The 144,179-nt window shown below is 34.2% G+C and overlaps 8 protein-coding genes across 13 annotated transcripts; 3 read left to right on the forward strand and 5 right to left on the reverse strand.

Moving 5' to 3' along the window:
- The first annotated feature begins 14,297 nt into the window (after positions 1-14,297).
- Positions 14,298-17,104, forward strand: LOC120076252 (lysM domain receptor-like kinase 4). Its single transcript, XM_039030019.2, has one exon. It carries the CDS (start codon positions 14,439-14,441, stop codon positions 16,344-16,346), a length of 1,908 nt encoding a protein of 635 aa, XP_038885947.1. The 5' UTR covers positions 14,298-14,438; the 3' UTR covers positions 16,347-17,104.
- On the reverse strand, positions 16,332-21,558 carry LOC120076253 (protein DA1-like). Of its 4 annotated transcripts, none has more exons than XM_090313395.1 (13): positions 20,963-21,558; positions 20,663-20,834; positions 19,888-20,016; positions 19,602-19,692; positions 19,094-19,229; positions 18,749-18,869; positions 18,583-18,666; positions 18,159-18,278; positions 17,670-17,882; positions 17,486-17,548; positions 17,231-17,349; positions 16,923-16,981; positions 16,332-16,823 (listed from the first exon to the last, which is right to left on the reverse strand). In XM_090313395.1, the coding sequence occupies exons 3-13, from the start codon at positions 19,999-20,001 to the stop codon at positions 16,501-16,503; spliced, it is 1,443 nt and encodes a 480-aa protein (XP_090169521.1). In that variant the 5' UTR covers positions 20,002-20,016; positions 20,663-20,834; positions 20,963-21,558; the 3' UTR covers positions 16,332-16,500. The 4 variants fall into 4 exon arrangements, with proteins under 4 accessions (XP_090169521.1, XP_038885948.1, XP_038885949.1 ...); XM_039030020.2 differs by having other exon boundaries at positions 19,888-20,043; XM_039030021.2 differs by having other exon boundaries at positions 19,888-20,043; positions 20,971-21,255.
- A 1,288-nt stretch (positions 21,559-22,846) lies between these two features.
- Positions 22,847-44,639, reverse strand: LOC120075698 (mediator of RNA polymerase II transcription subunit). 3 transcript variants are annotated; one of them, XM_090313398.1, is made up of 7 exons: positions 44,519-44,637; positions 39,123-39,317; positions 25,535-25,758; positions 25,089-25,188; positions 24,566-24,623; positions 24,118-24,474; positions 22,847-23,329 (listed from the first exon to the last, which is right to left on the reverse strand). In XM_090313398.1, exons 3-7 carry the CDS (start codon positions 25,568-25,570, stop codon positions 23,227-23,229), a joined length of 654 nt encoding a protein of 217 aa, XP_090169524.1. In that variant the 5' UTR covers positions 25,571-25,758; positions 39,123-39,317; positions 44,519-44,637; the 3' UTR covers positions 22,847-23,226. The 3 variants fall into 3 exon arrangements, with proteins under 3 accessions (XP_090169524.1, XP_038885244.1, XP_090169523.1); XM_039029316.2 differs by lacking the exon at positions 39,123-39,317 and having other exon boundaries at positions 44,519-44,639; XM_090313397.1 differs by lacking the exons at positions 39,123-39,317; positions 44,519-44,637 and having other exon boundaries at positions 25,535-26,175.
- A 2,782-nt stretch (positions 44,640-47,421) lies between these two features.
- On the reverse strand, positions 47,422-48,969 carry LOC120075956 (uncharacterized). The gene is made up of 5 exons (XM_039029713.2): positions 48,510-48,969; positions 48,360-48,437; positions 48,166-48,265; positions 47,944-48,080; positions 47,422-47,837 (listed from the first exon to the last, which is right to left on the reverse strand). Exons 1-5 carry the CDS (start codon positions 48,915-48,917, stop codon positions 47,607-47,609), a joined length of 954 nt encoding a protein of 317 aa, XP_038885641.1. The 5' UTR covers positions 48,918-48,969; the 3' UTR covers positions 47,422-47,606.
- An 11,042-nt stretch (positions 48,970-60,011) lies between these two features.
- Positions 60,012-62,196, forward strand: AOS (allene oxide synthase). The gene has a single exon (XM_039029349.2). The coding sequence runs from the start codon at positions 60,298-60,300 to the stop codon at positions 61,918-61,920; it is 1,623 nt and encodes a 540-aa protein (XP_038885277.2). The 5' UTR covers positions 60,012-60,297; the 3' UTR covers positions 61,921-62,196.
- An 8,132-nt stretch (positions 62,197-70,328) lies between these two features.
- On the reverse strand, positions 70,329-89,325 carry LOC120074943 (wall-associated receptor kinase-like 14). The gene is made up of 2 exons (XM_039028052.2): positions 88,370-89,325; positions 70,329-71,758 (listed from the first exon to the last, which is right to left on the reverse strand). Exons 1-2 carry the CDS (start codon positions 89,115-89,117, stop codon positions 70,470-70,472), a joined length of 2,037 nt encoding a protein of 678 aa, XP_038883980.2. The 5' UTR covers positions 89,118-89,325; the 3' UTR covers positions 70,329-70,469.
- Positions 89,326-92,777: 3,452 nt separating this feature from the next.
- LOC120076038 (uncharacterized) lies at positions 92,778-93,612 on the reverse strand. The gene is made up of 2 exons (XM_090313124.1): positions 93,348-93,612; positions 92,778-92,941 (listed from the first exon to the last, which is right to left on the reverse strand). The coding sequence occupies exons 1-2, from the start codon at positions 93,610-93,612 to the stop codon at positions 92,778-92,780; spliced, it is 429 nt and encodes a 142-aa protein (XP_090169250.1).
- Positions 93,613-128,895: 35,283 nt separating this feature from the next.
- On the forward strand, positions 128,896-129,327 carry LOC150036435 (uncharacterized). Its single transcript, XM_090313125.1, has one exon. The coding sequence runs from the start codon at positions 128,896-128,898 to the stop codon at positions 129,325-129,327; it is 432 nt and encodes a 143-aa protein (XP_090169251.1).
- Positions 129,328-144,179: the final 14,852 nt, after the last annotated feature.

A 144,179-nucleotide genomic window follows, 5' to 3' on the forward strand; every position in this document is an offset into this window, starting at 1 on the left:
TACTCTTATGCTTATCCATTTACAAGCTAGTAGGGGACCTCGCGGACCTACAAATCATGGACTCCAACGATTCAGAATGAATCGGCTAAACTCATTAGTCCAATTTAACCCCCATTCGTTAACTAATGGGACACTCCACTATAGGCCATAGTTGAACTCCCCTCACTATAGATATATTATGTCCACTTAATAACCATAATCAGTAAGTCGATCCTTCACAGGTTGTTCGTAATCACAGCTAGGTCAAAAATACCATTTTACTCCTGTGAATACATCTTGTTCCTTAAGTTTCTACCGATCCTCTAATGAACAATTCTGATTCATAATCTCTATAAATCAAATCCTTTCTCTATCATGAGAAGGTGGGGTCCCGATTGTTCGAGACCTAGAGTCAGTACTTAAGAGAACAACTTATCTGCTAACCCTAAATAGGGTAGGAGTGAATTCCATCTTGCAAGGCTATGCCCCCAGCTATTCATCTGGTCTTATCCCCAAAATGGTAAGCTTATTGAGCAGTGTTATTGGATTACTCTCAATGTTTGCAGATAAAGGATAATCCCGAACAAACAAGAGTTCATAGCTAGCTGAGAATTAAGACCGAGTTAACTTAGGTTATACAATAAATGAAATAGTCAGTTTTAACAGTAAATGGTCGTTATAAAGAAATGTGACTATTTTCGTGGTCCAGTTTATATGCAACCTCATTGCATAGGATGCCCCCACTATCATGTCTCAACATGAACAATTTGTGGATCACATCGTTTGTAGCACCTTACAACTTTTTGTAACAACTACAGAGTGAACCGCATCCAATAGTGTTACCAGGATGAGATACCCAATTTCATCCATATACTTATTAGACCATTTAGGCTATATACTATCAACTTGATCCTGTTTATGTCATTAAATAAAGTTACATCATTTAGACTATAGCCAATGATGCATTTATTGGATTTTCATAATAAGATGCAAAATCAACAAGTCATTGTTATTGATAAAATAGAATGTTTAATACGAACTGCGAGTTCTAGTACATTCCCAACATCTCTCACTTGGACTAAAACTCCAGTGAGAACAAATATATACAATATAATGCTGAGATACATAATGGGAAAAATACAATAAACTAGGGTATCTATAATACCATAGACATTCTCCCACTTGCCCTAGATTACACTACTCGGAGTCCTAATCGAACTAGGTGGCTCTCGAAAACTTTAGCCGAGAGGGCCTTGGGGAATGGATTAGCAAGGTTGTCTTCAGAGGCTATCTTTGTGACGAGCACGTCTCCTCTGTGTACGATCTCTCAGATGAGATGGTACTTTCTTTCAATGTGTTTTCCACGCTTGTGACTCCTGGGTTCCTTTGAGTTAGCAACTGCACCATGTTGTCACAATACAGTGTGATAGGCAAGTGCATATTTGGAACGACTTCTAAATCAACTAAGAATTTGCGTAGCCATACTGCTTGCTTAGTAGCTTCACATGCAGCCACGTATTCCGCTTCCATGCTAAAGTCAGCGATACAACTTTGCTTGATGCTTCTTCAAACTATAGCTCCTCCGTTAAGAGTGAAAACTGATCCTGAGGTAGATTTCCTCGAATCTACATCGGTCTGGAAATCAGAATCAGTGTATCCTGTAAGGATCAAATCCTTAGGTCCATACACGAGCATATAGTCCCTCATTCTCCTTAGATACTTGAGGATATTTTTTACAGTGGTCCAATGACCGTACCCAGGATTGGATTGGAACCTTTTGACGATTCCAATTGCAAAACATATGTCGGGGCGTGTACACAATATAACGTACATCAAACTCCTAACTACAGAAGCATATGGAATTTTGTTCATCTCCTTAACCTCTTGAGGTGTCTTAGGACATTGTTCCTTTGACAAATGAATTCCAATGGGAGCATAAGACTATGAAAAAGTTGGATAATTAACTTAGCATCAAACCGTTTTTGTCTCCTTCTACCAATTTGAAGGAAATTGGAAGCGAGATTTCCATGAGCAGCGAAAGAACGATAATTCTAAATTACAATCATGAATAAACAATGCATTTACAGTCGACTTCAATACAAACGGTTATGCAAATCATACAGAAATTATAGCATGAAAATCTCAAATGATCAATGAGAAAAAAAAAACTCTACGCACATAGGCAGAAATGTCTCCACACTCCGTTGCGTGAATGCTCAAACAACAGCAACCTCGAACGCCCGATCTACATGACCGCAACACCACACGAACACTTCGCGCTCATCCTCAACGATCTTCTCGGTCACGAACTCTTCCGCAACACGAACGGCCTCCAGAAACCTCGACCGTGTCGAGTTGAGTCTGACACCACCAACAAGGCGACCTTGGTATTCTCGGTGTGAGAATCTAGAGGGTGGGCTCTGTTCGGACTTGGTATGAGGCAGACGAATAGAGGAAACAACAATCGCGTACACAACTGGGCAAGTGGGAGATGGCGGAGACCTATCGTATAGATCGATGCCCAATCGTTTAGATAAAGCTATGCAATCACCTAGAAAAAGCTATGCGATCGCCTAGCAAAAGCTATTCGATCGTTTAATCTATCATTTAGCTTGGTTTGTCGCCTACAGACACTACACGATCGTTTACTTTAGGCCAGCAATCGTCTAGCAAAACTATGCTATCGTTTAGTAAATACTGCACGATCGTGTAGCTCTACTCTACACGATCGTTTAGCTCGTCCAGCCTTCGTTTAGTAAATCCGAATTTACTTGACGACTTCGTGAGTTTCTTTTGCGCGAAGAGAAAACTCAAAACCTTTTCAAATCTTTTGTAAAACCTTCTTTTCAAAATAGTAAAACCATTTTCCTTTTAATCTCACGGTTACCATGATTCAATAACCACCCACTACTTTGGTTATTTAAAAGAAAAAGAATTAATTATCCAATAATTAATATTATTATAACCAACTTATCATACAATATTTATAACATATATTTTTAATATTTCATCTCATGAAACATATAAACCATAGTTCTTTTTCTATTCCATGGTACTTAATGTAAATCTCATTTGCATCAATCCTCCACTGGATGTATCTCATACATCAAACCGATTATATCATATATAATCAAAATACCTCTTGTCAATTTGAACATTTTAAATGAACACCAAGAACTGATCCTCAACTGAATTCATTAAGCAACCAAGGAAACCTCATGAACCTGTAGCTTGAAGTTCCAACGGTACGTGTATAACTGACTAAACTCTTTAATCACATGATCCACTATCCGTTAACTGCCAAGCACTCCACTAAATACCGACAACTGAACTCTCCTAACCACATATATATTATGTGTCCATCTTAACCAATCAGCAGTGCGACGACCCTTCACATATCGCTCGTAAGTACAGCTGGGCCAATAACCGTTATGCCCCTGTAGTTACATCTGTCTCCTTAAGTACCACTGATCTCTCTAATGAACATAAGTCATAGTCCTACTATGGCTGAGTCTTCTCTTCCAAAGAGAAGTTGTGGCCACTATGTTCAAGCCCTGGAATCAACCCTTAAGCGAGCAATCTTTCTACTTATCCCTACTTCGGGAAATAAATGAATTCCATATTGTGGATTGAGTTCCCAGCTCCCAGATCAGACAAGTCCCCAAAAAGGTAGACATGTTGAGTTAGCAATCTAGCCACTCTCACCCATACAAATCAAAGGACCGCCCCCAAAGGCAGGAGTTCCCAAAACACTCAGGATTGGGGTCGTGTCACCTATGGTCGTTTAGGTGAGATGTAAGTCTTTGTATCAACGACGTTATATACAGAGTTTAATCATCTCGTGGTTCAGGTCTTATACAAACTCTTTGTATAGGATACCCCCGCTCCACGTCTCCGCATGAATAGTCAGGATCTACCATCTGTAGTAGTTTACAACACTTGCAAATCTCTACAAAGTGGGTCGAATCTGTAGTGTCACCAGGATCAGGTATCCCACCTTAATCCTTATACTACAGACCTATTTAGGTTATCACTTAAGGCATGATCCACTTGTATATCACATATACATGCTTAAGTTCACATAAGATAACCAAAGAGTTTTGTTTATTGGATATGAGTAAATGCCAGAATTAAATAACACTTATTTTATTCATTGAATAATGTGTATCTTTACAAAACAACTAGACTCCGGGAGAATTAGGACACTAATTCCAACACAACTAGTATTTGCAAGTGAGGAGAATCATACACCTAACAAATCAAAAAACATAAAAGATTAAAAAGAAATTAAATAAAGGGGGATTTTCAAAAATAGAAAAATAAGGAAAACTATTTGATGTATGTATTGCAGTTAGATTTTACATTCCATAAGCACTTAGTCTTACATTTGATGTATAAGCATTTCCCATAGCTGCGAGGCTTAAATACAGAGGAACAATATAGTTACCTAATTGTACTATCCCATGAGTATTGAAGGGAAAAAAAACTTCAACCATGCTTGCAACTAAGTAAATTATGAATATGATATATTTTTTTTTTTTGCTTATGTTTTACCTGCGTACTATTTTTCATCCCTCAATCATCATGGCTAAAGCAGTAAGTATACACAACCAATTGCCAAACATGAACAAAGCAACAATAAGAGAAATCCACATACACTAAACACATACCACTGGAATCCGTAACCTCAAACAAATTTGAGGAATGTGTAAAACAAATACCTAAAGCAACAAAAAGGAGATAATGAAACCAATTACCTACCCACCTAAACCAATTATCCATGTGTAATGAGTAAAACTAAACCAATTAATTTTGAAACCACTGGAATCCCTGCTAGCTTTTCTCAGAAACATCACCAATGGAGTCTTTTTCGATGACTGATGACATCAACGATTTGGCTAGCTTTTCTCTCAATTTCTTCTTCAGATTTTTTTTTGACCTGAAATAAACTTGAAATGTGTGAAGAGAACAACTTTCAGATCTGAACTAAACCTGAAATAAAGCTCGAGGACGCTGGAAGGAGTCGATCTCTCAGATCTTGACGAAGCTGGTACAAAGCTCATGCTGGAAGGAGTCGACGACAAAGATAGAGAGGACGAGCCATCAGAGGTATAGGTCTGAAAAGCTGCCGCCACCTTATAAAAATACCCAAAAGCCGAGGCTAGTGCCCAAGAAAGAGATCCAGTATTCATCGCCTTCACGAATAGATAGAATGTCAACAACGCCGCAAAAATGGCAACCCCTTCATTATCATACGATCCTGTAACAAATCTAGAAATGTAACCTGGACAAATAGCTATCAAAGCGGTTGCAACAAGCCCAGCACCTGAGTCCCATATTTCTTTCCCGAAAAAGTAAGCAACCTATGTGGTATTTGATGCAAAAAATGGAGCCGTCAAAACACAGACCTCACGAATATGCACTGCAAACTTCAGAAACCGCAGTCCCCAGTAAATAATAGCGGCCGTGACCATAAGTCCAGGATAGAGCGTCCCTCCAATGATTCGACCAAGAGGGTACCAACTCTCAGAATCAAACCAATTCCAGAATTCATAAAAGCCCTTCTGCGTCGAAAAGAGCGTAGTTTGGTAATTGAAGTAGTGATCAAACTCATGGATTATCGACTCATACCGCAGAACACTGAAGAGCCTAGTAATGAAGGCCAAAACATAGACGAGGAAAAGAATTGAGACATGGATCAGAAGCTCCTGTTGCTTGGTCTTGAGCTTAAATGATTTGAAGGACAAACTGTTTAACAGATCGTATTTGGCATTGGAAGTCATTGTTGCAGAATTGGTCGGATTATTCGATCCAGATTTAACAGAACTATTGATAGGCTCGATCTTCCCAACCATGATTGAAGAGATCAATGAAAATGTTAATGATTTAAAGTAGCGATAAGGAAACTGAAATTCGAGTCAACGCTATGAAATTCCCATTGAAGGGTTTTGCGAGTGGATAAATGGAGCAAAACCCTAAAACAACAAAATAGATGGAGAAGATGAAGAACGCCTGCATTCGTGGGTTTTGCGTGGGTTGTGGGTGAGTGAAAGTGTGAGAATGAGAGGAAAAAGAAAATGAGGGGAGAGTGAAGAGGGAAGGAAAAAAAATGGGGGGAAATAGAAAGTATGAAGAAAAATTAAGCGGATCTTTAATGTCGGTTTAAAATCGACATTAAAGGTACACCTACAATGTCAGTTTAAAATCGACATTAAAGATCCACTTTTTATAAAAAAAATAAAACTAACATTGTACATCCGGTTTCATTTTTTTCAATCGACATTAAAACCCAAAATTCTTGTAGTGGTTGTAGTTTTTGTATATTATTTCATTAATGTAGGTGCTCAAAGCGACGAGTTCAAGGTGGACTACGTTATTCTTATGGAGGCAGGAGTATAGTGAGCGAGATTTGGCTAGGTTTATGTCATACGGGATTGATAGGCGTAAATTTTTTTAATTGTTCTTAGAGGGGATGGGGTTGTTGATTGTACAATAGGAAATGTGTTCATATGAGGGTTGATAGTTGTTATACTTTTGAAATTATTCATATGGGGTTTTCCATATTCTTTTAACTTAGAAATACTTTATAAGGTTGTAATATTCACAATGTTAAAGAAGTGAAGTTTTTATAAAGAGATATTGGTGGAAATTTGGTTGATATATAAGATTGAAAATGCATGTATTATTTATTTAATTGGTGAATGTATGTCATAGATATATCAAATGTGGTTGTTGGATCAAAATACAGGAGCAATTATAGATAAAAACGTCAACATTACAATTTTTTTAAAAAAAATCACAAGCAAAATTCTTGACATTTTTTCCTTGTCAAGATTATAGATATTCTTAACATTTTTTCCTTATCAAGAACGCTCATATTTTTGACATTTCAAACATATCAAGTGTCAGTATTTCTTGTCGTTTTTTAAATGTCAAGTGTCACTTTTCTTGACGTTCTTAAAATATCAAGAAAATCGACATTCTTGACATTTGCTTCCTTGATCTTTTTTAAAACGTCAAGAAAAGTGATTCTTGACATTTAAAAAATGTCAAGAAACACTGTTTTGTAGTAGTGTTGATAGACTTCTATCTGCGTCTATCCGTGATAGACATTGGTAGCAATGTTTATAACAACTATAATTAAATTTTGCTATTTGTGTAAATAATTTTCTTTATTTTTCTATTTTTGAAAATCCCTCTAATTATGCTCTAGTGCCATTTTTTTTAAGTCATGTTAATTTTATACTTGAAGAAACTGGGAAGTTCCATAATGGAAGCGAGGATCGGCCAAATTTTTATTTTCATAGAACAAAAATTTTACAGAACATGCAATTATGCATTAATGAAGAATTTACAGCATGCATCTTAAAAAGAGAGAGAGAGAGAAAGGGTTGGGAGAAATACATACCCTTGAAGATACCAATTTCTTCATGACACTAGACATTTCGTAGTCTGGTCTTATATAAACCCCTTTGTATAGTATACACACGCTCACATATCTCCACATGAATGATCGGGATTAGATCATTTGTAGCACTTTACAACAATTGTAACATCTATAGAACGGGTCGTATTCGTAGTGTCACTAGGATAAGGTACTCAACCTAATCCATCTACTACAGACTGTTTAGGTTATCACTTAAACATGATCCACATGTGTATCTCTACATACATGTTTAAGCTACATAAGATAATCTTAAATATTAGTTTATTGGTTCGTGGGTTAATGCTACGTCAAATAAAACATCTCATATTTTATTAAATAAATAAAATGTTTGTATATTACAATTACAAACTATAGGATTCATGAGATTTAGGGTATCAACCCTAATAATACTAGCTCCATATTTGTGTGTTTACTTGTTAATTTTGTAGCATTCATTGAAGTTTTTCCCTTATTTTCCTTTTTTTTTTTCTTTAAGTACATTCATTGAATATTTTCTAACGAAATATTAAAAAGTTTCAACTTCAACATATTAGTAAACTTCGAAATAGTGCCGCTAATAGTTTAATTTATAATCTGATGGTTAAAATTAATGTGGCGGGCTCTAGTTTCGCCCCTAGATCTTGTAATAGGGTTGCCCACAAATTGATGGCAACTCAATTAATTCATTTTTGCTCAAGAAAAATGGCAACTCAAAATTTGGAAATAGAAAAAAATTCAATTTTTATAGGCTCTTGTTGTGTATGATAGACACTTTTTTTTTTTCTTTAGATTGAAAGATGGGATATTCGAGCCATGAATGTCTAGATCGCTAATAAATCATATGTCAATTGAATGTATGATAATATTATTATTTAGCATTATTTTTAGTTTATATTATTATTTAATTTTGATATATTTATGGAGGATGGGTTTGCCTCAAGTTGGGTGGTGAAAGAGAGTGGTTGGTAACAGGGTAAATCATATCTTTTTTCCCGGATTACGCATTCCTAACAACCACATCCAAATAAAACTTTTCTTCTAAGCTATTTTATGGGCTTTCAACCCCAGAGTTCCTGACTTTTAAGATCCATGGGCTTTTGCCCAATATATTGGGCCGGGCTTCCCCGAGCCCTTTTACTAAAGTCCTAGAGAGAGACAGACAGTCAGGAGGACGAAACAAACCTAAATTTAATATATAGTAATCTTCATCAAAGCCTAGTTATTAAGAATTAAATTATTCAAGTATCTAATGGTTTTTCCCTCTTTAATACTTTCCTTATTTTACTTTTCCTCTTATGTTCATCATAACCATTGTTGTGGGTACCCTAAAATCAAGGATAAAAGAGTCAAATTTGGCTTGGTTCACTTTCACCGAGTCTCTAAGATTGGTCCAATAACTCAAACTCCAACATGGTTAGGCCTTAAGGGATGAAACCCTAGCATGTCTAGAAAGAATGTTGGGTCCGTGGCCTCGACCAAGTAACTTTTTCTCTATTTTATAATTCTCTTACTGACTTAGGCATTGAAGTCATTTTTCTTTGTTTTGTAGGTTTTGTCTTTCCAAAAATTACAAATTTACCGTTGATGTCACATGAAGGTCAAATGTCTTTTTCCTTAGCCAAAATTTAGTATCAACAACCATGATCAATGACAAATTAGAATTCTTACAATAATTTTCATGTCTCCTGAATAAAAGAGTTAATTCTTAGCCAAATTTCAAAATTTAGGATAGTATTAAATTTTTTTTTTTTATGTTGTCAAAATTTGGCTTCATTTTTTTAAAAATATTGGTGGAAAGCAGATAACAAAGCAAAGAAACCTAGAAGTCAAATGAGTATTTTATAAGCTTATTTATAAAAACATATGTTAATTTTGAAAGAATATAGAACATATTTTTTATTACATGTTCGAAAATGTCTAGTAGTAGGGTGTAGTCTTCATTCATTGTTTGTCACCAGTGAGAAAACATTTTTAAATATGTGTATGACTTATAAAATAAAATAACATCGGAAAGTTATCTTTTTAAATACAAACTAGTAAGCCTTGTCTTTATTAATATATACCCCCATTCCTCCAATTCTTCAAAACCCATCCATATTCCTTCCATCTTCCTCTAATCTCTGTTGATTGAAATTTGAAATCCCCCATCTGAGAGCAAGAAGGTTCTCTCCCCTGTTCTTAGAGATTTCAACATTGATGATTACATAGGCATGGAGAGTTGTGTCGATTTCAAAAACCCCACCATTACGCCGACCACCACGGCCGCCGGTTGAATTTCACAGTACTCACCCCACTGCTGCTCGCCGGAACTCGAGCTGCCGTCGACAATGGTAGTCGGTCGGAGTAAGTGGAAGAGAGTGCTGGGGTCTTGAAAGGGGAAAAGGGGGATGGGGCTGGAACTGATCGTGTGCCAAGCTTAGAGAAGGATGGGAATGATGAGTTTTTATAGAGGGGTATTTTGAATATAAACTCGGGACTAAAATGACTAATTTGAAATATCGGGAACTAAATGCCCATATTCTTATGAATTCAAAGATCAAAAGAGTCATTACGTAGAATGAGTATGTATTATTATGCCACTAGAATTTTTTCTAATATGTTTCTAATGTAAACCTCCACAAAGCTACTCTTAATTAGAAACACTAAGAGGGCGTTTGAGCAGTTAGTTATTATAGTCTTAGTTTATTATAGTTGGGTTATCCTTGTTTGTGTTTGAGGTATAAATTATTTTAGTTTAAGAAGGAAATGGTAAACATTATAATAAAGAATAGAAAAATGATGTATATACAATAGTAAAGACGATAGTAAATGAGGTTTTGAAATAGTATTTACTTTAGCAAGAGGTGGTTATTATAGTTTTAGGATAATCCTCGTCTCAAACGTCCCATGAGGGGTTATTTGGTAGGCTAGAATATAAACAAAATTAATAAGAATCAAATGAGTATTGGAATGCGTGAAGAATCAAGAACAGAAGAGAAATAGAATCATGAAATATGAAAACGATAGGAAATGAGGTTGATTGAAAACGGTAGAAACGAAATGAATTTTGTATTACAAATCGGACTCAAAACGCTTAATCTAAACATGAGTTTTTTATTACATTATATTACAAACTCATTCTATTACACCCTACACAACTGATAAATAAGTTAATGCAAATAGCTATTTTCTTATATATAGGAGGGTGTTGATTTTTTGTTGATTTTTGTCCCTCATTATTTGACATTATCAAATCTTGACCAATTCAGCACTATTATAATTATTTTTAATTTATTTTTTTTAAAAAAAAAAAAAAGAAAAAGAAGAAAAGAAAACTTCTACGATGGTCGTTATTAGATTCCAAGTCATACAAAATGCCAACGAATACAGGTACATGCATGAACCATTTTTTTCATTTACATAAATTCTTTTTATGTAACTTATAAAAATTAACATTTCAAATTTGAAGTATTGTATATTCTCTTTATAATTTATATGATGAATCAGCCAGCATTCTTTTAATATAGACAAAATACAAAATTAAAGAATTAAAGTAATCAATTTTTCCCCCTTTTTCCCATGTAAACAAAATACAAAATAAAGCGAAATTATCGGAAATGGTGGCTACTTTTTTTAATGGTCAATTATATTCTTAGATAATATATTTTCATTTTTTCCTTTCATACATCCAAATTATGATTAAAAAAGATTAAATATGGTCTAATAGTTATATTCATAGTATTTTTTTTAATACTTTAAGTTATTTCCTATAAGTAAATCTTCTTTAAAATTTGAACTTATAAACGATTAAAAAATAGGCGATCTATCAATAATTTTATTAGTGTGTAATTCACTCTCTCTATGATAAGTTTTTGAGATATAGAGAGAAATATTAGAGATCCATATTAGGGTTTCTCAACCTTACCATGAGATGAAAGCATACTTAAATACAAAACCTAAAATAAACCCCCCAGTGGACTTTAACAATAAACTTAACTAAATAACATCTAATAATATAGCGTACAACTATTGCATTTAATTCTAAATACTTTGACACTTTATAATGTGTGTAAAAGAAAAAGAAAAAAAGTACAATTTGAAATTTAGTAAGTAACATTCTGGATCTACATGTTAATCTATCTCTAACTCTAAATCTTCCATTGTAATAACATTTTTCATCTTTATAATAGTTGTATTATAATTTAATCTCCATACTTTAAATAATTTGTTGTGTGTATAATCTTCCATACTTTAAATAACAGTTGTATTATATTCATACGCTTTATAGGTCTTGTCCAAGTTGTTGAATAAACCTCCTATATGGTTTAGGTTTCATGATTGGTGTGAGCGTGTAGGCCTGACTCATTTGATTTTTGCAGACGATTTGATGATTTTCTGTGCAGAGATTCTTTGGAGTTTGTGAGACAGGTCTTAGCAGATTTTGCAGGGCTGTCTAGGTTAGTTGCAAATGTTGGGAAGAGTTCCATATTTGTTGCGGGTGTAGAGTCTGGTGAGGCAGAGGAACTAGCTGTGTTTATAGGTTTCTCTCTTGGTTTGCTACCTGTTAGCTATCTGGGATTACCTTTATTGGTTGGTCAGTTAAGGGTTGTGGATTATGCACCTTTGATACAGAGGATTACAGCTCGTATTAGAAGCTGGGCAGAGCGGTCCCTCTCCTTTGCTGGGAGGTTACAGCTTGTTAGGTCTGTTTTCAGTCCTTTTAGGTGTTTTGGTTAGCTTTTTCGTGTTGTCTGCGTGTGTAACTCATAAGGTTGATCGTCTGTTATGTAGTTATTTATAGAAGGGAGTGCAGTGAGTTGGGGTGGTGCACGGGTGGCGTGGGATGAGGTGTGCTTGTCGTTGGGAGAGGGAGGGGGGGTTGAGTGTGAACCATGTGGCCTCATGGAACCAGACTGCTATTATGAAGCTGCTCTGGCTTCTCTTAATTAAATTGGAATCATTATGAGTGGTGTGGGTGGAGGCGTATGTTTCGCGTGGGCAGTCTTTGTGGGTTGTTCGAAGTGAGGTTGGGAGGTCTTGGTGCTTGAGGGTTATCTTGCGAAGTAGAGATAGATTCAAGCATCTGGTTCGTTTGATGGTCGGCGATGGACAGTCTTGTTTTGTTTGATGAGATCCTTGGCTGCCGGGAGGTGCGATTTTGGATTCATATGGGTCTACGGTGGTTTATGATGCAGGAAGTAGTTTGGAGGCGAGGTTGTCGGAGTTCATGGATGGTGAGGGAGGTTGGAGGTGGCCTACAGTGTCTTGAGAGTTACTTGAGATCTGGATCTTATTCAGGCAGTGGGGCCTAGGGTGATGGGGAAGGATTATTGGATTTAGGTGCTAGATGCTAGTGGTCGGTTTTCTATCGATAGTGCATGGAAGAGTTTGCGTCCTCGTCATCCTAGGGTGTCTTGAGCTGGTATTTTGTGGGCGGGGGTGGTATTCCGCGCCACTCATTCTGTGCGTGATTAGCTGTGAGGGACAAGTTGGGTACGCGGGATTGGTTGAGGAGTTGGGATGTGTTGTCAGAAGGAGGGGGTGTCTTTTATGTGGAAGAGGTGTGGAGTTACGGGATCATTTATTTTTTAAGTGTGGGTTTGGGAGAGAGGTGTGGTCTAGTGTGTTGCGTAAGTTGGGTTCGTCTCATTGGGTGGCGGGTTGGGATGTCGAGTTAAGTTGGTTGTGCCGAGTGGGGTCGGGTAAGGGGTGCATAGTAAGTTGTTCCATGTATTCTGGTGTGATTCCATCTACTACATCTGATAGGAGTGTAACCGGTGGCTGCATGGAGGTCAACTGAGATCAGTGTCTACCATGTTTCACCTTATGGTTCGTGCTCGAGCTACTTCTTGGCAGGTTGATCTTCTTGGTCTTATCTAGTGTGTTTACGGTTGTTTCTTCTTTTTGAACTTGCTGTTGTTCTTTGTTTTGTTATTGTCCCTAGTTTGTGGGGTTTTGGTTTCTTTTCTCTGACTTTCTCCAAGGTGGTTTGGGGGTTTTGCGTTTATGTTTTGGTTTTGTTCTGGTCTTATCTTGTTGGATTTGTTTTGGTTTTGTTACCCTGTCTTTGCTTGTGCTTTGTTGCTTTGATGTCTTGATCCCAGGCCATGGGATCCCCTTGTTGTTGTATAATAATATCACCTACTCTAAAAAAAAAATAAACAGAGATATTTAAATCTCAAATATTTAAGAATATGTTCGGTAGAGAATTTGAAAACATAAATTTGAAAACTAGGGATTCAATAAAAATATTTCGTGTTTTCATATACGTGTTTGGTAGCAGATTCAAAAACTGGTTTCTAATTTAAATAATTGTTTAAACTATGATTGAAAATATATTCGTAAATCATAAGACTTGGAGTTATCCACAAAATATTAATTGACAATAAATTATGATTAATTTATTTATGACATTTTTTATGTTAAATTTTTTTGTATAATTATTATTCTGTAATACTATATAATTTATAATATATTTACATAATGCATATTTTATTTATCAAATAATGAATTAAGTTTATAGCATGACATATTGTAATTTTAAATGTTTTTTTTTATCTTTATTGAATATAATTCTACACCTTAAAATTTAAAATTCAAAATCTAGATACAATGAAAACATAAAAATGTTGTTCTTATAATTTCTATAGTTTGAATTATAGAATCCGGAAACAGTTTTCAAAAACAAAATCCAAATTATCTGCGAACTGAAAACATAAAACAAAATATGGTGGATATATGGATTATCCACCCAATCGGCCTTGACCCACGAACCATGCTTAATTTGGGTAAAAAAAAAACAATAATATATAAATAAATAATTTTTTCCCCGTTTGGAATCTGTTAATTGTGAAGAACTAAGAAGAACATATAAATCCATCCATAAGCTTCCAAGAAACAAAAACACAAAAGTTTGAAAAATATTTATAAAAATTGATTCACGGGACATCTTTAATTAATCCCATTAATTTATGCTTCATAGTTGAAAATCTCTCTCTTTTCCCCTTAATTTAAATAGCTTCGTTTAAGTTTAAGAAAATGCAAAACACAAATAATGAAAATTCTAATTTCCTCAACATTTTATGCACTTCTTCTCCTTTCTTCACCCATCAATGCTCAACAGAGTTACACACCGCACAGCTGCAGCGGCGGCGGGGGCGCCGACGACAATGAACAGACCGGACTCTACTCCTGCAACGGCGGACCAACCTCCTGCCGGGCCTTTCTCATCTTCAAATCCAAACCCCCTTATGATTCCGTACCTTCCATTTCCAATCTCACTTCATCAGACCCAAATCAAATCGCCGTAGCCAATAACGTCACCGTCTTCTCTTCTTTCCCTCTGAACACACCCGTCATCGTTCCGCTTCACTGTTCTTGCGTCGCCCGATTTTACCAGGCCAATGCGTCCTTCGTTCTAGCGCAATCTCATACCTATTACATTGCGGCAACTGAGGTTTACCAGGGCTCTGTATCTTGCGCAGCTCTTAAATTCGCAAATGGGTTTGAAGAATGGGATCTCCGCCCTGGTATGACATTGCTTGTGCCGCTCAGATGCGCTTGCCCCACCAGCAACCAGGCCGGCATTGGGGTCAGGTTTTTAGCTACTTATTTGGTTGCTAATGGCGAAAGGGTTTCTGAAATTGGGGATAGATTCAATGTGAGTAAGAAGAGTGTTCTTGAAGCAAATGGATTTAGTGAAGAAGATGATCCAAATCTATCTCCATTTTCGACCATTTTAGTTCCATTGTCAACTGAACCATCAAGTTCACAAATTAGATTACCATCCTCTTCTACTGCTAATTGGCAGGAAAATGAATCAACAAGAAACATTTGCGTCGATATCGCGAAAGGCACTGGTTTCTTCTTGTTAGTCGTTGCTGTTGTTGGTTGTGCAGTCTTTCTCATTTACAAAACCAGAGCAAAGGGGATGGTTTCTAAGAATGACAAGAACATTATCAGGAAATGGACACCACCCGTGGACCTTCGAGTCGAAATTGCAAGCATGGACCGTGTCATGAAAGTGTTCGGGATAGACGAGATCATGAAAGCCACAAGAAGATTCAGTCCAAAGAACAGAGTAAATGGGTCCGTATTCAGGGGAACTTTTGGCAAGAAGATGAAACTGGCAGTGAAAAGAACCAGAATGAATGCCATTAAAGAAGTTAACATGCTGAAGAAACTCTACCATTTCAATCTAGTGAAGCTTGAGGGTGTTTGTGAAAACCATGGTCGTTTTTACCTTCTTTTTGAGTTCGTGGAAAATGGGTCGCTAAGAGAATGGCTCAACAGAGGCAACAGAAAAGAGAGACAGAGCTGGAGGAAGAGGATACAAATTGCTATTGACGTTGCTAATGGACTTCACTATCTTCACAGCTTCACAGAGCCTGCCTATGTTCATAACAACGTCAACACCAGCAATATTCTTCTCAACAGCAATTTAAGAGCCAAAGTTTCTAACTTTAGTCTGGCAAGAGTAACAGAAAGAGCCACAGCAGCCTGTGTCTTGACCACAAATGTTGTGGGGGCAAAGGGCTACATGGCTCCAGAATACAGGGAGGCAGGGGTTGTAACTCCAAAGATTGATGTCTATGCTTTTGGAGTGGTGGTTTTGGAGCTTGTTACTGGAAAAGAGGCCGTTTGTATGGAAGGGGGAAGACAGGTACTACTTTCTGCAACAATGATTCCCAACAATGAAGAAAATATAGAAGCTCGACTAGCCCGGTTTATCGATTCCAACATTAAAGAAACAGGGAAGATGGAGTTTGCTACACTGATGGTTAAGCTAAGTGCAGCCTGCTTGAACCAAGAACCAGAACTGCGACCGAGCATGGGGGAGGTAGTGTCAACTCTATTAAAGATTCAGGTTCATTTACAGAAGCTACAACCATTACCATTGTTGTATGGCGAGCATCATCAATATGAAGAAAGAACTGAGGCAGAGACAAATGTGGAATTATAAGCATTAAATTAAATGAATCTAATTAACTTAATCTACACAAAGGGGATCCTTCTATGAAATTTGGCCTTAGCTGTAAATATGGAAGGCCAAGAAAAGAACTGAATTAAGAAATTAAAAGAATTGCTATCGATTTAAGGGTACAAGATCTCCAGTTTCAATAAGGAAAGGTCCCAGTCATTTGAATATGATCAAGGGTACTCCGAAGACCGTATTTATGCACAGCCATCTGCCCAGCTCTGAATCCATCTCCATACACTGGAGACATGTCCGACTCTATCTGGTGTTTAAAGAACTCCCCAAGTTTTCTTTCAAATTTAGACATGGTTTTTCTTCTTGATGATGATGTGGGACCAGCGGAGTATGAGGTCGAGGCGACATCGTTGTAATCTTGGCAAGACATGAGCTCGGTACTCAACCACATGTGTGCTAGAACTTGACAGATGCCTTCTTCAACGTCTTGACTGAGAGTTCGAAAACCTTTAAAAACCATGGCATGATTGTCAGGATATCAAATAGAACAGGGACGTAGAGTGTGTTAAGGCATTTTTGGTCTACTACAAATGAAGTAAAACGCACCTTTAAGACGCAACCATGCATGCATCATCTCATGAGCCAAAATCGACCCAGTAAGCAACCTGTGTACGTCGAGAATCTCGGTTACACAAGATACACAAGTACTAATATTACCATAATGTCGTACTCTTATTTAGACATTCTCCTCAAGAATTTTAACAATTCCATTGAAATATGGATAGAAATAACGTACTCTTAAGGTGGTTGGATTAGAATGAGGATGGAGGGCATCGAGATTAACATATTTAATGCTTAAAATTTGTTCAACAAATAAGCAAAACTAAAAAACTGAAATTGAGATTATTACATACCTAGGAAGACCAAACAGAATGAGAATTGCAGTGACCTCACAATGACGTGTTAATTTGTAGGGCTCCGACATCGTGCCCGATACTCGATTTCCCCTTTCATATCTAGGCCGCCTTAAAACCTGTGAGTTTTTAGATGAGTTAAATCTCTGGTTTTTTTGTGCAAGGGAATATTATGCCTTTGGGCTTTGATCAATGAACAACCTGATTCATAGCCCAAAAAATGGAGGAATGGAAATGGAGAGAAGAAATTCTTACGGTGCTAATGGTTTGTTCCTCCGAAAGACACAGTCCTCTTGTCTCGGGGATATGATAGTGGCCCTAACAAGGACGAGCAAAATCAACACAGATTCATAGTAGTGCTTCAACACTGCTTTGCAATTAACAAATGAACAGACAGACAACATCAAACATTACAGCTGAGAAAGGGTTGTTTAGTTACATGTTTTTCTCCCTCTCTTGCTTCGTTTAGTGCTTGCCTTTCGACCAAAAGCAATGGAACGTCCTGCTCTACTTTCATATTCAAACCATCATAAAATTCCTGTATGTCGCGATAAAGAGGTTGGCATTCTTTCGTGTCCATGATTGTAGAGTCGAGACACTCGAGGCAAAGCTTTCGACCATCATGAAGGGGGATATACTTGACCTCTTGGGGCTGGTACATACAAAGCATCCAACATTTGGTCAAGAATTCATGAAAATCGAGATTTTCTTCACGAACTTACAACATGTTCGAGAGGATTTTGAAATGATTAAAATCACTTTTGACATGTTCAAAATTACTATAAATTATTATTTAAAATCAATTTTGATGGTATTAAAATGAAATATTAAATTGATTTGAATTCATAAATGACGTTTCGTGACAAAGGTAAACATAATCATTTTCAAATCACTCTCAAATATGCCTTTGGAGAGAGATGCCACTAACCTCCATTCGTTCGCAACTGCAACATCGAGGAGTGCCATCATATTCATGAGACGGACAGTATTTCTGGATCCAGAAAGGGTGTGCCCTATATTCAATAAGACCAGCAGGATTTGTTGGAATCTGTTCATGAGACACATATCCCAAATCCCAACACCAATTGACTATAAGTAGATATTTGAAGAAAAACATACTCTGTATATGTTAATTTCATTCATAGAAACAACGTCACAACTCAATGTTAAACATGATATTTTTCTTTTTCGTGCAATGACAATAGAAATCTCTCCAAATTTGACTAAAATACGCAATCGTCAACATGTAGAATGTTCGCTCTTTTCCCAGACAACCTCATGAAATCAGAAAGGCAGTATATGAAAGCACCTCAGTTAAAAGTTAGAGATTATGGACCGGAAAAAGTACTTACAAAATGCTTGCAAACATCACATTTTGGGTGATAATTCTCCTTGTAGCAAGATTTATGGTATGGAAAATTCCCAGAAGTAGAAAACTATAAGGAAGGGCCATGTCTTGTCAGCTAGAGCCAAGAAAAATACTATTGACTCTGGAATGATCTAAAAAATATTGTTCACCTCATAGTCTGAAATTGGGAGGTTGCAAGCGCGACATCGGAAACATTCTGGATGCCAAAATGCATTGAGGCAGTTCAAGTAACGTCCATAGCCAATCTCATTATAGCAGCCAGCACATATCCTAACAAGATTCAAGACTTCGTTAGAATTTTTTTTTTTCTTGTTAATTGATATCATCTTTGGCAGTTTTCTTAGCAATTAAATAGACTCAAAAGCAGAAAACGTTCAAAAAAGAACAAATAGAAACACGGATAAGAGCTTCTTGCCAGAGATGGAAATGATTACTATTGTACACAGCGGTTTCAACATGTAATTTAATGTGGTCCATTAAGTGAACAGTAGTACCTGGAACCAAATTGATATTGAGGTAGATAAGGTTGATACATGTTTCCGCTTGTATATTGTGGAGGGGACTCCAAATTGAGGCTTTCTTGTACTGCTTTGGCAAGAAGTTCATCTTCTTCCAATTGATAATCACGATCTATCAAAAGTTTCAATAACTTATGTATAAGTTCCTACTTATAACAAATAATTAAGGAACACATACAAAACATCTATATTTGAACATATGAATACTTGAGAAGTTAAATGTCATTTGACCATGATACCATAAAACACTTCACAGTGTATCATAATATTTCAGATATTCATTGTCTATTCAGAAATTGTGATGCAAATTGTCTTGGAAACAACCTAGAACATGAGTACTACTTGAAATATCAAGCTCCCACATAGTGCATCCTCTATTCTCTGGTAAATTAGATTCAGGAACATGAATAATAGTTTCTGTTAAAATGTAAGATGGCAGTTGGGAATAGCAATTGGAGAAAGATTTGACAGCCGCTTCACTCACCAATCACACTATTTGCCTTCTGACTTTCTTCTACAAGAGAAATTGCTATTGCACGATCAATGTCTTCATTCTCATTCTCCGACCATAAACCCTGTTTTCAAGTTCCCACCACAGTATGTTAAAATGGTGAAGTAATAAGATCGAAGCTTTAATCCAACTTATAAGTTTCAACATTGAAACTAATGGTTTCACATATTACTGGTTAAACGATCAATTGATGTTTTATTAATGTGGAAACTAAAAATAACAATAAAAAAGTGATGACTGCAAGTAGCGTTCGCTTCACCTCTGAAGTCGAGGGCAGATGAGAATTTGGATCCTCCTCATAGTTTGTTTGGTAATTCTTTTCAGTTATTCTATGGCCAGATCCAACTTTTAAAATTTTGCTTAGCCAACCCATGGTGTTTAGTCTTATCTGCCCATGATCAATGAAAAAATTTACCTGGGAAAAACCGGAGCCCAATAAAATGATGAAAGGGAAGTACGTAAATACAGTCAGATCATTCAATACATCCCTCTCAAAACTGTAAGTTTTAGCTTTACAACAATCCTCAAAAGATTGAATATAAGCAATGGTTTAATTATTATATACCAAGACTCTAATACATATGAAGCAAAAGGGAAAGATGAAACAAAGAACACAAGGATTAAATTCTTTCTAAACCTTAAGCATAGGGAAAGACCAATGTCTAACATACTTGAAGATCATTAGAAGCAATACACAATTGAAAAGAAACACCAATGGCCCAAACAAACAGCATCCTATCATCTAAACATTTTCATCCATAGTCGTAGAAACATCCGATAATCTTAAGCACCCAATCAGTACAACCATTTAAACCAATATGAAATTTAAACAAGAACAAGATATAGCCATTAATTCTTCTGCCCTAAAAGAATTCTCCAGAAAAGAAAAGTTTTAACATCTAAAGACAATACAACATCCCTAAACAGCATCTGTAATTAGAGAGAGATTCTTCCAGCTCAACTAAGGTTCAAATTCAATTAGTTTCAGATGAACGTAACAGGAAGAGAATAAAATAGTGGATTCAGCAACTCACCTCCAGAAATCAATCAAGAAGGTGCACAAATGGTGGAAGTAGCAGAGACCCAGATAAGGAAAAGATCCCAATTCGCTAAAAGAAAGCCAGAATTACGCCGTAATCACAGAAGCCAAACTTTCATTCGTTTTCACCCCCTCCCCTTTTCTCCTACTCTTTGTGAGCGAATAATCTATTCAGGTATGAAAAAAGAGAGCGATATAATTGTTTAATTCAAGTAATTTTGAAAAAGAAAAGCAGCCAAGAGCGTAAAAACAATTGAGAATACAAAGAGAGAAAAGTTCCAAGGCTATTTCTCACATTCATACATCAGCAAATAGAAATACGGCAAAGCAGACACGCAAAAATCGGTTGAGAAGTTGATTTCTAAGAAATTCAAAGTCAAAGAAGCGTATTGTAATCCAAACCCGATAGGGAATGACGAAGAAACATCAAACCCAGTTGGGGAAAATCAAAGATTTCAATGCTTAGAAGACATACAGAACGTGGGGGCCCCTAAAACTCAGCCCAACGACAATAAACCCCAAAAGGGTTCTAAGAGAAGAAAGCGTAAAGGAAGAAAAAGGCATAAAAAAACCATGAAATAATGTATAATTTCTTCCTAGAATGGCGCATATGCTTATTATTACAAGAGGAAAAAGGGGGAAAGATTAAAGAAGAGCGAAGGGGAAGAAGATAAAAAGCGAAAGTGGGAAAGTGGGCAGGTGAAGTGAAAAGATGGATTGATTTCTTCAACAATTGCAAGAGAAGGAAAAATATTACATAACAATTTTCAGAAAGATTTTTAGTAAAAGTGGGGGAAAATGAACCAAGAGGGAGGAAAAAAGTTGAAAGATTCTTAAAGGAAAATGGTGTAGATGATGAAAGATTCGAACCCCATTGCCTCTACAAACAATAAAGTTCCATTCCAAGTCCAAGGATATTAATTAATGATTAAGAAACTTGGAATTCATAAATTTTTTACCGATGGAAAAGAAAATTCATGCCACTGTTGAATCCTTTGACTTTTGTTTTCTTATTGGCAGCCAAATGTTGGACTATTTCAAACTCTTTATAACTTTTTTCCAAACCAAAATTGGAATAAAAAAATATATGTATTTTTTTTTGGTGAATGTATTGATAATTTTTTTTTTCTCAATGCTGACTATTCCTTGCGTTTTGATGTGAATTTGAACTGAAAATCTAAGTGGGACTAAAAAAAAAATGAGACTTTTTATGAGTACACAACATTTTCTTTTCTTTTCTTCAATGATTTTTATTTGAAAAAGTTAATTTATGAACAATCAATGAGTATCTTTAAATTTTCATCATTTACACGCTTCAGGATGATTATCATCATTTATAAATTATCAATGCACAAATATATTTCCTTTAAAAAAAAAAAGAGAAAAGAAAAGAAAAGAAAAGTAAAAATTGATTAAGAAAGAAAAGCATAAAAAATCTATGGCTCAAAGATTCTTTTAGTTTAAAGGAATATTTGGAGATTGACTTATTATATTCGACATTAATTATATTTACTTAATTTTAAAGCATGTTATTTGGTTACGTGGCATTTGATTTTTCAATGTCAATAGAGACGGTTTGAAGTAATAATTATTTAAAATTTTGACTTCTTGTCTTTTGAGACTTCTTTTCAAACTTAAACCGAAAACATTTCATTTCAACTCCTCATTTTTTAATTAGTTCGACCCTTTGGTCTTATTTTCTAAAATTATTATTACGCCGCTTTGATTCTGCTGAATTAAATTCTTAAAAAAAGAAAAAAAAAAAAAAACATTTAAGGCCTAAATTTTTAACCAAATTACATAAACAAAATTAAGTTTCTACTTCTTTTTTTTTTTAAGTTTTAAAATTTAACTACGTTTGTAATCATTTCGCTTTAACAAAGATAAGTTTATAAAAATAACTTTTCATAGTTTTCAAATTTTAACTTAATTTTTAATCCATTGATAAAAAGTAGAAAGAAATTTGAAGATGAAAATAGTGTTTATAGACTTAATTTTCACAGACAACCTTAACTTTTTAGATTTTAAATAACTCCTAAAAGTGACAATGAACCGAATAAATCAATAGATGGAATTAGTATTTTCAAGCTTATTTTTAAAAAATAAAAAACTAATTATTATCAAATAACCATTCAAATTTTCCATTCTAACCCATGAATAAAAATATGTACACAAGAAAAATCCCAAATTCAAAATGCTGTATAATTCTCCAATCATTTAGATTAAAAGATTCTGAACAAGTGGAGTTGATCTGGTAGTTGAAGATATTTACATAAATATGAGCTTCATTCCTTTTTTTAAGACATCAACAAGATATGCTACAGGCTAGCTACTTTCAACTCAATGAGGAAATCTTTTTGAGATCAAGTTATGGTTAACTTCTCAACTTTTGCAGAGCTTACTGCCAAATCCATAATTCAAATCCTATTTTTCCATCACGTCAGAACCAAGAACCTTTTATTTCAAGGCTGAAAAAGACATGGATGAAGAACTTCAATGCCAAGAAAACAATCGATCTAACGAACCTTCAAAATAATTGTTGGCATCAAAACAAACCATCTACATTGTTGTTCCTGCACCATCTGATAGAAGAGATGCTGCAGCTGCTGCAGCAGTAGGAACAACACCTGTAGATATTCCCGGTTTTGACAAATGCAGCAGCCTGTACAAGTAAGAGAGGAAAGCTTGATTTTGTCGCTCTTTATAAATTACAAGCAATAAGCTAAAGACATGCACATTTGGGATATGATTTTTAATTCGAGCTATACCACAAATACAATTCATTATTTGAGCTTTCTAAACCCTACAAATATAGTTACTATTCTGGAGAATAGTAACAATATTTGTAGTGATCACGATGCAAAAGCATCCAGTGACTAGTGACTTATTGCCTGGTCAGTGTTTTTTAAAGCTCAAGGTGCTTGCCGTCCTAGGCTTAAGCTTAAGCATGGGATTTTTTTTTTAATTAGTATATGAAGGAAATTTGTACGATGATTATGAGAGGATAAAATGATTAGAAAGATAAAGCTTTTATTCAAGATGGTAAGAATGTTCTTGCATTTCTTATTCAAAAAGTACAAATTAAAAAGAAAGTAGGAAATCATGTTTGAGGCATTGAGGCGCAAGCCATGAGTGGGATTCATTTAAGGAGACTAGCTTCTTTGAAGTGAGGTGCAAAATGCTGTGCCAAGGCACCTCAGTGAGCTTTTCAAAACACTGGCCCAGGTCAATGCAAAACAATTCAACAACATCCAAATTATGATCTATATTAGTAGATTGTTTCATGTTCAAATGAAGCAAGATGACACACGTACACCTAAAGAGGAATTTCTCAAGTCAATATCAGCAATCCACAGCTCCAGTGTATGAGATAGGTTATTGAATATGTAACAACTGAATTGTTCACTTGCAAAAAAATTTAATCCAAGACAGAGCAATAGAAGTACTTACGGTGCAAGATATTCACAGAAAGTCGACACTGCACCCGCTACTTCAGAATAGTTATCAGAAGTTGCTGGGGCTGTCACTTCAACCAGCTGTATACCAGGTGTAACAGGTACAGCCTCATCAGTTGAATGTAGCTTTAACATCTTATTAACTGATGAAACTGTCACCGTTATGTGGGCACCTCGGTGGAAGCGGAAAGCAAAACCAACTCTCAGCAGCTCATGGTCTAACTTATAGCCAAGTGCATAGAATAGACGAAGTACATTCTTGCTAACTTTGCTTTCTACCATTGTCCTAACCAGAACAGAGAGTTGTTCAGCACCTGCACCTCTTATTGCCCCTCCAATATGTTTAACCGTCCTAAAAACTCATGGGGACAGTTCTGATCAGTTCAATTAGCTCCAAGTCCAAAGTAAATAACACCCCATTACTACAAAAGATCAATTTATACCATGTCGGTTCAGCCTGCTCAAGGTCACATAAAATCCGAATCTCCGAAGCTACAGCACCTAACATCATGCCAAAAGATTACAAAATAAGACATGGTATTATAAAAGCAAACCAGTCTCCAGTTTACTTGGAGAAATGCTACTCGTATCAATCACTCTGTTAAATCACGATTGATCTAAAACTTAAGCTGTTGGGTGAAAGTAAATTTAAATATTGCATCATCTAACACTCCTCGTTTGTGAGTTTAAAATATGTAGAAGTCCCAACAAATGGATATCGATATTAATTGGAGAGGAAATCACATTGAAGGGGTTTGACTACAGGAGCTCTGGACTAGTGCTATGATATCGTGTTAAATCACCGATTGGTCCAAAAGCTTAAGTCAATGAGCGAAGGTAAATTAAAATATTGTATCATCAAACATACTATATTGAAATCATGGGTAAAAAAAACTAAGATAAAAGTACCATCAGATGCTGAGAAAGCAAAATACGAACTAGTAGGATAAAGAAACACATGGATACCTAGGCTAGGTCCACTTTTTAGGCATATTTCATGGAGCCTCAATCTTTCTCTAGGAACGCCGCAGATACCTTGCAGAAGTATCTCAAGGGCTTCGACGTGCTGCACAATCAAACTGTCAATAAAAGTCCAACGCACAAAACTTATCGCCACTGTCAAGAAAGGAATAACCAAGAGAAAAAGTAACCTCCATTGAAAGTGGTAGACAATAACAGATAATAGTCATAAAGAATAGCAGGCACTACCAGAATGCAGGAAGACATCGATGCAGGGGTCAACTATAACATAACTACTTCTTTCAAGATCTTATGAAAACGAAGAATCAAAGGGTTGAGTAGATTTCAAGAATAGATAAATTAAACTTTGTAAAATGAAACAAGGGAAATTTCCGGAGAAGGAAAACCTAGAAGAAAATTAATGAGAAATGAAAAAGGAAAAAGGAACTTGCCTGGGTCTCGATTATGCCCTGAACTACACACTCCATTGTAGTCTAAGCTGCGGCCACTTCGATTTGCTTCAGTTTCAAACCATGGGCATCTAAATTCGCTTCAAATTCCGAGCAGCATCTCCAGTTCCACTGCCTTCAAGTTCAAACTTTAAACCACGAAGAATGGAGGGTTTCTTCGAAATCCTAATCTCGATCTCATAGTCAGAGCAATTTCACGCCTTGAACTGTTTGTTAAGAATTAAGCCCATTAGCCCTCGGGCTGGCCATTGGGCTTTATGGCCCAATTCCTTAGCAGCCTTGTTTTTAGAGAAATTGTATTGAGATTTGAAAATCTTCTATTTTTAGTTTTTAATGAAAAATGTCTTATCGGATTGAATGTGTGTAGCTCTTTAATTCGTTTTTACATTTTTACCCTTCATATTGAATTAGGCTGCATTTGGATCGTAAAAAAAAGTGTTTTTCAAGAATACAATCTTTTTTAAACACTGGATATATTTTTTTCATAAATATTTTGTATACATAATTTTATTTCGTTTGTTCTATACAAAAAAATGTTTATACTTAAATCAAATTACCTTAAATGATTATTCAACACTATGAATTAATTCATAAAGAAACACATATATTTGATTTTTTAAAAAGAAATATATTTTAAATTAATTACATGTTGTCTTGAAATTATCCAACTTTTTTTTAGAAACTTAAAATTATTGAAGTTAAAACTAAACATTAATTTCATTGTTTTAAATTTTTTTTGGACAATTCAATTTTAGAAGCACAAAAATCTTAAAATGTAAACACATAATCATAAAAAATATAATTGATCTCCAACAACAAAACATAAATAATAATAATTGATGCGTTTTGTTATTGCGATGAAATAATGGAGTAGAATGCGAAGGTGGAGTATGCGTTGTGCATGCAAGTTTTCTCAGCAAGACCCAAGTATAAATCCTACTGAGTTTCCTGGTAAGCCCAGGGTCGAACACAGAGACTAAGGAAACATAATGCGATGGTAATTTTTTATTACTTTGCGGTAACAAATAAAACAATGCGTTGGTAGGTTGGTTGCTTAAAGTGTAAAGTTTATGCGGCGAAGTTGAGAAAAGAGTTAATAATACAAAAGATGCTATGAGTATGCAGGGGAACGAGTTGAGAAGGGATTTAACTAACACTTCCTAGGATTGTGTTCATGTTATGCGATCATGCTATATACATACAACAACAAGTCATCTCTCAATGCAAATGCTACGACTTCTAATTTTAGAACGCATGCGATGTATGTGATGATGTCTATAGGACTTACATCTAAGCCTCTATTCCTATCTATGCGATGATGAATGGCACGCACATACACAAGGCGACCACATACTACCATATCCTATCTTTACGGTGCATGCAATGCATGTTGGCAAACAGAGCTTATCTCTAAGTCTCTATCTCTTGCTTATGTAGATCTAATATTGCTTTCTCAAGTCTAGATTCTAACTTAGCTCTCTCAAGTCTTAGGTTCTTTCTTTAGACTCTCTCTCGAGTAGCTCTAAAGGGGTGATGGACGCAACATAAGACAAGATGATCGCATGCAATGAAGATCCTAGGTCATGTTAGCTAAGTACTTCTCAAACCATTCGACAGTTTTAGCTACTCATGTGTATTTTAAAGAGAGTGAACAGATGTAGAAATGCAAGTTCCATTCTAAATATGAAATTGAAGTACAAAATGACAATGTGAAATAAAGATAAAGAGCCTGGAAGCAATTTCTTGCTTCCCAAGGCTTTTACACTGTTCTTCTCTACTTAGCTCAAAAGATATTTCTGCTCTCGCAAGAGTCAGCCCTCTCTCTGGTTTCCACGCTCACTGGCACTCTTTCGAGCTGACCAGGACAATCTCCCTGCATCTTTTCCCTTTTCTCGCTTCCGCCTTCTAAGTATAAGAAACTAAGAACAAGGCTAACTATCGTCTATATGGTGAACTCTCTAAACTGAGCGAACTCTTTCAATGAAGGTGGCCTTCGGTATTTATAGAGCTTCAAGGTGAAGAACTTTTTCTCTCGAATGATTACACTGATGGGATGTCAATAATTCTCTATCTGATGCGCCGAATATTTGTCACCGAAAAGTTGAGTGTACTTGCTATAGTGTGTCGTTAACGATTTGTCAACTTAATTCGGAATCGACCGTCATCAGCTTTCTGTCCCATCGTGATTTATTAAGCTTTCACCTTGATGCGCCAGCTTTATGCGGCCACCTTCTTGAGCAGATTTTCGCGAGCGCATATGATCATATAGCCTTGTGGTCGCAATCTCTTAATGCGCTCGGACGTTAATTTCTTCGGATCGCATTTCCACCTTGCGCCAACGCATTTTCTGCACAAAATACATAAGTTAACTGTTTTTAATGCGATGGACGCATGCGATCGCAATGTTATAAACTTAACGCTTTTGGACGCAATTTCATATATTTTTACCATCGCATTCCTTCATTGTTTTATAACTTTGCGCTGTAATAACGTGTATTTTCGCCCGTTATCAATAATCTTTCCTAGATAATATAATATCAACTAGACATAAGAAGTTGTGCAATTCGATCAGGTTCTTCATTTATCTCCATTTCACAAACTGAACCTCCATTTCTTCATTAACGTCCCCATGATTTCTTTCATCAGTTGAAGATAATAGCATCTCGTCGCCATCATAAGGCTTTACAACACTATCAAGATCCTTGTCCAAAAAGATTGCATAAATTTCGAGAGGGATTCACGACTCTTATGATGAAAATCAATATATATGGATTAACAACTCAAAAATGGACATATATATGGATTAAAATCTCCTAACCAAATAATTCCAACAATAATTATAAGCCTTATATAAAACCAGTCAAGATTCCATAAACATGTCAATGATAGGAAAAATACGACCATAACAAACAACAGAATATGACAAAGTCAAAAAAAAGTACGATGATCTCATAATTTACTACCAAAATAAGCATTGTTCACACATGTAAATAGAACAAAAATCAGTAGATGCAACTATGTCTCTTTGGCCAAAATTTCTAAAGGAAAACCCCATTGAGATTTACCCACAAAGGTTCCAAGTAGGTGAGGCATGTTAAGTGGATGAAGAATGTGCTAGATGAAACTTGTGATCATTTTCAAATTTCAAATTACTTATCTAAATAATGGAGAGAAGTTTCTGATCTTTCAAAAACTAGAAATAACACAGTTGTACGCTGTCGCTAACTCGGTCGATATTAGACTCCTAATCTAGGTTATCGTAATAAGAATGAAGAATTACGAATTAATAGAAGCAACCCAACATATGAAATTGAGCAAAAATTACTTTGTTTTATTTGAATTCAAGACAGAGTTTAGCTCATGATAAATTAACAAAGAACAAATTTGAACGTAAAAATGTTGTGGGTGTCCAGCCCATTTGTTGCACAAGAAAGACTTTATTTTAAACTTGTATCTTGTGAACTCAATTGGGGTTGATTTTTAGATTGACTCGTCTTGTAGGCTCTAGGTTTTCTTTTATGATATGAGGATGACCTAAGGAAAAAGAGTGAAAAAAGAGGCAGTAAATCGGAGAGAAAGATAGTAGTTCGATTTTTCAACGATGACTTTCACAAAGTTATTTGTGGTGTTTTGGAGAACAATTAAATTTGCTCCGATTTGGGTCTCATTTTCTCCAGAAAGTCGTCAAGAAAACCACGAACGAGACTGGCAATAAATATACAAACTTGATTGCATATTAATGTCCAAAACAACAGGCTCTTACGAACCAATTTGTAAAATAAAGTAGTAAATTCTACACAGTCCAATCTCAAAACATCTATAATTGCAAAACTATACATTCATCAACATGAAACGTAGTACAGTAATGCAACCCACCATTAAACGAATTTTAGTTTTGGATAAATTAAAATTGAGACCAAGAACGTCGCTCTGATACCAATTGAAGGACTGTGATGTTCGATGCGAAAGTGCGGATCGTGTCTCAATTTTAATTTCACAGATTTATAATTACAGAGAAACACATTATGCATTTTATAAAAGTTTTACAACATGCTTTTGAATTCAATAGAAAAGGAAGATTAGGGTTTAGAATTTTACTTACCCTTGGATAAAAAATTAAACTTCACGAAATCCTTTCCAATTGATCACAAACTCTCCAATTGAAACTCAAGCAGAACCAAAAACCAATGTGGACACCAACACAAGTGAGCCTTCTGTATTCCTCTTTAATTAAATTACTCAACATCCATCAACTGTCAGTTACTCCTGAAGAAACTCTTAAACAAGATTATCCATGAGCGCGTTCGGATCTTTCCTATTTCATTGTGACCGAATTACCACACACACATTCTAACAAATAGGTATGCATTTTAACACTAATTATAGGCATGTTTTGACAAATAAAATACAACAAATTGAGTAAACATACCAGTTGAAGACTATCGTCACTCGAACTCAATCCAGTGGAAGTGACTCCTTTACATCCTTATCGCCCAGCAATCAGTCACTTAACAACATGATCGTCTACACGAACGACAGCACACGAACAAGTACGACCGGGGACGACACTACCACTCGAAGCCCTTAGTATTCTCAAAGTGAGAATCCAAAGAGTGGATTTTGATGGAATTGGTAGAAGAAGGAGGAAAGGACGATCGTGTAGAACAACAAGCAAGTGGGATATAGCTATCGTATAGTCGGGTGCTTGTCGCTTAGAGAAAGGTACTTGTGTAGGTTTTACTACGCGATCGTCTAGTAATATGTAAGCGATCGTTTAGAAAAGCTCGGCCTGCTAAGCGATCGTTTAGAGAAGGTGAGTGATTGTTTAGAGAACGTGTGCGATCATTTAGTGTGTAGGTGTGCGGTCGTTTAGGCGATGGGCGTTATCATATAGGCTTTCAACTAAGCGATCGTGAAGTTTCCATACCATTAGCGATTTTTTCGAATTCTTTGCAAAATGAAGCCAATTTTCATTTTATTCTTCAGTTACAATAACCGAAATTGATCTTCCCACTTTCGCACAATTTAGGAGAAATTCCCGGTCAATTATCATATAACCAACTAATTAATTAATAAATGAATATAATCATATTATATTCTTAACCTATAGTTTGATATCATATATCTACTATAGTAATTTCTCCTCACTTGATATAAATCATTTTTATATCTAATTTCCTTCATAATAATGTATCTCATACATTTAGTCAATTATATCATATATAATTAATTAGTTCAATTATATCATATATAATCGAACTCCCTCTTGTCAGTTTGAACATTTCAAACTGACCCAAAAACTTATTCTCGACTTTATACAAGCTACCAAGGGGACCTTATGGACTTGTGGCTCGAAGCTCCAACGATACATGAATAGCTAACTAAACTCTTTAGCCACGAGATCCACCATCCGTTAACAGTTAGGCATTCCACTAAAGACCAATAGCTGAACTCTTCTTACCACAAATATATTTATGTGTCCATCGGATATAACCAATCATGAGTACGATGACCCTTCACAGATGCTCGTAAGTACAGCTGGACCAATTTACCATTTTGCCCCTGTAGTTACATCTCACTCCTTAAGTACCACTAATTCCTCTAATGAACAATACAACATAGTCCAACTATGTATGAACACCTCTCGAGCTAAAAGAAGGTGTGTGGTACCACATTGTTCAAGTCCTAAAATCAGCCTTTAAGGGAACTATCTATCTACTTGCCACTACTTCGGGGAAGGAGTGAATTCAATCTTATGTAGCTGAGTTCTCATCTCCTAAATCAGACGAATCCCCAAAATGGTAGGTTTGAGTCGGTGACCTCGCCACTCACACCCATACAAATCAAAGAGCCACCCTCAATGGCAGGAATTCTCAACTCACTCAAGATTGAGGTCATGTTACCTATGGTCATCTTAGTGAAGTGAAGTCTCTATCATGAACGGTGTTATATAACGAGACATTGACACTTCGTGGTCAGGTCTTATACAAACTCTTTGTATAGGATACCCCCGCTCGCATGTCCCCTACATGAATTATCAGAATCAGACCATCTATGACAAATCACAACACTTGTGACCATTCCACAAAGCGAGCCGCATCCGTAGTGTTACTAGGATAAGGTTTTCCTTCTATATCTATATACTACAGACCGTTTTGGTTATCACTTAAGACATAATCCACTTATATGTCATCACATACATGCTTAAGTTACATATAGATAACCAAGGTTTTAGGTTTATTGGTTTGTGGTAAAGTAAATAAAGCAAACAACTAAGCAAAATCAAGAAGTGAAGTAAAATATCATACATTATACATCACAAGCATTCGTACAACCTGTTTACAAACTACAGGACACGAGACTTTAGGGCATCAACCCCAACAACTTTATTAAAATTGGAGAGTTGCACTCTTCGCACTATATTATATTTCTGTGTTCATTGGATATAACCAGTCAACAGTGTGATAATCCTTTACAAATTGCTCGTAAGTACAGTTGAGCCAAAATTATCATTTTGCCCCTATAATTACATCTAACTCTTCAAGTACCATCGAGCCCCTATAATTACATCTAACTCTTTAAGTACCATCGATCCCTCTAATGAACAATAAGTGTTGAAAGTAGGGTTCTACCCTAGGGATATTATTGTAATTGTCTTTTACCCTAGGGCTCTCTACTGTTTATTTATTCATCATGTTCTCTTGTATTCAGTATATCAATTAAAATAATAATAAGAAAAAGGTCTGTATCGTGGTTTTTCTCCCTGTTCTAGGATTTCCACGTAAACTGTGTTGGTCTCTTTTTTTTTCCTTTTTTTTCATCATGGTATTAGAGAATGGCGACGAAATCGTAGCCGTCATTGATGAGAACCAACCACAGACATCCTTTACAGACGAAGCTTCAATCATGGACATGAAAATTGTTATCCAAGAGACTGTAAAAGAATATCTTCAATCTGCCCTACCACAACTTCTTCCTGCCACCATTGTCGCCGTCCAACCACCATAGTAAGCGTCGTCGACGTCGATCGGGGGTCCCTTCGAAGGAGAGAATCGTGAGATTGGGCCACAAAGACCGTCGTTCGCGCCGACCATGCTGCACGAATTGCTGGCCATTCCCTTTGTTGTCCAGCTGCAGTCGATTTGGGAGCCGATCCGAGAAGAATCGACCATGCCGCACGATTTTGTCTCTGTCCAGTCACATTTCTCCCAGGCGCGGATCCAAGTAGAACCGAACCAGTCGATCGAGTCTGTCCCTGTCCAGCTGCGTTTCTCCCAGGCGCGGATCCGAGCCGCTAACCCGACACAAGATCAGTCCTTCCAAGCACCGCTGCCTCCGGTCCATTTCTCTTCGATCGATGCCCCCATTCCAGCGTACCCAGATGGTTCCGCGCCCAACTAGCCATCGGTCAAACAGATTTCAATATACCCAGTTGGTTCCACTTCCAACCAGCCGTCAGTCGAAGGCGCTTTTCCAGCGGGACCAAATCAGGGTGGGTCGGCTCAGTACCTTGACAATGTTTGACGTAGATTAGCCTATCTTCAAATGTAGATTCCATATTTGGAAACAGCCCTTGGTCCAAACCCTCAATCAGTCACCACAGAGAATTCGGTAAATTCGTTCTTTATTTTGCCCAATACAAATTACTTAACTGGCTCAATGGGAAATACTGCAGGATTTCTGGTAAGAGAAAAACTGAATGGGGAGAATTATTTTTCCTGGTCCTAGTCGATCAGAATGGCCCTAGAAGGAAGGCACAAATTCGGGTATCTGACAGGAGAAATTCTGAAACCTATCCCAGGCGATCCTCAAGAAAGAATCTGGAAAGGAGAGAATTCTCTATTACAGTCTATCCTCATCAATAGTATGAAGCCACAAATTGGCCGCCCTTACTATATACAGAAAATACTAAAGATATCTGGGAGGCAGCCAGGGATCTGTACTCGAAGCGACAGAACGCATCTCGGTTATACACGTTACACAAACATGTCCATGAATACAAACAAGGGACCATGGATGTTACTTCCTACTTTAATAAATTATTAGTATATTGGCAAGAGATGGATCTTTTTCGAGAGATTTTATGGAACTACGCACAAGATGGGGCCCAGTACTTGAACTTGAAGAGGCAGATCGGGTGTATGTGTTTTTGGCTAGATTAAACCCAAAATTTGACAGTGTTCGGAGTCGCATATTGGGTCAACGACCTACTCCTTCTCTCAGAGAAGTTTGTTCAGAGGTTCGACTGGAAGAGGATCGATCACATGCTATGAACAATCTTGTGGCCGTTTCCACTGATGCATCAGCCTTTGTTACAAAGGCGTCTAGTTCCAACAGTGATAAAAAAGCCCACACCTATCTGTGAGCATTGTAAGAAGTCGTGGCATACAAAGGACCAATGTTGGAAGCTGCACATTAGGCCCCCAAACAATAGGAGACGAAAATCACATGACAAATCAAACTCTGGGTGTGCACTCGTAAGTGACTCAGTTAATGAGAATACATAGCATCAATCCTCAACCAATAATAAGACCAATTTGAGTGATGTTGGGGTGAGTGCCATTGCGCAATCAGGTACATTTCCATCTTTTGGTCTTATTAGCATTAATGGTAGGAAACTCTGGATTGCATATTCAGGGGCCACATATCATCTCACCAGTTCTTCAGAATTGTTTTTTTCATATTGTTCGAGTGCGGGGCACGAACGTATTAGAATTGCAGACGGGTCTTTTGCCCCGGTTGCATGGAAAGGAAATACCTCTCCCTTTGATGGTTTAGTACTACGTGATACACTTCATGTGCCTAAAATCCCTAATAATCTTTTATCAATTAGTAAAATTACAAGAGATCTGAACTGTAAGGCCATTTTCTCACCAAATTCTCTTTTGTTTCAGGATCAGAAGTCGAGGATGACATTGACACTGCCCGGCACAATAGGGAGCTCTACTTCCTTTCTGACAATGCTTCTTCTAGGAGGGATCATAGAACTGGTTTTATGTCTGTAAAGTTTTTTACTTCCGAAAATGACTTTATGTTATGGCATTATCATTTAGGACATCCAAACTTTCAATATATGAAATATTTATTTCTGCAGTTATTCCGAAATATTAACATAGCGTCTCTAAATTGTGATGTATGTATTTGTGCCAAACAAAGTCGTATTACTTTTCGTTCTCAACCTTATAAGCCATCCAGTCCTTTTTCCCTCATTCATAGTAACGTCTGGGGACCCTTATCTACTATTACCTCAACTGGTAAATGTTGGTTCATCACTTTCATAGACGACCACACACGCCTCACTTGGGTGTTCTAACTTACTGATCAGTCTAAGGTCTCTTCCATCTTTCAACAATTTTATAATATGGTTGAAACCCAGTTTCATGCCAAGATTAGGATTTTGAGGAGTGATAATGGATGAGAGTTCTTTAACACCTCTTTCCATGACTTTCTTGTGTCTAAGGGAATTGTCCACCAGAGCTCGTGTGCTTATACTCCCCAACAAAATGGAGTAGCCGAACGTAAAAATCGTCATGGTGGAAGTTGCCCGATCCTTAATGTTGTCTGCCACTCTTCCGTCCTACTTGTGGGGAGATACCATTCTTATAGCGACTCACCTCATCAAACGCAAGTCAACAAGTGGCAGATGTTCTCACCAAGGGGTTACTGAGACCAAATTTTGACTACTGTATTAGCAAGTTGGGTTTTATTGATATTTATGCACCAACTTAAAAGGGAATGTTGAAAGTAGGGTTTTACCCTAGGGGTATTATTGTAATTGTCTCTTACCTTAAGACTCTCTACTTCTATTTATTCATCCTGTTCTCTTGTATTCAGTGTATCAATTAAAAAAATAATAAGAAAAAGGTCTGTATCGTGGTTTTTCTCTCTGTTCTAAAGTTTCCACGTAAACTATGTTGGTCTCTTTCTTTTCCTATTTTTCATCAATAAGTCATAGTCTAATTATGACCAAACCACTCTCGAGCCAAGAGACGGTGTGGTGCCACATTGTTCAAGCCCCAGAATAAGCCCTTAAGGGAGTAATTTATTTACTTACCCTGATATTAAGGAATAGTGAATTCCATCTTGTGTAGCTGTGTTCCTAGCTCCCCAATCAGACGAATCCCCAAAATTGTAGGCATATTGAGTCGGTGATCTGACCACTCTCACCCATGCAAATCAAATGACTATCTTCATAAGCAAGAGTTCACAACTCACTCAAAATTCAGGTCATGAGAACGAAAGGACAAAAAAATGAAAATGTTTTTTTAGCGAATATCTCCCGTGCTTGGTTAATCGATTGGTCATTCTAGTGAAATGTAAGTCTCTATTATTAACAACGTTATATAATGATACTATTCATTTCATGGTTCGGTCTTATACAAACTCTTTTGTATATAACACCCCCGCTCACATATCTCTACATGAATGATTAGTATTAGATCATTTGTAGAACTTTACAATAATTGTAACATTTACAAAGCGAGTCATATTCATAGTGTCACAAGGATAAGGTACCTAACCTCATTCATCTACTATAGACCATTTAGCTTATCACTTAAATATGGTCCACTTGTATGTCTGTACATACATGTTTAAGTTACAGAAGATAACCTTGGATGTTAGTTTATTGGTTTTGTAGGTAAATGTTACTAAATGTCAAATAAAACACCATAGATTTTTTTAAATAGATAAATTGTTTGAACTTTACAATTACAAACTACATAAACTACGAGATTTAGGGCATTAGCTCCAACAGATGGAGGGTTTGTTATATTGTAAAGATTTTTTTGATCCAATTGAAACAACCATAAAAGCATATGGCACAATTTCTAAACCTACAAAACCAAAGAAAATGGAAGAAAAAGATTGGGGAATGTTAAAGAGAAAAATTTTGGTGACTATTAGGCAATGGTTTTATATTAGCATTTTCAACCACGTGTCTAAGAAGTCTAATCCATATGAGTTGTGGAAGAAATTGGAAGGTCTTTATGAAAGGAAGACCGCACATAACAAAGCTTCTTTAATCAAGCAACTTGTTAATTTGAAATTGAAGGGTAAACTTCTTTAATCAAACAACTTGTTAATTTGAAATTGAAAGGTGGGAAGTCTGTTTCTGAGCATTTGAGTGACTTTTAGGATATTATTAATAAATTAATTACTATGAATATTGATCTTGATGATGAATTGTAGGGTTTGTTTTAGTTAAGTTCTTTGTCGAACAATTGGGAAACCTTGGTTGTGCTATTAGTAACTCTGCTCCAAAAGGTGTTTTGTCTTTGGATGTTATCAAATAGACCATGTTCAATGAAGAGATAAGAATGAAGGAGATGGAAGTTGATAATTCACATGCTCTTGTTGCTGAGAATCGTGGAAGCAACAATAGTAAGAGACCTAAAGATCGTGGTAACTCAAAAGGGAGGTCCAAGTCTAGAGACAAAGAGACTAAGACATGGCATTACTGTAACAACTCTAACCATATAAAAAAGTTTTGCTATCGTTCGAAGAAAGAACAAAGTAAGAAGCAAAATTCACAAAAAGAGGAAGGTGATAAAAATGTTATAGTGATTATTTCTCAGAGTGATAATGTAGTCATCTTGATTTGTGCAACCAGTGAGTGCCATCATGTAAAGAGTTCAAACACATAGTGGGTGGAGATCCAGGTGCTTCATACCATTATGTTCCCAAAAAGGAATATTTCTTGACCTATCAATCTTATGATTTTGGTATTGTGAAGATGGGAAACGAGAGTTCAGCTAGCATAGTTAGGTTAGATGATATTTGTGTGAAGATGAGTATTGGGTGCATGCTTACATTAAAGAATGTGTGCCATATTCCCGATTTACGCCTTAACTTGTTGTCTACAAATGTCTTTGATCTAGAAGGATTTCAACATACCTTTTGTGATGGGAAGTGGAAATTGTCTAAGGGTTCAATAATAGTTTCTCAAGGTGAGTTATGTTGCTCTTTGTATAAAGCAAACTTGAGCATATGTTCTTCTGAGTTGAATGCAGCAGAAGAAAGAATTCTCTAAATTTGTGGCATCGAAGGCTTGGGTATATGAGTGATAAGGGGATTAAATTGTTGGCAGGTAAATCTTTTATCCCTGTTGATAAAACATTTTCTCCTGACCCTTGTGATCATTGTTTGGCAAGTATGCAACATAGAATTTCCTTTTCTGGGAAGTCCATCAGAAGGCAAGGAAATTAGGAGTTAATACATTTTGATATTTGTGGGCCTATTGAGGTGGAGTCACTTGATGGCAATAAATATTTTGTCACTTTTATTGATGATGCTACTCGAAGAACTTAGGTATATATGTTGAAGATAAAAAGCCAAGTGTTCGAGATTTTTAAGAAATTTCATGTCATGGTAGAAAGGGAGACTGAAAGAAAATTGAAGTGTCTTCGATTTGACAATGGTGGTAATATACTTCAAATGAGTTCAAGTATTATTGTTCACAACTTGACATTAGACATGAGAAGACAGAGCCTTGCACACCACAACACAATAGAGTTACTGACAGGATGAACAGAACCATTGTGGAGAACGTGAGGAGTATGCTTAGAATGCCTGATCTTTCTAAGACATTTTAGGGTGAAGCAGTACAATGTGCAGTGTATTAATTAATCGATCTCCACCAATTCCTCTTGGTTTGAACATTCCAAAGAGAGCGTGGAAGGGACATGATCCTACTTATTTGTATCTCAAAGTCTTTGGCAACAAGGCATACATGCATGTGCCTAAGGAACATAGATCAAAACTTGATTAGAAGACCAATCTATGTGTTTTGTGTTGGGTATGAGGATGAAAAGTATGGTTATAACCTCTACGATCCAAAAAAGAAAAAGGTAGTGAGAAGTAGAGATGTAGTATTCTTTAAGCACGAGAAAGGTGCAGATCTTCTTAGTGCAGGGTATACTTTTACTTCGGAGTTGTGTTTTGATACTACTAATGATTCTACTTATACTCCTGTTGTTCAGCCGACAAATGAGAATGTTGATGATGTACATGATGATGTTGATGAGATACAACCTGATGGTAATGTACCAGATCATGTTGATGATGATGATCTTGTTGAGTCTTCACTTGATGGTAATGTACCAGATCAACATTCTTAGTACGAGGTATACTTTTACTTCAGAGGTGTTTTTATACTACTAATGATTCTACTTCTATTCCTTCTATTGTTCAGCCAACAAATGAGAATGTTGATGATGTACATGATGATGTTGATGAGATACAACTTGATGGTAATGTACCAGATCATGTTGATGATGATAATCTTGATGAGTCTTCACTTGATGAAGAAATTCATGAGAAAGATGCATATGAGGAAATGATTCATATAAAAGTTCGTGAGGAGGAGGAGCAATCTATTCCCCAAATGGAGGATACTCAGGCTCGAAAGTGAATGAACACTTATCAAAGAGAACCTATGAGTAGAAGTAAGATCGTTCCAAATTCATTGTGACATAATTACAAGCATTCACAAACATACATATAAATTATGCATTTCAGAACAAATCAGCATGATTTCAAAAAATTAAATACAAAGGAATGGGAGACTTACCTTTGAAGAACTCTTCGTCTGTCTTTCTCTTGCTCTCGTTTAGATCAGCACCTCTTGCTGTCGCTGCAATCGTCTAACCAAATCTTTCGCTGTTGCTTAGCATACGAATAGTTTCTCCACGAACAAGCAGCCTCTCGGACACCACTATTCAGTGGCCTTGGTATTCTCAGAGTGAGAATCCAGAAGGTGTGAGCTCTGTTGGATTTGGTAGAGGGAATGAGGAAATAACGATTACACTCAACGACCAAGCAAGTGAGAGAGGTTTGTGTCTATCGTATAGACTTGTGCTGGATCCTTCAGAAAAGGTGCACGATCGTTTAGGTAATGTGGCTTGATCGTTTAGTGAATCTCACTTAGGCATGCGATCATTTAGTCAACAGCGCATGTACACGATCGTTTAGACAAAAATTTTGAACTGTCGTGTAGTCTCTCGTGAGCTAAACGATAGGTAGTGTACTCTTGTGAAGTGATGCAACGATTCTTTGATTCTCATTTAAAATGAAAACATTTTTCATTTTATCCTTCAGTTATGAAAACTAAATAAAACCCCCTACTTTCACGCACGGTTAAGGAGAAAACCACCAACAATTATCTCATAATTGATTTAATATAAATAAATATAATAACTAACTTATCATATTATATTTACAACCTATAGTTTTAATATCACATCATATGCAATATTTAAACCATAGTTCTTTTCTCTTTTACTTGATATAAATCATATTTATATCATTTTCCTCCAATTAATCTATCTCATACATCATGTCAACTATATCATATATAATTGAACCAGTTTAATAATGTCATATATAATCAAACTCCTCTTGTCAATTTGAACACTTCAAACTAACCCAAAAACTTACTCTCAACATGAATCCATTGAGCTACCAAGGGAACCTTATGAACCGGTAGCTTGAAGCTCCAATGGTACGTGAATAGCTGACTAAACTCTTTAGCCACGAGATCCACCATCCGTTAACTGTCGGGCACTCCACTAAAGACCGATAGCTGCACTCTTCTCATCACAGATATATATTCTGTGTCCATCAGATATACAATCAACAGTATGATAACCCTTCACAGATACTCGTAAGTACAGTTGGGCCAATTTACCATTTTGTCCCTATAGTTACATCTAACTCCTCAAGTACCACCGATCCCTCTAATGAAAAATACATCATAGTCCTACTATGATTGGACACCTCTTAGGCCATGAGAAGGTGTGTGGCGCCACATCGTTCAAGCCCCAGAATCAACCCTTAAGGGAGCAATCTATCTACTTACCCCTAATTCGAGGAAAGAATGAATTCCATCTTGTGTAATTGAGTTCTCAGCTCCCAAATTAGACGAATCTTCAAAGTGGTAGGTTTGAGTCGGCGATCTAGCCATACACACCCATGCAAATGAAAAGACCGCCCTCAAAGGCAGAAGTTCCCAACTCACTTAGGATTAAGATCATGTTACCTATGGTCATCCTAGTGAAGTGAAGTCTATGTCATGAACGGCATTATATAACGAGACTATACACTTCGTAGTCCGATCTTATACAAACTCCTTTGTATAGGACACCCTCGCTCGCATGTCTCTACGTGAATTATCAGGAACAGACCATATGTAGCAGTTGCAACACTTGTAACAATCTATAAAGCGAGCTGCATCCGTAGTGTCACTAGGATAAGGTTTCCCTCCTATGTCCATATACTACAGACCATTTTGGTTATCACTTAAGGCATGATCCACTTGTATGTCTCCACATACATGTTTAAATTACAACGACAACCAAGGATCTTAGTTTATTGGTTTGTGGTAAATCAAATAAAGCATCTCATGTTTCATAGAAAACAGTGAAGAAAATACCTGATATTATTACATCACAAGCGTTTGTTCAATACAGGTGTTTACAAGCTACAGAACCCAACGAGAGTTTAGGACATCAACCCCAACAGAAAGTCCATCAGAGTGAGTAAACCTTCAACAAGTTATCCAAGCTCATAGCTCATTCTAGTTAGTGAAGATGAAGAGTCAGATAACTATCAAGAGGTTTTGTCTCATGATGAAAAAGACCAGTGGCTCGACGCAATGAAGGAGGAGATAAATTCTCTGGAAAAGAATTGAACCTATGAGCTGGTGAAGCCTCCAATGGGCAAGAAAGTATTGAAAAACATATGGGTTTTCAAGTACAAGAAGGATGGTGAGAAGATAGTAAGGTACAAAACCAAATTAGTGGTTAAGGGATGCAACTAGAAAAAAAGGGCATTGATTTTGATTAGATCTTCTCTCCAGTGGTCAAAATGACATCTATCAGAACAGTGTTGGGATTAGCAATAAGTCTTGATCTTGAGATAGAGCAACTTGATGTAAAAACTGCTTTTTTACATGGTGACTTGCATGAAGAGATCTACATGGAGCAACCTGAAGGATTTGAAGAAAAAGGGAAAGATAAACTTGTTTGCAAGTTGAAGAAGAATCTTTATGAGCTTAGACAGGCACCAAAGCAATAGTACAAGAAATTTGATTCATTTATGATAAACAATGATTATAAACGAACTACAGTTGATTCTTGTGTATATTTTAGAAAGTTCCTTGCAGGCAACTTCATCATTCTTCTTTTATATGTAGATGATATGTTTATAGTTGGACAAGATATATATATGATTCAAAGTTTGAAGAAAGACTTGTCCAAGTCATTTGATATGAAAGATTTGAGTCCTGCAAAGCAAATCTTAGGTATGGAGATTGTTCGCGATGGGAAAGCTGGGAAATTGTGGTTATCCCAGGAGAAGTATATTGAACGAGTGTTGGAAAGGTTCAATATGAAGCATGCTAAGCCTGTTAGTACACCGGTAGCAACTCACTTTAAGCTAAGTAAGAAAGCTTGTTCTACAACAGAGAAAGAAAAAGAGAAAGAAGTTATATCATCTGTTCTTTACTCTTCTGTTGTTTGTTCTTTGATCTATGTTATGGTGTGTACTAGACATGATATTACACATGCAGTCAGTCTAGTGAGTTGTTTTCTATCCAATCCAGGTAAGACTCATTAGGAAATAGTGAAGTGGGTCAGATACTTGCGGGATACCTCTAAATTGAATTTATGTTATGGAGGTGGCAAACCTATGCCTGAAGGCTATACTAATGCAGACATGGCAAGTGATCTTGATAACAAAAAGTATACCTCAGGTTATGTGTTTACATCTTTAGGGAAAGCCATCCCATGGAAATCAAAGCTATAAAAATGTCTTAGCATTGTCCACAACTGAGGTAGAGTATATTGCAGCAGTAGAAGCAAGCAATGAGATATTATGGCTTGAAAGGTTCCTTCAAGAGTTGGGTTTAAAGCAAGGTGAGTATGTAATATTTTGCGTTAGTTAGAGTGCTATGGATTTGAGGAATAATTCATTGTATCATGCTCATACCAAACACGTTGACATTCGATATCATTGGCTATGAGATGTAATTGAAGAGAAAAGATTGAATCTGAAGAAAGTTCACACCGACAAGAATAGTGCATAAATGTTAACTAAGGTAATTCCTAGAAGCAAGGTTGAGCTTTGTAGTAAGCTTGTCGGGATGAGGTTCAAGTGATCATGGATGTGACTGTGTCTTCCGTTCCCCATGTTAGGCTGGAGGGGAAGATTGTTGTCAGTGTCCAGCCCACTTGTTGCACAAGCAAGATTTCATTTTAAACTTGTGTTTTGTGAGCTTAATGGGGGTTAATTTTTAGATTGACCCATCTTGTAAGCCCTAGGTTTTCTTTTATGTGATATGGGGATGACCTAAGAAAAAAAAAAAAAGAATGGAAAAAAGAAGCAAAAAATCGGAGAGAAAAAAATAGTTTTGTTTTTCAGCGATAGCTTCCACAAAGTTGTCGATTGTCAGAGTTTGAACCCTTGGATCGTGTTGAAATTTGGTCAGCATGTTTGGGACATATAGGGTCTCGTTTTAAACAGTTGGATCGTTGTTTGGAGTTCTAGTTTGTCCGTAGTCACTGGCAAACAGAATCTGAAAAACTGGGTAATTTTCATTCTTTTTATCTCTCAAGTGTTCATCTTTTATGTATGAAAGTATTGGGGGGTTGTGAACCTTTGTATGACTGATTTGGGTTCTTTTCCCCTTAATTTTATCATAAGAAGAGAAGTTGACAAGGGTGGACTTCTCACAAGTCCGGTGGTTTTTACTCTTCACATTGAAAATGTTTTCCATGGATAATTCGTGTGTGCTCTTTGTTTTTAGTCTTCCATAATTTTGTGGTATATTGTTGTCCTTTGTTGGTTGATCGCTTGATGATTATTTGATGATTTATTTGTGGTGTTTTGGATAACAATTATTTGGTTGATTGTTTTGAAAGAGATCCTAGTAGATGGTTGTTATATTGTTTGGGTCGTATAAAAAAAGTTCCACAGTACTTTTACCAATGAAACGAAAGGAAACAATCGTCTAGTGAAGAAAATACAAGAATGCTAAATTAACTTGCTAAAATTGGAATATTTAGCCATTTAAAATATTTAAGTAGAAGCAACAACTTGTTGGAAATTAAACAAAAAAATTACAAATCAAATAACAAAAACCTAAACTGGTCAAGGGAAAGTTAAAAAATAGAACTAGAGTAAAAAGGAAATGAATAAAACTGAACTAAGTTGAACCAAAAATTGTAAAGAGAAAGAAGTTGGATCCAAAGATGCCTAACTTTTACATTTTCAAGGAGAAAGCTGGAATTATGTACTACTGGAAATCGCAACTGTAATTCTGTATTTTTAGGAAAGCAATTGCAATCTGATAGAGAAACTGTTGCGAGTAGAAGGGTCTTATCCTATGGACATTTGCAGTGTATCAAGATCATCTTTCTCTTCAAACTAACAAATCTATTTGCTCTAAGCTAGTAAGTGGGTTGCTTCTTCTTCTTCTTCTTCAGCAACAGATTTGGGCTTCATCCTCTGAAACCCAAAACAAGAAGAAGAAGAAGAAGAAGAACAGTCAATTTCTCCTTAGTTCCAACAGCAAAAACAGAACAATCCCAGCTCCAAAACCCAAAGCATCACTAGACCTTGTGAGTGAAACACCAACACAAATCAACATCACAAATTATTCTTCCCTGTTGTTCATGTCTTTGGAAGCCATAGCCATAGCCAATTCAATCCCAGCAAACAGAAGAATAACACTAAATAAAAAGGAAATGGATAAAACTTGTGCAGACCAATTTCCCAATCCCTAAAACACCACTTCTGCTTTTGAGTAGACATATAAAATAAAACAAAAATCACTAGAGTATATTACTTAAGCATATTCCTGCAATCACCGGTACGTATCAAACCAAAGCACAACGGGAAAAAAAAATAATGATAATAATAATAAACCACCATAAAACCAAAGCAAATTTCAGAAAAGAGGAAAAATACCACCAAAAGTAATCCAAGCAAAGAAGAGAAACAACAATCCAGTTAAAACTAACTCCAAGTTGAAGCTATGGTGGTAGGATCTCAGTGAGAAGTTCTTGGGCAAAATGAGAAAGGGAGAGACCAGAGGAAGAAAATTTCAGCTAGGTCAAAACGTGGAAGGAAGAGGGGTAGTATGAGGGGTATTTTGGTAATTTCAATATAACATAAAACACCCATTCTATTATAATCCTAGGTTATTATAGTTGAGTTATAAAAGTTTGTGTTTAGGGACGTATTATTTTAGTTTGGATTATAATAATATATGTTTGAGATGTAAACTATTTTAATTTGAGAAGAAAATAGCAAATGAGAATATAAAATAGTATTTAGTGTATCAAAAGATGGTTATTATAGTCTTCTGACAACCCTCACCCCAAAACACCCAAAATTCAATTTACTTAAAATCTGGTTTAGAACATGTTCTTCAAAATGACTTATTTTTAAAACCCATTTTAAAATAAACGTCTTCTAAGAAGTTATCAAACATCACCAATATTTTCAAAACGATATTTTTTTTTCCTCAAATTTGATCACTTCAAAATGTAATATGAATACACCCTTAAGCATCTCAAATAGTGTATCTAACCACTCATCCACTAATCTCTATATGTATTTCAAATTAAAATCTCAATGACCTAATATGACTGAAAATTTTTGTTATTAAGTAAAAGGTGTTTGCTCTAATTAAGCCTAACAAAAAAATTTAACTAATGTTAGTATAATGTATCTATGTGAGAAATTTTGATGAAGATTTTAAGTTTTTTTTTTTTCTTTTAGTTTAATGTACAAATAAGACGAAGCATGCAAATCAAGTTCAAGTATGTATTGTATGTCTTTCTTCCCATATCGGACTTCGATTGTCTGTATGTGTTTGTTTAGATATGTGACCTTCAAAGATAAAAACTAAACTATTTAATAATATCGTAATTTCTAGCCTTTAGATATTTTTCTTTAAACCACCTTTATCATGGAATTGAATATTTATTAGTTTACGTGTTTTTTCCTTTATTTATTGTGATCTAGTTTTAATTTTAATCGAAGTGTTAGGATTATGCATTTTTCAAAAAATGTCTTAAGTTGCACATTGTTTCTAATTGAGGTTTTTTAAAAAAAGTTCGTTTGCCAAATAAATCATTCCACGATCTTATTTTTTTTAAAAAAAATGTTTTAAATGATAAAATTATTGAAAAATATTTTCAAATATAACAAAAATGTCACTATCTATCAATAATAAATATTAAATATAACAAAATGTCTATTAATGTCTATCAATATTTGTCACTTATATACAATGACATTTTACTATATTTATAAATAAATTCACTCATTTTTTTATATTTAAAAACATTCTTTTAAAAAAAAAAAAAAAACAAACAAACATTTTGAATATTTACCTAACTAAATTTCAACAATCATATACCCTACACATCCCATGCAAATATATTTCAATTGCAAAAGATTCCACAAATTTAGCATATCTATTTAATTACTTATTTTATTCCACGTTTTTTTTTTTGGTTTTCCTCGTTTCTTTGTTTTTAATTAGGTGATTATGTTAAAAATAATTTGCATGTCATGATTTTATCTCTCTTCACCATAATGTGCCAACTCTTTCTTTCATTGTCCAACAACGTGTAGGGTTCCTAAAAATTCCCATGAAATCGGGTCTTCGTCCCGACTTCCGTTTGATCGAGGATGGAGTCAAACCGGAAATTCTAATCGAGTCCTCGATCGAGAACAGGGAGGATATCCCTAACCCCAATTAATTTTTTTTATTTTTTAAATATATATATATTTTACAAATAAATATATTTATATATAATTATATATTAATTACAAATATTTATATATTTATATAAATTTAAAAAAAAGGGATGGGTCCCCTCAGGGATGGGGATGGGGAGTTCTCGCCCCATCCCGACCCAGTTGCCAACCTTAACCACGTGTGATGATGGAAAGATTCTTATGTCACTGTTTGAATTTAGACATGTTCAAGTAGGCAAGTGAGTATAGTTTGTGATTCTATTGGCACATTTGGATTGACTTAGAAAAAACTGGTTTTTTACAAAACTTATTTTATTTAAACACTTTTTTGATAAATATATATATATATATTAGAATACACCTGAAAAGTTATTTTGAGTAGTTGTCAAATACTCTATTTTCTTTTAAAATGACTTATTTTAAAAATTAAACACTTAATCCGAACATACCCCAAATAACCTATCATATTTATATTTCATGCAATATCTTCTAAAATATTGTTAAGAACAATATTTATTTAGTGGAAAAATATCAATTTATACCTCTAAACTTTGGAAATTGTACCAATTTAAACTCTAAACTAAAATTTTATCAATTTAATTGTATTGATTTAAACCATGAACTTTGGGATTTATATCAATTTAAACCCCAAACTAATAATTATATGAATTTATGCCCTAAATTTTCATAAATACATCAAGTTAAACCCCGAACATCATAAGTATATCCAAATAAAACATAATAGAGGGTTTAAGTTGATACAATTATAAAAGTTCAGAGTTTAAATTGATACACTTATAAAATATCATAGTTTAAATTAATACAATTATTAGTTTGGAGTTTAAAGGTTTAAATTCATGTAATTATTAATTTAAGGTTTAAATTGATAAAACACCTAAAATTTATGGATATAAAATGATATTTGTCCTTATTTAGTCACGTCTAATTTGATAAATTCTAAATTTTTAAAAGTGGCATTAGTTGTTTATTTGTTATTTGACATGTATATCAATCGATGAATGACATTTTTGTAGTGTCATCAACTATTAGTTTTAATATTGATGTTTTCCCCATATTATAATATATATATAAATTACATATACTTCCAATGAATTTGTATTATCAACTCAATTAAAGGTGCAAAGTGTTAGGTTTTGGAACAAACAATAATTAATAACAATTAAAAGAATTGGTAATCTCTCGCCTTCTCCTAAGTCTAAAACTTCCCAAAATTTACATATATTTGTGGAAGGCAATGAACAACGACGCACGGCCATACAATGGTTCACTTAAAACCGCCACTGCCGCCTCCTCCCAAATTGAGTTTGGAGAGGAAGAAGATGGAGGCGGAGGAAACCATAACGGCGGCGGCAAAACATGCGAGATCGACGGCAGAGCTTAAAGGTATATTCTTAAACTTTTCTAACACACCCACTTGCAGTATCATCATCACCGCATGTCCGATCTTCGATTTCGCCTGCGACATTGATTCCATTTCTACCCACGTCGGAATTTTCTGAGAAACAATCCAATTCAAATTAAAAACGTCAACAAGTAGTTCAATATCTTGGGTTTCTGTTTTTGATTTGTTCTCTGTTTTAATTTTTGTTTTCTCCAATTACCTTCATGCGGAACAGACCAAAAAAATTCGACCCAGAAATGACTGGCCGATTTTTTTCCTTCATCTTCCCCGATCCAATGAACATTGCAAACAATCCGACCCCAAAGACAACCAGAGCAGTTCCGACGAGGAACATATCTGCCAAAGAGTTTTAAATCGAATTTAGTAAACAAATCGATCAGAAAACCATAAATTAGCGTTTGAATTTCTGTACAAAAAGTACCTAAGGCTTCAATTAGAAGCTCCACCGTATGATTTTGGTTCGAACTTTGTGAAAGACCGTGGAAATACTGCAGATATGACTCTGCAACAATGAAACTCCCCTGAACATTTTAAAACTGAGCAGTTAAAATTGGGAGCAAAGACAGAGTAGGAATGGAGAGAAAACGAGATCTACAAGAGTCCGGTGTCTGTTACCTCAATATAACAGAGTATTGAACCCAGTAAAGATCCGGCGACAGCTAACAATGTGAAGAATCGACAGTCGATTATTATCTGAAGAAATCCATAAACTTTGATCAGGCTTTAATAAATCCTAAATCAATGACGTTTAGTTTAATCGAATACCTTTTCTATGAACTTTTGAATCTGTCGCCTCTGAATCTTCGTCTTCCCCACGGTAGTCTTCAATTGAACGAGCAGATTCGCCAGCAAAGAACCCAAATTCAGTTCTTCGGTTCTAGTTTCCACAGTCTGGGGAGCCGCCGCCGCCTTCACGGCGACTATCTGTTTTCTCTCGCCATCTCCAGAAGTTATTAACCGTTCGCCATTGTTCAAATTTAGCCCTGTTTTGCCCAAACACCTCACGGTCATCGCCGACGATGGAGATGAAGAAGAGGAAGAGGAAGACACGGCGGAGGCTGGCCGAAGTCGCTGCATGAATCGAGTGGCCACCATTGTTCGTGTATTTGGTTTTCGAAAGAATTTTGTTCGTTTTATTAATACCAAGTAAAGAAGAAGGAAGATTCGAAGCATATTTGGCCGGAATTTGTCCGGACGTGAAGATTTACACGCCGATTCCCTTTTACTTGGAGAGGTGTGCTTTGAATTTCCACGTTGGATGACGTGGCGTAATAAAATTCAGCTTTTTGTGGGTCCAGCTGTGTTTAAAGCCGCACACGTGGCGGTCATTTTCTTTTTGGCAACTGCGAGGACGTTTCTGAGTTTTCAGACGCCGGAGCTGAAATAGGTGGTCGGCGCCAAAGGTGGCTCGCCGGAATATCGAATGTGCACGTGCTAGAATGGACGGCGGACGATTCATCCACGTGCTGGAATCTTAAATTTTGATGGACGGTTGGGCCATGGACGGAGCCCAATCAAGTTGCTTTCATTAGGGCCCAAATAGAACCTGTTGCGTGCTACTTTTCTAAAATTATTTGTAAATATATTATCTTATAAAAGATATTTACAAATATGGTTTTTAAATGCAATTCACTAATTGTAAATATATTTTTATATATATTTGAAGAAATATCATTACCAGATTATTCATATTTAAAGAAAAAATGATATTTTTCTGTAAATTTCCTAAAATAAAATATGTAAAATAAACAATATCTAATTTTAAATTAGTCAGATTAAGAAAGTATTTAATTCACCATAATCATGTTTGAAGTAAAATAATATAATTTAGTCATATTAGAACACATATTTTATTTTGACATAGTCATTGAAAAAGTTTATACCATATTTTGTTTCCAAATTATAGTCATTTTTATCAAGTTAATTGATTTAATCAATTTTAAAAAATATATATTATTATAAATGGTTTTAATTATGAATTTAATTGCAATTGAACGATAAAAAATCATCTTTTATTATTATAAATGGTTTAACCATGCTGTAATTTAATCAACCGTATTAGATTTTCAAATTTTTATTTTGAGTATGGTTAACAATTTTAGTTCTTAAACTTTGAATATTATCTTAGAAGTTTCAAGTTTGTCTGTGATAAATTAAAATTTTTAATAAATAATTATTCTATTAAATATAGAATTGATTTTTATAGCTAACAGAATACTAAATTGTTTATTTTGTATATAATAGATCTCTTAATTTTAAAAGTTCGAAAGTTAATAGACTAAATTTATATATTTGAAAGTTAAGAGATTAAATAAACACCATTCTCAAAGTTTGTCATGAAGTTTATAATTTAACCTTCCATTATATAAAATAATAAAATTTGATAAATTTAATTTATCGACGGCAACTAAATTTAGATTAATTCAAGAAAATATTTTTTAAACCGTATTTTTAAAAATAGACTTTCAAAAATAGAAAATTAAAGCAAACTATTTACAAATAACTGATCAGTGATAGAAACTGACCATCACTATACTATGTGATAGACGCGGATAGAAGTCTATCAATATTTATCCGTGGTTTTTTTTTTTTTTTTTTATAGTATTTCTCTAAATAGTTTGACATTTTCTCTATACGTGAAAATTTTATTTATAGAATGTTCTTATAATTTTTTTTCTTGGAATAAATTAACCAATGATTTGATTGAAAGTTAAAAATAAATATACATATTATCCCTTTTAAATATATGTATATATATATAAATAGAATAAAAATTTGATTAAATCAATTAACTTAATGGCTATAATCTGGAAAGAAAATATACAGTGTAAACTTTTAGTGAAGACGTGAAAATAAAATAAGTGTTCTAATATGACTAAATTTAAATTGAATATTACATGAATCTTACTTTACTTCAAACATGATTACAATAAATAAGTAAATAAATAAATGTATGCTTTTTAACAATGTGAACTAACAATATAGTGATAACAAGAATGTCCATTTTTATATTCTGTAATGTGCGGCTTAAAAGCACCATTAGGGATCAGAATGGTGCAGAAAATGAGTTGGAAGAAAATAGTATCAAATTTAAATAATTTTGGACTTTTTTTTAGACAACCATTTCTTACTAATTTAACAATATGATAGTATAATATTATTAGTACTTCACATTATCCTAAAACACCCTGTTTCAAATCTTATCAACAAATCCAATCAAATATGTATAAATATATCTCTCTCTTAAAATAATAATATCACCATTTCCAAAAATCCCCCACATGATCCTCTGTCAAAAGTTGAGATTCATTTTGTTAAACAAATAATTGATCTTGATCTCTATCATTTAGATTTTGTTTCAATTTAACATGTGTTTTTCTACCCTTTTTTTAAAATTTAAAAAAAAAAAAAAAAAATAGCCCTCTACTTTTTGTATTTCTCTTGAATAAGTATTTGAATTTTCACCACGTGAATGAACAAAAACAATGAGCCTATATTCTCTAATTATGGATATGTATAGTCCAAATATTTTAGTATATAGTATATAGTTCAAAAGAAATAAATTATTGATGTCAAATATAAATATTATATCTATAATAACAATAATAATAAGAAGAAAAAAGGCAATGGGTGTAAATAAAGGATGACATCCCATCTCTTCCCCTGTTTAGCTCAGGTTCTTTTTTCCCTTCACTGCCTGTGCAGGTCCCAACAGAGACAGATAACAAATTTGATACAATATACTCACATAATTAACTATTTTTTTTTTTTGTTCAACAATATATGTGACCATAAAAATTTAAACCTTGAAATTCTTAATCAAAATTGTATATTTCATGCTCATTGAGTAATGTATCTTATTGATGTCTCACACATTCAATATGGTGACATCTTGTGAATTACAAAGAATCAGATAAATAGATGAAGTTCAATTCAACATTCAACCTTTACTTTTTTCTTTTTTCTTTTTTTTTTTTTTAATTTTTAATTTTATAAATATGGTTTTTTTTTTTTTTAATATGTTAGTGTTGAAAATTCGATAACCTAGGTCGAATTTTCAACCTTCGATCTTTATCCTTTTTTCCCTTCAATTTTTTATTTTAAATTTTCCATGACTCGATCTTTCCATTTTATAAAAATAATTTCTAAAAATATTTTATTATTTTATTATTTTATTTAACTTAACTCTAAAAATAACAAATTAAAAAAAAAATAATATCTCATAAAAATAAAAAAAAGTGTAAATTAAAATATCTCATTTATATAAAAATAATTACAAAAATCAATGTGTCCCACAAGACAGATGTCGTCGATTTCAGGTTGGTTGTCGTCGTCGACTTCGAACTTGAGGTTGCTCTGGTTCTTCTTGATGTTGCTCTAGTACCTCTGCAAGCGTTTCATAATATAAATATTCATTATGCTCTTCACGACCCCGACTATGTCCATGCACGTATGAAGACGAAGGACCAACATCTGAGTCATAATGTCTTAAATTAAATGCTGGCATCATCATCATCGGACTAACCTAATCTGTTTGACTATGCGTCTGCATCATAAGGGGCAACTCTTCCACGTTATGGGCAACCTCATCAAACTCATCCTCTTCCCGAACAGATCCTCTACGTCTATGAACTGGTGGAGGAACAATAGGTATATCGTACATATAATGCATCTTCTTCATATAGCTTTGGTTGTCACTACATATAGTAAGAACCTGGTTCGGAACATTCGCAAACATCACAGAGTCTACTGTTATTTGATCTCTGCGAACTATAAAACAATTAGATAATATTTAAAATAAATTATAATTAAAAAATTAAATAATATTCATTCATTTACCAGATGACCCACAGCTGCTCCCGGACGATTGACGTAGTGTCTTGTGATATTATTATACCACTGAATGTAGTCTCAAGTGACATCCCGTCAAACTGTTCAATAGAAACCCCCATTGCAATAAACCTTGCACGATAGTGCCATCGCACTACCAAATGCGCAACTTTTTCAGACCAATTTACAGTCCTTAAGTCGATATCATGCAATAAGGATTCATTATTACAAGGCGATGGGACATCTTACTGAAAATCAAATTGTCTCATCATCCTGACAGGAAGATGCCACTCACCAATGTGAAAACATATGAGATGACTTATCGTCCGCCATATGTTTTGACCATTCGTACAGAAATTGCTCATAGTATGCATAATAATTTTGTACAGCTCCCAAATAACCTGAAACACAAAATATTATATTGGAGAACATTAAAGACAAATACAATAAAAATGTGTATAAAATAATCAATTTGGTTCAGTGTTAATATACCTAATCAGGTTGAAGCAAATCAAACATGTATTTGTACAGGCTGACTACATGTGTGGCTGTCCTAGTCACACAAATTTTGTCTCTCTACCTAAATTTATAAATTGATAATTTAGATTTTAAATTAACTAGATCAGTAATATAAAAATTAGATTGAATTAAAATAACAGATCGAGAACCGTAGGCTCATCCAGCTAACTGAGCATCATCGACATGTTGTAGCTATGGAGCCATTGTTGGAAATCACTCCCAAGGCCATAGTTGCAAAAGTATGAGAGATCCAGTTATCTCATGAACCTCGAGTCTTGTTGCTTTGCATAGTTGTCTATACAACCATGCCAAACATGCTCCACCCCACGAATACTGCCCCGTTGTAGAAGTTAGCTAATAGTAGCAGGAACATTAAGTAAACAAAATGACTTAATTTGTCGGAAAACAGACTTCCACCCATCATTTGTAGTATATATGCTTGCACATATCTTATGACGATTTCCTCGTCTACATCACCTACGAGCTCATGGATCGGACGGGACGAGACGCTGACACGTTGTAGAGGTTCAAATTCGTTTTAAAGAAGGTTGAGGGTTCAAATCACTCTGACGCGCGTTGCAGGGATTCAGATTCGTTTTAAAGTCACCGCAGCGTGTCGCTCATCGTCTACTTCCACTAGGCAATCGTATAGTAAAGCTCAAGGATCGTGTAGCACTTGGTAGACAATCGTATAATAAAAGGTAGGCGATCGTATAGATTTTGAAAAGGTGATCGTCTAATAGTAATAGCTAAGCGATCGTGTAGTGAGGAAAGAGAGCTCTCGAGAGTGGGAGTTCGGAAGACGCTGTCGTAGAGAAGCTATCGCAGCGTGTCGCTTATTGTCCACTTCCACTAGGCAATCGTGTAGTAAAGCTCAACGATCGTGTAGCACTTAGTAGACGATCGTATAGTAAAAAGTAGGTGGTCATATAGGTTTTGAAAAGGCGATCGTCTAATAGTAATAGCTAAGTGATCATGTAGAAGTTTGTGGGTGATCGTGTAGTGAGGAAAGAGAGTTATCGAGAGTGGAAGTTCGGAAGACGCTATCTTGGAAAGGTCATCGCAGTATGCCGCTCATCGTGTACTTTTACTAGGCGATCATGTAGTAAAGCTCAGCGATCGTGTAACACTTTATATACGATTGTATAGTAAAAGGTAGGGGATCGTATAAGTTTTGATAAGGCGATCGTCTAATAGTAATAATTAAGCAATCATGTAGTGAGGAAAGAGAGCTCTCGAGAGTGGGAGTTTGAAAGATGCTATCGTAGAGAGGCCATCGCAACGTGTCGCTCATTGTGTACTTCCACTAGGCGATCGTGTAGTAAAGCTCAGCGATCGTGTAACACTTGATATACGATTGTATAGTAAAAGGTAGGGGATCGTATAAGTTTTGATAAGGCGATCGTCTAATAGTAATAGCTAAGCAATCGTGTAGTGAGGAAAGAGAGCTCTCGAGAGTGGGAGTTCGAAAGATGCTATCGTAGAGAGGCCATCGCAACGTGTCGCTCATTGTGTACTTCCACTAGGTGATCGTGTAGTAAAGCTCAGCAATCGTGGAACACTTGGTATATGATCATATAGTAAAAAGTAAGCGATCATATAGTTTTTTAGAATGCGATCGTCTAATTGTAATAGCTAAGCGATCGTGTAGGAGTTTGTGGGCGATCGTATAGAAGTTCGACAAACACTGTCGTTGAGAAGCCATCGCAACATGCCGCTCATCGTCTACTTCCACTAAGCGATCGTATAGTAAAGCTCAGCGAATGTGTAGCACTTGGTAAACGATCGTATAGTAAAAGGTATGTGATCGTATAGGTTCTGAGAGAGGTGATCGTGTAATAGTAATAGTTAAGCGATCGTATAGAAGTTTGTGGCCGATCGTAGAGGATTTAGTAAGCAATTGTTAAGTCATATTGAGTGATCGTGGAGAGATTGTAAACGATCGTTTAGCATCTCGTATGCGACCGATTAATCTTGTTTGATTCCTAGCTCCTAATAAAGAAGCTGTTCAACATTCACTTGTTATTTTCGGGAGTTTGCACCTATTGTTAGGTTATAAAGAATTACTAAACGATCGCATAGTAATTTTCTAAACGATTCTATGCAATCGTGTATAATTACGAAACGATTATTTAATTTCCTTTGGGTCAAGGATTTCTTCTTTAATTTTCGACAAACCCTCAACCTTTTCTTCAAATTTTGTCCTATTTATTTAATTTCCTTGAGGTCGAGGGTCAACCCTCAATCTCTTCTTTAATTTTCAACAGGTTGAAGGTGAACCCTGAACCTGCTCTTCAAATTTTATCGTCTTATTAAATTTCCTTTACGTCGAGGGTCAAACTCTCGACTTTTTCTTTAATTTTCGACACGAGGGTTGAACCCTCGACAAAATATTTTACACAAAATCTCCACTCTCAAAAACTCCAAAAACCATATATTTCTAAATAGTTTTAGAACCACTGTATTTCCCTAAATTATTTTTCTAATCACAATATTAAAAAAACAAACTCCTTTTCAAAACGTTATAGTAACCGTTTTCGTTCAATTACATTAAGGGTATTTTAATTTATTTTTTAATATAGTAACTATAATTAAATGAAACAAATAAATGTCTTCTTAAAAAAGAGAGGAAAAAAAAGTCAAAAAGACTGAAAACGCGGCTGCCTTGACAAAGGAGTGGGTCCCACGGAAACATTGTCCACGTTGTCGGAAGGAACCAACCTAACTTGCCACGCCTCCCTTTTTTTCTCTCCTTAAGATTTTCGTGTTATTTATTTTGCAGCCGAATTTTAGTTTCCCGTCCACCGTGCTCCGATTTTTTTTTTTTTTTTTTTTTAATAAAAAAGATTAATGTAAGAAAAAAAAACTAAAAAAAAGTAATCCATACTGAATTTTTAAAAAACATTTTAGCTCTATTAGTTGATTTTTCCTATTCAATTACTTAATGAGCGTATGTTTATGTAGGTCTGAAAGAACAAAGTGCATATACCACCCAAAGTATAGTAATACTTATAATTATATTTTCAAACTTTTAATTATAGAAATTGAATCCTCCGATTTATATAAATGTTAGATTTGACCTCTAAATTTATCATAATTGTAAAAATTAGACCCCCAAATGATAAAAAGTGGACTCCCAAATGATAAAAAATAAACCAAACTTATTCAATTGTTACAATCATATAAGTTTAATGGTCCAATTTTAACATTTTATAAGTTTAGGGTAACAATTTGAACTTTTTTTTTTGTTTTTGTTTTTTAAAATCAAGTCTATTTCATCCAGATTTCTTATCAAGATTTACATATTTTTTTTATGTACAATAGTTGAATAATTAGCCAAATTCCACAAATAAAAACTATTTTTTTTTAGTTGTCAAGATTTGGCTTGGTTTTTTTTAAACCATTGACAAAAAGTAGATAACAAAAAAAAAATGGAGATGGAAGTAGTATCAATAAACTTAATTTTCTAAAACAAAAAACAGGAAATAAAATGATTATTAAGTGGGACGTTAATAATTTAATTTTTACAATTGAATGTTTAAGAGTATAATTACAATTACTACCATATTTTATAGATTATTTTGGTAATTTGTCAAAAATATTTTGATCTCTCAAATGATGAGACAGTTAAGTGGGTTTTAGATGTTTATTAAATATTCTATTTTAAATAGGAGTTTTGGGAACTAAACTAAAGTACATATAAAGTATTTGTCAAAAAAAAGGTACATATAAAATAAAATAGAACACCTCTTTCCCACTTATGACACAATTTTACTCAACACGTGAGATACTATTACTTGCTTTTGTTTTTCCTATTTAAATTTCAAAGGTGTCAATCAGAATATTAGATGCCATAAATATATATTGTTTTTCTACATTTCATTTAGTGCATGTATAAAAAAATATTCAAAATATGCAATATAAATAGTCGTCCTATTTAAAAAAAGGTTCCTATTCCTGCTTTTATTAGATGTGGACCATATACAATTTAGATAACAATTAAGAATCATTTAGTGCACAAGTCAGTCACAAGCGTAGGTTCAAATTTATGCAGGGTGAAAATTAAAAAGAGAGAGATTAAAAAAAATAAGAGAGAATTATCTAAACATTTTTCTATCAAAATAAATATAGTTCAACTCACATATTATTTGTATTATAGTTTAAAAGTTAGAATTATTCTCCTACACCACAAATTGTAAAAAAAAAAAAACGAAGTTTAAGTAAAAGGTTAATATGTCTTATAAAGAGAAACATCTATTCATTATTAATTTGAATAAAAAATCAATTTAATTAGAATTAGATAATCTAAAATTAAAAACATGATTGGAATGAAAAACGCTTGTCACTTATTCATAAAAAGTAGATTAAATTTAATATAGGACAGAGAAAATAAGGAAGAATACAAATTTACTAATAGATTTGAAATTTAACGTGGTAATTGTGTAGTGGTTCTTGGGAAATAAGTTTGTTTGGTTGGATTTTTTTTCTTTCTAAGAATAGTCAAAATCAATTATGTTGAAAATTAGGAAGAAAAAGTAGTATTGAAAAATGTGGTCAATAAAAAGTAATATTGAAAAATGTGGTCAATAATTAGAAAGGTATTATAGGGAAGATGGAGTAAGATGTAAGAATATTTTAAACTAAATTAACCTCGTCAAAACCTAAATTGTTCCGAAAATATGAGACCGTGAGAGCCATCACCAACTTATTATTATTGGTTGATACATGTAATGAATCGAAACTTGATGAAGTTGGTTCCCCTTAGTTTTGTGAGGGGTGCCTTAATGAATTTTTCTTCTTAGAAAAGTAATACGATTAAAAAGAAAACATATTTATGTGACTAACTTCTCTAGTAATGCAACACAATGGACCATAAAATTTAAAGATCTTTAATAACTTTAGAAAGGTAAAATACTCATAAGGTAAATAAACGTAATTTAAAGGCTAATTATGTTTTTGAAGGGTGAATAGCCTGCCCTTTTGAGGATATGTTATTTTTACCACAATAATTAGAGAATATCGACCCTATAATTTTTCTAGTCTAATATGAAACCTAACAAATAGAGATGTCCATGGGCGGGGTGGGGCACGGGATGCCATTTCCCATCCTATCCCCACTCCTCATTTCATTCCGCATCACCGTGAAATTCCTCATGGGGATCGGGGCGGGGATTCCCTGCGGAGAATTTTTTCCCATTACTTTTTTTCTTGTAAAAAACCAATTAATTTAAATCACTAATGAGAGCAAATTTTAATTAAATAATTAACTTTATCACTAAATTGTTTATTATGGTTAGTTTTATATGACAATTTCAATTTAAAGATAAATTACTCAAATTTTAACATAAAAAAGCTAATTAATTTTTTTAGTAGAAAGAAATAAATATAAATCAAATTATCCACATATATAATCTAAATTTAAACATGTTCATTATGTTCTCAATAAATAATCAAATTTGAAATTTAAATGTAATATTTATATAATAATAATAACAACATAACATTAGATAACTAAACTAAATAAATATATAAAAGCCAATGGGGGTGGGGACGAGGACGGGGACGAAGAACCCGTCCCGTTCCCACTCCCTCCCCATTCCCCGTCTAATCAGGGAATCCCTATATCCGTGGGAAAATTGGACATCTCTACTAACGAAAACCTTTTTTTGGTATTACAGAATTTCACTATTACCCATATTGACATTAAAAAATTATACGTTCTATTTCGTTTTTTTTTTTAAAAAAAAAATTAATTTGATAAATATTACTTCTACTCATAAGTTTCTTTTTTTTAATTACTTTTCATCAATATTTTTCTTTTTAAAAAAATTAAGCTGAAATTTGAATACGGAAGAATGTAAGCTCCATTTGGTAATATTTAGATCTTTTGCTATTGAAAATTAAGTCTATTTTCTCTCATTTTTTTAAAAACCATATTTTCATCTTTATTAAGTGATAGTATTGAATTCTTAAGTTCCAAAAAAAAAAAAAAAAATTGTATAACTTTTTTTTTTTAAACAAAAAACTTGGGTTGATTTGTGAAAAAAATAGACAACAGAGCAAAAAATTTTAAAGTAGAAAAAATGTTTATAGGTTTAATTTTAAAAAGCTAAAAATTTAAAATCAAATCATTACCAAACATGACCATAATTTTCAAAAACTTATTTTTGTTTTTAGAATTTCAAAATTCAAGTGCTTTATTAAGAAATGTGAAAATTACAATACAAATTTTAGAGAAAATAACCATAAATTTCAAAAACTAAAAATTTTATAACAAAGCTTTCAAATGAAGTTTTAGGGTATGTTTGGAATGGAATGCACTTTCAAGTATTTAATTTAAAAAACAAACCATTTTAGAAAAAAAATAGAATGTTTGGCAACTACTTAAAATAACTTTTGAAGTGTATCTTCTACCACTTTTGTCAAAAGTGTTTAAATAAAATGAGTTTTTTGAAAAACAATTTTTTTTTCTGAGTCAATGCAAATGGATCCTTGATTAATTAATTAATTAATTTTTTAAATGAGCTTGTAAACACTATGAAGATTAGCATGCATGAGATCAATTGATTTAGCTAACTCACAAGAAGCCGAAATCATAATTCAAATATAAAACAAACCAACCTCAAATAAACATAATATAACATACCTTTTGCAAGTCATTACACTACTTCAATGCTAAACAAAAATTGTAGATGGCTCATGACCATACAAATTCCTCAACCATTCTTGTCTATCAAGACATCTATAGATAATTAGACATATTAAATAAAGGATTAAGGTTGATTAATTAAAAATAACTATTAAAAGGTCAATCTCGGCTCAACAATTTTTTAAAAAAGAACTATAGGAATCCGTACCTAAATTATCATATAAGGAGGACTAAAATCCCATGTATGAAAAAGTTTAGACCGGTAAAAATCTTGAATATTGACTTTATTTATTTAATTTTATCTAGAGCCACCATAAAAAAGAAAAAGAAAAAGAAAAGCAAATAAAAATGAAAAGTGTGTGAACATGGAATTTAAATTCAACACACATTTCACAAGTCTTTTGTCAAAGCTGACCTCTTCCAATATTTTCATATAAATTGCAAACCAATCCTCTTCTTCATTGCTCACAAACAACACAAAACACTCCCTCTTCTCCTTCTTTTGCTTCCATTTCTCTCTGAATCAAACAACTGTTTCAGAGAACTCCGGCCAGAATGTCGTCAACCTCCATTACAATCCCTTGTCTTCAACCCCCGTTGCGATTTCCATACCAAGAACCGCCTCCGAGATCTCGTTCTAGAGTTGGGTTCGTTTCCCTACGCCCAATCTACGCCGCCGACAGAGTTTCCTCGTCGTCTTCGTCTTCGTCTTCGTCTTCGTCTTCGTCCTCTGTTCAAGTGCCGCAGCGGACTGTTTCGACGCCGGAACCTACGAAGCTTCCTTTGAGGAAGATTCCAGGTGACTATGGGCCGCCGGTATTTGGGGCGTTGAAGGACCGACAGGACTATTTCTATAATCAGGGGAAAGAAGAGTATCTGAAATCTCGAATGCTTCGGTATGAATCCACTGTGTATAGAACCAATATGCCGCCGGGTCCATTTATCACTTCTGATTCTCGAGTTGTTGTTTTACTCGATGGGAAAAGTTTCCCTGTTCTTTTCGATCATTCTAAAGTTGAGAAGAAGGATCTCTTCACTGGGACTTACATGCCTGTAACAGAGCTCACCGGCGGTCACAGAGTGCTCTCTTATATTGACCCATCTGAGCCTGATCATGCGAAGCTTAAACAGCTTATTTTCTTTCTCCTCAAGCACCGCCGGGATAAAATTCTGCCGGAATTTCACTCCACTTTTTCCGAGCTATTCGAGACTCTGGAGAAGGATTTGGCTGCCGCTGGTAGAGCACAGTACAATGCTCCCGGTGAACAGGCGGCGTTTAATTTCTTGGCTCGGTCTCTTTTTGGCGCCAATCCGGTAGATTCCAAATTGGGGCGAGACGCTCCAAAATTGATTGGGAAATGGGTTTTGTTCCAGCTTGGCCCTGTTCTCAGTCTCGGCCTCCCCAAGGTTGTCGAGGAGCTTCTCCTCCGCACGGTTCGGCTCCCGCCGGCGCTGATCAAAGCCGATTACCGGCGGCTGTACGATTTCTTTTACGAGTCATCGGAGGCGGTATTTGAGGAAGCGGATAGATTGGGGATTTCGAGGGAAGAAGCTTGTCATAACTTGCTATTCGCAACTTGTTTTAATTCATTTGGAGGGATGAAGATCTTCTTCCCCAATATGATCAAATGGATCGGCCGAGCCGGAGTGAAGCTCCATACCCAACTCGCACGGGAGATTCGTACTGCCGTAAAATCCAACGGCGGGAAAATCACGATGGGGGCTATGGAGCAGATGCCGCTGATGAAATCAGTTGTGTATGAAGCTTTCAGAATCGAGCCGCCGGTTCCGGTTCAGTACGGTCGAGCGAAGAAAGACCTTGTGGTCGAAAGCCACGACGCGGCTTTCGAGATCAAAGAAGGAGAAGTGATTTGTGGGTATCAGCCATTCGCGACCAGAGATCCAAAAATCTTCGACAGAGCCGGCGAATTCGTGCCTGATCGGTTCACCGGCGACGGTGAAGAGTTGCTGAAACACGTGCTGTGGTCAAACGGACCAGAGACTCAATCGCCGACGGTTCAAAACAAGCAGTGCGCCGGAAAAGACTTCATCGTCTTCATCTCTCGCCTGCTCGTCGTCGAACTCTTCCTCCGATACGACTCCTTCGACATCGAAGCCACAAACACTCCGTTAGGCGCCGCCGTCACTGTAACTTCCCTGAAGAAAGCAAGTTTCTGAGATAAAAAGAAAATAACCGTCAGGTTAAAGAAAAATTTGCGGTTAATTTTTTGGGGTAAAAAAAAAAAAAAAAAAAAAAAAAAAAAAAAAAAGTGTATAGTTAGTAATAGAAGTTAATGGAATAGAAAGATAAAAGGAGTGTGGGGTCCACCACTTTATAAGAACCAATGGAAGGAGATCTAGTGGGACCCAGACCTGGCTGTCATTTTTCAAGATGTAGATTGTTGTTATTGAGAATATATGCGTACCAATAAATCTCTATTTGATTTTATTAAATCTTTTCTCTTCTTTTTTAAGGTTCCACTTGATCATTTATAAATACCATTAACTCATAATTTCTTTATTTATTGTTTAGTTTAATCATTTAATATTATTTTAACACTTCATTATTTATCTCTCTGTCAAAACTACTGTAAATTTGTTGCAATATCATTTCGAACAACATGATTGAACGTTTCAGTCCTATTCTTTTTATTACATCGATCATAGTGTTGATGTCAAAGAAATTATCAACATCTCATTTTTAATTGATATCTTATACATGTATATACTCAACTTTGATTAATATTTTTAGAAAAAATATTTAAAATAAAATTATCTTTAAAATATTTAATTTAAGAATAAGTTTATCACATCTTAAAAAGAATTTAGATTTATTTATTATTTAGATGGATCATATTTTATTGACATCTAAACATTTTTTCTTTTGGCCAGATGGAAATGTAAACATTCAAACACATATTTAATCTACTAAATTCGAAAAAACATTATTTATAACCAAAGTGGTCCATAAATATAAAGTTTAATCTAACTAGCGTCATAATGTTCTTACTTCAATTATTACATTATTAGATCTAGTTTTGGTCTTTTTTTTTTGGCGAATATTTATAAAATTTTAAAAAAAACTATTTTGATCCTATAATTTATTTAATTAATTTAGTATTTCAAAATTAATTTTTTTTATCTCAAATTTAGTCTTTTTAAAGTCAACTTTTATCTAAATTTATTAGATTATAAAAATAATTTTAAAATAAGAATTACACTTGAATATCTTTCCAAAATCTAGGGTGATTTATAAATTATAGCAAATTTTATAGAAAATTCGTCAATGAATTTAAAATTCATAAGTATTGTTTATTATTATTATTATTATTTAAGAAAAATCATCAAAATTCTAAGGGAGATTTAAACTCTTTTTTTTTTTTTTGTTCAATTATATGTTTTAATTAATTAATTTCAGAATATTATTCATGAATAAATGTATTTTAATAATTTCATCATTTTAGTAGTACATAAAATATTATTGTTAGTGTTTAAAAAATACTTGTTTTAAAGATTACGTACACACGTGTTCCATACACCTTTGTCCTGAACTATAAATACTAATTTTGATTTTTAATTAAAATAATTAATTAGTCGAAGCAGGGGTACACAAATCTCCCTATAGGAATTTTATGCTATTCACTTCAATTTTTATATATAGAAATCATGGAAATAATCTAGGTCATCAAACTTTATAAAAACTTTAATGAAAATTGAGGATATATTTTTAATTTAATAAAGCTCTAATATGTAATTTAATTTGATTTTTAGATTTAGCTCAATTACCAATTGGGATAATACTATCCAATAAGGAGAGTCGAAGGTTAACAATAAATTTTTAAATGACAAAGTTACAAGTTTAATTTGTATTCATGATAATTCACTAATACATACCAAAAAAATTAGGTAAAATATAGCTTTCAATCGAGAAACTTTATCTTCTCTCTCTTGCATAATTTCCATATCGATGCATGTCAATTTTTTCAACCACAAACTTCTTAAATAGATAGAGTTTGTTATCTATTATTTCTATACCGAACTATCAAATTAAGAATCAAGAATCAAATCGAGAATCATATCAATAATGACGTTATGTCATTATTATTAAGAGAAAGTAAGATGACATGAGATGAGACGAGACGAGACAAGACAAGACACTTTTATCTAGAGATTAAATTTTGAAATTAAAAATATACTAAGACTATTAAACTCGAATTTACATATTATACATAGGAACATCCGTACTAAGGAATGAATCAAAATGATTGCCGTGAAATACATCACAAAAAGATTCTTTTTTCCCCCTTCTTTATGAGATTGTTGAGTAGAAAAAGAATTAAAAAAATAATTTAACTCGAAATAATTGATGGAAAGAAACGTGAAAAAATGGCGAGGAAAAAAAAAAAATATTTGACGGTTCATCTTTTTGGGTGCATGATCACGTGTTGTTGCCAATAGAGATCGGAAATTTTATGCTCTTGAAAATGAGAATTTTTGAGTTGTTTCCTTCAATAATTTACAAACAGACTTTTATTATTTTTCTTATTCCAGTAAACTATTACTTTCGATATAGGACAAATATCAACTTATATCTTTAAATTTTGGATGTTTTATAAATTTAAATCTTAAATTAATAATTATATTAATTTCAACTCTGAATTTTGAAGATGATATCAATTTAAACTTAAAATTAATAATTGTATCAATTTAAACTCTGAAATTTTATAAGTGCATCAATTTTAAATCATGAAATTTCATAATTATATCAACTTAAACAATTCATTATGTTTTATTTAGATACATTCATGAATATTCATGATTTAACTTAATATATTTATGAAAGTTTGGGATTTAAATCGACATACTTATGAAAATTCAAAGTATAAATTGATACAACTCTCAAAGTTTAAGGTTTAAATTGATACAATTCCCAAAGTTTATGGGAGTATATATTGATATTTGCCTTTAGAAATATTATATATCTTAGGATAAAATATCATATTATAGAGGATAATTTGTTTTTAATGGTAAAACTGCTAAAAACATTTTGATATACTTGAAAAGATAATGACATTTTGTTATAATTATAAATAAGTTGGTTCATTTTTCTTTATTTGAAATGAGTCCTATTATAGACAAACGTATTTTAGTTTGTGCACTCAGAAAAAAGGTTTGAATTTAGTTTTTCTTTACAATAAAACTTAAAAATATTTTATGTAAATTGTTCTTATAATATTATTTAATGACTAAAGATAAAAAGTTCATAAATACAATGAATCAAATGAGGAGTGGAATTAATCGAAGATCTCAACTTTTTTGTTTTAAAATTTATTTAAAAAAAATAATCTTCTAATAAAATGAAATTAAAAAAATAGAGTAACCAAAATGTTATTTTTAATTTACCCTTTAGGTCTGTTTGGGGGTCCAACATGGATGGTATATCCCCACACCTGTATCATCTAAGTGTTTGAAGACCCATTATTCTATCTCACCGATTCTAATTGTTTGTGAGTTCATTTTCGGAACATGTTTCGTATCTCATCGTCATTTTCCTTCCATATATTGTATATCATCTCAGTACTTGAATATACTCGATCATACTTAATCGTTTATATTCGATCAAAATTGTCCAGACATCAGAAACTCTCTACATCTTATATCATCTCAACGTCTTAAACAACCCCTTTATTTGACCCGAAATGTTTTTTCAGTTTGGTGTGGTCTTTGTCTAGTAAATTGAATGCTTTTTCATTTTGTCTACAAATTACTTCATCGAAAGTGGGTCCTTAGGAAGGGAACAAATAAAAAAGTTTGACCATAAATTATTAACTTTATATGTTTGTAGGTATCTCCGGGAGAAATTACAAGATAATATATATCTTTTATATTTAAAAAAACCCCGTCATATAATATTAGCATGCAAAATAAACATGGTTTGAATGATAATCATAGTTTTTAATAAAATTATCTATTTTTTAATCTTCTTACTCTTCCTCATTTCTCAGATTAAAGAATCAAGGCGAAAATTTAGAAATTATCGCACGTGAATGAAATTTTATATTGATTTTTCAAATTACAAATTTGGAATGCTTTTAAACACACATTTTGTAAAGTGACTGAAAAATTCTAACCATTTTTGTGTTTGGTAAAATAAATGAGAACTAAATCCATTCAAATCATTTTTATAACACTTGTTCATTTTACCCATTTTAAAATAAATTTCTTGCCAACTTTTTAGATTTTCGTAAAATCATATTTCATTTTTATTAAAATTTCAATTTTATTCTTTATGTATATACGAGAATTTTTAAAAATCATACCATATGGGGATTTTTTTTAAATAAAGTTATTTTTCTTATACTTCAACCATTAATCTAGAGAACAAAATATGATACTTTAAACAACTATTAAAAAAATTATAAATTATATATAAAAAAATACAAATATTAATAATAGATTTATTTTAATTATTATATAAAACGAAACAATTTAGTATGTATTTACTGATCACTATGATCAACTTCTTAAGATATATAGTTAAAATTTATCAAACACTAATTTACTTTATTTTATTTTATAAAAACAGTTGCAACAATTATTTTTAAAATTACAACAATCTTAAACTATATCTTAATATTGTGTGTTGTTTTAGGAATTTCTCTTATTCCCTCTCTGAAGAAAATAGAGGTGAGATTCTTTTGTCCTTGAGCTGTTAACTTCAACTATTTTTTAAATGGTCGTTATTTCTGTTCGAGTAATTTTATGAATTTTTACTCTAAAAGATAAATATTTTAATTTTATCCATTTAATTTCTACCAACTGTATATATAATTTTTTGTTTCAAGTGTAAATGTTAACTTTAGTTAATTTTATCTATTTAGGGGGCGTTGGGAACGGAGAATTGGTTAGGTTATTATAGGTGGATTATAATAGTTTGTGTTTGAGATGTAGATTATTTTAGTTTGAGTTATAATAATATGTGTTTAAGATGTAAACTATTTTAGTTTAAGAAAAAAATAATAAAAATTGTAGAAAATAATAAAAACGGTAGCAAATGGATGTTTTGAAATAATATTGATTATAGCTAATTGAGAAATATAAAATAGTATTTACTATAGCAAGAGATAGTTATTATAATAGTAGGATATTTCTTGGCCCAAGCACACCCTTAATTTTTTTCAAATGTACATATTACTCTTGTATCAAGGGTGTGACTTGTACAAGCTTGTTTGAATTAGTTCACTATTTAACTCTTCTCATAATAATAATAAAAAAAGTTAATTAATATAACATATGCGATTTTATTCATGACTTAACATGACGTTATTGTTGGGTTTTATGTCATAAAACTCGCAGTTTGTAAAATGATAAACATTTTCTATAATCAAGATACTCATTATTGATTTCATAAATTGTATGGAAGTCTAAATCCAATAAATTAAGATCCGTGACTATTGCATGAGTACTTGAACTTTATGTGGAGACATAAGAATGGATCAGGTTCGAGTAAATAGTCAAAATGATTTATGGTACATGAATAAGGTTGGGTACCTTATTCTGGTAACATCATTGGATACGACTTACTCTTTAGTTGTTACAAAGAGTTGTAAAGTGCTACATACGATGTCATCCTAAATCGTACATGTTATGACATGAGGAGTGGGAATGTCCTATGCAATGAGTTTACATAAGATCGAACTAAGAAATAAGTCACTTTTACTTTATAACACTGTTTACTGTATAAGATTGACTATTTCACCTATATGACCTAGGCAACTCGATCTTAATCCCGAGTTAACTATGAACTCCTGTTTATTCGGGATTACCCTTAGATTTGCATAGGTGAGGATTGACTCAACAACACCGACTCAATAAGACTCTCATTTTAGGGGTAAGACTTAATAGATAGTTGGGGACATAGGGTGCAAAATGAAGTTCACGCCTACCCGATTTAGGGATAGGAGAAAGGTTGTTCTCTCAAGTACTGAATCCAGGTCTTGAACAAGGGACCTCACCCTCTCACTGGGTCAAGAGATTTTGGTTTAGTGATTGGTCACAAATCAGTTGTTCATTAGAGGATCAGTAGAGATTTAAGGAATAAGACGTAATATCAGGGGTAAAACAGATATTTGACCCAACCGTTATTACGAACAACCTGTGAAGGGTTGAATTGCTGATTATGGTTAAATCATGTGGACATAATATATCTACAGTGAGGGGAGTGCAACTATGTGCTTTAGTAGAGTGACCAATTAGTTAACGAATGAGAATTAATTTGGTCTAATGAGTTTAACCAATTGATCTCCGATCGTTGGAACCCATGATTTCTAGGTCCGCGAGGTTCCCTACTAACTCGTAACAGACTAGCTCTAGAATAGCGTGATAAGTTAATTTGAAACGTTCAAATTAGAATTAAGGGAATTAGTAATTATATGAGATATAATTACGTATGTAATTTGAGAATTAAACGGAATAGGAGAATTTATATTTAAATATATAAAGTGGATGTGTGTAAAAATTAATTTATTATTTGATATTAAATTAATTAAGTTTTATTTAAAAATTAATTTGTGGAATTAATTTTATTTTTCAGTTTTTAAAATCAAAATGGATTTTAAAATCAAGTTTTGATTTTTGAGATAAAATTGAAAAATTGAAAAACAAAACACTAAAATGGAAAATACATGTTTTCCATTATCCATTTTTTTACTTGATTACACGAAAACCATCATCTTTGTCTTGTCTTACTCTAAGCATGAGCTACAACTCATATAACTCTCTCTCTTGCATGTTGATTTGCAATATAATGAAGAGTTTGGATAAATTTCGAGCATGCAATCAAGAGAGAATTTTAGAGAAAATTCGGATTGAAAAAAGGGTTCTTCAACAAGATTGCTGCTGTGAGCTATTCTCCTTCATCCTTTGATTCAAGCTTGTTTTGAGTCCCACAACTCAATCTAGAGCACCAAGATAATAGTGAGGAAGATCTTGAGATGGTCCGCAATAAGATTTGGAGAAGATTGCAGCTAGAGAATAAGTTTTGAAGAAGTTTTACAAGAGGTATGTCATGAAACTCACTTATTTTCTGCAAAAGTATGCTTCATATTTGATCAAAATTAAGGAATTGGAGTGCTTAAATGATCCTTGTGCTTTCGCTGTTTTATCAATAAAGATTGTTAATTTTTTTTTCAATACAACAAATATTTAAACTTCTAATATTAAGAGAATGAGTATATGACAATTATCGTTGAGCGATATTCATAATTGTGATGTTAATATTGATATAATAGGGATATGTATGAACAATATTCAAACTTTTGTTAAAATAATTTAAAATGTGGGGATGCAATGCTATAGGGAAAAAATAACTCAAAAGATTTCAAATTTAGACCGATATCTTTTCCCTACCATACAAATTCATTGGCCTAAGTACGTCCAAGTCAACAAAAAGATAATATGTCATTGTTTTCTTGATATGATAATTGTGGATGAGACATGCATCCTTTTATTAGCTTTGCGGTAAGAACCTTAATTTGAACATGCTAATAAATTCAAGATCAATAAATCATAATTCGATTTCTCAGATTGTAATAATTAAGTCTTGAATTCTGATTTAACATTACTTTTTTTAAATGTCAAGTTCTTGGTTAAACCTATGTGAAAAATTATGCTTTATTTTTTTTTAGTTCAACAACCTGTAAAGTTAGAGATTTGAACTTTTAACTTTTTAATCGATGAGATATGTCATATGTTAGTTGAACTATGCTATTGTTGATGTATTTTAAAAAATTATCCCTAAACTTTACTAGATGTGCTTCTAAATTTTCAAAATTTATAGACTAGCGTATTGAAATGCATAGTTATAATATTAACAAATAAAAGAAATGACAAGTGGCAACTTCATTAATTTTAGTTCAATAATTTCAGCAATCAAAGTACCACCAATATGAAAGCTTAAAGCATCGAATTAGGATTTTTAAATCTAAAGAATCTCAATCTAATTCGTCGATACTTTTGTTTAATGAGCATGTCTCACATTTAAGATAAGTATGTCTCACGTTTAATTAAAATAAAAGACTATATAATTAAAACTCTAACGAGTAATTATATCAATTTAAATATTGAATGCATCAGTTTACATCCTCAACCAATATTATTTGAAACTTATAATTTGATTTAATTAAACTCTTAAATTTTTATAAGTCAATATTTAGGTCCTTGATTACGATTACCAATGCAAATCATTCATATCTTAATTTTCAATCATGTGTAGGTTTCTTCAAATGCTGATCTTATAAAATGGACAATTAGATTAAATGTATGGACCAACTTCAAAGGAAATTATGACCAAGAATCTAAATTTATTATTTAATGAAATTTTGAGTTTAATTGATACGGTTATAAGTTGCACACGAGATTTTCCTAAACGAAACATAATAAAGGATATAAATTGATATACTTATAAATCATCATATGCTTTTCAATTTCAATTTTAATGTAACTTTAATCTCAATATTATTAATTCACGATTCTAAATTACAGGCTAAATAATTGTCGTTGGTGCATATATGTTAGTAGATGGAACATCGTTACCAATTTTAGGAGTTTAATTTTGATTAAATCATTTCTTAACAAAGTACATTAACTTCAAATTTATTTTTCCCTTTTGAAAAATACACAAAAAAAAAAGTCACCCCAAATGGAAAAAAAAATCAAAATTGGGATCATCACAAAAGGACATTATTTAGCAAACTACTGGATGACGGCGAGCTCTGTTCACTCCGCCATGAATCTTCAACAGAGCCTCTTGAAAAGTAATCCCCTCCTCCATGGCTAGATTTTGAGCTCCCAATTTCAACTACTAATTCCATTTCCTTACACTTCAATCCCCCTTCTTCCCACTTGCTCCGTCGGATCTCCTCCAGCTCCGCCGCTACCTCCACCATTGACGGCCTCACATCCCTTTGAAACGCCAAGCATCTGAACGCCACCTCCCCCACCTTCTCCACCGACGAAATCCCCCATTCATCTCCCTCCATCTCCATCAATGGGTCCACAATTTCACTCAGCCGCCCATTCCCAATTCGATCGGCGGCCAGCGTAGCCAAATTTACCTCGTCTTTCGGCCGGCAGAAATCCACCACTTTCATGGCGGTGATCAATTCCACAAGGACCACGCCGAAGCTGTACACGTCGCTCTTGTCGGAGAGATGAAAATCTTGATGGTATTGCGGATCGAGATACCCCGGTGTCCCTTGAGGAGCTGTCGAGATATGGGAAATTTCGGCCATACCCAATCTTGAAAGCCCGAAATCCGCTACTTTCGATTTGAGATTCTGATCGAGTAGTATGTTGCTGGATTTGATGTCTCTGTGGAAGATCGGAGGGTTAATTGCAGAATGTAGATGGGCAATTGCGTTAGCGGTTTCGACGGCGATGTTGAGGCGGACGAGCCAGGGGAGGCCGGTGCCTCTCTGTTTCTGTAAATGTTGAGACAGAGTGCCGTTGGGCATGAATTCGTAGACGAGGATTTGGTCGCCGGATTCCATGGAGCAGCCGAGGAGACGAACGAGGTTAGGGTGGCTGACGGAGGAGATGAGATTGATTTCGTTAAGAACTTGTTGAATGGTGTCGGGGTCTCGATTTTTAAGGCGTTTGATTGCGACCCATTCGCCGTTGCGTAATTTTGCGGCGTAGACGGTGGCGTATGCGCCGGTACCGAGGCGGTGATCGTCGGAGAAGTTGTGGGTGGCTTTTTGGATCTCTTTGTAGGTGTAGAGGTGGATAGTGGATTTTCCGGCGCCAGCGGTGGCTTCCGAGAGGCGGCGTTTGGTGATTTTGTTGAGGTGTATAGATTTGAGATTGGAACGACGGCGGATAAAGCAGCAGAATAAACCGAGAGAAAGTAGTACGGCGGCTCCGCCGATCACGGTTCCGATGAGGATGGCGGTTCTTGTGGCTGTTGTTGATGTTCCGCATTCGCCGATAACGTACTTGGTGGTGTAGCAATTTGAAGCTGAGTTGAGGAAGAAGATAAAGAGCTTAATTAATAATATTACAAGAACATCAAAACTCATTATTCAAATGTGATTAAATATCAAAAGAAATAATAGTGACATCCATTTGATTCAATTGTTTATAGTATAACAATTAGCGAAATCAGAAAATGAAATTCAGTACTCGTTACTTAATCTTTGATTTAAATAATTTCAATATTCTTTAAAAGGCTATAATATCATCGTTAAAACTTATTTGAAAAGAAATTGGAGACCTACAGATGACATGATACTCACTTAAAATGAAAATTTGGATGACATTTTCTTTCCAAATTTTCATCACAACATAAAGCTTCAACCCCAATTTCCATCCCACAATCAAACAAATTTCTATTCTAAGGATAAATTTGAAACACTGGTGAAAAATAGGTTTAAATACTGATTTGGTTCTTGTAATTTTTATTTTTGTTTATTCGGGTTATTCTACTTTTAAAATGATCATTTTGGTCTCTATATTTTCAATTTGATTCATTTTGATCCATATAAAAATATTCAATTTGGTCCTTGTAATTTCAATTTTAATTCATTTTGGTCCTTGAACTTAAGAAAAAGGCCATTTTTATCCATTAATAGTGAAAATGAAGGGACCAAAATGCTAACTTTTTAAAAATATAAGGATCAAAATTAACAAAAGTTAAAAGTACAAGGACCATAATGAATTTTTTTAAAGTATAGAGACCAGAATGAACCAAAGTTAAAAGTATAGGGATCAAAATATTGAAATTGGTAAGGCCAAAATGAACAAAAATTAAAAGTATAAGGATTAAAGTAGTATTTAAACTAAAAAAAAAAAACAATATTTTGAAACAAATAGTAAGTTGGGCATTTTTTTTATATAACAACATTAATAATAAAGAGATGACTTAGTTGCAAGTTCTTTCATTTTAGTCAAAAATTAAAATTTAAAGTACGTTTGGGGCAATGAATTGGTTATTATAGTTGAGTTATAATAATTTGTGTTTGAAATATAGATTATGTTAGTTTAGATTATAATAATATGTATTTGAGGTGTAAACTACATTAGTTTTGACAAGGAAATAGTAAACACTATAGCAAATAACAAAAAAAATTATGAATGTAAAATAGTAAAAAAAATGTAGCAAATAATACAATAACAAATGAGAGTTACGAAATAGTGTTAACTGTAGCTAATTGGAGATTATAAAATAGTATTTACTATAGTAACAAATAGATATTATAGTATTAGAATAGTCCTTATCCTAAACATTCTCTTAAATCTCTTAAAATAAATATATAATGTCTTAATAGATTAAATTGCATTGATGCGGTTTTTTCCCAACATTGAGATTTTTATATAGCTTCATTTCTTGAAATGAGGAAGAAATATATCTACACAACTAAAGTAAATGTTGAATGATGACAAAAGAGATAATTTACATAGTAGGTTAAATAGATGTTTCCACTTTCCCCTTCCTAATAAGGAACTTTAAAAAAATAAAAAATCCTTGCACAGTCCATTTTATATCCAATAGAAAGAAATTACATGTGGGAGCAAGGAATCTATCTACAATCCTAAAGATGATATCTCTTTTTATTAACAATTAAAGATAACCCACTTATTTTTTGTCAAAAAAAAAAAAAAAAAATGAAAAGATAAATCACTTATTTAGAAAATGAGATAAATATGATAAAAAAATTTTGGAGAAGAAAATAAGCCACTTAAAGATTTGGAAAAATGAAATGTCAGGTAAGGTTTTGCTAAAAAATAAGGATGGAAATTGAAATTTATGAAAAATGAGAAAAACTAAAATAGCATAAATATCACGAGGACTAATCATTGATGAAAGTATAAATGCACTTAGCAAGGCAAATCAAATACTAAGAATTTGCCATATACTCTAAAATTTATATTTTTTTTCCGTTTTAAAACTATCTTTAGACTAAAATCTTCTAAAATTTAAAATAAATAATAAAATCTTAAATGTTGTAGTAAAGAATGACGATTCAAATTTTTGTTTTAGATTACTGTTACATCATTTGAAGTCTCGATCTTATGTAATTTCTACACCAATATAATAATTTCAAAAGGTTTTCAAAATCCTGAAAAGATAATAATTTTTGAAGTAATAGACAAAAGTTGAAAATTTAAGACTAAATTTATGATCATAGAATCTCAAAAAAAAAAAAAAAAAAAAACATGGAATAGGGAAATGGGAGATTGATAGATTGATGAGGATGGGTCCTTATATTTGATTAGTGTCCACAATCCACACTCCAAAACCTTATAGGATACTTAGAAAAGAAAATGTGATTGAAGATTGGATGATATTAAAGGTAGTGTCATTTTTGGGGTAATGGGCCATTAATAAGCTGATGGGTGATTTGATGTGATAGGATAGAGTGGCCCAAAATGGGGCCTCCAACACCCCATGCTTTTCTTGGGATGCTGTCCTAAATCACTGTCAATACCAAAAAAACATACAAACTCATTTGCCAACAACACTCATCTTCCACTTATAAACTTCAAGAAGAAAATATCTATTACTACGTTACGTTAGACATATTTAAATAATAATATGTTTAATTAAAGTATGAACTATGTATGTGGATTAATAATTTATCACATTGGATTATTTTATTGGATTGGGTTCTATTATGTGATCTAATTAATTAAGACCCTAGATTCCTAATATGGACTTAATGGGTATAAGCTCATTCCTAGTTAATTAGGGTTTAATAGGAATCCTAAAACCTTAGGGCTATGGTCCTCAATATACCAAAACAATAAGCACTCAGTCTTTCTTGAATCTCATCTAGAGAGAGATCCTAGGGCATTCAGAGTTTTGGTTGAGGAAGACCATAGCCATCCAAATCCCATCTAGAGAGAGATCCCAGGGCATTCGGGGTTTTGGTTGAAGAAGATCATAGCCATCTATAATCATCTTGAAGCTATCATCAATTTTGTAATGGAATCCGATATGTTATTCTTGACAATTTGACATGAATGATCGTAGGGTTTATTTATTCAATATAGATATAAAGAATTTATGCTAACAAGTGGTATTGAATTTCATGTTGGATTGTTAGTTTATGCATTTTCCAATGGCATTGTTGATTAAATTTTGGTTTCGGTAAATAATTTAAAGAATTTTTTTAAAAAAATGGTCGGCTTACTATAGCAGCGTTGTAAACTCATTGACGGTAGGATGGAAATCTCGGCAGTCATTTTTTTCTTTGGCAATATGTGTTATTACAACCAGTATTCTTGTCTGTGCTATTTGGCATATCCATCACCGATTATGAATGATATGCTAGTGGGGGATTAAAGTGATTTTTTTTTATTGATTATTTTGATTGAACGTGGTTTCCTAAAGTTTTAATTTTTTAGGGAAAAAAAAACCTTAGTTCTATTATTGTCAAAATTAAGGATGTTCAGTTTAACATTCTTGACAAAAGTCCACCAATGTGATGAAGTCCACTGGAAAAAAGTTAAAGACCGATTGAAGGAGTTAGGTCTTTAGTTGCTGCAAGTTTTACCCATCAAGACTTTTGGTTAATGACTGATTGGAGTTGTCGTTGGGTGAAGGTATTGGTTAATTACCGATTAAAGTCTTGCCGGCGGTTCTTGGTTTTAATTATCAGTTTTTTTCTTTAATTCTTAATGGATGACTTTATGAGTTCAATTTTAAATTTGATTAATAATGGAAAAGTTAATGTTGTCACTGTTTTTTTTCTTTTTTTTTTTTTGAAACTCATATTCATCAATTAAGTATTAACATAACATTTTAGTTAAAAAAAAAGGGATTAAATTTAGTGAATTTATTTTTTAGTAGTTTGATAACATTGAATTTGTCAACTATTTGGATTAATTGTTGATTGAACTTCTTGCCCGCGTTTCTAAGTTTTATTGATTAATAACTTGGTGAAATTCTTGAAAAGGGTTCTTAGTTCTTGATTGATAAGTTTGTAAATTAAAATCTACAATTTGATTGTTTTTTACTTTAATTGTATTATGTGTATGCAATTATTAAGTGAATTTTCTAAAAGACTATTTTGTGTTCTTCCTCCTTTATTTTTGTACAATAATATTATAATATTATTGTATCTTATATTTTAGATTGAATTGGTCAAAAATAATATGTTACCAAAGTAGCCTCTATTATCTAGATCGTTTTAATTATGAAATATAAGATGTGCATATTCATGAATTTATGCGGATAATTATCGGCCCAAAGGAAGATAATTATTTGGCCAAATTTTGGGTATGCATGTGGTAATGAGTATGTGACAATTATAAGGATTGCTCATGTGAAAAGTAGTAGGTCCAAAGAAAGACTATTTTTTTTTTTTTTTTTTTTACAGAGTTAATTGTCAGTACTTTGATTACTACGTTGAGAGTACCATTTACAGTTGGTATTTTTTACCTAAAGACTAGACATCAATGTTGTGCTAGGTATCTTGTTAAAGGGGCCCACCACATATGTGAAATTATTTTGTTATGTTTTAATTATGAGCATATGTTTTGTTGTTTATTGTTTCAGTTGGTCTTACTAAAATATCTGAAAATCTAAGTTCAATCCCTAAGTTGAATGGATCGAACTTCAAGATTTGGAAAGAAAGCCTAGAGATACTTCTTGGGTGTATAGATTTGGACCTTGCATTAAGGACCGATAAACCTACTTCTACTGAGGAACAGCCAAATACGGCTAATATAGAGAAGTGGGAACGGTCAAATCGCATGTGTTTGATGATCATTAGGCACTCCATTCCGGAGACTTTTCGGGGCTCTATCACAGAAAGTGAAAATGTCAATAAGTTCCTTGCTCAAATTGAGAAATATTTTGCTAAAAATGAGAAAGGGGAAGCGAGTAGTCTTTTGACTTCTTTAACTTCTATGAGGTATAAGGGCAATAGAAACATAAGGGAGTACATTATGGAAATGTCCAATCTCACAGGTAAATTAAAGGCACTTGATATCAAGATAAATGAAAATTTACTCGTGCATCTGGTACTTATCTCTCTTCCTATACAATTCACTCAGTTTAAGATAAGCTATAATACTCAGAAGGATAAATGGAGTATTAATGAGCTTATCTCACAATGTGTGTAAGAAGTAGATAGGATTAAGAGAGAAAGGACAGAAAGTGCTCATTTGGCAATAGGCTCTCATGATAAGAAGAAAAGGAGAATTGTGAATGTTGCAGAAGGGAGATCTCAACAGAATAAAAACAAGAAACAAGCTAATGAAAACCCTTGTCTTTTCTGCAAAAAGAAAGGTCACTTCAAGAAAGATTGTCCCAAGTATGCCAAGTGGCGTGTAAAGAAGGGTAAACTTCTTACTTTGGTTTATTCTGAAGTTAATTTAGCTTCTGTACCTACAGATACTTGGTGGGTAGATTCTGGTGCTACTACTCACATAAGTATATCAATGCAGGGTTGCCTGTGGAGCCGGCCGCCAAGTGATGCTGAAAGATTCATCTATGTGGGCGATGACAAAGCAGTTCAGTTGAAGCTATTGGAAATTTTAGATTACTTTTAAAAACTGGTTGTTATTTGGATCTGAATGAGACTTTTGTTGTACCGTCATTTAGACGGAATTTAGTTTCTATTTCAGTTTGGACAAATTTGGTTTTTCTTGTTCTTTTGGAAATAATAAAGTTAGTCTTTTTCAAGATTCTAAGCTTATTGGTACCGGTTCTTTAATGATAATCTATATATGCTTGATTCTTTTGCTTCATTTAACAAGATCCTGTTATCTAATTCATGTGGTACAAAGTGTAAATTAAATGAGAATTCTGCTATGTTATGGCACGACTATTCAAGATATGGGTACCTATATTTAATTCATGAGAAGTCTCAATCCTTGGACGTTTTCAAGTCTTTCAAAGCTGAAGTTGAACTTCAAAATTAAGGCTGTCAAATCTGATCGTGGTGGTGAATATTACGGTAGATATGATGGATCAGGTGAACAACGTCTAGGGTTCCTTTGCCAAATACCTAAAGGAATGTGGAATCGTCCCATAGTACACTATGTCGGGCAAATCCAGCATGAATGGTGTAGCAGAAAGGTGAAATAGAACACTTAAAGGATATGGTAAGAAGTATGATTAGTCATTTTTCTCTACCAGAATCCCTATGGGGTGAGGCACTAAAGACTGCAACATATATCCTTAATAGGGTACCTAGTAAAGCAATAGCCAAAACCCTTATGAGTTGTGGACAGGAAAGAAGCCTAGTATTAGGCATCTTCACATATGGGGTTGTCCAGCTGAGGCTAGGCCTTATAGGCCTAATGAAAGAAAATTAGACTCAAGAACTATTAGCTACTATTTTGTTGGGTATTCTGAGTACTCTCGGGGTTTCAAGTTTTATGATCCCACTTCTAGATCATTGTTTGAGACAGGAAATACTAGATTCCTTGAGGATGTTGAGTTTGGGGGGAGGGGGAAGATAACATAAGGAAAGTTGTCTTTGAAGAGGAATTGGTTTCTTTTCCTCATGTGATTATAAATGATGTTCAGGCTCCAATTCCTGACTTCATTATTGAACCAATTATAGAACAAGACAACATTGAAGTCCCCGTTGTTGAACCTGAAGTTCAAACTCAACAACCTTAAGAAGTGCCACTAAGAAGATCTACTAGAGAGAGAAGAAGTGCAATTCCAGATGATTATATTGTGTTTCTTCAAGAACATCAGGATGATGTGGGCGTAATGGAAGATGATCCAATCAACTTCCAACAAGCTTTACAAAGTTTTAACTCTCAAAAGTGGATAAGTGCTGTGGAAGAGGAAATAAAATCCATGAAAGACAATGACGTTTGGGAACTTGTCGAACTGCCATTAGGACTGAAACCCATAGGTTGTAAATGGATATTTAAAACAAAAGGGATTCACATGGCAATATCGAAAGATATAAGGCTCGTCTTGTTGCAAAGGGTTTTACTCAAAAGGAAGGCATTGATTACAAAGAGACTTTCTCTCCGGTTTCATCGAAAGACTCTTTTAGGGTAATCATGGCACTGGTAGCTCACTTTGATTTAGAGCTACACCAGATGGATGTAAAAACTGCATTTCTCAATGGGAACATTGATGAGACGATTTATATGGTGCAACAGAAAACTTTGTGTCTGATAATTCAAAGTCTATGGTGTGCAAATTAAAGAAATCCATCTACAGGTCTCAAGCAAGCCTCTCGTCAATGGTATCACAAATTCCATGAAGTGATAACTTCATTTGGTTTTGAGGTGAACATTGTGGAAGATTGTGTATATCACAAGTTCAGTGGGAGTAAATCAATCTTTCTGGTGTTATATGTTGATGACATACTCATAGCTAGTAATGATGTAGGTTTATTGCATGACACTAAGAGATTTCTCAAAAGAAATTTTGAGATGAAGGATCTTGGTGATGCTTCTTTTGTATTAGGAATTGAAATACTGCGAGATCGTTCTCAAGGTATTTTGAGATTGTCACAAAAGAACTACATTGAAAAGATCTTGAGTAGATTTGGCATGAAAGACTGTGTGCCGGGAGATACCCCGATCGCTAAAGGTGATAAATTTCATTTAGGTTAATGCCCCAAGACCACACTCGAGACTAAGGAGATGCAGAAGGTTCCCTATGCATCGGCCATTGGAAGTCTAATGTATGCTCAAGTATGTACGCGTCCAGATATTGCGTTCATAGTTGGAGTGTTAGAAGATATTTGAGTAACCGGGGGATGGATCATTGGAAAGCAGCCAAATGGGTTATGAGGTATTTACAGAGAACAAAAGATTATATGCTCACTTATCGGAGATCAGAAGTTTTGGAGATCATTGGGTATTCTGATTCTGATTATGCTAGATGTCAAGACACTTTGCGATCCACTTCAGGCTATATCTTCATGTTGGCTGGAGGAGCTGTATCCTGGAAAAGTGTTAAACAAACACTTATGGCTTCTTCTACCATGGCTGTGGAGTTTATAGCATGTTATGAGGCATCCAATCATGGAATATGGTTGCGAAATTTTGTCACTGGGCTGCGGATAGTGGTTGGCATAGAAAGACCACTAAAATTATTTTGTGACAATAAGTCGGTTGTGATGTATTCCAAAAACAATAGAAGCAATATGAAGTCAAAGCATGTAGACGTGAAGTTTCTGGTTGTTAAAGAAAGAGTTCAGAATGGTAAAATTTCGATAGAACACATAGGAACAAACTCTATGGTGGCAGATCCATTGACTAAAGGTTTACCACCTAAAGTTTTTCATGAGCATGTTGCTCACATAGGTGTTAGTCACTTTTCTGATTCCATGGTTTAGTGGGAGTTTGTTATTGAGGATGTTCTTTGACCTTATTTTGTTTATTTTCTATATAGAATAAAGTTGATGGTTTATGTTTTATTATCTGAACTTGTTTATCATGCATGCAGTTTCGCATAAAGTTTTTTTTTTTTTTAGAATGATCTCATTAAGGAATTTGGACCAGTTGGAAACAGGCATGATCCAGATCACTTTGCATGTAGTTTCCATGCTATCCATCCATACTTGATCTATGTCATTGAATGTATTGGAATTGGTGATCAAGGAAGGTTTAGTTACAAGGGTAGTGACGAAAGCCACCTTGATTCCATGTTAATACAGGAGATGGACCCGATTGAATTAAAGGAGAATTCTATTATTGAAATAACCTCTTTATGCGCGCTTAAGATTTATGTGATTTAATTATATTAGGTACATAGACATAGCCCAAGTGGGAGATTGTTAGACATATTTAATAGCACAAGTGGGAGATTGTTAGACATATTTAAATAATAATATGTTTAATTAAAGTATGGGTTATGTATGTAGATTAATAATTTATCACATTAGGTTATTTTATTAGGTTGGGCCCTATTATGTGATCTAATTAATTAAGGCCCTAGCCCTAGATTCCTAATTGAGTATGGACTTAATGGTAGAAGCTCATTCCTAGTTAATTAGGGTTTAATGGGAACCCTAATTGAACTAGTATATAAAGAGACCTTAGGGCTATGATCCCCAATATACCAAAACAATAAGCACTCAGTCTTTCTTGAATCTCATCTAGAGAGAGATCTCACTAAGGGCATTCAGAGTTTTGGTTGAGGAAGATCATAGTTATCCATCATCATCTTGAAGCTATCATCAATTTTGCATTGGAATCTGGTATGTTATTCTTGACAATTTGACATGAATGATCCTAGAGTTTATCTATTCAATATAGATATAAAGAATTTATGCCAACACATTAATATAGAAAAATTTTCATATCTAGTATGGTGTGGAACTTATACATTAATATGGTAGTACTCATAATGTTCGCTAAAATTTTACTATAAGTAGAAACTGTTGTTTTAGTTTTCGTACTTCTTCCTTTTATTCATATTGTTTTTTATATGTTGAAACGTTGATTTCGATTTGTATACTTTTGTGATATCGATGGTTCTCTTGTAAAAATGTTTGTTTTGATATTTTTACTTTTAAACTATGGCTCAAAAACTCTTTAAATTTGAATATAATTTCAATTTTTAACTTGAGCATTTTATCTTAATTTTTTTTTTTAAAAAAATTAGATTAAATAAAGTTTTAAATCCAAAATGAGCATAACTCAACTAGTATGCAATATGTATGTTACTGATCATGAAGCCTGTGGTTCGAATCTCTCATCCCCTTTATATTAAACAAAATGAGTTGTTTTTAAATATAGAAAAATGTATTACAAACATAGTAAAATATCATTGTCTATATGATAAATATCTAGCCGTATATGATATTTTGCTATATTGAAAAATATTTTCTGTAATTTTGTCATTTAAAATAATTACCTAAATAAAAGTGATGTTTTAAAATGGATGAATATAAGAAGAGAAAATTAAATGTAAAACTAAAAAAAAAAAAAACAATAGTAACAGAAAAAAAATCCTAGCAAAAAAAAGGGCAAACAAAACGAAGGAGACGGCAACAAAGAAAAAAAAAAAATAGTGCTACTATTTTACATTATTCTTTTTACTCCATATTTGACACATTATTAGATAATATAATATTATACTTCATGAATATTTTGTTTTTATGTAAAAGATAAATAAAACGAGTAGAAATATAGTAGAAATTTTCCAGAGGAAAATTAGGTAGCAAAAAGCTAATTAAACAAATAAAAACCTATAAGCTGCTGTTTGATAGGCCAATTCTTTTAAGGTTGGAATGGCGCAAAATTTGTTATATAGCTTTATCATTCACCATTGCCCATATAGTTAATATTACTATCTTGGAGGTTAATTTGGCATACACCTTTTGCTTGGTTGAATTTAAGTTAATAGTAATACACTACAGAGTTTTCCACTTATATACAGGATTTTGATTAATGTTTTCTTGCTATGTTTGTTATAAGATTTCTAAGTTATGTTAAAAACTTTAACAATGACATCCACAACAAAGAAGTAATTTTGCTAATCAAGTCTACCTATCTAATCATGTTCTCTTTTGACTTCTTCAACCTACTTCTCCAACTTGAAACAAACATATATAAAACATTCATGGTATTTGCTTTTTTTAGTGGAGTGTAAACTACAAATATATTTTTGAATTTTATCTTTCAATTTTATCTTTCAGCTTTAAAAGTATCTATACTCTTGCCATAATTATAATATTACTCATGGACTTTCATAAATATTTAAAACTTCAAATAGAATTTGTCAGAGTGTTGGTGTTGGGATCAAAAAAGCGTGTCCCAAGTCCCAATTTTCTTTTCTTCTACCAAACCTTGTTACTAAGTTTTAGAGGCGTCCAAATGACACGGTAACCTGAATAACCTAGATTATCCAACCCACATTGTAAGGATTGGGTTGGGTTGGGTTAAATTTTTTCTGTTTTTGTTGGATTGGGTTGGATCTTGGGTTGGCTAAAAATACATTCGGGTTGACCCAACATGTAAACCCTTAAACTTGCTTTATTAATTAATTATGCTTAAGTCCTCCTAATTATGTGTTAACCTTTTGGAAGCATGAATTTATGGTGTTTATATCAGTTTAAATAATATGGAGAGTATAATAAGTGTGCACTTACAGGTTAAGAAGAAGGAAAACATTTCTAAGTATTGGAATGTGATGCTCTTAGGTACCTAGAGGATAGGAAAAATATGCTAAGTGTGGAATGTTAAGCTCTCGAGTGAAGTAGAGATGAGTTAACACTTAGAGGAAAGTAGAGACTATTATGCGATAGAGTTACGACACGCCACGAGGCCAGAATTCCAAGAAGGGGACATTATGGCTAAGTATAGCTATGTGGTATAAGGGAAGTATGCAACCAATCTTGTATACAAATGGTGAAGTCTAAGTTGGCAAACGAGGCGATAGTGGATCAATGCGTCGAAGATGGTATTCAGAAGATGTGATGGTGAACGGAAGTACGTGATGACCAAGAAAGAGCTTAAGTGACCGCAAGTCCATGCGATGAAGTTAAGCTGAAGAGTTCAGCTTAATCCGTTAACAAGTGGGCTACGTGGTAGTCTTAGAAACATTAATTGTGATTAGCATTTTAGGTAGCATTTAATTAAGTTAGATCATTTATGCAAGCCTAAACATAAATAGGTCTTGTAAAGAAAAAATTGTTTTGTCAATTTTTTTTTTTTAATGGAAGTGTTGAAGAACCTTCAGACAAGCTTGAGAGAGAGAGTTGAGCGTTTCCAATCGATCCAAAGGAAGTTGACGCTCAAATTCTAAGGTATGCGAGAGTTAAGATGTTTATGAGTAAATTCATTAAAGAAAATCTAGTTAGTCAATGGTTGGAAATAGAGTTATGGAATCTAAAAGATTGAAATATGAAAGATATTATGGATGAATAAGCACACAGCTACATCTAGAGAATAAGCAAGCAGCTGCATCTGAAGAATAAGTAAGCAGCTGGCCAATTGATGATATACAATGATGCACATAAGCATTGACAATGTGCACGAGGCCCATTGAGTGTCGCATAGTGTATGCTCATCGCATAGGCTAATATGGGTATTCGAGTGCCTACCCGAGCACCGTGAGAGAGGATTACCATTTTCTAGCCAAGTCATAAGGTACACACTTTAAAGTTCATTGAAGAACCCTTGGGCAAGCTTGGGAGAGAGAGTTGAGGGTTTCCAGTCGATCCAAAGGAAGTTGACGCTCAAATTTAAGGTATATGAGAGTTAAGATGTTTATGAGCAAATTCATAAAAAGAAATCTAGTTAGTTAATGGTTGGAATTAGAGTTATGGAATCTGGAAGATTGAAATCTGAAGTGATATTATGGATGAATAAGCATGCAACTGCATTTAAAGAATAAACATGCAGTTGGCCAGCCGATGATATGCCATGATGCGCATAAGCATTAACAATGTACACGAGGTGCATTGAGTGCGTCGTAGAGTGGACGCTCATCGTATAGGCTAAGAAGGGTGTTCCAGTGCCTACCTGAGCACCGTGTGAGAGGGTTGCCATTTTCCACCCAAGTGATAAGGTAAAATGGCTAAGTGTAATTGATGCGATGGGATGGGTTAGGATACGATGAACTTAGTCACGATGAGATGAAGTTACTAGTATACAATGAAGTTAAATTTATGCGTTAAGCTCGAAAGGAGCTAATTATATTGATCAAGGGACCTTTCCTTATTTCAGGACAGATGCGAATAGGAGAAACTTATAGACCCTTGGATAAGTAGCTTAAGACAGTAGGTGACAAGTTTTGATAAATATTTTCTAATGATCAATTTGCGTATGATTTCCAACGCATAATCAATTCAACATGCAGTTTTAAGACCATGATTTCTATGACACATGCTTTACTCATCTGTTGGACGCATGACCCATATTTCCAAATAAATGAAATTTCATATGTGAATTTAGCATGCGATTTCAATGAGATTATGCCTATGGTTTATACTTAATATTTACAAGGCCCTATGCGATGACATGAATATATAAAGTATGGTTAACTTAAATGAGTATTTTGTATTTTATATTTATAACATGTTTTAAATGTTTAAATGCCTTGTATAAACCCTACTTCAATGTTGGTACTGAAGACATGGTAAGGTACCCATATTTCGTTAGGGATCCTCGACACTAAAAGTATTGTAAGGTGATTAGGACCCAATCCAGCTTTATGTGCACGTATTGTTGACATCGATGAGGTCGATCAAAAAGACTCTCTCATATGTTCACATAGAGGAGTAGAGGTGCTTTACAAGAATGGTAATGAGCTTTATTTCAGGATTTAACATATGATATGTTTCCATGTTTCCAGTTTTATTTCTCAACCCTAAAAGTGATTTTGTAAATGTTTTATGTGAAATCATATCTATGTTATTTATGTTGAAGTATGTTTTATTTTAAATAGTCACTCACTAGGCATTTTAAGCTCATTCTTTTAAATGTTTTTTCCTTCCTAGATAGCGCTCGACGTCTCGAAGCCGAGTAGATCTGCCAATCAGTCATTATCAGAATTCTCCACAATTTAATCCTGTAATCATGTTTTAAATTCTAATTTTGTTTGTACACGTCTTGGGTTTTGGGGCAGAGTTTTGGAGTCAAAAGTTGTACTTATAAATGTTTGACATCATGATGACTATAATATAATGGATGCCAATTTTCTGAATGGTAGAATCTATGTAGTTAAGAAATAATGAGATTATGTTTGTAATTGCTATAAGATTTCTTTAACTGCTATTAGGTCTACAGGTGCTAAGGATACAAATCCATAGGAACAGGTTGGACAATAGTTGTCTTAAGAGGGTTGCCAACTACTGTCTTCACATCCCTTCTCAGATTAAGATGGTAATTTGAGAGGGCATGTGACACAATCCTGATGGATTTATGAATTTTAATATTTTTCTTTTAAAATTGTTATGATATTTGTCTTGTTTAAGGTTCTGAATAAATGTCATAGATATTTGGTATTAACATTTGAATATTATGAAATTTTAATTACTAGTCATGCGTTGTAGATAAATTTATGTATTTTAAAATAATAATGAAAAAATAAATTATATCTCATCCAATCCAACCCAACCTGAAATTCAAAGGTTAGGTTGGAGACTTTACACGGGTCTTTTAGTTGCCAAACCAACCAACCCGAATTTTTCGGTTGGTACAAAAAGCATCAACACATGATACTCATATTAGGTTTATTATAAACATGTAGTGTGAACTAGATTGCTAGATTAGAAAATTTTTAAAGAAAATAAGATTTCAAAATATTAGAATTTAAAGACAAAAAATGAGATTTAAAGGACAATAGCCATTAAACTACTTTCAACTTTCTTATTATAATGTTTTTTCTTTCATGTTTAAGAGTAGGGCCAAAAGTGCATGTTTATAAATAGGTCTAAAATAATAAGTCTATGTGATATAGGAAAAACTTATAACTTTTTGATTCCTAAATTAACAAATAATTTGAAAGACTAGGCATCAACAACTCCTATGAATAGAGGCAAAAAGAGAGTGGAATTAAAACTAAGTTGATGTGAGACCTTATACAATGGGAAATCACCAACCTAATAATGAAAGAATCCTATGGTGATCCATTGGTGATTAAAGTCAATATTTGAAATGGTGCTCAAAAGAAGATAAATATAAATAGAAATGGATCATGGAGTGCACAAGTGTCATTTGTGATGTAAGAGTTGCAAGTTCTGTTTTATCATATTTGATTCATTATTGTCTAATATTATTCTTATTCTTTGGATCTTTCTTTAATTTCTTATACTAATATAATGTAAAGCCTCTTATTGAACTTTATTTCAAATGGAATCATGTTTACTCTTCTCTTTTTTCTTCTTCTTCTTTTTTTTAGTATAGTTTAATCTATTAATAATATCTTATATAAGTTAAGTACAATGGTATGTTTGGATTGACTTAAAAAAAAGTATTTATTTATTTTTTTTTATTATAAAAAAACTCATTTTTTATTTAAATACTTTTATAAAATTTGATTAAAATATACTTAAAAAACTATTTTGAGTGGTTGTAGAACATTTCAATTTCTTCCAAAATAACTTATTTTTTAAATTAAACACTTCAAAATGTAATCCAAACACACCCTAAATTGTTTCCAATTTACAAAGTAATGGTCTCTTATCATAATTTCAATTGCAAACAACCCTTTGTTTCCACACATTCGAAATTATATATGTGTATATATATTGTTTTCACTTAAAAGTATTTATCTTGATTCCTTAAAATTAGAAAATTACGTAGAGATAAAAGGAGAATCTCATCAATCTCGCTCTACCCTTACATGAATGCTAAATTTTGTTTTGTTTTTTTTTTAAATAGAAAAACTACCAAATGTCACTATTCAACCTTATGAGTACGTTCAATGTAATGATTTCATCTTAATCTTGACCAGCACTACACATTTTGTCTTAAGATTTGAGTGAGATTACACTAGGTATGGGTGTTCATAGTTTGATTTTTGTTCGATTTTTAGTTTTTGATTTTGTATATAATATATATATAATTGGTTTGGTTCGATTTTCAATTTTCAATTTTATATAATATATAATATATATTTAAAACATTTGGTTCGGTTTTGAATTCATTCAAAACCAAACTAAACCAAATCGATACTTAAGTAAAAATGGAGTTTTAAATTGGTTAGATTCAATTTTGTGAATTATTTTAGTTGGCATGTACACTCCTCTACTAAGACACTTGGCTAGGCTTGGTTGGTTGATTGGACAATCTGTTTCCTTCCCTTCCCATCTACCAAACCAATAAAATGTCTTCTCTATATTTGTTTTTTTACCTTTAATTTCTTACAAATCTTCAATTTAGTTAAATTTGTTAAATGGTAATTATCATTATTCTAACAACATATTTGGACACATCAATACTACTTAACACATGAAAATGATATTCATTCATCAATAAAGTTCAACCCCACACATTAATAAGTGTTCTTTTATTTCAAGTGACATCCAAGTAACATGCCCATATCCAAATATATAAATAAAATAATTAGTTTTCTTAAAATATATTTTATGAGGTGACTTGATAAGATTGTTTTAATACATCACGCAATTTTAATTTTAGTCATGTAGTTACAACCTATTGAATTCACCCTCATTTCTACAATATTTAGTTGAGATTATTCATGCTCACCTAATTGAGTAAGGGTCAACAATATGATTATAAAAATCAACTTAATTCTTAATGACAAAATTTTTATGATATAAAATATCAAATTAGTTGGATTAATTACTTAAAAGGACAAGTCAAATCGAAACATATGAGCGTATTGGTAATTACGAGATCTTTTGATTGAATCCCTTATTTTGATTGTACTTTTAGGGGAAAAAATACTGGAAAAAGAAAATATTAACCCACCAATTCTCCGGCAGCTAAATAATTGTAGTTAAGATCCTAAACAAGGAGTGGTTAACGCAACAACAAATTAATAATAAAGTCAACCAAAATAATCCCACCATATGAAGAAAGAAAACAATACCCCAAAATTTCTTCATCATTATCCTCAACTTTTTTGACTTTCTAAATCATCACGCGCAATCAAACAAACTAAATAATAATTATAATAATAATCACGAGAAAAAGGAAAAAAAAAAAAAAAAAAAAAAAGACTAACCTTTCCGGCAGCCGGTGCCGGCCAAATACCCATCGCCAACCAACCCTCCTCGGCAGCGGCAACGATGAGACAACATCCCATTACTCGGCGATTTAAGCTCCGTACAGTTAGCATCTTCATGGCAGGAGCGGTGGCAGCCCCCCTGCAGCCACCACCCGAGATCCACCGTTTGAATTTCCAGAGAAATTACGGCGGAGATGTTGCTGTTGAGCTCCTCCGCGGAAATCGACGACAGAAGATAATCGCAGTGGGTTCCGGTGAGGTTTTTGAAGTTCAAGAAACCAGCGGAAGCGGTGGCGTTTTGGGTATAGCAGCTTATACTAGAGCGATCCACAGAGCAATTGGGGGATTCAAATTTGGTCTGAACCATCGTCGTCGGTAAAAAGCAAGTCGAAATCGGAGACGAACAGTTCTGTAAAAGAAGGGCGTTATTGGCCGTTGGAGCGTAATGGGGGCTAAAGAATTGGCGAATTGTGTGGAACCGGCGGTTGCATTTAGCTTTGATTACGACTTTAATGTGATCGGAGTTGATAAATTCAACAGGAAATTCTCCGATCATGGCGGCGCCGTCGTGGCTGCAGTTCAGACGGATTGGGCAGCCGGCGGAGAAGCCAAATGGGTAGGGGAAATCGTAAGGGGTCTGTTTGGAATTGCAAGATTTTGAACATTTAGCCTCTGTTTCGAGTGTTGAAATTAGAACAAGAAAAAAAAGATTAGTAGAAATTAGAAATTGGGTTTTTGAGATCATAGATGGGAAAGTTTAGGAGATGAAGAAAATTTTGATGTTTGGATTAGATTTTGTGGGAAAGAGATGAATTTTGTTGGCATTTGAGAGTGTGGAGTTGAAGCAAGAGGGAAAGATTAACAAAACAGTTGGCTGTATTATCCCTTAATTGTATTTTTTTTCTTAATTTAATGAGTGAAATTTGGGTAAGAGCTTTGTCAATGATGCTTGAAAATTTAATAAAGTAGTAAATATGTTTTCTTTTATATGGATATGTCACAAAATTTATCTTCAAAATAAACTTAGGGTTTGATTGTATTGACTTTGAGAAAAAAATGTTTTTCAAAAAAATAATTTTTATTTAAATATTTTTGATAAAAATGGATTAAAATACATTTGAAAAACTATGTTGAGTAGTTACTAAACACTCAAATTTCTTCCAAAATAACTTATATGCATGTTAGTATTGGATGATGATGAACTTGGACAATGTCATCTGCTTTATATTCTCTGTCAAAATATTGAGATGATTGTTCTCATTAAGATACCATTCAAAACCATTCGGGTCAAAGAAGAAAACCCAACTTAAAAAGGTGATTTGTATGACTTTTAAAAGAATAAAAATTTTTCTACTTTAGAAAGCCTCGTACAAATTAAGGAAGAATTCAAAAAACATTTATGACATGCGTTGGAATTTTGGAGGTTTCATCAAATAAATATATGGTTTTAGTTTTTGAAAATTAAGTTTGAAGTTCCACCATATATATATTTTGAACATTATCTATTTTTTTTATGTGTTTTAAATTCAAGTGAAAATTTAAAAATTAAAAGTTTTTTTTTTTTTTTTTTTTTTTTTTTTTTTTTTGGATATGGATACTCAAATGTTTTTCTAAGAAAAATAAAACCAATATAATGAAGAAATAGTGAAAACAAAACAACATAATATTGATTTAAAAAAACAAACAAAATTGTATGTCACAAGTGGGATGATATAAGTAATAATAAAAAGCAGACCAATGCTTCTCATTTTTATGGATTTTTTTTAATATTATATTTTTAAAAACTAATTAGAAAAATATAGTGATTTCAAAATTATTTATAAAAATAAAATAAATTCAACTTGCGAGCTTCTCTAGTTTTGTTTTAAATTTTTAGGGGCTGTTTGGGGTAATAAGATGAGTGGAATTCCGATCTCTAGGGTGTTCTGATGTGTTTGTTTGGGTGCAGAGTTGTGTTGTCTGAGTTTATATGTCTGTGTTTGGGTGTGCAAAATTTTTATGTTCATATGTCTGTATTTGGATGTGCAGAGTTTGTATGTCAGTGCTATTTGGTTTAGTTTTTCGTACTATAAAATAATTTGCTTGTATGAACACTATTTTTTTTAATCTTATAATTCAATTATTGTATCCATCCTATTTGGAACAAGACACTGATTGGCTTTTATTTATTTATTTATTTTTATTCTTTCCAATCTCAAGATATGGTATACAATTTAATTTTGCATTACCATTCCAAACTTCTCATTAAAGAAAGCCAAATGATTTTATAAAATAGTGTTAAATTAAATCGGATATGAAATTCATTAAATTCATTCCACTAATAAAAAAAATTTAGACCAGATATGAAATTCATTAAGTTCATTCCCCTCAACAGATTTTACATAATTTGATGGCCTTATACATGACCATTTTACAACTTGCTTAAAAAAAATTTGCATCTATATCTAAGGGCCACATGTACAGGCCATTCGTACATGTCACAAAATATCAACAAATATATGATACCTATGCAATAAGGGACTAGGGAAAGTTACAAAAAATAATAACAAAGCAACTTGCAAACACCAAGAACGTAATTAATTAGTCCCACCCAACAAACGCATGCAATACCTTCTCCTAAATGGTGGTGGAATGGTTAAAAACCGTCTGTTCATTGAATATCATTCACCAACAGATCTATGAGGGTCAACTGATCGTCGTCCTTTAAACCCTCAACTTGGTAGATCTGTTTGATGACTTCCTGATGCCTCTTAAGCCCCAATTCATATTTCTCTTTCTGCCATTGGACAAGTTTCTCCATTTTACTTTCTTGCACGTCCATTGTTGTGTGTACAATGTCAAGCATTTCATATTGGAAGGGAGTTCGCTTGTGTTTCCTTCCTCTTGTATCGTTACTTGATCCAGTACGCCTACTGATGGGTGTATCTGAGAAAACGTCATCCATGCCATCAATTGTCAGTATGTTCATGTCAGATATACTTTCTTGTTGCTCATTAACCTATGATCACAATTGAATATCCTCTAAATGTTCATATGTTGCAGATGCTTGATCGAACGGGGTTTCACTGCCTTCACCAATGGTCTTATCTTTCCCAAAGACGATTGAAAGCTCATCATAGTGGAGGAATGGTTTGTGTCTCAAACTTTTTGCATTGAGATGAGACTATAAACAGGAACATATCATATGTTAGAACATAATACTATATTAGAAAGAATTCACCATTGTAAGATAATAATACTTTAATGTGTTTTCTTACCCGAACTCATACATCGAAAACCAAGGTAATATTTCCATTTATTAATCAGAAGTGGCGTATCTTTTGAAACCAGAATAGATTTTCCTTGATATCGAACATAATGCATGAAAGGATCCTTGAAGACCCATAAGGTAGCCGAAAAATAATTAGCAAATACTTTGACAAGACGTTTTCGGGATGCCCCTAATAACCAACGAATGGCAAGTGCTTTTCCTTGTGTGGATCCTATTTCAATGGGAACTTGATGAGTTGACCCGCCTATACATCTGCTTCCACACATTTGAACTCGTCATTCCAACCAAATCCGTTGCATGCATTACTTAGCATCTCAGTGATTGCACAATATTGTTGCTTTAAAATTCTAGCCTTGCACTCTATTATTGACAACTTGATGAAACAACCATGAATCTTTTCGTTAAGTAGACGTTGTAGCTGTTGTAGATAGCCAGGCTTGAAGGTTCCATTATCAACTTGCCAATCTGTTTCCACCAAATGCAATAGTGATTCCACTAATTGTGCAGCTTCAACCTTCATCCAAATGTATTTTGTCATTTTCTCACATCCTGCTATTTAGCTGCATTCATACATACGTATAACTTAATAAAATAAATTGGGCATAGTTAGATAAACAAACTTTTGAATACGAATAACATAGAACATATTCTATCATTCACATGAACCAATTAATACAACATAAATTAAGATAATTCAATACAGTAGATTTTTTGAACTGAAGATAACATAATCTAAAAGCAGAAGGAAGTTATTCATAGTAAAAGATTTTTTGAACTGAAGATAACATAATCTAAAAGCAGAAGGAAGTTATTCATAGTAAAACAAATTGAACAAGAAACTTTGTGCTCATGATGCTTGTTCCCATTCATCGAACATTCGCGTTGCCAACTCTTCCCTGAAATTGATCCATTCGTCAGATGTTTCAATAAATTGTATATTTTCATTGCCGAGCTCGTTAGATGCAGAATCTTCATCATCCGCTGTTTCAGACATTGTAGTTTCGCCCATCTCCTTCGTTATCAGGTTGTGCAGTAGGCAACATGCTGTTATTGTTCTACATTGGATCTTAACTGGGTAGTAGAACTTCCCACGTAGTATCGCCCAACGACCTTTGAGTACGCTAAATGCTCTTTCTATGCAGTTTCTAGCGGTAAATGTTTCATGTTGAAAGATTCCCGTGGATTAGTCAGTGCATTTCCAGCACCACGCCATTCTGAAAGATTGTACCGCTCTCCCCTATATGGTGCCAAGATTCCCTCGACATTGGGATATCCAACATCACATAGGTAATAATAACCTAGGCATAGTATACACAAAATTAGTTGGCAAACTATTTGCTCTTGAGTCTAGATAGTGCAATCACAAAAGTCTATACCCTTGGGAACCTTCACCCCATGTGGTTGAGAAATTGCATCCCTAAGCAATCTAGAATCAGCTGCAGACCCTTCTCACCCTAACAGTACAAACATGAACTCACTAGTTAGAGAACAGACGACAAGCACATTCGTGGCTATCTCACCTTTCTGGGTACGATAGTGGGGACGATCGACTGCACTTACATTGACTTTGATATATGTGCCATCCAATGTACCCAGACAGTTCTGTATGGGAAACATTTCTTAGTTTCCTAAAAATCTAGAACCTAATATTTAACTGGGAGTAGAAATAAAATTATTGTAATACCACAAACCATTTCCACGTACTGTCTATGCAGTCACTCGAGATAGGCTTCGATTTTTTCAGCAGTAATTCATGAAGTTGTAGTACTGTGGTCAGAACGGACGTAAAATGCCTTGAAACAGTTTCACCAGACTGTGCGAACTGTCGTCCAACTAGGTTCTTAACGTCGTGTGCCAAGATGTAGAAGAAAATTGCCACCATCTCTTGAACGTTAACACATTGAGGAGGTGCCAGATGACTGGTCGTTCTAAGCATGTTACAGAGGATGGCGAAAATCCGTCTATCCATTCGTGTGCTCTCGCGGCAGCAGACGTCATTTTTATAAATAAGCCGAAAGAAGTTTAACTGTCTAATCCGATGTCTAATGTAGGATGGTTGGTTCTCTATGCTACAATGGTTATTTAGTAATAGGGCCAATGTTAGGAATAGTTATCGTTGGGACGTGGTGATGATTGAAATGATAGTAAATACTTCTTCATTTTCCATATTTTAGTATAGAAACCTAAAACCCTAAGATACAAAAGGAAAAATAATTTTATCGGGATTGAACCTCAATTGAAATACATTACTTATATTAGAATTAGTATTGAAGATTATTTTGATATTCTCCTTACTTCCCAACGTCTTATGTTAGAATTATTACCTAACGTCTTAGGTAATTTTGAATTAGTACTTAAGATTATTTTGATATTCTCCTTACTTCCCAATATCTTATGTTAGAATTATTACATAAGATTATTTTGATTATTATCCCTTTTTTCCCAACGATAATTATTTATTATTGTTATTTTAAAAAACTCAGTCAAAATTTAACATTAATCATAAATAGTCAACGAAATACCAACATTTAAAAACATGAAATTTAATTCTGTGCCAGGGATGGACATACCATTTTCTAAAACATTTTCACACTTTTTAATACTAAATTGAATAAAGTGTATCAATTTTTCAGCTATCATTCATTAAATTGTACCTTAAATTGAATAAGGTGTATCAATCACTATATTAAGGAGTTTTTTTTTTTAGCCGTATTGTTGTTCAAAATATTCTCTATTCTTTCATAGTTAGATGCTTCATTTATGACTGTTTAAATGCAAAAGATGGTAACCATAATGATTAATAATTTTTTTTTATGAGATGTATCACTTGTAAATATTCATACGTCATCCTTATCAAACGCACAAAAAAATATAAATTATGAATCAATTGTCAAATGTCCATGTTTAATGACAGTGTATGAAAAAACCACAAATTACAGGTAAAGACCACAAAGAATAGTGTACTTCAACTACAAGTCAAACCCAAATATACAACATTTAAAATTAGGAAAAACATACGTAACACACGAACCTCAAACTAATGGCAATGTTATTAGTTTGGGCTGCAAAACAACAAAGAAAGTATTTAGTGAGAAACTCACGGTATATAAGATTAATCATTTAGGAATACATTTTGGATAAACGTATACATACCTATTTTACTCGGGGATTGTAGTTTGAGGATCAAAGAACCATCGGATCGGCTCTAGCACCGAAATGGTGTCCAAATGAGCCACTCTATCACTTGTCAAACAAAATGTCGTTAGTGCCCATCAAGGAAACCATGAATACATAGATAAGCAGAAGTGATAGGAGGAAAATGTATATAATCCAACAATAATATTGTAAGGAATAACTCACCACACTAACAAGGAGGGTAATAGATTGTAGAGATTCATCAAATGTAAACAATGTGGGATACAAGTGATTTATAGGAGAATAGATATGATGGACCACATTTAAACTCAAGTAGAATCAACAGCCAAACTTAAGAAAAAAAAACAAATTCATCAATCCAGCAGAATACAGAAAGAAGCAAAAATTACATGTCAGTATGCAAGATCTCATAGGATGATTGATTCATAATATGTAACGAAGAAATGAAGCTTGAAAACCAATCCTCATCCAAAACATTTTACATAATATGTAAAAAAAGGATGGTATGAGAGGAAGCATCATCGATCGCCGTTAGGGTTTTGAAAACATACCTCAATAACGGTTGACCTTCTCATAAAAAGCCTCGATTCGGACACCATGGACACGTACCAAGCATTCACCTGGTTTTTATGGAGGTCAAACATGCATCGACCTTAGAAACCCAACACATAGAATGAATGAGATGTGAAATGAAACGCATGATGAGCACGAGGAAAGCGACAAGGGGTTGTCGTGGGAATTCGAGAAGAAAGCGGTGAGAGGAGTGAGAGGCTTGGGTGGAGTTTCAGATCGCTCAGAAGAAACGAAGCTTTAGGGTTTCGACTCTGAGCGTGCCGAAAGAGGAAATTTAGGGAAGAACGAGAGAGAGTGACAATTTGATTTCAGAAGGGGGAAAGAGTGACGATCAAATTTTAGAAGGGGAAGAGCATGCTGGGGGAAGAGAGTGACGAGAGTGACGATCGGGTATGAGAAAGGAGGAGACATAGGAAGTGGGGGGTAGAGAAGCCGAGAGAATTGTTAAATGAAGGTTACTGTGCACATTGAAGGAAGTGAAAATGGGAGATGGTATATAAGTGGGCCAAACAGTGATATAATGACTATCATTTCCCTACATAAGATATTGGACCCTCAAACAAGCCCTTAGGGGTGTTCAAATGAGCCGACAATCCAAACAATCTGGACTATCCAATCCAAATGATAAAGATCGGGTTAGTTTTTTTTTTTTTGGGGTTGGGTTGAGTTGAATTTTTTTCTATTTTCATTGGTTTGGTTAGGTCTAGGATTGAATAAACAAAAATAAATTTCGGGTTGACCCAACCCAATCCGAATTACATATATATTAATAAAAAAATATATAATTCTTTTAGAATTGATGAATTTGTGAATTCTTTATGTTTTTCTTTTAAAAATGTTTGTTTTTGTATAAAGTTTGTAATCAATATAATAGATGTTTGATAGGTAAGAATTGAATTTTGTGAGATTTTAGTTATTAGATAGGTGCTGTAGATAAATTTAAGTATTCTAATTAAGAAGAAAACAAATAATAACCCAACAACCTAATCCAACAAAATTCAAATTTTGAGGGTTGGGTTGGAAATCATGGTTGAGTTGCTTGGGTTGTCAATTTGACCAACCCAAATTTTTTGATTGGTCCAAAAATATGGTAAAATCCAATTAAACCTAATCGATGTACATCCTACAAATTTTGCTCCCCAACCAATCCCAATGCTGCTCTAAATTTAACAACCAATTTTAAGTTTGCTCTAAATTTAACACATTTTTTCTCAACCAATCATAATTCCTTTTTCCCTAATAGTTATGCAATTAGTTAATAGATTTGGCAATTCTATTTTTTATTTTTTTAAATTTTGCGCATATACAATTGATTAACTTTAGAATTAGTAAAAACGATTGATTTTTTCCCTTTATAGACACTGCATGGTTTAATTAAATGTAAACTTTTCCCCTCAAACCAACGTTGCATGGTTTAATTAAAAGTCGTTTTTTTTGCCTTATTCTAAATTGAATTTTTAATGTTCTATCAAATACTTTTTTATGGTTGATATAAAATTAAAGTTCTAAAAATGCATAAGACATTTTTTTAAAATTCATAGATTTATTGAACACAAATTGAAAGTGCATAGACATATTAGAGGTTTCTAAAAATCCGGGAATTAAATTGGCACAAATATGATAGTTTAATGAACTATATATATATATTTAAAATAATGAATGTATTATATATTTAAAATAATGAATGAATATTTGTATTGAAAGGTTGCAGGAGCAAAATTGGAACAATTTTCCAGTGCAACTAGATTAGCGCAATATCCAATAGGGAAAAAAGGATTGCCATTAGTCATTTAAACTTCTTAGTCAGCTACCATATCACATTTTCGAGAACAAAACAAGGAGATAGACTTGAAACGATTAGACATTGCTTTAATTTATTTGATCCAACAATCTTCTTAATTTATACCATCAATCTCTCTAAATATCATTTTGATTGCTTGTGGGCAATTTGATTGAGCAATTTGATTCAACAATCAAATTGGCAAGATCAAAGGGAGCCGCAAACCGAGTACCTTCAAGAATGGCTATGATCTTTGCTAAAGGAGCACTATAGTCTAAATTCCTTGATCGAGTAGCCGCAGCTATAAGGGAACTATCGAAACTTCTAAGAACAACACTTAGTCCTATCGAAAGTGGGAATGAATCCAAGCTGTATCAACATTCATTTTAACAACCCTTATAACTTCCTTTTCATTTATATTTAAGATTGGAATATACCAATACTTACTCGATATTACAATACAAATTTGTAGAAGCACCATATCCAATTCCCAAAATAGCCATAAATAGGGATTGGTATGAAAAAATAAATATACAATTTATTCAAAAAAAAAAAAAATTATTATTATTATTTAAAATGTATTTTAGAATGTGACATAGCTTGAGGTGCACGCGAGGGAGAAAGGGAAACAAGAAAGTCAAAAAGTCAAAAGTACAAGTGTAATTCTATTTCATTTTTCCATGTACTTGAAGTAGGTCCCACTGGTGGAGCCTGATTGGTCCATAATTATCGCCCGTGATTTTAAATAATTAATCAATTATTAAAAGTGTCTGAATGTGAGGTGAGGCCCATCGAGTATTTTGTTTCATAGTAGCATTCAATTCATTTCGTTTTTTATTTTTTATTTTTAAAAATCAAGTCTATTTTTTTTAATGTTTTGTATCATTAAGCTTTGAATTAAATTTTAAAAATAAAAATAAATTTATAGAAGTTATTTATTTTAGTTTTCAAATTATATCTTTATTTTATATAAATCATTAGAAAAACGAAATAACAAATGAAGAAATTTGATGGTGGAGTAATGTTTATAGACTTAATTTTTAAAAATAAAAGATAAAAAACGAAGATCTCGTTTGATAAACATTTCTTTTTTTTTTTTTAAAAAAAAATTAAACTTATTTCTTTTCATTTTCTTACTATGTCTATATCAATTTAAGTAGAAGAGTTGTATTCTTAGTCAAATTTAAAAAATAAAAACAAAATTGTAAAACCTATTTTTTTTAGTTTTCAAAATTCAAATTGGTTTTTGAAAACATGGTAAAAAGTAGATATGAAAGCAAGAGATTAGAGATGGAAGATGTGTTTATAGATTTAATTTGTAAAAATAAAAAAAAAAAAATAGAAAAACAAAATGCTTACAAAATGAGACCGAAATGTTTATGAAATGGGGCCTAAAATAAAACCATTTTTAATTTTTCTTATTGTCCTTTTCAGTTTTCACATGGTCAATAATTCCACGCAAATTCTGGGGCTGTTTCTGTTATTTTATTCGACATGTCATGCGCAGTTTTGTAATTTAGTGATATAGGTTTCAATTGGGCTTAGCCCATTTTCATTTCTTTTGGACCTGGGCCAGTTCACTCGTATTCCGGAATTTCCAAGTTCGGGCCCATAGGTTTTAGTACTATTTTGGTTCATTTGGTTGTTTAACTACAAGTTTTTTTCCCCACTCTTGGGGATAGCCAAAATTTTGTCTATCTATATTTGATTTCAAATGCTGACTAATAGAACTATAAATTTTCAATTTTATATTTAGTGGATTTGTGAATTTTTTTTTAAAAAAATCAAAAGATTAGAAGCTGAATTTGTAACTAAAGTTAAAGTTTAAGGATTAAATTTATAATTGTACCGTTCATTATCACAATATTGGTTTCTTCAATCTTGTTGATGTGTGGTTCTGGTAGCAGGCATCTTAAGCTATATGTGTACCTACAAATTTTGTGCCATTCTCTAACTCAGTACACCATGAAACTTTAGTTAATATCATATCTATTTGGTTTCAAGCTAAAGGATGATAGTATTCTGTAACTTGACACTGTTTGAAATATTCCTACAAGAGTGTTGAATCTTTATCATTCTCTATTAACCTAAATACAACCATTAGTAGAGCATTTATAAAGAAGATGAGATTACAAGCTTAGAATCAAGAGTTGTTACAAAAACACAAAAAAATAAGGAACGTTCATAATAGAATATAACTATGTTATTGGGCTTTCTCCAACTCTTCAGTGAGCTTCCTTAATGGTTTAGTGTTCTTATGCGACCAATGTCCATGTCAGTGTTGAAATACTAATAAAAGGGATATTTGGTCCGAAGAGTTGGAGGGAGTGAAGTTGAACTAAAAAATATTAAATTATGATTTATTGACTTCTTATATCGTGATTGGAGATCACAACGCCCCGTACTCTTAATTTTTTTTTCCTAAAAACCCCTATAATTTTCACTTTCTTATCTTGACCATTGACTTAGAGAGTCAAATCTTGTGTGCCATGACAAATGAATTGTTATGAAATCAATAATTAAAAAATACAAAAATAAACGTAAAAGAGATTGACACACGAATATACTTGATTTTACTAATAATATGTTAATTACATCAACAGAGACCGTGAGAGAACAATATTATTAAAGAAAATATTTTTTAATTACAAAATAACACTACTAGAGTTGACGAGATTATATAATACACTTCTCTAAACCCTAAGATTATAATAGTAAATAATCATAAATAACAATATTATTAGAGACCCCATACTTATGGTTCCTATTATCAAATAAGAAATTCAAGAACGTGGACCTTCACTTTAGTCCAACCTATAACAAAATCAAACTACTTTTCTTCTCCCACAAGAACTTTAGCCACTTTCTCAATAAAATAAAATAAAAACTTTAGCCACAGAGTCTGAATACTTCGAAGCAATCATATGATGACGGACAGTATCGTATGGTAGAAAGTATTAGAGAAGAAGGGTAAAAACACCTCAAATTGGAAATTTCTTAATTTGATGGATGAATTACAATATATGAAAATTGAAAACTAAAAGAGGGTTTTTTTTTTGGTTTTTTTTCACAAAACTGGAATCAGTCTAGAGTGAAGTGAAGGGTTCGTCCAACCATTTTCTCTGATGGGTATCCTCTGTTTCATCAGTGAACGGTGAACTGAACAGAGCTCCAACCACCGCCCTGAACTTGTTAACACGCTTCCGTTGCCGGATCCGCCGTAGCACCACCGCTTTCTCCAGTGCTTGGTTGGATTGGGAAAAAGAAGACTTCACCACAATATGCCTCGTCACAGCTTGACCCATCACCGCCGCCTCTGTCTCTACCTCTGCCTCCTCTTGATCTCCGGCGATCTTCTTCTCGACAGAATAAGGGTGAGGTGACATAGCCGCCATTGTTTTTTTTGCTTTTGAGAAAATTAAGAATGAGAATTGAAGAGGTGATTGGGGAAAAGTGGGGAGATTTTATAGGTGGGGGACAGGGTGAGAGGGCGGTGGTCTAGGGAAACGTGCGGCGGAAACCGACGGCTAAACAGAACCAGGGCTCTGTATCCGGGCGGCTTCAGTTTCAGACCAAAGATTACAATTAAATTACATAGAAAATCGAGACAGGACAGGACAAAGAAGTTTTATAGTAAAAGAATAATGAGATGCTTGGCCTCTAAGTTGAAAACTTTTCAGTAATGAGGGGGAATTTGGTCACTCTTAATTTATTCAAATTTATATTATTGGATCCGTAAAAGAATCCCAATCACTCAAATATTCAAAGGCAACCAATTGAAATTACACTCCCTTTACTTACCAAACAATAGAATATAAGTTTGCTAGACTTGTATGGATAGATTTGTTGTTAATTTGCAATTATACCATTTGGTTTTTGAAATTTTAGATTGGAATATATAGAATAGCCAAACAAATAGAAATCAATAAGAAGGAAATAACTAAAGATTATAAGCTCATACATTCAACATTCAAGAAGCTTTTTACATTTTTTTAATCTTTACAGTTAATTATTGTAATTACTTGTATTAGAAATTAGTATAAATACTCATCATTTACAAAATTTTAGATACAACAACTACATAACTTCAAGAAAAACTTGAAAGATCTGTAAAGAAAAAGAGTCTGTGACTTAGCTTCATTAATAGAACTCTCTCCTTCTCGTGGACGTAGGCTTTAATAGTCGAACCACGTACATCGCTGAGCATTTCCTTCCCTCTCTTCTCATTGTCTACAAGATAGCTCGATCATTTACCATTTTTCTTCATATCGTCTAGAAGATCGACCGATCGTCTACCTTTTCTTTCAGCAATCGTTTACACGATTGCATGATCGTTTTAACTTTTCCTTCTGACATCGTCTACTCGATTGCAAGACTCCTCCATCGTATACTCAAAGCAATCACACAGGTCAAACAAGAAAGCATTAGGGTTAGAAGAAAGTAAAAGAATACAGAAGGTGGAGAACGAGAGAAACAGAGAGCAAGAGAGAGAAAGAAAAATTAATTTGCATTAAACACCCATCAGAAAGAAGTCATTTCTTTTCATTTTACCTTTAGACAAAGAGCAGTGGAATTGACCACGTGTAAGGCATCAGCTGGAAAATCGTGGGCTCTTGACAACCAAGTTCTCTACCAACCAAAAGACTTGAGGCAAAGAACAGGGCTCTCGGTTTGGATCAGCAGAAAAGGGCCTCACTTCATTTCATCATTTGGCCTAATTGTTTTGTTTTTTTTTTTTTCTAGAAGCAGGCCCAACAAAGTGGTATCAGAGCAATAGACATTCAAGATCTCAATTCTTGGAGAATCAAGACACAAGTTTTCATCCAAAATGTCAGTAACAAGGTTCGAGGTGGAGAAATTCGATGGCAAAGGAGACTTCGGACTGTGGAAGGCCAAGATCAAGGTGATACTCGGCCAACAGAAAGCCCACAGAGCCCTCCTTGATCCATCAACTCTCCTTGCCACAGTGACAACCCAAGAAAAGGAGGATTGGGAGCTGGCAGCCTATGGTACGTTAGTTCTTAATCTAAGTGACAATGTTCTTAGACAAGTTTTAGATCAAGAAATTGCATATAGAATATGGACTAAGCTGGAAGAGTTGTATGCTACTAAAGACCTTCCTAGCAAAATGTATCTTAGGGAGAAATTCTTCACATTTAAAATGGATTCATCTAAAACACTAACTAACAACTTAGATGAGTTCAAGAAGATAGTTACTGAATTTAAAAATCTAGGAGAAAAACTTGGTGATGAAAATGAGGCCTATATGCTTCTAAACTCTTTGCCTGAACCATATAAGAAAATTAAGAACGCTCTAAAGTATGGAAGGGATAGTATAAGCACAGACACTATAATCTCAGCCCTAAGAACTAGAGAGCTTGAGCTACAGATTGATAAAAAGGATAAACCTAGTGGTGAAGGTCTGTTTGTAAAAGGAAACTTCAAGAAAAACCACTCTAAAGACAGAAAACCTCATAACCCAGAAGAAAATAAATCAAAACAGAAAATAAAGTGCAAGTACTATAAGAAAAAATGACATCTAATAAAAGACTGTTTAATTTTAAAGAGAAAGAACCAAGAGAAAAAGAAGGATTCAAAAGGTAAACAGCCCGAGGCATCTGTTGTAGAAGGTTCATTCATCTACTCAGATGCTTTAACCTCAACTTTAGATAAATCTAATCATGTAAACCCTCTAGGAAAACATGATTAGGTTCTAGACTCCGGATGCACCTACCATATGACCTTAATGAAACCTTGGTTTAACACTTTTAAGGAACTAGAAGGAAAAATGGTTTATATGGGAAACAACCAAGGCTGTAAAATTGAAGGCATTGGCTCTGTTTCTATGAAACTTAAGGATGAAACCATTAAACTTCTTAAGAATGTGAGATATGTTCCACTAATCGATGGAACTCTTGAGGTGCTAAAGGTATGTTAGATGCTATAGGGTGTAAAATTGAGTGAATCTAATCTCCTTAGGTATGTTAGATGCTATAGGGTGTGAATAGAGGGGTAAAGAAGGAACTCTTGAGGTGCTAAAGGACTCTAAAGTAATATCAGTTGGGGAAAAGATAAATGATTTATTTGTGGTCAAAGGAGTTGAGATGATGACAGGAGCTTATGTATCCACCACAAATGAGATCACAGAGGCTGATGTATAGCATAAAAGGTTATCTAATATAAGTGCTAAAGGCCTAGAAGTCCTATCTAATCAAGGAATTCTCCCTAAAGGTCTTTCAAAAGATCTAACCTTTTGTGAACACTGTGTTTTAGGGAAAGCCACAAGGCAAAGTTTCACTAAAGCACAACATACCACAAAAGCTATCCTAGACTACATACACTCTGACCTATGGGGTCTAGCTCCTACACCTAGCCTAAGTGGCTCAAATTATTTACTTTCTTTTATTGATGATTTCTCTAGGAAAAGTTGGGTCTACTTTCTTAAAACTAAAAACCAAGTGTTTGATAGGTTTAAGGAATGGAAACTTTCATGATAGAGAAACAAACTTCTAAAGAAATTAAATACCTAAGAACTGATAATGGACTGGAATTTTGTAGTGAAGAGTTTAACAAATTCTGTAAAGAAACAGGAATTACTAGGCATAGGACAATTAGATTCACTCATAAAAAAAATGGAGTTGCTGAAAGACTAAATAGGACAGTCATGGAAAGAGTTAGATGTCTCCTATCAGATGCAATATTAAGTGAAAATTACTGGGCAGAGGCTGCAAGCTATACAGTGTACACCTTAAATAGGTGTTTACATTCCCCCCTAAATTTTTTGACTCCTGAAGAAAAATGGACCACACATCCACCTAACCTAGATAACGTAAGGGTATTTGGATGTGTTGGTTATATTCACCAAAATCAGGGTAAAATCTAGGACAGTAAAGTGTATGTTTGTAGGTTTTTTCTGAGGGAGTAAAATGATTTAAAATGTGGAACCCTATTGAAAATAGATTTATTATAAGCAGAGATGTCACTTTCAGAGAAAAAGAAATGTTTATGCAAAAGGAAAGGACATCCTATGAAGTTTCTAACAACCCTAATACCACTAGGATTGAGGTGGAGTCACCTAAAGTTTCTTCCACTAACCAAAACCCTCCTATAGATTTAGAAGAAGAAGATGATGCCTCAAATGAGACCACTGGGAATACTGAAGTTGTACCTGACCTAAGTCAGTATTCCTTGGCTAGGGATAGACAAAGAAGAGTGATAGTTCCTCCAGCTAGGTATACTGAAAATAACTATATAAACGTAGTTCTAAATGCCACAATAGCTCCTAATGACTAAAAACCAGCCACTTTTGAAGAGGCAGTGAACTGCCTTAATGCCAAGTCTTGGATTCAAGCTATGTGTGAAGAGACGGAGTCACTCACTGTCAATAATACTTGGACCCTAGCTCCTCTTCCTAAAGGTTGTAAACCTATAGCCTCTAAATGGATAAACAAACTAAAGGAAGGTTCTACCAAAGAAGAAAAGCCTAGGTACAAGGCAAGGTTAGTGGCTAAAGAATTTACTCAAAGAGAAGGAATAGACTATTCTAAAATCTTTTCACCAGTAGTGAAACAAACCTCTATTAGGCTACTTTTATCTCTAGTTGCTCAGTATAATCTAGAACTAGATCAACTAGATGTTAAAACTGCCTTCCTACATGGAAACTTAGATGAGGTTATCTATATGGTTCAACCTAAAGGGTTTGAGGAAAAAGGTAAGGAAGACCTATATTGTCTCCTAAATAAGTCAATATATGGTCTAAAACAATCCCTTAGATGCTGGTACAGAAGGTTTAATGATTACATAGAGAGTATAGGTTTTCAAAGAAGTTCCTATGATATTTATTCTTATATTAACTCTACTACCTATAACAACAAAGTCTACCTATTACTCTATGTTGATGATATGTTACTAGCAGGAAAACCTAAGGAGGATTTAACTCATGTCAAAAATCTTCTAAAGAGAGAATTTGACATGAAGGACTTGGGTTAGTCTAGAAAGATCCTTGGGATAGAAATTCAAAGGGACAGAACATCTTCAACCCTAACCATAAGTCAACTAAGCTACTGTGAAAAGGTAATAAATAGATTCAATATGACAAATGCAAAACCAGTCACCATTCCTATTGCTACACACTTTAAACTTTCCTCTGAGAACTCACCTAAAGAGACAAACATAGAACATTTGACTCAAATGCAGTCAATTCTGTACAATCAAGCAGTAGGGAGTCTAATGTACTTAATGATATCTACTAGACCAGACTTATCATACAACACTAGTTTAGTCAGTAGATACATGTCTAACCCTGGAAAAAGACATTGAGAAGCAACAAAATGGATTTTAAGATATCTTATTTGGTCTAAACAGTCAAAATTAACATATCAAAGTACTAATGAATCAAATTTAGAGCTATATGGATATGTTGATTTGGATTTTGCAGGTGACCAAGACAAAAGGAGATCTCTAACAGGTTATCTATTCTTATTTGGTCCTAACTTGTTGTGTTGGAAAGCAAATTTACAGTCAATCACAGCATTGTCAACCACAGAAGCAGAGTACATGGCACTATTAGAAGCAATAAAGGAAGCACTGTGGTTAAAAGGATTGATGAAGGACTTTGGTATTAATCAAACAGTAGTTAAAATCTACTGTGATAACCAAAGTTTCATTCACCTTTCTAAAAACCCTCAGTATCATTCAAGGACCAAACATATAGATATCAAGTATCACTTTGTCAGAGACAGAATAGAGAAAGGAGAAGTCGAGGTGCTAAAAGTTCATACCACCGAGAACGCAGCCGACATGCTTACCAAACCTGTGAGTATACTCAAGCTTGCTAATTGTCTTGGTTAGATTGGGTTTCCGCTTCCTGAAAAGGGTGAAGACATGTTAAATCCAGAAGGAGAAGAGGTTGCATGTTGAGCTTAAGGTGGAGATTTGGAGATTATAAGCTCATACATTCAACATTTAAGAAGCTTTTCACATTTCTTTAATCTTTATAGTTAATTATTGTAATTACTTGTATCAGAAATTAGTATAAATACTCATCATTTAAAATTTTTTAGATACAACAACTACATAGCTTCAAGAAAAACTTGAAAGATCTGTAAAGAAAAAGACTCTATGACTTAGCTTCATTAATAAAACTCTCTCCTTCCCGTGGACGTAGAATAGCCGAACCACGTACATCTCTGAGCATTTTCTTCCCTCTTTTCTCATCGTCTACAAGATAGCTCGATCGTTTACCATTTTTCTTCATATCGTCTAAAAGATCGACTGATCGTCTACCTTTTTTTTCAGTAATTGTCTACATGATTGCATGATCGTTTACCTTTTCCTTCTGCCATCGTCTACCTGATTGTAAGACTCCTCCATCGTATACTCAATACAATCACACAGATCAAACAAGAAAGCATTAGGGTTAGAAGAAGGTAAAAGAATATAGAAGGAGGAGAACGAGAGAAACAGAGAGAAAGAGAGAGAGAAAAATTAATTTACATTAAACACCCATTAGAAAGAAGTCATTTCTTTTCATTTTTCCATCAGAAAAAGAGCAGTGGAATTGACCACATGTAAGGCATCAACTGGAAAATCGTGGACTCTTGACAACCAAGTTCTCTACCAACCAAAAGGCTTGGGGCAAAGAACAGGGCTCTCAGTTTGGATCAGCAGAAAATGACGTCACTTTATTTCATCATTTGGGCTAATTGTTTCTTCTTCTTCTTTTTTTTTTCCCAGAATCAGGCCCAACAATAACAATGATTTAACCTGTTCTAATACTATCTTGTTATTGCAGTGTGATTGGTTGATATTATCATAAGATTGTAGTGGGCTTGGCTGATTTTATTATAGGCAAAACTAGAGCAACATGTTGTGTAACATGTCAAAGACATTATCATATGTCTGGTAGCATAATATCTTTTCCATATCTATCCGTGTGATTTGCAGATTATCGAATCTGACTTTCTTGTTTTCCTATAAAGAATATTTATTCACTTAAGAAATATATTGTCATAGCAACTTTATCTATATTATACTCTTATTCATTTTTAGGGTTAGCCGCCTTACTAACAAGGTGTGTATTGAGAGTTTACTATAAAGCTTAGGTTTGTTTAAGCCTTAACCTCCATGTATTGTTATTGAAAATCTTTGTATTTGTCGTGAGAATTTTGATTCGGCTGTCGTTGTAGAACTCGGGAGGAGTTTGATTGATATTGTATTTAGGGCGAGCCTAAGTATGTTGAAGATGATGAAAACTCATATTTTGGGGCAGCCTAAATATGATGAATGTGAGGGGGTCTCACTCTTAGGGGGAGCCTAAGTATGTTGTATTAAAGAAATCTCATACAAATCATGTGAAAGCATTATTGTAGAAGTGAGAGGAGCTAAAGCTTAGGGGGAGCCCAAGTTTAAGCCAAAGAGGAAGTTATACACGAGTCACTGAAGAGGGACTCTATTGGATAAGTACTTTCTTTAATTGCTAAACTCTTTATAGTGAAGTTTCGTTCCACCGGACACACTACCCCCCGGACATAGATGTTTTTGCATCGAATTGAATGACTAATCTTTGTGTCGTTATTTTTCTATTTGCTTTTATGTTGCCCACTTGTCATACATATTGTTTGTGACATCGTGCTTGACATTACATTTTGTGTTAGGTCAACCTAATTTTTCAATTGGTATCAGAGAGGTTAACTACTAGTTCATTGAGTATTCATTGTAGTCGATCAAAGAAGGTGGATCAACTACTTGTCCTACTATTTTTAGATGGAACGAATTACTTGTACTGGAAAGCTCGGATGATTACTTTTCTCAAATCTATTGATAGCAAGTCATGGAAGGTTGTTGTGATTGGATGGTCTCCTCCTCAAGTTGCTGATAAGAATGGAGTTGTTAATCCAAAACCTGAAGGAGATTGAACATAGGCTGAAGATGAAGTATCGTTAGGAAACTCTCGTGCCCTCAATACAATCTTCAATGGAGTGGATAAAAATGTATTCAGATGATTCAATACTTGTGTTTCAGCAAAGTATGGGATATACTTGCTATTGCTCATGAAGGAACATCTAAGGTAAAGATGTGAAGGCTGCAACTCCTGATTACAAAATTTGGATCTCTGAAGATGTTTGATAATGAAACTATTGTAGAATTTATCGTGCATCTTCTGGACATTACCAATTACTATTTTGCCCTCGGAGAGAAAATTTTAGAGGAGAAGCTTGTTCAAAATTTTTTTCGCTCCTTACCTAAAAGATTTGATGTGAAGGTCGCAGCTATTGAAGAGGCCCATGATATTACCAACATGAAAGTTGTTAAACTGTTTGGATCCTTTCGAACATTTGAAATGTCCCTTGAAGTTCAACCTGAGAAAAAGTCCAAGGGCATTGCACTATGATGCTTAGTGAGCAATGAAAGTTCTAATAGCAAGAACAAAGAAACTGATGAAAATCTAGCTGAATCAATTTCCTTTACGACAAAGCAGTTTGGCAAAGCCCTTAGATGATGGGTCAGACATTTAGTATCCCATGGAAAATATATGTCCTTCTATGTCAAAGACATTAATAACACCAATAATAACTTTTATCCAAAGCTCTTGAAAGTTCCTATAAAGAGAATAGAAAGTGACAAAGAGGCCAACAGTAGTCAAGGTATCAAATGGAAAAATTTTAGATGTCGAGAATGTGAGGGGTTCAAACATTTTCAAATTGAATGTCCAAAAATTCTGAGAAGACAAAATAAAGAATATTATTTTATCCTCTCAGATGATGAAACTGAGTCAAACAATGATTCTGATGAGAAAGTTCGAGCTCTTATGGGAAGTCTTTCTCTTAAACGTTCTAATGTGATTGATCATTCTATTGAATGTATTTATGTGGAAGGAAAGAAAACAGAACAAAATGCAATTACCTCTGCAAACTTATCTTTTGAAGAAATCTATCAACTGTGGATGAATGACTCTAAAGTATAGAAAATTCAAAAAGGAAAGAATAGAAAAATTAATTGAATATAATCATCATTTTTTAAACACCATTTCTGAGCTGAAGAAAGAGTTGAAAGCGTCAAAAATTGAACTTGAATCGATGTCAAAGTCTGTTAGCATGATGAACTCAAGCACTGATGATCTTATCATATTTTGTTATTTGGCAAGCAGGTTTCTGATAAGCGTGGCATTGGGTTCAAACAGCCGGATAAACGATTCTATAAAGGTGAATCATCTTTGTTAAATCATTTTGTTATAGCCCAAGACTCTTTGATGTCAATCCCTTTGTAAAAGGTAAAGGATGTGTCAACATCCATTTGAAATAGCAATGAGAAACAAAGATGGATTTTTCGTTCCTATGGAAAGGCAAGACACATTCATCCTTACTATTTCCATTTGTTGAAAAGAATAAGTCATTTATCTTCCTGGAATTACTCTAGATAGACCTAGATGGTTGTCAATCCTGTCAAACCAGTACATAGAAACAAATTTGAATGGAGAATTAAAAAATCTGGATCTTCTTCTAAGTCTCGATGTTAAGTGGTGTTCACCTCTCTTCGTTCCTCAGTAAAAGAAGATTGGTGCTTTAATAGTGGATGTTCTCATTACATGATTGGCGAAAAGTCATTTGTCACCAATGTATAGCCATGTAGTTCTCGTTATGTTACTTTTGGAGATGGGCCAAAAGGGAAAGTACTGAGAAAAGGATTATTGTTGTACTTTGGTCTTCTAGCAATGGAGGATACAATTCTTGCAGAAGGGTTAAAAGTAAACTTAATCAACATAAGTCAGTTATGTGATCAGGGGTTTGCTATAAGCTTCTCAAAAGATAAATATTTGGTGACAAACAAAGACAATGTGACCGTCATGTCACGCTCATCTGATAATTGTTACTTGTAGACTTTTAATGTTGTTAATCATGTTTTTAATAGTCTTTTGCACAATGAAGTTGTGGTCTCTCCCTAGAAAAGTGGAATAGTCAAGTGCAAGACTAGTACTCTTAAAGAGTTGACTCTTGATATGATGCAATGTACTAGTTGTCATATTTTCAATTGCCATGCTCTTTGAGTCGAGGTTTGTGTGCACAAATTCTGAAATATGGAGGGGAAGGAATTCTAAATATTCTAATAATGTTAAATATTTCATCCTTTTGGTAGCACGAATTATATTCTGGCTAATTGTGCCTTGAGACTAAAGTGGATTTCAAGTAGTGATTATACTATATCTCTGAGATATTCCACCAACAGTAGAGTGCATCATAAGTACGAATTGAATCATGTTCTATTTTTTAAGAAGTCAGAAGAAAAGTTGTTTGTTTTTAAAATTTATGGTGTTGAAATAGCTTTCAGAAGGATGTCTTAGAATATGATGGAGCATTCTATCCAACACACGCAAACTGAGCTTGAAATGAGTTTGGTCAAACAATTTACTTACTTTTTGAGATCTCGAAATAAACAGATGGAAGTTGTGGAGGTTGTTCAATTTGAATTTCTCAAAACCTTATATCTCTGTAGCACTGTTTTATAGCAACTAAAGATATTTGATCAAAGAAAGTCAAAGTGGGTCAAGTTAGCTTTTATAAGTAGGGAAATCTCGATTGTGATTCTGAAATATACTGAGATTGTTAGTTTTGTGTTTGGTTTGCCCTCAACTATGCATATTCTACTTTTTATCACCGGGGTGAATTATTATCAAGATACTTAGACTTCTGAAATAAAATTAATAGGTCAGTAAAGAAGAAAAAGGGTTTCTAGAAGAGTCGTTTTCCATCAAGAGTCAATACCTATGGTGTTCAAGTGTGAGGTCTTTCTTTCTCTTTTAGTGGTGAGCCTACGATACATAATAAAACCAAGAAGGAAAGATGTGATGTTAAACGGATTGTCCTAACAATGAAATACCTTATAAGTCATGTCATTGAGTTCACCAAGTCTTTGTCTATGGATACGTCATATCAGGTATCTACTTCCACTAAAGATCTTGAAGGATACACATCTACTACTAAATCTTACTTGTCTATTGAGATGTCTAGAAATTTGACTTCTTTTGACTTGCTTGTGTTTACTGAAGAAACTAAAGATGAGAGTGGTGATCAAATTATTAATAATGTTGATAATACTGTGATAGAATCTGTGTCTATTGTTGATCATGCTGAGTTGTCCGATGTTTTGATTATTGCACCTATTGAACCCACTGATGAGAATGTTGATCTGCTTATTTCCTCTGTTATTGGTAATATTGTTCCTACCAAATCTATTGTGTTAACTTATGTTGTTCATATTGTTGTCCCCACAAAGCTTGTCATTGGAAGTACTAAGATTAATTATGTCAATTATATTGACCATGTTACTTCTGTTGAAACTCTAATGGATCATATTGTGGTTGCAAAGACATTTGTTAAGCCTTATATGCTGTGTGATGGGGTTATTGATAATGTGCTCTTGCTGAATCTCTGGGTAAAGTCATTGTGTCTCTTAACATTATTGTTGAATCTGTCATTCCAACTACAAGTGTTGAAAATGTTAACCATGTGCCCGTTGTTTCCTCTGAAAATATTGCGAATGATATGTCTCTGACTATTGATCAAATTGAACTCATTACTTCTGTTACTACTGTCCTCAATTCCAAAGAAAATTTATCTTGCTTTTTCTGAGAATGCTATATGGAATGTCGTGTTTGTCGTTGATAATGCTTCTGCAGGCATCATTTGTGTTACTAAGGTTAATAAAGTTATTAATGTTGCTTCAACTATTCAGTTGGTTGATTATTGTGAGATTATGTTAAAGGATGACATTACTTTTATTGTTGTATCTGCTAGTGTTGCTACTATAAATTGACCTACTGATTTGAATGTGCCTGATAAAATAAATGTTGATAGTGGTCTGGTTGATCAAACGGTTGTGAGTTATAATGGTCTAGATGGTGGTAAAAATAGCATTGATAAATATGTACCTGATGATTTTATCTTTAGGAAAAATATTCTTTGCTATATATATATATATATCCTATTATTCCCAATCTTCTTGTCTATGATGTGAATATACGTGATGATATTTTAGAGTTGAATGTTTGTGGTAATGGATCAACTGTGGAAAAGGTTGATGTTGATTTTTTTTTTTTTTTTTTTTTTTATCAATAAGACAGTTTTAGACTTTGGCATGAAAAACTTAGGATCTAAAGGGCTTATGGAAGTAGTATATCTAATATTCATACTGTTGGTCATGTTGATGTTGAAGATATTGTTGATTATGTTGTTCTCAGTGTTGAGCTTGACTTGAGGGATACATTCTCTGATGATACGTCTTCTTCTCAGCCCTCTCATACTGACTAATTTTCTTCATGGAAAAAGGGGAGAATGGGTTGGTTGCGACCGTGAGACGGAGATCGTGTTTTGTTGCTGCTTTGGTATAGTATGGGTTGTCTTCTGTAATAGTTTGTTTTGTATGGGTTGTTATGATTTTAGTTAGCAGATAATATTTTCTTTTTTTATCTCTTAGACTTTTTGTCTTTGGTTTTATGGGAAGATATTTGACTCTTGTTTTCTTTTCTTATTTGGTTACAAGTTCACTGGGGTGATTCTTTTCGATTTTGTTCTTGATGCGTGTATGGTATTCCTTCTTTTTGTGTGCTGTATCTAGAGGTGTTGTGCTTTTGGTTTTAGGGTAAGTCGCTCAAGTCATTCTACAAAAGTTTTTGCGAAAGTGGAAGGTGTCAAAACTTGCAAAGAGATTACAAAGATTATTAGAGAGTTGATCTGGGAAAGAGAAGATCTCATGATTGTGTTGGAGCATTGTTTTGCTACAAAAGAGTTTATTATTAGGCTCTCTAGAGGTGTTCGTAAGTGTTGGTTTAAGAATGGGTAACTCTTCATTGTCAATCTTAGTGTTACTTATATCAGTGTTAATCTGTTTCAACGACATCTTGTGCTTGTCATCGTCCAAGGCATTCCTCTACTGGCTAATGAGGATTTTTTTTTTTTTGCTGACATTTTTTTATATCTGGTGTGAAACTCCTTCGGTTAGAAATTGTATCTTGTAGGTTCTTACCTTTGAATCACGAGATTTGTGTGTCCTCTTTTTTCTCTACTGATCTTATGCTTGAAGTTAATGTTAAATTGTGGTTATCTGTTATTTGTGTAATTGTGGCTTCTATGTCAAGACCATATGCTGAAGGCTCTGGGCATGTGTTATATGATATATGGTATTGGCTTTGGTTGTTTTTGTAAGCCAAATAAACAGGAGAGAATGAGTGTGGTCGTTCTAATATGGGTTTGATTTCTTTGCTTGAAGGTTTGTGGTTGTGAATGTTGCTTTGGTTTGTCTGATGGTTTGTGGTTATGTGTGTGTTACTCTAGTTTGGTTGGTTTGCTTCTGCTATTATTCCTTGATGATTGGTTTGTTTTGCCTTAAAAAATAACCCAAGGGGGAAATTGTTACTGCAGTGTGATTGCCTGAAATTATCATAAGAATATAGTGTGCTTTGCTGATTTTATTACATGAAAAACTTGAGCAACATGTTGTGCAACATGTCAAAGACATTGCTATAATATCGTCAAATGTTTAATAGTAGATTCTACAAAACCTTTTCTATATCTGTATGCGTTATTTGCAGGTTTTCGTATCTGCCTTCCTTATTTTTCTGTAGAGAATATTTATTCACTGAAGAAATATATTTTCCAAAGCTAGCCTTATTTATATTGTACTTTTATTCATTTTTAGGGTTGGTCGCCTTACTAAAATGTGTGTACTAAGATTTTTTATGAGCTAAGGATTTGCTAAACCTTAACCTCCATGTATTATTGTTGAATTTTTTTGTATTTGTCGTGAGAATTTTGGTTCGGTAGCCATTGTAGAACCTGGGAGGAGTTTGATTTGATATTATATTTAGGGGGAGCCTAAGTACGTTGAAGATGATGAAAACTCATACTTAAGGGGAGCCTAAATATGATGATTGTGCAGGGATCTCACTCTTAGGGGGAGCCTAAGTATGTTGTATTGGAGGGATCTCATACAAAGCTTTAAAAAGCATTATTGTGGAAGTGAGGGGAGCTCAAACTTAGGGGGAGCCTAAATTGAAATTGAAGACATAGCCATACGTGAGTCACTGAAAAATAGTCTATCAAATAAGTAATTTTGTTGTAATTGCTAAACTTTTTATAGTGACGTTTCGCTCCATCGGGCACACTGCCCCTTAGACGTAGGTGTTTTTGCACTGAATTGGGTGACCAATCTTTGTGTCGTTATTTTGTTACTAAGCATTAAGAATCACCAAACACAAACCTAAAGAGTCTACACATTGTATGTTATTTACGATTTTGGACAAAGGATTAAGAGTGGAGCTATATAAAAATCCTCTAATCCTACCGACGCCTCTGCATCTATATTGTTTTCTATTAAATAATAAAACTTTCCTCTCCTTCCTTTAATCGTGGATGTAGCTAACACACTGTTAATGATTTAGAGCTTTAAAAATAGCTATTATTTCTAGCTTAATTCGGACTCATTATTGGATTTTATGTGTTTATTTTCCCTTTTTTTAGGTATCGAACAACCAAGAGGTAAAATTGTGGATTTGAAGCTGATCGAGATTAATTTGAAGCAATTTGGAGTTGATTTGAGCATCCGGGCTTCAAAGAAATGAAAGGGACCGTAATACCCCTACAAGCATCACAACACTCATAATTGGCCTAAGCCTGATGCTCACCTTACGCTTGGAGGTAGTACCTTGGAGTGTAGGGGAGTGTTGGAACACTGCCCACAACGTCGCAACACTCCGGATATTCATCAGCGCCATCGTCACAACACCTCACAACGCTCCAACCCTGATGCTTGTAGACAGAAGCATCAGCGTTGCAATGCTCTCCTAGAGCGTTGCGATGCTACGAAAATTGACAGAGAAGCAACTAAGTGTACGTGCGAGACAGCGTCAGGCCTAACATTGGACTTCTTGCCTGACGCTCCTCTTCAGCCGCATCAGCGTTACAACACTATTCCAAGCATTGCGATGTTGCCCTAAATTTTCTATAAGTACTCCTATTCTTTTTAGGTCGAAACATGCTGAAAATTGTATTATTCTTCAATGGAGGCCGAGCAAAGGTCTTGACTTCTTCCTTTTCCTTTATGTTTTTAGTATCATTAGGTTAGTTTTTTTTTTTTTTTTTTTTTTTTTTTTTTTAAATTTTTGGATTATGGACATGTTTTGGATTGTATCCTATTGGTTTGTCTATGAATTGATGAGGTAATCTTTCATTTAGTTCTTGGATCAAGCGTTCTTGTATTTTGATGAGTTTTCTGTTCAATTTTGTGCTTTAAATTAGAATTATGTTTTTCTTTGAATCTTGCATGATTTAGACTTGCTTTTGTGGGTTTGATTGACGCCCTATCATGATTGCATGTCTTAACTAGTTAAATCATGCTCGCACAGATCCTTATAATCGTTCATGCTTTGAATTTACCCTTGTAGCACTAATTAGATGAGCATGCTTAGGTGTATAGGCTGACCTTGAATCTTTGCATCACATGTTTAATCCAGATTTAAAGAATAAATTGATTATTTAAACATGGCTTTCCTGACACTTAATCAAGATAGTTGAATTTTTGTTCTTAATGCATGTGTTTCTAGTTCTTTATGGCCACTAAGGACCCAATTGCATTTAGAAGCATGTAGGTTAGTTAGGGCATGGTCTTTCCAGCCTTAATTACGAATTAGGATGATCGATTGGTTCGTATTGATTGATTGTCGGCCTTTGTAGAGATTAGTTAATTTGCATTGATTGGGTAGCTATGCATGCATAACTCGAACACATGATATGTTGGCAGAAGACAATGTTTTAAATTACATTAAATGGCTACTTGATCCGAGAACTAGATGAATCCATTACCGTTTCGTATATCCCTTGCAATTTCCTTTCTTGCATATTTTCAAATTTAAAACCAAAACCCAAAACCCTATTTTTACTGTGTTTCCATAGTCAAATCTAACTCAAAAGAAATTAGTTCTTCGTTTCTCTATGGTTCGACCCTACACTTACCACTGTTACTACATTTTAGTAGTAATAGGAGTAGTTCGGTGATTTTACAAATTTTCTTTTGTTTTGGTTTGGAGTCGAATTAATGACATCGATCCCCGATCCAAACAATGATTCATGTAAATCATTTTGTCAATCTTTACTATTTATGTTTTTCATGCTTTCTTCGCTTTTCATATGTGTTTCTATCGCGATATTATGTTCATAGAATTTAACTAGTAATTCATTTTTTTAAACGAAAGGTGAGAAAACACTGCTACAAAAACAGTGTTTCTTGATGGTTTTTAAATGTCAAGTGCCACTTTTCTTAGAAAAATGTCAAGGAATCCAATGTTAAGAATGTCGATGTTCTCGACTAGGAAAAATCGTCAAGAACAGTAACACTTGACATTTTTGAAATTTCAAGAATATTAGCGTTCTTGACAAATAAAAAACGTTAAGAGCAGGTTCACTTGACGTTTTTGCAATGTCAAGAACATGAGAGTTCTTGACCTATTAAACATGTCAAGAATATCTATAATCTTGAAATGTTCAACATGTCAAGCCTACTTTGTGATTTATTTAAAAAAATCTGTAACCTTGACGTTTTTACCTATAATTGCTCGTGTATTTTGATCCAACAACCACATTTTGTTTTATATGACATACATTATGTTGGGGTTGATGCATAAAGTCTCGTGTCCCGTAGTTTGTAAATAGTTTGTATGAATGCTTGTGTTGTATAATATATGATGTTTTACTTCATATCTTGATTTTGCTCAGTTATTTGTTTTATTTGCTTTACCACAAACCAATAAACATAAAATCCCTGGTTATCAGTATGTAACTTAAGCATGTATGTGGTGACATACAAGTGGATGATGTCTTGAGTGATAACCAAAATGGTTAGTAGTATATGGATATAGGAGGAAACTTTATCCTAGTAACACTACGGATGTGGCCCGCTTTATGGAATGGTCACAAGTGTTGTGACTTGTCATTGATGGTCTGATCCCGATCATTCGTGTAGGGGACATGCGAGCGGAGACATCCTATATAAAGAGTTTGTATAAGACCTAACCACGAAGTGTTAACTTCTCGTTATATAACACCGTTCATGATGGAGACTTCACTTCACTAGGATAACCATAGGTAATATGACCTCAATCCTGAGTGAGTTGGGAACTCTTGCCATTGAGGGCGGTCTTTTATTTGTATGGGTGCGAGAGGCCAGGTCGCTGACTCAAACCTACCATTTTTGGGATTCGTTTGATTTGGGAGCTGGTAACTCAGCTACACAAGATGGAATTCACTCCTTCCCCGAGGCAGGGGTAAATAGATAAATGACTCCCTTAAGTGCTGATTTCGGGGCTTGAACGATGTGGCACCACACACCTTCTCTTGGCCCGAGAGGTGTTCACACATAGTTGGACTATGTTGTATTGTTCATTAGAGGAATTAGTGGTACTTAAGGAGTGTGATGTAACTACAAGGGCAAAACGGTAAATTGCCCAGTTGTAATCATGAGCATCTGTGAAGGGTCATCGTACTCATGATTGTTTATATTCAATGGACATAGAAATATATCTGTGGTAAGAAGAGTTCAGCTGTTGGTCTTTAGTGGAATCACTGACAGTTAACGGATGGTGGATCTCATGGCTAAAGAGTTTAGTTAGCTATTCACGTTCTGTTGGAGCTTCGAGCCACAGGTTCATTAGGTCACCTGGGTAGCTTGGATAAAGTCGAGAACCAGTGTTTGGGTTAATTTGAAATGTTCAAATTGACAAGAGGAAGTTCGATTATATATGATATAATTGAACTGGTTAATTATATATTATATAATTGACTAAATGTATGTGATACATTATTTTGGAGTAAATTAGATATATCCATGTTTGGATGTGGGAAGTGGGCTATGATGGTTATGGTAATCGGTAGATTAAAAATGAAAATCGTTTTCATTTATATTAATCGTGCATTCGTATTATCGTCCGTGCCCAAAAGAATCTGTGAAAGCGATCACGAGAGCCTATACGATAGAAGCTCGTCCGTCTAAACGATAATCCGCCTCACGTTTTCTCTAAACGATCGTATACGTTTTGCCTAAACGATCGTTCAGTCTTTCATACACGATCGTGTAGCTCTACTATACGATAAGCATTTCCGCTATACAATAGCAGAGTTTCATATCCCACTTGCTTATTGTCTACACGATGCATTCTCCTCCGTCCTCTACTAAACTCACCAAAGCCCACTCTTTGGGTTTTTGACGCCGAGGATACCCGGGTTTCTCTTGTAGTGGTGTCATCCCTGCTGCAGTGTTCATGTGCATTTTGATCGTGTTGTTGCAGTCGACATACTCGTCAGGTGCTGGAAGATCTATGGGAGGTTTTTCGTTGCTTAGGGTTCAGACATTCGAAGAGAGTCTTCATTTGGTATGAACCATTTCCTTGTTAATTATTCTATTCAGAGCATGCCAATAATGAGGTTTATATGGATAACTGTATGTATTTAATGTATATCGTTTGTGTTTCAGTCACTGTGAAATCGGAGCGATCTAAACCCGCTCATGGAACTCTCGGTATGACATCCTTCACCTGCCTCCACAAGAATAACACATGACGATGCATGTTGCAACTGGAAGCTGGGGAGATGACGATGCGTGTTGGAACTGGACACGTCGTCTCAGTTGTGGCAGTGGGATAACTCTAACTGACTTTACAGAATAAGTATGTTTTACTTGAAAATGTATATGTTGTTCCTTGTTTGAAAATAAACTTAATTTCTATAAAGTGTTTGTTAGAACAAAATTATTGTATTCAATTCTCTGTAAACAAAGTATTTATTTCAAAGAATGGTATTAATATTTGTTCTGCTAAGCTGTAAAACAATCTTTATGTGCTAAGGCCGTTAGCGACTAAAGCCCACCTTAACACTGAAATGTTTAAAACTGTGATACTTTAAAATAAAAGACTTAAAATTTCTCCTAAAGAAAATGCCAAACTTTGGCACCTAAGACTAGGGCATATCAATCTCAGTAGGATTGAGAGATTGGTAAGGAATGGACTTCTAAGTGAGTTAGAAGGGTGTGTAAATCATGTTGTAACGACCCGACTCCCTGAGACTTAAGCTAGGCCATTACTATAGACATGCATGCATGAAATTCAAAACAACATTCTTTCATAACTTAGTAAAAACCAAATAAATAATGTAAATTAAATAACCTCATTAAAATTAAATATCCAAAATTCAAGTAGCAGAGTACACATAAAATCATAAAAATAAATCTAGAAAATTTTCTTAAAATCTAAAATGCGAATACCAAAATTGCGAGTTATAAATGTCAAAACTAGGAATTTAAAACATAAAATCTTGCAAACACGAGTGAAAGCATATAGCTGGTCCCAATAGGATGATCATGAATTTCGTTTGTCATTCGCTTAAGCGTCCTTACCCTTACCTGAAAAATAAACATGAGAAAGGATGAACATAAAATACTCAATAAATAACCCCACTACTGGGGTCAGGCCAAACATCTATGTCCTCTAGATGCCTTTCTCTAGTGGGACGTACATAATCCTCTGATTTCATAGAACAACAAATAAATGAATAGTTGAATCTACCCTACTGTAGCTTAATTGTACCCACGACCTCTGATGAATCCTGAAAGAAACACAACCTCTAATGAATCTCGAAAGAAACACCACCTTTAGTGAATCCTGAAGGAAACACAACCTCTAGTGAATCTAGAAGGAAATACCACCTCTAGTGAATCCCGAAGGAGACACAACCTCTAGTGAATCTCGAAGGAAACACAACCTTTGATGAACCTCGAAGGAGGTCACCAACTCTAATGGGTAACTAACTAGCGGTAACTGCAACTATCACTAACATACATATAACATGCGTCATAAACATAGTCCCACAACATGCAAATACAATCATCATGTTCACAGTTCATCCAACCAATCATATAAATAACTATAACATGGTCCATGCTAGAATTCTTAACATTTTGCATACATAATCAGGATCACTCATTTAACCTCATGTAATTCAATACAGTCAACCTCAACATCCTCAAACGAAAGCTGAAATTTCATCGCCTGGCACACAGGCAGTTTCAGTAGTAAGATGACTTACCTCAGAGTTTGGGTTCAATCCAAACAAATTTATCCTCTTCTTTGCCTGAAACGAATCTTGAATCGAACCCTAAAGTGATCAAAATTAACTCCAATCCAAAGAAGATGACCGAAATCGTAAATTCACGCCAATACATAAAAAACACTTACCCAAAGTGTTTGTTCAAGTTGAACTACACTCGAGCTTCAAACACGAAATTCACTATGGATACATGCCAAATCGAAGGGTTTCAACCGAAGTCAATTGCTCATAATGCTCGCTTGACAGCAATTAGAAATGGCCCAATCTCCATCAGATCACACTGAACGTCAAACAATAACAAAACTTAATGGCATCCAAGATATCTAAAACACATCGTCAAAATCAACGAAGAATTTACCCCTAACTCCAACGTTCTGGTGTAAAACAACAATCCACGGCAGCCGACGACGACAGGTGAGAGAGAGACTAGGCGGCACGTGGCTGAGTGGCTAGGCAGCGGATCCGACGCGGCACCACGGATCTGATAGCGAGGGTCTTGTAGCTGGACAGACAATTGAGTCACGGTTGGGGAGAAAAGCTTTAGCGATGACGCAACATGAAACTCGACAGCTGGAAGTAGGCACGAGCGTGGCGAGGAACAGTGTAGATGCCATGGACGGGGCTGGCTTGGGCTTCGATAGATTTGATCATTGGACCATCATTAAGAACATCCTCAAGTATCTACGAAGAACGAGGGAGTACATGCTCGTGTATGGTTTTAAGGATTTGATCCTTATAAGATACATAGACTCTGATTTTCAGACTGATAAGTATTCTAAGAAATCCACGTCAGAATCAGTGTTCACTCTTAATGAAGGGGCAGTAGTTTGAAGAAACACTAAGATGAAGGAACTCTAATTATAGAGGACCTATGAGTGGAAGTGGATTGTCCAAACTCCATTGTGAAAGAACACATACATTCACAGTCATACTAAACAGATCATGCATTAAATCATAAATTACAAGATGCTTTTTGAAATAAATACAAAGGTTAGAGAGACAATACCTTTGAAGAAACTTTTCTCAAGTGTATCCCTCGATCAAACTCAAACGCAACGAGTAACTTGAACTCCCTGAAACAACAACGATTATCAACTCGATCTTCGAACAGATCCGAACACAACCACTAGATTATCTTGGTATTCTCAGTGTGAGAATCTAGGAATGGTGGGCTTTGGCTTATTATGGTTAGAGGGAAGCAGGTATACGATCAAGTAAAGGGCAGCACTATCGTGTGGAAGATGAAAGTCTATCGTATAGACTCGATGCTCGATCGTTTAGTTAAGAGCAATATTGTATAGTAAACTTGATGCTATCGTATAGTCACTCAATGCCATCGTATAGTCACTCGATAGTTAATTATGTGAGCCGTTTCGTAGAATGATTAGAAAAAACAATTTTTCATCTTTATTCCACTTATTTTCCATAAAACTATATAACCACCCACAAAGGTTAGTTATTGAGAAAAAGATTTCTAATTATCAAATAATTAATAAATATAAATAAATATGATAACTAACTTATCATATTATATTAATAACCTATAGTTTTAATATTTCATCATTTACAACATATAAACCATAGTTCTTTTTCTATTTTATGACATTTAACATAAATCATATTCAAATATTAGTTCCTCCAATCATACAATAAAGTATCAAATACATTATATCAATTATATCATATATAATTGAATTCATTTAATTATATCATATATAATCAAATTCCCTCTTGTTATTTTAAACATTTCAAACTAACTCAAATACTGATTCTCAACATGAATCCATAGAGCTACCAAGGGGTTCTTATGGACCTGTAGCTTGAAACTTCAACGGTACGTGAATAACTGACTAAACTCTTTAATCACATTATCCATCATCCGTTAACTGCCGAGCACTTCACTAAAGACCGACAACTGCACTCTTCGCACTACAGATATAATGAAGCAATGGACACAGAAATATATCTGTAGTGCGAAGAGTGCAGCTGTCGGTCTTTAATGGAATGCTCGACTATTAATGGATGTTGAGTAAATCAATTAAAGAATTTAAGTAATTATTCAAGTACTGTTGGAACTTTAAGCTACAGGTCCATGAGATCCCCTTTGTAGCTCAACGTGGTATTTATGAAATCAATTTTGGATTAATTTTCATTGTTCAAATTAATCAATGGAATTAATTATATGTGATATAATTAATTTAATTTAGTTATATATGATATAATTACTATAATGTATTTGATACATTATAATATAAAATTTATTTGAGAGGAAATAAATATTTGAATATGATTCAAATGTTAATTATGTGAATTTAATATAAATGAGATTTATATTAAATATCGTTGTTGAGAGAATTAAACTATAGGTTATATGTTATATTTGATATAACGTATAATTTAATATATATTATATGATAAAGTGGTTATCATATAAATATATATTAAAGTTTTTATTAAACTTTTTTTTATTTTTTTGAAAAATAATTTTAAGGAGGGAGTTGTAACTCCCTCCCTCTTTTTCTCTCTACTATGTTAGTGGGAACAAAGGGGTTGAATTAGTTTCTTCTTCATCCTCTTCCACCTTCAGTTTTTGAGGTTACAGAAGAGTTCTGTAAGATTTTGAATCTCCTTCTCAATCTTTCAAAAATACTCTCCTAATTCTTTCCCTCACTAAAAAGCCAGAGCCCACACACTTCTGGATTCTCATCCTAGAGAATATAGAGGAATTCAAGTGGTGGTGTCCATTTTCGGGTTGATGTTTGTGACATTTTGGAGAAGATGATACGTGAATAAATCGTTCTTCAAGGGTAAGTCTCATCTCCCTATTCTCTTTTATTTTACTTTACTATGCTGTATATATTTTTTTTTTTTAATTTAGGTGCATAATTTCAGTTTCTTCTGTAAAATTATGGTTTCTGTAAAATTTGGGATTTTAGTCCGATCCTATTTCCGCTCATGGACCTTCAATGGTTCCTTCAGAATGTCAAAGGAAGCCTAAGCTATCGTGATTAGGAGAAATTTGGGGGTTCACTTGGCTTTTCCAATTTTTTATTTCTTATATATATGAAAATTCTAAAAAAAAACTCAACTATCTTGACACTTATTAACTGTCAAGTACATTAGGAAACTACTTGTCATTTTAAAATTGTCAAGTTACTTGACAACGTGAAAAAATCTTAAAATTTCCACCAACCTCAACTTTTTTCCATTATTCTTGAAGTTTTTCATCAAAATTACATGTTACTTGACATTTTTTTCATAAAAACGTCAAGCACTCAAAAGTTCCAAGCGTCAAGAAAAGTCTTTTTTGTAGTAGTGCAAGAACCAAATATCAAAGCAAAAGAAACAGACAATATATAATCAATGCTCCCGATAATCAAGCTGTTGTATATTTTCTATGTATATTCATTTATAGTAAAGGACTGATTTATACAAAGAGCTGAAAAAAAACCCTAAAAACGAGTATAGGGGAGAGAAGTGGCAATGGGCTTTTGGGAAAAGGCTTAAACACTAAAGAATAATAACACAAATAATATTTGACAATATTAGAGAAGAAATAAATCTTAGTTATGTTGACGTGTCCTTCGCTATCAAATGGTGTGTTTCATTGGTTTCCTTTGCATCCACCCTTCAAATGAGAGGGTAAGCATGAGTTTTGATCGCATGTAGGAAAATAACGTATGAGAGAGAGGCTTAGTAAGGCAATCTGCAATTTGATTCAATGAGGGAATATAACGAACCTCAAGGGTCCCATAAAGAACTTGATCACAAACAAAGTGGACATCAATTTCTACGTGCTTGGTAGAATGTGAAAAACATGGTTCGTTGCAAGGGAGCCAACACTTATGTTATAAAACCATAACACAGGTTTCGATTAAGCACACACACCAATCTCATTCAAGAGTTATGTTAACTATTTTATTTCAGCAGAAGCATGGGCTCGAGCTTGATATTCGGACTCAGTGCTTGATGGAGCAATAACCATTTGTTTCTTAGATGATCGAGACACAAGAGCATTCCCAAGAAAGACACAATAGCTAGCTACTGATCTTAGATCATCGCGATTAGATGCCCAATCAGCATTCAAGTATGCATTGATGTGAAAATTGTCGGACGGAGGAATTAGCAAGCCCAAGTCTTTGGTACCTCTAGGATAATGGAGAACCTATTTAACACCTTGTCAATGAACATCAGAAGGTTTTTTTAAGAAATGACTGAGATGGTTCACAAGGTGGGAAATGTTCGGACGAGTGTTCGTTAAATATTGCAAAACCCCAATAGTACTCTGATATATAAATGGATCAACTATTGGGAACCACCAGTGATAGAGAAGCTTTTGCCCAGAAAAGACGGAGTAGGGGTTGGTTTGAGAGATGTGAGGTTGAGTTTTGGAGAAAATCATCAATATATTTAGATTGATTAAGGTGAAGGCTATCTGGTAGATGAGATACTTGAATATCAAGGAAATAATCAAGGATTTCTAGATCCTTTAGATCAAAGTGCTAGGCAAGATCAGAAATTATAGCAGATATTAAAAAAGAATAATTCCCTGTGACAACAACATTATCAACATAAACCAGAAGAAGTACAATTTTAGCTTGTGTCGGTAAATAAATAAGAGAAATGGAGCGTTTTAAAGCTCTGGAACATTGTGAAGAAATACAATTTTAGCTTGTTGTCAGCATGGAAATTGCAAGTTGAGAAATAGAATCCATCTCAACTAGCACGGAGACTTGAGTCACCAAGTGAAACTTAATATACTCATGCACGCATTGAGAAAAACTATCAACAAATTCATACATTAAAGGACTCAATGACATAACTTGACTAGGAATTTGAGGAATCAGCTGCTCATTGGGGTGTTCGATGTCGGTCAACTCTCTGTTCATCTCGGTACTCTCAGAAGATGGGTGCAACAAGGTTTTATCAAGTCTCCCAACTAATTCAGTGATCTGAGCAACAAGGTCACTTAGACTTTGAAAATAAGTTCTAGCTTGAGAAATTTTTATGATTATAGTGAGGTTTCTGCACAAACTCACAAGAGTTGTTAGAAAGTTCCCTAACAAAATCTTCCAAGGAAACCTGAACTGGCAGAAGAAGCATGCATCGACGTCAAGCTCGGGCTAGGCATCTTCCAAGGGAAATAGGAATCACAAGAAGGACCACGCGAAAGATAAAGACATGCTTCGGATGGATGACCTTGAAGTAAACAGACTCGACATGCCTCAAGCTTCTAGAATAGCCTAGTAGTCAAAACTTCAACAAGAGAGGTTGGTTCAGATATCTGATTTCTAAGCTTACTAAATTCTCTTACCTCTTATTCTCTTCACTGAGCCGCTTGTCTTGTAAGAAGTGCATAATAGATGTCCAAATCATCTGACATGATAAAACGAGTAAACACAAGAAGAAATTTTTTTTAAGGGGTTTTAAAGTTTACATGTCAAATTCAACTAAAAGAGATTAATAGGCTTGCCTATCCGACAACGACACCATTTTGTTGGGTAGGAATTTGTCGTCGCCTACAAACCCTAACTAAACAAATAATATTATAAAACCACCGAACTACTACTAATACTACTAGGTAGTACAAGAGGCAAACATGGGTTCGAACCATAAAGAGGTCAAGAATTAAATCTCTCCTAAACTAAATTTGACTGTAGAAAGTAGTAAAAACTGGGTTTTGATTTTGGATAAAATAAAAACATGCGTGAAATTAAATTGCAAGGGACAGATGTAATCTACGATAAGAGTCTATCTAATTTCCCAAGTAAGAGGGAGAATTCTATGCAATTTCTATCATGGAGTTCTTTAATTAGATAAGCATTTCATTCTATGCATGCACAACTATTAAATAAATTCGATTTCAACTAGTCTCTACAAAGGCCAACAACTAATTAAAATCAAATCAATCAAGCATCTTAAGCATTAATTAAGGTTGAAAAACTATTTCCTAATTAAACTATATGCTCTTAATTCTATAGGGTTCGATGATATCCATATAGAAATAAAATTCATATGTATGAAGATTGAGGATTCAATTATGTTGACTATTTGATTGGACAACCTAATTCAATTAGCCAAATTGCTCTTTGAACTTAGGTTGAACATGCATTACTAAGATTCAAGTCCAGCCTATAAATCTAAGCATTCACATTCAATCCTATGCTACCGGGGTAAATTCAAGCATAGACGAACACTAGGAAACACGCGAGCTCGGAATTAAATAACAAAGACGTGCAATTACGATAGGGTCGTCAATCCAATATATAAAAGCAAATCTAAATATATTAAGATAAAAAAAAATCATAGAATTTAAGAATATCAAATCCAATTAAAGTCTCAATGAACATGGAACCTCTTATTTAAAGAAATTAGATATAATTACCTCATAAATTCATAGATAAATTCAAGAAGAAAATCCAATCCATCGTATACAACCCAAAATAAAATAAGATCTAACCTAATGATGTTGAAAAAATAAAGGAAAAGGAAGAACTAAAAGCCACTCCTCGACCTCCATCAAAATCAGCATCCCCCATAACCTAAATTGTAGGGAAATATTTATAGGAATCGAGTGTAGTGTTGCAACGTTCTTGAAAGCATTGCAACTCTGTTTTCGATAGCAAACCTCAAGCGTTGGGGTAGGATTGAGACAACTTTGCAACTCTAGTGCAAATTTGAGGCGTGAGTGGATTTCAACACTTTTTCGTCAAAATTCATAGTGTTGCAATGCTACTTGCACCCATACACTCTACCTTATAGTGTTGCGTTATAGCATCGAGTGAGGGTTGCAACGCTCCGGTTAGAGGTATTTTGGTCATTTCTTCTCTTTTGTAGCATGGATATTCAAATTACCTCCAAATTGCTTCAAATTAACCCCGTTTGACATCTTAAGCTCAATTCTACCTCTTTGGTGCTCAATACCTACAAATAACATAATTAACATTAAAAATCCATTAACGAGCCTAAATTAAGCCTAGGAAAATAGTACTTTTATAGCTCTAACAAGCGGAACGCGAGGATTTTCCGTAGCATCGTGACACTAGGGTAAAGTGTCACGACGCTCTGTGCGAGATGCGCACGTTGTAGTCCATCCAAGTGGTTGTGGGTTCGAGTCTTCCTCCGGGTTTTGACAGTGAATTTTCTTGTATTTTAGTTTATTTTAATTAATTAGATTAATATAAATTAGTTATATTAATTTAATTAATATGTTTTTAGGGGTGCCAAATTCAGTTTATTTTTCTATTTAATTTAATTTTGAATTCGATGTATGATTAAATTAGTAATATGTATAATGTATACCATATAATTTAAAGTCTCACCTGGTGATAAACATGTTTCATGCATTTTTTTCAATATAAGTGTTATATTATATGGTTCATGATTAATAAGCATGCCCATGCATCATACTAGAATATAATTGTTATATAGTATAATAACATGCGAATTATTTTCATTAGTAATATTATAATTTTTATATAGTTTAATGAAAATGAATATGTATGTTTATTTTCATGGATGATAATTATAGGTGTTATTATTATTAGATGAAAATAAACTTTGCATTGAGCTTGATATTACTTAGATAAATATAATTGTTATAATTGATCAATGTCATTAGATGCAAATTTTTGGTTATAATAATTTCATTATTTTATAATGGTTATAAGTTTAATGAACTAGATTAAAATCCATAATCAAAAGTTGCATGCAAACATTGGTCCAAACTAATTTTAAATGGTTTAAAATAGATTCATCTAGACTTATATTAAAGGTATTTCTAATATGATTAGAAATATGTTAATCTTTTAATTTGTTTTAATATGGTTAAAATGAATTATATAAAAGACTAAGTTTATAAAATAATTGTCTGTAAGGGACCTTTGTCCAAGGAATGTTCTATTTAGGCTGGGATATTTAGGTTGACGAAAACAGAACACCCTTACCTGGGAATCGATCTGATAGGTGAATAAGTTAAATATTTTATAAGCATGCAATAAATATTTTTGTTTATTAAAATGTTTAATAAATAAAATCACATATTGTTAAAATATTCAATATCAAACGTTATATTGAGCAAATTAACAAGGACTTAATTAAATTATTTAGCTGAATTTTTCTAAGTTAATAAACCTTTTTTTTAAAACACTTAGTGGGAGGAAAAAGATGTATATGATATGTTATTTTTCCACTCACGTTCTCCTTAAAAGTTCACAAGGTGAGATTCATGCTCGATCTCGTGGTGCCTTGGGCGCATCCTCCCTGAGGAAGATGTCTGTATGAGTCGATATCAAGGTGATGGAGAAAGTGTTTATAGTAAGTGAGAGAAGGACGTGGGTCAACACATTATAGAACGAGAAGGCCCGAGCGTACATCTTGGCCATGTCTTTCTGACCGAGGAATGTCCTCCAGTCCTTGGGCCCATGTCTCACGAAATGTTTGTAATTCTTATGAAAGGTGGATCAAGGCCAATGATAAGGCCTGTCTACATTTTGGCAGGCTTAACTGAAATCTTGATAAAAAAGCATGAGACCATGATCACTGCATGCAAGATCATGGAATCACTGCGTGACATGTTTGGGAAACTGCCTCACAAGCCATGCATGATGCTCTTAGGTTCATCTTCAATGGACGGATGGCGGAAGGATCATCTATTAGGGAACATGTCCTTAACATGATGGATCATTTCAATGTCGTCGAGATGAACGAAGGTCTCATAAATGTGCCCAGTCAAGTGAGTTTTATTCTGGAATCTCTATCAAATAGTTTCCTACAATTCTCTAGCAATTGTGTTATGAACAAAATTGATTATAACCTTACCACTCTTCTAAACGAGTTGCAAACTTTTGAGTCTTTAATGAAAGTCAAAAGGACCAGTGGGGTGGCAAATGTTGCCTTCACCAACAAGAAGTTCCACAAAGGTTTGACCTCTAGAACTAAGCCTGTACCTCTTTTCTCTTCCGGTGTTAAGAAGTGGAAGAAGAAAAAGGGTGGAATGAAGAATAAAGCCACTACCGTTACTACTGTTTAGAAGGGCAAAGAGGTCAAAGTTGCAAAAGGAACCTGCTTCCATTGCAACCAAGATAGGCACTAGAAGAGAAATTGCCCTAAGTATTTGGTCGAAAAGAAGAAGACAAAAGAAGGTAAATATGATTGACTAGTTCTAGAAACGTGTTTAGTGAAAAATGATAATAATACCTGAATACTTGATTTATGAGCCAGTAACCATGTTTGTATTTCTTTGTAGGAGACTAGTTCCTAGAAATAGCTTGAGGCTAGAGAGATGACTCTATGGGTTGGAACAAGGGAGGTCATCTCGACAATTGCAATTGGGAGCTTAAAGTTATTTTTCAATTTAAAGTTTATATTGGAAGACAACGTTGACTATGTTCCTAATTATAAGAGGAACTTGATTTAAATTTCATATTTATTAGAACACCCTTATAAGATATCTTATATTCATGATAAAACGTTGTCTCGAAAAATGCTATTGATATATATTCTGCAATAAATGAAAGTAACTTATGTACTAAGGTCGTTAATATCTAAAATGCTCCATAATGTTGAAATTTTCAACATTAGAACCACACACAAAAAAAAAAAAGAAACGTTTTTCCAAAAGAGGTCATCTTTGGCATCTAGGACTAGGTTATTAATCTTAATAGGATCGAGAGGTTGGTTAAGAATGGACTGCTGAACGAGTTAGAAGAAAATTCTTTATTAGTATGTGAATCTTGTCTAAAAGGAAAAATGACAAAACAACCTTTTTTTTTTTTTTTTTTGGAAAAGGTTATAGAGCCCAAGAGCTCTTAGAGCTTATATATTCAGACGTCTATGGCTTGATGAGTGTTAAAGCAAGATGAGGGTTTGAATACTTCACCACTTTTACTGACGATTATTCTATATATGGGTATGTTTACCTGTTGCAACATAAATCCGATACCTTGAAAAGTTTAAGGAGTATATGGCTGAAGTTGAGAATTTATTGGGTAAAAAGATAAAAAAAACATTTCGATCAGATCGAGGTGGTGAGTACATGGATATAGGATTTCAGAACTATATGATAGAATATGGAATCACATCTCAACTCTCAGTACCTGGTACAACTCAACAAAATGAAGTATTAGAAAGGAAAAACAGAACCCTGGTACACATGGTTGGATCCATGATGAGTTATGCTTATTTAACTATCTCATTCTAGGGTTATACAATGGAGACTACAACATACATTTTAAACTAAGTTTCGTTAAAGCGTGTTTCTGAAATGTCTTCTGAATTATGGAGAGATCGTAAAAGTAGTTTATGAAATCTCAGGATTTAGGGGTGTCCAGCACTTGTGCTTGTGGCAAACGCAAAGAAATTAGAATCACATTCAAAATTATTCCTCTTTGTAGACTTCTCCAAAGAAACGAGAGGTGGTCACTTTTATGATCCAAAAGAGAATAAAGTGTTTGTATCGAAAAATGCAACTTTCTTAGAGGAAGACCAAATTAGAGAATATAGACCAAAAAGTAAAATGATATTAAATGAACTTACCAAAGAAACTACTGAAACTTCAACAAGAGTTATTGAAGAAGAAACACTTCAACAAAAGTTGTTGATATTACTTCATCCAGTCAAGTACATCATACTCAAGAGTTGAGGGAGCCTCGACGTAGTGTCATGATTGTAACCTAACCTTGGGTTTAACAGAAACTCAAGATGTCATACAAGGTTGATGATGTTGAGGATCCATTGACCTACAAGCAAGCAATGGGTGATGTGGACAAGGATGAGTGGATTAAAGTCACGAATATAGAAATGAAGTTTATGTACTTTAATTATGTCTGAAAACTTGTAGATAATCTTAATAGCATTAAACCTATAGGTTGCAAGTGAATCTACAAGAGAAAAATAGGTGTAGATGGAAAGATGCAAACCTGTAAGGCGAGATTAGTAGCAAATGTTATACCCAAGTTGAGGGACTGGACTATGAGGAAACTTTCTCGCTGGTTGCTATGCTAAAATCCATCCAGAATCTCTTGTCCATTGCCACATATGATGACTTGGCAAATGAATGTTAAGATTGCTTTTTTTTTTAATGGTAATCTTGATGAGATAATCTACATGTCTCAGCCAAAAGGATTCATTGAACAAGAAAAGAGCAAAATATTTGCAAGCTAGGATTGAAACAAGCATCTCAATGTTGGAATATAAGGTTTGACGTTGCGGTCAAATCTTATAGCTTTGATCAAAATATTGATGAACCTTTTGTTTACAATAAGATCATCAATAGTTCAATAGCTTTCTTAGTGATGTATATGGATGATATCTACTCATTGGGAATGATGTAGGTTTTCTAACTAAAATTAAGGAAATGATAGTTGCTTACTTCCAAATGAAAGATTTGGGTGAAGCACAACTTGTTCTAAGGATCCAAATCATTAGGGATCGTAAGAAAAGTCACTAGCCTTGTCTTAAGCATCGTATATTGACAAAATGCTTGTTAGATATTCGATGTAGAATTCCAAGAAAGGTTTGTTACCTTTTAGGCATGAAATTATTTTGTCTAAGGAACAACGTCCTAATATACCTCAAGAAGTTGAGTAAATGAGACGGATTCCCTATGCATCTGTAGTAGGCAGCCTTCTGTATGCCATGCTGTGTACTATGCTCGACCTCTACCATGCAGTGGGAGTGGTTAGCAGATATCAATCCAATTCAAGATTTGATCATTGGACAACGGTTAAAACCATTCTCAAGTATTTTAGGAGAACGAGAAACTATATGCTTGTGTATGACACTAAGGATTTGAACCTTACAGGATATACTGACTCTGATTTTTAGATTGAAAAGGGTTATAGGAAATGCAACTCAGGATCGGTGTTCACTCTGAATGGAGGGGCTATAGAATGGCATAACATTAAGCAAGGATATAAGGTTGGGTGCTTCTTCCTGATAACATTGTGGACACACCCACTTTGTAATTGTTACATGAGTTGTAAGTGTTATAGAAAATGAGCCATATCGTTAATGTAGAGACATGTGAGTAAGGGTATCCTGTATAAATAGTTTATACAAGACCGGACCATGAAATGATTGGTTTCTTTTTATAAATTGTTACTTGAAGAAACCAATATTTCACTAGGATAGCCATTGGTGACTTGACCTTAATACTGAGTGAGTTGTGAACTTCTATTTATGAGAGCAATTCTTTGATCTGTATGAGTGAAAATGGTCATGTTAGCCGACTCAATAAGCCTACCATTTTGGGAATTTGTCTGAGTAGAGAGCTGGAAACACACCTACATCAAAAGGAACTCATTCCTTCCTGATCATAGGGAAAGTAGATAAATTGCTCCCTTAACAGCTGATTTCGGGTCTTGAGTCTCAACCTCTCACTCACCCAAGAGATGTTAGTTTATGGTTGGACTATAAACTGTTTGTTCATTAGAGAAATCAATGGTACTTAAGGAGTTAGATGTAACTACAGAGGTAAAATGATATTTTGACCCAGCTATAGTTATAAGCAATTTGTGATGGGTCGACTCACTGTTGATTGGTTATATCAATAGACATAAAAACAAATATATAGTGCGAAGAGAACAACCATCGATCTTTAGTGGTGTGACTGGTAGTTAATGAATATTGATTGATTTAATTAAAAGAGTTTAATTAAATTAATCTCTTCTCATTAGAGCTTCTAATATGTAGGTTCATAAGGTCCCCTTATTAACTCACTAAGGATAGTAAAAAAAAATAGTTTGAATTGTTCAACTTAATTAGTATTATTAATATGAAGTATAGTGAATTCTGATAGATATGATCTATAATCCAAACTATGTTATAAGAGATATGTATTTGAATGAGATTCAAATATTATATTTATAAATTGGGTTCATAAAGGGATATTAAATTTACATATGTGATATTTGTATGTTAATTAATTAATTAACTTTATATTAAATTTGATTTATTATATAGTTATTTAATTTGTATGCTAATTAATTAAATAATAGTCAGTTAATCAATTAGCTAAAATGAGGAATGTGGAAAAGCTTGGAGAAAGGGTTACCCTTTCTCCCTGTAAATATACTATTATAACCTTTCTAAGGGTAAGGGTTTGTATTTTGTGAAAAATGACCTAGCCTCCACCTTTCCTCTTTAATCTCTCTTCTTCAAAAAGAATTTATCTATAAAAGTTCCTCCATCAAAAGATCTTGAAGCCCACACTTTCAATCCTTTTTTTTTATTCAAAGAGAATAATAAGGTAGTCTTAGAGGTGGTGCTCTTGTTCGTTAAGAAGCTCGAGATTGTTCGTCACCTTTGGAGGGGAAAACATGAAGATGGAAAAGAATTCACAAGAATAAGTTCATTTCTTCCCTTCTTTTTCATTAGAAGCATGCTTATGTTCTTTTTGTTTATTTATCCTTTGAATATTTCCATGTGTACACTGATTTTAGTTTCTAATAAAATCGTTTTTTAAAATTGTAAGGTGATAACGGGTAGAAATTAATATTATTACAGCACAAATAAGTAAAACAATGAGGGAATGCGACGGTAAAAATATACAAAATCATGTCCAAAAGCGTTAAACTAAGAATATTGCGATCGCATGCACCCATCGCATAAAAGAAGCTAATTTACTTATTTTTGTGCAGAAAAAATGCGTTGGTGCAAGTAAAATTGCGATCCAAGGAATTAGGCGTCCGTGCACATTGAAAGATTGCGATCGCAAAGTCATGCGATCGTATGCGATTGTGAGAAGTTGCTCAAGAAGGTGGTCGCATAAAGATGATGCATCAAGGTGAAAGCATAATAAATCATGATGGGATGGAAAGCTGATGACAGTCAAATCCGAATTTAGTTGACAAGCCGTTAACGACACACTGTAGCAAGTACACTCAACTTTCGGTGACCATTAATCGGTGCATCAGAGCAGGAGATTTAATGACCGCCCATCATTGCAATCATTAGAGAGAAAAGCTTCTTCACCTTGAGCTCTATAAATACTGGAGGCCACCATTGTAAAAGGGTTAACAAGTTAGATCATATAAAAAGGAAATAGTCGTTAGTCTGTTCATGGTTATTCTTATACTTAGAAGACGGAGACGAGCGAAGAAAATAAGAAGATGAGAAATTATTCCTGGACAGCTTGAAAGACTGTCGAGAAGCGCTTCAAGAGGAGAGAGGGCCAACACTTGCGAAAGCAAGGACATTCTTCTGGGCAGAGTTGGAGTGAAAAGATAGTGTAAAAGGCCACGGGAAGCAAGACATTGCTACCTGGCTTCTTATCTCTAAATTCTATTATTATTCTGTATTATGCATTTAATTTATAGACAATGGAAATCGCATTTGGACTTATGTTCAATCTCTCCATACTTCATATGAGTAGCTAATTTACCGAATGGGTTGAGAAGTACTTAGCAAGCATGACCTAAGATTTTCACTTTATGCGATCATCTTGTCTTATGTATGCATCATTCACCCTTTAGAGATACTTGGGAGAGTAGTGTAAAGAAAGAATCTAGACTTGAGAGAGTCAGATTAGAATCTAGGCTTGAGAGAGTCAAACTAGAACTGCATAAGCAAGAGATAGAAACTTAGACATAAGTTCAGTTTGCTATTATGCATCGTATGCACCCTAGAAATAGGATATGATAGTATGCGGTCACCTTGTGTATGTGTGCATCATTCGCCATCACATAGACAAGAATAGAGGCTTAGACACAAGTCCTATCGACATTATCGTATACATCGTATGCGTCTTAGAAATAGGAACTATGGCATTTGCATTGAGAGATGACATGTTGTTGTGTGTGTATAGCATGATCTTATAACTTGAACACAATCTTAGGAAGTGTTAGCTAAATCCCTTTTCAACCCGTTCATCGCATACTAGTTGTAATTCTCGATTGCATCAACTCTTTACTTGAATCTTTCGCATAGGAAATATACTCAAACAAAACACCATCCAACTTATTTGTTTTTTCCACCGCAAAGGAATCAAATTTATTGTCGCATAGTAACTCAGTAGTCCCTGTGTTCGACCCTGGACTTACCAAGAAATCTAGTGAGATTTATACTTGGGTTTTACTAGGAAAACTTGCATGTGCAACGCATAACACATCACCACAACTTCACATCATAATTGCATCACATTTACAACGCATCATTAGGCGATCATACACTTTCGCCAGAATTGGATTCTCTTCAAGATAGCCACACCTTGGGTTTGAAAATACCCACCATAGCTTGGGTAATCATAGGATGGCTAGAAAGATGTGGTGGTTAAGATGATAGAGGTGGTTGTTGTGTTTTAGTTGATGAGAGAGGGGAAGAAGGAGGAGTAGATCAGGTAGGGGAGAAACTGAGAGTAGATAAGGAAGAAAAAGGCGCGTGAGCAAGGTTAGGGTTGGGAAAGGAACACATGGGTAGTGGTGAATCTAAACTAGGATGATTAGTGGGAAGAGATGCCAAAGGTGACAATGGGCCTTGACTTGAGCCGTGAGGGGTGACAAAATATGGGTTAGACTAAAAAGGAGATATGGATAGGCTAGGCGTGGTGTAAGACAGATCTTACGGTGGGCTGAGTAACCAGCGAGATATTTGTGGGATGGGCTGAGAGGTTACCTTTATTTATGGGCCAATGCATGTTGCAAAAAGAAAAGTAAATTCATCAAAATTTACATGACAGGAGATATATAAAGGAAATAAAACACGAGGATTTCCATGAGCAGCGGAAAGGATTATTCCAAATTCCATTCAGATTAAACACAAATAATTATAGTACAAGAACGGAAACAAACATGTCATGCACAAACAGAAATTACAGCATGCCAAGAGATGATACAAGGGATAGAGGATGCATACTTTTGAAGAACCATTCTTCAAGAATCCCTCGATCAATCTATAAGCGTCCAAGAACAGCAACACACGAATGCGAGGAGTAGAATACCACCAACAGCACGAACACAACGAACGTCTCCTCGAACCCAATCGAGTCTAACTTGATCCACGAACTGAGTGAGGACACCACCACAATGGTTACCTTGGTATTCTTAGTGTGAGAATCCAGGAGTTGTGGGCTTTGTATGATCTTGGTTTGAGGAAGAGAATGGAGGTCTACGATTGAGTAGACGATCGAGCTGTTAGGGTTGATGCCCTAAAGTCTCGTGTTCTATGTTTGTAAACAGTTTGTACGAACGCTTATGTTGTTAATATATGATATTTACTTCACATCTTATATTTTTGCTCAATTGCTTGTTTTATTTGCTTTACTATAAACCAATAAACATAAAATCCCCGGTTATCTGTATGTGACTCATGCATATATGTGATGACATACAAGTGGATCATGTCTTGAGTGATAACCAAAATGGCCTGTAGTATATAGATATAGGAGGGAAACTTTATTCTAGTAACGCTACGGATTCAGCCCGCTTTGTGGAATGGTCACAAGTGTTGTGACTTGTCACAGATGGTCTGATCAAGATAATTCGTGTTGGGGACATGCAAGCGGGGGTGTCCTATACATAGAGTTTGCATAAGACCTGACCACGAAGTGTTAACGTCTCGTTATATAACACCATTCATGACAGAGACTTCACTTACTAAGATGACCATAGGTAACATGACCTCAATCCTGAGTGAGTTGGGAACTCCTGCCATTGAGGGTGGTCCTTTAATTTGTATGGGTGCGAGTGGCCAGGTCGCCGATTCAAACCTACCATTTTGGGGATTCGTCTGATTTGGGAACTGGGAACTCAGCTACACAAGATGGAATTCACTCATTTCTTGAAGTAGGGGTAAGTAGATAGATAGCTCCCTTAAGGACTGATTCTGGGGCTTGAACGATGTGGTGCCACACAGCTTTTCTTGGCTCGAGAGGTGTTCACACATAGTTGGACTATGTTGTATTGTTCATTAGAGGAATCAGTGGTACTTAAGGAGTCAGATGTAACTATAGGAGCAAAATGGTAATTTGGCCCAACTGTACTTACGAGCATCTGTGAAGGGTCATCGTACTCATAATTGGTTATATCCGATGGACACAGAAATATATCTTCGGTAAGAAGAGTTTAGCTGTTGGTCTTTAGTGAAATGCCTGACAGTTAACGGATGGTGGATCTCGTGGCTAAAGAGTTTAGTCAACTATTCACGGGCAGTTGGAGCTTCGAGCCACATGTCCATTAGGTCCCTTGGGTAGTTTGGATAAAGTCAAGAACCAGTGTTTGGGTTAATTTGAAATGTTCAAATTGACAAGAGGAAGTTCGATTATATATGATATAATTGGACTGGTTAATTATATATGATATAATTGGCTAAATGTATGAGATACATTATTTTGGAGGAAACAAGATATAAATATGATTTATATCAAGTAGAGGAAAAAATACTATAGTAGATATGTGATATCAAACTATAGGTTAAAAATATAATATGATTATATTTATTAATTAGTTAATTAGTTAATTATATGATAATTAAGCCAAAATTCATGTTTGGATGTGGGTTAGTGGGATTGAGTTGGTTATTGTAACCGATGAAATAAAAATGAAATTGTTTCATTTTTTGAATCGTTCAATCGTTGTCCAAATTAAAGAGAGCACGCGTTGGTAGAATAGAAAGAGATCGCTTAAGCATTTCGAGAGCCTATACGATAGCTTCTCTCTGCCTAAACGATTGCCCACCTTACACCTAAACGATCGCATAGCTTCTCTAAACGATCATATAGTGTGCTGATTTTGTTAAATGATCGTATACCATTTCTTAAACGATCGTTCAGTAAAACCTACACGATCATGTAGTGTCTTATAAACGATAAGCATCGTGCTATGCGATAGTGCCTTTTTCCCTCTCACTTGCTTATCGCCTACACGATATGGTTTTCCTCCTTCCTCTACCAAAGACCACGCTTTGGGTTCTCACTCCGAGAATACCCGGGGCACTTTTCTGGTGGTATCGTCCCCACGGCGTTCATGTTCGGGTGGTTGTTTATGCTGCTGTCGTTGACGCTGCTGCTGGGTGTTGGTAGATCACTTGAAGGGTTCCTCTACGTTGAGTTCTGAAGATTGAAGATTGTTTTCAACTGGTATGGCAACTTATTCCCTTGTTATTTTGTTGTTCATAGCATGCCGTTAATTCAGATTTGTTTGCATAACTGTGTGTTTGAATGTATGTGGTTGTATTTCGGTCACGTGAGATCGGAGCGATCCGAACGTGCTCATGGAACCCCCGCTCGCATGTCTTCACATGAATGGTCAGGATTATACCATCTATGGTCGTTCACAACACTTGTAAACCTCTACAAAGTGAGTTGTATACGTAGTGTCACCAGGATAAGGTATCCCTCCTTTATCCTTATACTATAGACCTTTTAGGTTTATTACTTAAGGCATGATCCACTTGTATATCTCATATACATGCTTAACTGTACACACAATAACCACAGATATTTGTTTATTGGATATGAGTAAATGCAAATAAAATAACTCGTATTTTATTAATAATAATGTGTACAAAGTTTACAAACTACGAGATTCCAGGAGAATTAGGACACCAATCCCAACAAAGTTTACATATAATAACCATAGATATTTGTTTATTGGATATGAGTAAATACAAATAAAGTAACTCTTATTTTATTAATAACAATGTGTACAAAGCTTACAAACTACGAGACTTTGGGAGAATTAGGACATCAATCCCAACAATCTCCCACTTGTCCTAATGTCTCGGGAGACTAATGTACAATATATGAAAAACAAGTACAATGAAACCACCAATAACCTCCCACTCAATTGGTTATTAGTGAAAAAGAGATAATTATCCAATAATTAATATTATTATAAATATATAGATGATAATTAACTTATCATAATATATTTATAACCTATAGTTTTAATATTTCATCTCATGAAACATATAAACTGTAGCTCTTTTTCTATTCCATGGCACTTAATGATAGAAAAAGAGTATCTCATACACCATACTGATCATATCTCATATATAACTGAATTACCTCTTGTCAATCTGAACATTTCAAATCACACCAAGAACTGATCCTCAACTTGAATTCATTGAGATACCAAGGGAACCTTATGGACCTATAGCTTGAAGCTCTAACGGTACGTGAATAACTGACTAAACTCTTTACTCTCGGGATCCACCATCCGTTAACTTCTAGGCACTCCATTAAAGACCGAAAGTTGAACTCTCCTTACTACATATATATTAATCGACCACTGGATGTATCTCATACACCATACCGATCATATCATATATAACCGAATTACCTCTTGTCAATATGAACATTTCAAATCACACCAAGAACTGATCCTCAACTTGAATTCATTGAGCTACCAAGGGGACCTTATGGACCTATAGCTCGAAGCTCCAACGGTACGTGAATAATTGACTAAACTCTTTACTTTTGGGATCCACCATCCGTTAGCTTCCAGGCACTTCACTAAAGATTGAAAGCTGAACTCTCCTTACTACATATATATTACGTGTCCATTTTAACCAATTAACAGTGCGAAAATCCTTCATAGATCGCTCGTAAGTACAGCTTAGCCACTAACCGCTATGCCCCTGTAGTTACATCTAACTCCTTAAGTACCATTAATCCCACTATGACTGAGTCCTCTTTTCCAAAGAGAAGTTGTGGCCACTATGTTCAAGCCTCGGAATAAGCCCTTAAGGGAGCAATCTATCAACTTACCCCTGCTTCGGGCAAGAAGTGAATTTCATCTTGTGTATTGAGTTCACGGTGCCAAAATCAGACAAGTCTAAAAAATGGTAAGTATGTTGAGTTGCCAATCTGGTCCCTCGCACTCATACTAATCAAAAGACCACCCTCAAAGGTAGGAGTTCCTAAAACACCCAGGATTGAGGTCGTGTCACATATGGTCATTTATGCGAGATGTAAGTCTCCAGTATCAACAACGTTGTATACAAAGATGAATCATCCCGTGGTCCGGTCTTATACAAACTCTTTGTATAGGACACCCCCGCTCGCATGTCTCCACATGAATGGTCAGGATCTACCATCTATAGTAGTTTACAACACTTGCAAACCTTTACAAAGCGGGTCGTATCTGTAGTATCACCAGGATTAGGTATCCCACCTTAATCCTTATACTACAGACCTATTTAGGTTATCACTTAAGGCATGATTCACTTGTATATCTCATATACATGCTTAAGTTTACATACAATAACCACAGATCTTTGTTTATTGGATATGAGTAAATGCAAATAAAATAACTCTTATTTTATTAATGACAATATGTACAAAGTTTAAAAACTATGAGACTCCGAGAGAATTAGGACACCAATCCCAACAATATATAACTTGCTTGAAATACTGAGACATTTATGCCTGTTGTGAATTAGGCTAGGGCTTAGATACACATACTTTTCAAACTTGAGCTGAAACTTTTGTGAATTAAATGGTCTCAACCAAGGATATCAAGCACACCGAATGTTCGTAGATCCACAAAATTTAATTTCCAGTTGATTAACACCTCCATCAGGGATTTCCTTTTCAATATAGTAGACGATAGACCATTTATTATGAAGGTGGAAGTAATAAAGGCATCCACCAAAAGTGTAAGGGCATGGAAGCTTGGACTAGAAGAGTCAACCCCATTTCAACAACGTAACGATGTTTCCTCTTAGCTCGACCATTTGAGTAGATGTATAAGGACAAGAAAACCGTGACTCAATGCCAAGATCATGGCAAGCCTTGTGAACCTTGACATATTCACCTCAATTGTTGGTTTTAAGGCTTTGACCATTGTTCCGAATTGATTTTTAACCATTGTGATAAGATGATTAAAAGCAGCAACCCTGTCACTTTTTAGCTAAATTGCGTAAATCCATGTGAATCGACTGAAGTCATCCAAGAAATGTACATAATACCTATAACCTTCGGTGAAAAATATAGGAGAGGGGCCCCTCAAGTCCAAGTGGATTAGACCAAAAGAAGCATTAGTATGAGAATTAGATAATTAAAAAGGAAGAGCATGTGACTTTCTCAAGTTACAAACTTCACAGAAAATAACTTCTTCATTGACTTTCACTGGTAAATTACATGATTTAATAACCCCTTTCAAAATTTTTAAAGAAGGATGACCAAACCTTCTATGCAACAGAGATTTGGACACCATATTGACAGTTCCATTTGGACCAACTACAGAGCAAGTCATTATTTCCTTTTCCGACTTCAAGTTGGTTTTTTCCAAGCCTGAAGCACTACTAATGGCTCTAGTTGATCCAATCCTATACAACCCATCACTGAGCTCCCCCTTTAGTAACTCCTTACCCGTGTGAATATCCTTAACAAGACAATATTCAACATGAAATTCAATAAACGCTTTATAGTCATGAGCATGTTTGGATACACTAATGAGGTTCTTACTAATTGCATGCACACATGAGACATTTTTAAATTTAAGAAAATCATCATCAAGAGGCAAGAACCAATATGGAAGATAGCAAAAGAGTTACCAATAGTAACACTCTCTTTACCTCCATATTTAAAGGGATTTTTCGTGATGTTGTGATCAAGGTGACATGGTTTGATGCACCACTATGGACGTACCAATTGGAATTTACGAATGATTCGGGTGTTGCCACAAAAGCGTTGGTGCTTTATGCTGCCATATAAGCATGATTCAAAGTAGTGAAGTTTGTATTCAGACTTTGAGGAAAAGGTCTAGGGTCCTGAAAACTGCGGCCATTTTCTCCTACATTCTGATTAGAACCAAAATGCTTATTGAGAAGTTGGTAGAACTTTGGAGCAGTGTGATCAGGTTTGGAGCAATATTGACACACAAGTCCATTGTTGCCATTTCGACCTCTTCCCCTCCCACGACCATTACCCTGTTGTCCACTTCCTTGTTGTCCATTTCCTCGTCCATTAAATTATCCTTGAAACTGCCTCTATCCTCCACTGTTCTTCCCTTTGTTTGTGGTTAAATTAATAGAGGATGAGTTTTTGAACACATTGGTTTTGTGGAAGGTTTGATGCTCAAGTCGTTTCTCATAGGACAATAGCTCAGATTGTAATTGAGGCTAGTTTACATCCAATCTTCCTTGAACAATGGCAACAACGACATTGTTCTTCGTCCCAACCCAGTAGTATTTGAGAAATCAAGGCTCGAAGAGGAATCGGGCTACTAGCCTGTTCTAAGTTGTTTTCATGATTTTCATAATACGCAAATAGTCATTCATATTTAAAGAGCCTTTTTGAGTTGTTTGGAATTCCTGTCTCAGATAATCTTCCTCAGCATGGGATTGAATCCCAAATAGTTCCTGTATTGCATCCCAAGTACCTTTTGCAGTTTCATATCCCATTACCTGTGTGGCTACTTTAGGTGTCACGGGGTTGTAGAGCCAACCTAAAAGGAGCTAGTCTGTTGCTACCCAAGTTTCATATTGGTGGTTAATCATTGCTTGAGCAACGGTCATCGACCTGGAGTCACGAATGGCAATTTCCTCAGACAATGAGGCTCTTTGTGCTGCAATCATAGCTGTTGTGGGTGCTACAGAAGTTGTAGGCATTGAGGCCATGAATTCCTGTTGTAAAAGCATCGGTGAACAAGTCTTCTCATTAGATAAATGACCAAAGAGACGATAAATTCATAAGATCGGGAATGACAAGTTTTTCCGTAGAAGGAAATTCCCTCGGTCAAGCTTCTTAGTAGTGATCTGACTGAAGAGCTAGTTCAACAGAGGGCTGCTAAATATTGGATTTGAAAATTTTCCATTGTCGTTGGTTGAAGAAAGAGATGTTGGCCATGGTGAAAGCTTTGATACCAAGATAAGAAGCAGATATACCAAGGCAAAAGAAAACGACAAGACATAATCAATGCTCCCGATATCTAAGCTACTGCTGTATATTTTCTATGTATATTCATTTAGAGTAAAAGACTGATTTATACAAATAGCTGAAAAAAACCTAAAAACGAGAATAGGGCAGAGAAAAGGTAATGGGCCTTTTGGGAAAAGGGCTGAACACGTGGCCTCGAACAAGTCAAAGAATAATAACATAAATAATATTTAACAATATTAGAGAAGGAATAAATCTAAGTTATGTTGACGTGTCCTTTGCTATCAAACGATGCGTTTCACTGGTTTCCTTCATCTTGCGAAGATAATAATTAGAAAATTAAGAGAAAATAAATATAAAATTTAAAAACGAAAAAGAAAATGTAAAATTGATACGAAATAAGGCCATAGTGGCCATGCGGTAACTTGAGAGAGGATTAGAGGTTATAACTTCTATTAGTAGTTATTGTATCATGAGGTGAGGGTATTTTGTAATTTCCATATTATAATTGAACTTGCAAGTGGTAGAAGACCGGACATAATTTAAGTTTAAGTCAAATTAGTATATTAATTATTAAAGCTTGTTTATCTTTTTCATACTTTATCACAAAACTAATTATTAATAAGGAGAGAAGTACTTCATATATCTTATATATATTAAAAAATCCAAAATGAAATATTCTCAACAATATTCAGTTCAAAACATAAGGTTCGGGCGAAAAAATAAAAAGAAAACGAAATGATAAGTGCAGAAACCCAGAAAAAATATTATCTTACAGTATCTTGTTTAAAAAAACATAAAAAGATTTTATGTTGTGAATTGTGATATAAATGATCTGGATTCAATTAAACGAGTCTTATAAGTGGACACTACTAAGATTCCTATAGCCACCAAAAATATGAAAAGGAAAAAAAAAAAAAAGATTCTTGTATACTTATCCATGACAGTTCATTTATCTTTATCATTAATTTTATTTTCATTTTCAACATACCAAATATCTAATTTACTCTTTCTTTAATATATATTTTTGTTCCTTCCAATTTAATTGGACATTGTTAATGATA

Source organism: Benincasa hispida, chromosome 4, assembly GCF_027475165.1.
Source record: "Benincasa hispida cultivar pf3 chromosome 4, pf3_genome.v1.1, whole genome shotgun sequence".
NCBI lineage: Eukaryota > Viridiplantae > Streptophyta > Magnoliopsida > Cucurbitales > Cucurbitaceae > Benincasa > Benincasa hispida.

Excerpts from the sequence above, each read along its gene's own strand:
- LOC120076038 (XM_090313124.1), bottom strand. The coding sequence starts at position 93,612 with ATGGATAGACGGATTTTCGCCATCCTCTGTAACATGCTTAGAACGACC. Across the intron at positions 92,942-93,347 it reads CTCGAGTGACTGCATAGACA|GTTATTATTACCTATGTGAT; the intron begins GTACGTGGAAAT and ends TACTATGCCTAG.
- LOC120076253 (XM_090313395.1), bottom strand. The coding sequence starts at position 20,001 with ATGGGTTGGCTAAGCAAAATTTTAAAAGTTGGATCTGGCCATAGAATA. Across the intron at positions 19,693-19,887 it reads ATCTGCCCTCGACTTCAGAG|GGTTTATGGTCGGAGAATGA; the intron begins GTGAAGCGAACG and ends ACTTGAAAACAG. Across the intron at positions 17,350-17,485 it reads AGGAACAAACCATTAGCACC|GTTTTAAGGCGGCCTAGATA; the intron begins GTAAGAATTTCT and ends AAAAACTCACAG.
- LOC150036435 (XM_090313125.1), top strand. The coding sequence starts at position 128,896 with ATGCATGATGCTCTTAGGTTCATCTTCAATGGACGGATGGCGGAAGGA.
- LOC120074943 (XM_039028052.2), bottom strand. The coding sequence starts at position 89,117 with ATGATCTCAAAAACCCAATTTCTAATTTCTACTAATCTTTTTTTTCTT. Across the intron at positions 71,759-88,369 it reads CGGCACCGGCTGCCGGAAAG|CTTCAAATTGCTACACCACC; the intron begins GTTAGTCTTTTT and ends TCCTCAACTCAG.
- LOC120076252 (XM_039030019.2), top strand. The coding sequence starts at position 14,439 with ATGAAAATTCTAATTTCCTCAACATTTTATGCACTTCTTCTCCTTTCT.
- LOC120075956 (XM_039029713.2), bottom strand. The coding sequence starts at position 48,917 with ATGCTTCGAATCTTCCTTCTTCTTTACTTGGTATTAATAAAACGAACA. Across the intron at positions 48,081-48,165 it reads GCTTCTAATTGAAGCCTTAG|ATATGTTCCTCGTCGGAACT; the intron begins GTACTTTTTGTA and ends ACTCTTTGGCAG. Across the intron at positions 47,838-47,943 it reads TTGGTCTGTTCCGCATGAAG|AAAATTCCGACGTGGGTAGA; the intron begins GTAATTGGAGAA and ends ATTGTTTCTCAG.
- LOC120075698 (XM_039029316.2), bottom strand. The coding sequence starts at position 25,570 with ATGGAGTGTGTAGTTCAGGGCATAATCGAGACCCAG. Across the intron at positions 24,475-24,565 it reads GAGCAGGCTGAACCGACATG|GACGGTTAAACATATTGGAG; the intron begins GTATAAATTGAT and ends ATGAGTTTTTAG. Across the intron at positions 23,330-24,117 it reads TTCTGTGAATATCTTGCACC|GCTGCTGCATTTGTCAAAAC; the intron begins GTAAGTACTTCT and ends TTACTTGTACAG.
- AOS (XM_039029349.2), top strand. The coding sequence starts at position 60,298 with ATGTCGTCAACCTCCATTACAATCCCTTGTCTTCAACCCCCGTTGCGA.